The sequence below is a fragment of the Cupressus sempervirens genome, chromosome 4, assembly GCF_028749045.1.
Source record: "Cupressus sempervirens isolate cs-2001-9-10 chromosome 4, ASM2874904v1, whole genome shotgun sequence".
Taxonomy (NCBI): Eukaryota; Viridiplantae; Streptophyta; class Pinopsida; order Cupressales; family Cupressaceae; genus Cupressus; species Cupressus sempervirens.
This window is the reverse complement of record NC_143121.1, coordinates 290,009,193-290,153,371: the sequence shown is the minus strand read 5'-3', so window position 1 is coordinate 290,153,371 and position 144,179 is coordinate 290,009,193. Positions and strand designations below refer to the sequence as shown.

General features: G+C 34.5%; 1 protein-coding gene across 2 annotated transcripts; it reads left to right on the top strand.

Annotated features, from left to right (window-relative positions):
• Nucleotides 1-42,147: 42,147 nt before the first annotated feature.
• On the top strand, nucleotides 42,148-131,154 carry SWI3C (SWITCH/sucrose nonfermenting 3C). Of its 2 annotated transcripts, none has more exons than XM_089824989.1 (9): nucleotides 42,148-42,523; nucleotides 42,647-43,180; nucleotides 65,180-65,724; nucleotides 65,922-66,297; nucleotides 66,427-66,485; nucleotides 66,770-66,915; nucleotides 75,787-75,857; nucleotides 75,971-76,155; nucleotides 130,244-131,154. In XM_089824989.1, exons 1-9 carry the CDS (start codon nucleotides 42,496-42,498, stop codon nucleotides 130,700-130,702), a joined length of 2,403 nt encoding a protein of 800 aa, XP_089681115.1. In that variant the 5' UTR covers nucleotides 42,148-42,495; the 3' UTR covers nucleotides 130,703-131,154. The 2 variants fall into 2 exon arrangements, with proteins under 2 accessions (XP_089681115.1, XP_089681114.1); XM_089824988.1 differs by having other exon boundaries at nucleotides 66,412-66,485.
• Nucleotides 131,155-144,179: the final 13,025 nt, after the last annotated feature.

Sequence of the window (144,179 nt, the reverse complement as noted above, 5' to 3'; positions counted from 1 at the left end):
AAGAATGAAAAGAAACAATTCCAGTCTTGAGAACAAGGATGCTATCAAAAAAGAGGATCATGGAAAGATGGTGAATAAGGAGGTCTTGCATGAAAACAAAATTTGGAAGGAGACCAGTACTAATGACAAAGATGGGTTAATCAACCTCATTAACTAGATACTAGACTTGGAGCATATTGAGATCTCCCTTATTGATACTACCCTTTCCCTTGATCCAATGGCTACTACTACTTCTCTGGTCAAATGTGGTCATGGTGATACTGATCCTGGTATAGATAATGATCCAAAGACCAAAACCTAGGACTTTAAGGAAAATCCTCAACAGATTGATGATTTTGAGGATGCCCAGGATTTAAAGGATGATGACAAAGCTCTAGAATATCTAAATAAAGAAAAATATAGAACTAACATTGGGCTAGAGATGGGCAACTAGATGTATAATGAAATTTAAAAACTTCACTTCTTTGTTTCTTCCTTGTAGGAAAAGTCCCTTTTTTATTGGTGAAGTTGGATGAGGAATGTGAGAAGTGCAAGGAGTTGTTGGGAACATCCCAACCAAATTCTAGGAGTAGGAAGCTTCCCTTAAAAATTGATTAAGGATAGTGAGATGGATATGCAGGATGTTACTTCGACTATTCTAGTTGTTGCTGCCTCTATTGGGAAAGTTTCTCCAGATGAAGCCAATTTGAGAAGTCATGCTCCACTACTAGTTGGTGGTTCGAGCAAAAGAACTAGACAGAGCACTAAGAAAGACGACCTCTAGCTTCTTGTGAAGAATATTCATGATTCTCTTAAAGAGGTTGATGTCTTAGGAACTTCTATTACTAGTGCTATAAAAGACCTGATCTAAGTTTTTTATCTAGGTTTTTTTCTAGACTTTCGGTCCCTGTTGTTTTGTTAACTTATGTTGGTTTTTGGTCCCAGTAAAACTAGTTTGACTTGGTTGTTGATCCCTGAAAAACCAACCTCTAAATTTTACTTTGATATTCTATGTTGTTGGTCCCTGTAAAACTAGCGCCTAACTTTGGTTCCTTTTTGTTTGGGGTTTTGAGTCCCCTCCAAACCTATTTTTACCTAATCAAAACTTTATTTAACTGCCCACTTTTATGTTTCAATGAAAAGGAAACATTCTATAAGAACTCAACCCACTCCATATGTCTCTAATTCAATTTATTCTCACTTCCCAAATACTACAAAGCTTTATGGTTAGTATACAATACAAAATATTTAGGCATCAAATAATATATCCATTTCTTTTAAGCTTGAACAATAGCATAGAATTCTTGATCATAAACTCAATATTTTTTCTTAGCATCATTTAACTTCTTAGTAAAGAAAGCTACAAGTCTTCCTTCTTGACTCAAAACTGCTCTTATTGCACTCCCACTAGTATCACATTCAATTTGAAAAACTTTACTGAAATCAAGCAAAGAAAGTGTAGGTAATTCTGTGAACTTTTGTTTTAATTTTTCAAAACTCTTTTGTGCTCCATGTGTCCATTTGAAATCCTTTTTATCTCCTCTCATAGCTTTGGTCATAGCATCACAAAATTAAACTAAAATTCTTGATAAACTTCCTATAAAAACTTGCCAATCCATGAAATTATCTTATCTTACCTATCCTAAATTCTCTGGTGTAGATCCATCTTCAGTCCATTAGCCAAAATTACAAACCCAAGATACATAATCTTTTCTTTCATGAATGAACATTTCTTCAAATTAATCATCAACTTTTCTTCTTTAAACTTCTATAATACTTGTCTAATATGTTCAAGATGCTCTTCTTTACTTTTATTGAATATCAAAATATCATCAAGATAAACAATTACAGATTTACCCAATAATTGTTGAAATGAAGAAAATTGTTGTGTTGGATAAAATTGTTCAATTGTGTGTTGTCTTTGATGTTACACAAATGCCATATCAGTTATTAGATAGAGTCTACCGAGCTCAGTTGGTCAGCAAAGCAAATTTCAAAGTCTATCGAGCGTTCGTGAAAACACTCTGTGGAAATAGTTTCTATCGAGCTCACTTGGGTGTTGAAGGATTTTGTAGTATAAGTTAGTGGTAACCGAGCTCACAAGGTCAACAAAGGAAAGTCTGTGTTTACTGAGTTCACTCAGTCTCCAAAGGATTTTGTAGAATTTGTTGAGATAATGGGTGTTGCACACATTGCATAATATTGTTATATTTTATTATTTTATTTTATTATGTAATGTTGCATCTAAATGGACATGCAACATGTAAAGATTCCCATGGAATATTCTTGATGAGTTGTATTGTAACATTGTGATAATATTTCATGTAATTATTTAATATTGGGAAAAAGAATTAAATGCCCAATATTAAATGTGGGGTCAGTGGGTTAGGTAGCACATGGTTTATGTAATACCACTTAGTGGTTTTGTGGGACTTGCAGGTTAGCCAAGGGAGCATTTGTGAAGGTTGGAAGCATGGCATGGGATGTGTGGCTTCATGCTTGTTCACATAGTTTGCTTGGTTGTGACTATGGCCATGAAGGCTTCCATGCTTGTATGGAAATGGTATTTTTGCTAAATAATACATGGTGATGGATGCTTTTGGAGGCTGGGTTTTTCCCTCAATGAGGGTTTCCCAGGGTATATCTTGTGTCACATTTTGTGGGTATGTTGTCTATTCTCTTGCATGTGGATTTTAATTCCATCTTTATTTTAGATCTATTATGGGTTATGTGGAAATAGTTATTTGATTTTGTTGCCAAGTTTCTTTACAGAATTTGTAGTGTTCATCGAGCTTCAGTTGGTTAACAATAGAAATCATTTCTGAGTAGGGTCGGCCAATGAAGGATTTCATTGTTTTGGGAAATAAACTTTAATTGTTTCGTGTAATGTTTGTAAGCAATTGATATAATGATTATTGATAATTTTAACTTGTAAATGAGCTAACTAGATAATTTGTAAGGTATAAATAAAAGGTCAAGTTGTGAATTCTTAATTGTAATGAGAAAGCATACAAGTGAGTTGATTGTGTGAAGAGGAAAGTGTGAGCGAATTTTGAAGAAGGAGCAGATAGCAAAGGAGCAGCAAAGTTGCATTCAATTAGAGAGGATCTAGTGAAGTGGAACAAAGATCTATATCAAGAAAGGTTTAGTTGCATCTCATTCAGGTCACTTCATTGTTACTTTCTCACCATTGTAGTAGTGATTCCTAAATCTCTTAACAAAGTTGGTTTAATAGCCATTTTGTAAATCCTCTAACAAGGTGATAGTTCTATTGAATTGTTCTAAAGTTCTCTAGCAAGGCCACTCCTAGTAGGGTGATTAAATCCTCTAATACGGTCACACCTAATAGTGTGTTTTGTAACCTTTAATAGGGTTGGCTCCTAATAGGGCTCACTTTAGAAGAATGAGAATCAGTAGCTAGTTACTTGGTGGTTTTTCTCATATTGGGTTTCCACGTTAAATCTGGTGTCTCTTGTGTTCATGTTATTTCTTTTATGCATGCATGTTAAATCTCTGTGAATGCTTAAAGATCAGTAATAAGTTAACATACAGTACATCTACCAAGTTATAACATTTTTGCATGTGACTACCGAGTAACAATAGTAACTAGTTTTATAAGACACCTAAGGGATCTGTGGATTGATTTTTGTGGTAACTGAATCACCCCCCCCCCCCCCCTCCCCTTCTCAGTTACTCCATCTATATTTTCAACAATTGGTATCAGAGCTTTTGGTGCTTGCAGGAAGGATTTCAAGGATCTAAACTAAATATCAGGATGTCTTACAAGAGAGAAATTCCAAGGCTTAACAAGGATAACTTTTTAGCATGGCAAGGTCTCATGAGACTCCATCTAGCTTCCATTTGAGATACAGGATTGAAATATTTTGATGAAGCATATGTAACTCCTGCTGGTACACTATCAGTCAATGACATTGATGAGACGAAGATTCATAACACCATGATGATAGATATTGCATCTGCCCTAAGCTATGAAGAATTTGATGATATCAAGGACTGAAAAACTGCCTTTGAAATGTGGAACAAGCCGAAGGAAATCTATGGAGGTGATGACAATGTGAGGAGAGCCAAAGTAGAAAGTCTAAGAGGACAATTTGATCAGATGAGGATGAGAGAGGAAGAGAACATTTCTAAATATGGTGAAAGAGTCAAAGCAAGCGTCAGTGCAATCAAGGCTTCTGGAGGAGATATCAAAAAGGAAACAGTTGTAAGTAAAGTGCTTATAACATTACTTCCCATTTATGCAATTAGAGTTTCTACAATTCAAGAAAGAAGATGTGAAGCAAATCATAAGATAAATTTAGAGGCCATAGTAGGAAGACTAACTACATTTGAGCTAGATAACTATGACAACTATGTTCCAACTTCTAAGAACATTGAATTAGCATTTGAAGCCAAGATTTCACTCAAAGAAAAGGGCAAGAAGATAAAGGATTCTTAGTCAGAAAGTGAAGAAGAATCAAAAGAAATTTCTGGTAGTAATCTTGAGGTGGTTAAAGCTCTACTTGCAAGAAAATATTCTAGAGGCAAAGGAAAATACAAAGGTAAGGTTCCTCTAATATGTTTTTCATGTGAGGAAATTGGTCATATTGCTGCTAGGTGCCCAAACAAGCAAAACAAGGATAAGAAGAAAGGTTATAATTGCAATGGCAAGAAAGATTTCAAATAATTCAAGGAAAAAGGTAAGAAAGCATGTTTTATGGCTAAAGATTCTAAGGATTCTAATAATAGTGAAGATGAAATTGTTTACATTGTTGTGAAAGATGAATATGATAATGATGAGGAAGATAAGATGGCACTTATCTCTCATGTGAGAAAAAATGATACATGGATCATAGACGGTGGTTGTTCACATCATATGACTGGTGACAAAACAAAGTTTGAATATTTTGAAGACTATGATGGTGGTAGTGTGAGGTTTGGTAATAATGAACCTTGTTGCATAAAAGGAAGAGGAAGAATCTCACTAACCAAAGAGCTTGTATGTGATAATGCCTATTGGGTTGAAGGACTAAAACACAATCTGTTGAGTGTGGCACAGCTAATCAATATTGGATTCAAGGTGGAATTCATGCATGGAAAAGCAAGACTACTAGATGACAAAGGAAAGCAGATTGGATCTAGCATACAAACAAAAGGTGACTTGTTATATCTTGAACTTGGCGAATGCTCATGTTTTATTGCTCAAGTTGAAGAAATTTGGTTATGGCATAGAAGGTTATGTCATGTGAATTTTGATAATCTAGTGAAAATAAGCAAATTTAGAAAAGTAAGAGGCATTCCTAGTATAAAGAAACCTGATGTTGGTCTATGCAAGAATTTTCAGATTGGTAAGATGGGAAAGACTAGCTTTAAAAGTAAAAACTATCAATGTAAAGAAGTTTTGGAAATTGTGCATACTGATTTGTGTGAACTATTAGAATTGAGAGCTATACTGGAGAAAAGTTCTTCATTCTTTTTGTTGATGATTACTCTAGAATAATGACTGTCATGTATCTGAGAGAGAAATCAGAAGCATTTGAGAAGTTCAAATGGTATTTGGCTTGAGTAGAAAAGGAAATAGGGAAAAGACTAAAATGCTTGAGGTTAGACAGAGGTGGTGAATTCATCTCCCATGAATTTAATAACTTTTGCATTGAAAGGGGAATCAAAAGATAGGTATCAGCCCCTGGAACTCCAAGCAGAATGGAATAGCTAAAAGGAGGAATAGATCTATCATGGACTATGTAAGAACCCTAATGATTGAAAAGAACATTGATATCAAATACTGGAAGGAAGCTATCAGCACTGCAGTTCATACCTTGAATCGAGTATAGTTGAAGAAGGACTCATTCAAAACCCCCTATGAGTTATGGTATGGCTATAAACCCAATGTAAGTTATCTAAAAGTATTTGCAAGTAAATGTTACATTATGAAAGAATCTAGAAAAGGAAAATTTGATGTGAAGGGTGATGAAGGCATATTTTTGGGATATTCTTGAAAGAGTAAGGCATATAGATGTTTGAATTTGTCTACTCACAAAGTCATAGAAAGTGCACATGTGAAATCTGATGAGTTTACAGAAAGGACTAAAGAAGAAAGAAAAAAGGAACCAAAAGATTATAGGAGATTTGTTTTCATTGAACCTGATATAGTGCCAGATACATCTGTCAATTAGGAAACTTCTACTCGTGAGTCTTCAGTTATTGAGTTGCAAGAAGTTCAAACTGAGTTGCAGGAACCCGAGTCACATTCAAATGCTACCGAGCCATTGCCTACCTAGTTTGAAGGACCCGAGCAATAGACAAAGTAGTTAGAGCCAGAAGTTGAAGTGCAAGAGGATGACAATGCAATTCATTCAAAAGCCAAGGAACCTATATTAGCCAAGTATGTCAGGAGACATAATGCACCAAATCAATTTATTTTAGACAAATCTAAAGGTACTATGACAAGAAATAAGCTAAAAGGCACTTGTTTACTTGTTGACTTTGAACTTAGAAATGTTAAAGATGCATTAGAAAATGAAAGTTGAATTGAGGCTATGAATGAAGAGATAGAGAAAATAGAAAAGAACAAAACATGGACTCTTGTACCCAGGCCTAAAGATAAAAATGTGATTGCAACTAAGTGGGTATTCAGAAATAAGTTGAATGAAGATGGTAAGGTATCAAGAAACAAAGCTAGACTGGTATGTAAAGGCTACTCTCAAGAAGAAGGAATAGACTATGTAGAGACTTTTGCTCCTTTTGCAAGACTAGAAGGTGTCAGGACCTTACTTGCATATGTTGCACACAAAGGATTTAAGGTATATCAGATGGATGTCAAATCAACATTTCTCAGTGGCATTTTGGATGAAGAAGTCTACATTGAGCAACCTAAAGGTTTTGTTGATCCATACAAAAGGACATGGTCTACAAATTACACAAAGCATTGTATGGTCTAAAACAAGCCCCTAGAGCATGGTATGAAAGATTGCATAACTATCTTATTCAGATTGGTTTTCAAAGAACTAATGATAACAGTAGCATGTATATCAAGGAAGGACCAAATAACAAGATTATTTTGGTAGAAATATTTATGGATGATACTTTGTTTACAGGAAATGATGATCTATGCAAAGAATTTTTAGAGAAAATGAACAAGGAATTTGAGATGTCAATGTTTGGTGAGATTAAATTCTTTGTTGGTCTTCAAATTCAACAAAGCAAGAATGGTATCTACATCACTCAATCTAAATACATCAAGGAGATACTCAAAAAGTTTGGTATGGAAGATTGTAAACCAGTTCGGACTCCCATGTGTCCTGGACTAAAGCTTACCAAGGATGATGAATCAAAAGAGGTAGATTAAACCTTATATAGATCAATGATTAGAAAGTTGTAGTATGTAGTTCATACAAGGCCTAATATTGCTCTTGCAATTGGTATTGTAGCAAGATTTTTAGCAAAACCAAGAGAAAATCACATGATGGCAATCAAAAGGATCATGAGATACTTAAAAGGCACTAAAGATTATGGATTATGGTACAAATTTGGAGGTAATTTGGACTTGAAAGTGTTTACTAATGCAGATTGGGCAGGAAACATTGATGACAAAAAGAGTACAAGTGGTGGAGCATTCTTTCATGGAAAGAGGTTGGTTTCTTGGACAAGTAAAAAGCAAAATTATGCATCCCAATCTATAGCAAAAGCAGAGTATGTTGCAACAACAGTGAACTGTTCTAATATTTTTTGGGTTAAGCAGTTATTGGAAGGCATGAAGGTTGAGATCAAAAACCAATTGTTATGTTTTGTGATAATACAAGTGCAATCAACATATCAAAGAATCCAGTAATGCATTCCAAAACTAAGCATATTGCAATAAAATATCATTTTGTCAGAGAATTGGTACAGGATAAGGAGATCAGATTGGAATATGTCCATACAAAGGAATAGATTGCTGACATATTCACCAAGCCATTACCTAAGGATGCATTCTTGTATCTTAAAGGTAAGTTAGGGGTCATTTCCCTATCTGAAGTTCATGAAAATGAAGTTTTAGTGATGCATCAACAGGTACCAAGTTGAAAATCTATCAATTGATGCAAGATAGTCATGGAAATATTGCACATGAATTAGTACTCAAGGTATATTGTTACTCATTTGGCTTGTGTTATCTTTGGCATGTGTTGTCAAAGAGGGAGAGTGTACTGTCATACCTTTCTGAAATTTGAATTTGATTGTGGAGAGTTTTTTGTTTGAAAAGAAGCTATGTAATTCCTTCACAGAGGGAGATTACAATAGTAGAGAAGATTGTGGCATAAAATCTAAGAGGGAGAAATGTTCTATCAAGAAAAGACTTGTTTTCAAATTTCATTTTGCTATGACATGTTGTATTGGCATCAATGCCAAAGAGGGAGATTGTTGGATACAATTGTTCAATTGTGTGTTGTCTTTGATGTTACACAAATGTCATATCAGTTATCAAACAGAGTCTACTGAGCTCAGTTGGTCAGCAAAGAAAATTCCAAAGTCTATTGAATGTTCCTAAAAATACTCGATGGAAACAATTTCTACTGAGCTCACTCAAGCATTGAAGGATTTTGTAGCAGAAGTCAATGGTAAATAAGCTCACAAGGCCAGCAAAGGAAAGTCAGTTTCTATCGAGTTCACTCAGTCTCCAAAGGATTTTATAGAATTCGCTGTGCTCACCGAGCTTCAATTGGTTAACACTTGAAATCATTTATGAGAAGTGTCTACCGAGCAGGGTTGGCCAATGAAGGATTTCATTGTTTTGGGAAATAAAGTTTAATTGTTTCATGTAATGTTTGTAGCCGACTGATGTAATGATTATTGATAATTATAACTTGTAAATGAGCTTACTGGATAATTTGTAAGGTATATATAAAAGGTCAAATTGTGAATTCTTAATTGTAATGAGCGAGCATACAAGTGAGTTGATTGTGTGAAGAGGAAAGTGTGAACAAATTTTGAAGAAAGATCAGATATCCTTGAGGAGTAGCAAAGTTGTATTCGATCAGAGAGATCTAGTGAAGCAGAACAGAGATCTGTATCAAGAAAAGTTTAGTTGCATCTCATTCAGGTCACTTTAGTGTTACTTTCTCACCATTATAGTAGATTCCTAAATTTCTTAACATAGTTAGTTTAATAGCCATTTTGTAAATCCTCTAATAAGGTGATAGTTCTATTGAATTGTTATAAATTCTACTAATAAGGCCACTCCTAGTAGGGTGATTAAATCCTCTAATAGGGTCACACCTAATAGTGTGTTTTGTAACCTTTAACATGGTTGGCTCCTAACAAGGCTCACTCTAAAAGAGTGAAAATTAGTAGCAAGTTACTTGGTGGTTTTTCTCATATTGGGTTTCCACATTAAATCTAGTGTCTCTTGTGCTCATGTTATTTCTCTTATGCATGCATGTTGAATCTCTATGAATGCTTAAAGATTAGTAATAAGTTAACATATAGTACATCTACCGAGTTATAGTATTTTTTTTTGGGGCTACCAAGTAACAGTAGTAACTAGTCTTATAAGACATCTAAGGGATCTGTGGATTTGTTTTTGTGGTAACTGATTCACCCCTCCTCTCAGTTACTCCATCTATATTTCCAACATGTTGAAGTATAGATCAAATGAGAAGATTGATGAAACCTCTCATGGAACAATCATTGTTGTGACACTAATGTCAAACCAACTACTTGTTGGTTAGACAATTGCTAATTTGGTCTGAATGCTATCATTTGATTGATTGATGAAGAGGATTTGAAAAGAAAGCATAACAAGAGTACCTAGAGAAAGGTTGAGTTATATGGTGTATAAAAGAAGCACTAAGACCAAGTAAGACTTTTATGAAATAGTGTATTGTCTATCTACTTAAGGCTACAATGAAATGATACTTGAGCAAAGACAAGAAGAAGACTAAGCAAAGAAATGTGCTTACCAAGCTTGACCGAGCAAACAGTGGAAGTCAAGCAAGTCAATGCAGGCCAAGCAAAAAGTTAGTTGAAGCCAGGAGAAGCAAATTTAGTATGTGTCGAGCAAAGATAAATCTAGTAGGTATCGAGCGAAGGAAGTTTAGTGTCTATTGAGCACTAGTAAAGAATTAGAGTATGTCAAGTAACCTAGTGTTGACTGGGCATCAGAAGATAGTGATTGCCAAGAAAACAACATGTTATTGTCGAGTGCTAGTAAAATGAGTTTGATCATAGATTTGATGAATCTGAGCTAACAAAGTTGATTTCTTGAATTGTGTGAAGCATGTGGAAGATAACTATGATGATCTGGTGACACAGAATTCAAGATAAACCATTTGAAGATGAATTTGAAGAGGATTGTAAGGGAAGTTTCTAAAAGAGAACAAAATAGAAAAGATGGTAGATTTGATGAATCTGACCTAACCCTAAGATGGATGATTGTAGTTAAGCAACAAAAGATCTAAATTCTCTATATAAGGAGATAACAGGCTAGAAGCAAAGTGTCATAGCATGAACCAAAGAGAGATAAGGAGTCTTGCGGTGTTGCTTCATTTGGTGGCCGAAGGGATGAATCTACAGTTGGCATACTGAGCAAGAAGGCTTAAGGAGGTGAAGACTTGAAGGGTGAACAAGAAGTTAGAGATGAAGGAGATTGAATGCCAAGAAGTATGGAGGACTAAACAAGAGATCTGTAATCTACAAGTGAGTTGTTTTTTTATCAGATCAAATCCTATTGTTACTTTCTAACAATTATATCAGCCAGGATAGATCCTTTGGATTACGGTTGACCTAATAGCCATGAGTAAATCCTTTAACATGGTGACATTTTAATGGAATGTTCTAAAGTCCTATAATAAGGCTCACTCATAAATGGGTGTTTTAAATCCTTTAATCAAGATCACATTTAACAATGTGCATTGTAACCTTTAACAAGGTTGGCTCCTCACAGAGCTCACTTTAGAAGAGTGAAAACTTGTAGCATGTTACTAGTGGTTTTTCCCAAATTAGGTTTCAACATAAAATCCTTCTGTTAAATTGTGTAAATGATTTTTTGGTATTTCATGTTTACATATCTATAAAGTTCATTTGACCTAGGACAATAATATATGGTTTGAGATATTGGATGATCAATGCATGCACAAGTATTTGTTAAGTATTAAAAAGTTTTAGCTATACATTTGGACCTTGGATAACTGATTCACCCCTCTCTCAGTTATTCTAAAGCATTCCATGTAATGTCCCCATTGGTTGCCAGCATCAGTATTTCAAGGATTAGCCTAATATTGGATCCTCATAGGCTAATGAGGATGGTTAGAGGGTCTTTTGTGGATTGGTTCATCTCCAACATTCAGGGATTTATGGATTTGGCCTTTGTTTGATGTCATTTGGACTCCATTTTCCATACTTTCTATGTATAATAAGTCAGGGGTAATCGAGATGGACCCTTTCAATTTTTAGAAAGTATATTTGGTCACATGGGGAATTATGAGGAGAGATTCCTTTTCCAAATGGCATGGAAATCAAACAAGTATTTCAAGAGATATGTAAGTTTAAGTGACTTAAGTGATTTATTTAAATATTTTAATGTTATAAACTTATAAAGTCACTTAAGTGACTAAAAGACAAAATTGGCTTTTAATCCCACATTACCTAGTTGTTTGTGTCTTCCCTCATATCAAGGTTATATAAGCATGGAGCTACATTGGGATTGAAACAATGAATATATGTTAGTTTATAAATCCTAATGGTTGCTTTGATGTGACTAGATTTTTCTTAAGGATGAAAACCCTTGAGGAAATAAAAATAGTGATGTTGGATGCAAACCTGGCATTCACATTTTTTATCAGTATTAGAATTCAATTGAATATCTTGACCTAGGTGGTAGTAAGTGGATGTTCTTTAGATGGCAAGGGACACATAGGTTAGTATTTGAGAAGTGCAAGCAATAAATGCCATTTATTTGTTTATTCCTTGGATAGAGGGCAAAATAGTTGAACATTTTCCAAATAGTAGAAAGTTTGCCTTAATGTTAGTACTTTACATGGGTTAGAACTATTGAATCTTTTAGCACCTCTCCCAATATCATTTTTGTAATAGTGGAACTCGTGTATAAGGGAATGAATGAGCAACATTCAAGAAATCACCTCATAGAAAAATACGTGAATGAATACCTCTAGCAGTGACGAGTATGCAAGTGTTTGCTAGAACAATATTCAGGTAGCAGTGTTGGTTGCTAAGTCACCTAAGACTTCAAAGAATATAGCACAGACAATTCTTGAACTTTCACAAGATCAAATGAGATAGATAGAACTCTCAGAATTGGCATATTGGGTCTATAACTAGAGATTTGCTAAGCACAAGGAATCCATCATTAGCAACAAGAGAATGTGAATCTAGGTGGTTGGAAGTAGTATTGTCTACTATTCAATACCAAGGGAAGGTGGTTCCCAATTAGCATTTAAACATTGTGAATACAAGCCTTAGTAACTCCCCCACATCAAATCACAAAGGCAGATTAGTTCCAGTGAGTAACTCTAGGTTCTTCATTTTCTTGTTTTGTATTAGTGAGACTGTATTCACCTTTTCTAACATAGAGATTGAAACTAGTTTACTATCTCTGTCATTTTTCTCAAATATATTTACGAACAGAATGCCTATATACTCTTGTTGTTCTAAATTTGGATTTGTATACGAGTTCCATCTCACTCAACTATCTCCAACCTGGGCATGCATATATGAGAACTAGTATATTTAAATGGCTCACTAATTAATACAGAAAAATGTTCACCAATTGTTTGATGAAAATACAATCAATACTAGTATTAATTTTCTAACCCGATTTAAGAAGAATTATTACATTCCAACAATAATTTCTTCAAAACTTATTTCATTAGCCTCATGAAAGTACTAGGTGCATTAGTTAGACCAAAGGGCATAACTAACCACTCATACAAACCTTTATTAGTCTTAAAATAAATTTTCCACTCATCTCCTTCTCTTATTCTAATCTAATGATAACCACTCTTCAAATCAATCTTTGTAGAATACTTTGCTCCACTTAAACTATCCATTATGTCATCCATCCTATGCAAAGGAAATCTATACTTTACTGCTATTTTATTTATAGCTCTAGAGTTAGTGCACATTCTCCATTCTTCATTCTTCTCACAAGGACTCAAACATTCTCTAATCATACCCTTCTCAAGAAATTCTTGCACTTGTCTATTGAGCTATATCTCTTCATCATGTGCTAACCTATGTGGTGCTTTATTAGGAAAACTTGCTCCAGGTATCAAATCCATATAATGACTTATACTTCTCATAGGAGGCAAACCATCAGGTACATTATCATAAACGATGTCATGAAATTCAGTCAACAAAGTTTTAATCTCAGGTGCATGTTCTAACTCATCTTGTTTCTCAAATTTTCTAGGAATAAAAGCAGAGAAAAAAATTTGTTCTTTCATTTCTCTTGCAAACTTATTACCTTCAACCAAGCATACTCTGACTGTGGTACAATGACTTTCATCAAACTTTTCCACCAAAGGAAATAGTATTTGTTTCTTCCCTTTAGTCCAAATAGTGTATTCGTTCAATCTACCATCATGAAAAGCTTGTCTATAATACTACCAAGGTCTACTCAAAAGAATATGACAACAATCCATAGGCATAATATCACACAAGACTTCATCACGATAATTTCCAATTCTGAATTTAGCAGGGCATTGCTCACTTACAAGTAATTTATGCTCATTCTAGATCCAAGCAATGTGATAAGGCTTAGGATGTCTCAATCTCTGCAATTGCAATTTGTTAACTAGCTCCTCATATGCCACATTGTCTAAACTTCCACTATCATTTGCAAAATTTCCCAGTTATCTTACATATGGTTTTGAATAGACTTCTCAAAATAAGTTCCTCTGCATCTTCTTCATTCCACAAGATCCTTCTCAACATCAGGTTCTCACCATTTTCTGGTTCATTAGATGTTTCATCAATTTCTTCACAAGCTAAAATATTTTTCTACTACTTCCAATCTTCTTTGCAGGGTTAGTACATTCAAATGCCCTATGCCCTTCTTCTCCACACTTGTAACAAGTACCTTTAAACCAAGATATTTCTTCCCTTTTTCCACCATTATTATTCTTAGCATAACCAATATTACCCCTAGTGCAGTTACCTCTTATGCTAGCAAGTTCTTCCTTCCATTTTAACTTTCCTTTATCTTTCATTGCACTGTCAGATTGCTACCTTCTCCATATGTTGTGCCTTTGCTTTGTTGAAATCTGCCACCTCTTCCTCTTTGTCTTTGATCATGTTTCTTTTCCAATTTATCTTTAGCCTTCAAAGCAAATTGATATGCTTCTTCTACACTATCCATCTTATCATATCTAATCTCATCTTGAATTGATGTCATTAGGCCATTCAGGTATCTAGCCACTTTCTCCACTTCATCATCCACATGTCTAGATCTGATATCTAATTTATAGAATTCCTTAGTATATTACTTCACACTCATGTCTTTTTGCCTCAAATTTTGCATCTTTCTCAACAAACTAACTTGGTAGTCTATTGGAAGGGACTTCTTCTTCATTTTCCTAGCATCTTCATCTACATTTTGATCTTTTATTTTCCCTATTTCTGTCTTTCAGTTTGTAAATGATCCCACTAAAGAGAAGCATGACCCTTCAACTTTGTGACTACTATCTTAAAATTCTTATTATCTAGAGTACCTTCATACTTAAAGTATTTTTCTACTTTAGAGATCCAATCTAATACGACATCAATTTCAAGTCTTCCATCATAACAAACAACTTTAACAACAAGTCTAGCATTTTACCTAGATAAAACTCTCAGGAGCCTTTCTTCATCTTGTTCAAATTTAGGTTTACTATTAGGATTAGGTGTTGCTTCTTCTTCATCACTAATATCTTCAAGATGTACACCTCTTCTCTGGGTTGTCTCCACATCTTCAAGACTAGTTGCAATTTGTCTTAGCAAGTCCATTATAGCTTTGTCTACATTTCCTCTACCACGAACGATCTTGACAATAGTTCCTAAAAGATTGTAACCTTCTACAAGTTATAGGTCAAATTTCAATTATGCCACTCTACAACCAATCCAATAAGGTTCTCCATGAGCCAATCCATAGGGAAAAAAATTCTTTGATACCATGTGATGAAGAGCCACTCTAATACCACTTGAAACAAGGAGGGTGCAAGAAGAGAGAGAAACTATAACATGTAGAATAAAATCAACTATAATCTTCTACCCCTAATAAGAGTTACAAACTAAAGCTATACAAAAATTAAATGAATCTACAAAGAACACGAGGTCAACTGCAACATATTTTAGGTGTAATTATTTAACTTCACATAAAGAATAGCCACAACATGCCTGACTGTGTAGCCTTTCGAGTTGCAGCCTTAAACAAAATAATAAGTATACAAATTAGAGCCTCAGCTCACACTTTATAGCCTTCCTATCTCTAATCCATTTTTATCTTCTTAATATCTCTCATATCTATCTTATTCCCCCCTCTCCTACATCAAACCAAGCTTCTTTTATAGCCAGCTAAGCCACAAGTCATCTAGTCAAGCATTAATTACAATTTAGGACAATGCTTTGAAGAGTAAACAAAAAAACCATGCCAACAGTCATATAAAATTTTGCAAGCTTAAAGGTAGGCCCACATGTGTGCTAGGAGTTAGCTCCTATGTATGAAAGATGCCATGTAAGCAATCAAAACTGCACCAAACATATCAACACATTATGCAAGGTGAAAACAATAGGGAAATATGATCACAAGTTTGGCATAGAACTTGAGAAATATCCAACGTAAGAATTTGTGCACTTAGGAAAAGGATCAAGGATAGATCCTCAACATGATGATAACTACACATAACATGAAAAATAAAGTAGTAATGACTACTACGTGAACAAAAAACTAATATAGAAAACTAGAAATATTTTTGGTTGATGCAAGATTATTCAAAGACCCAAGATGCTCTTGCATCATAATATTCTTGATAACACATTAGACTCTGATAACAATTTCCTTACTTAAACATGCCATATAGCACAATATTAGAGAATTGAGGTTTGAACAACAATGATAAAATTGTGAATATCACACCAATAAGGGTGTAGGATATTTTCCAAAGTAACAAATTTATCTTGCACTAGAACAGATTGGGGATCTATTGTATCGTCTCTCTAGTAGCTCTCTCTTTCCATTGCTAAATGTGCTACATTTTCTTCTCTTTCTTGCCAAGTATGATACCTTAAAAAAATTAGCTACCTTGCTCTGCCATCTAGATCTTAGTCATAATAAGAATAGGGAATTTCTTTTAAAACTTCCTAATGTGGCAATAGCTTTTCATGGAATTGCATATGTTGGATTGCAATAGTTGTGCACTTTCTAGTAACATTTTTTTATTCATAATATTTTCTTTAACTTGATTTTTTCCCCAACAATCTAATCTCATTCTATTGTCCAGTGATTTTAGTGCAAAATACCCATTTTGTTGGCCCAATTGTCATTTCTTAATTTTCTTGATCTAGGTCTAATAGATTTAGCCAAATCCCACACAATTTGGGAGATTTTCCCAATCTGAAGTAGTTTAACCTTAGCCATTAATATCAGGTCAATGGAAACATACCTCTCAACTTTGTATGCCTTTCTTGGCTAGAACATCTTGATTTTTCATTTAACAAGCTTACAAGTATTGTCAAGCTTGAACTTTTTGAAATTGGCAATTATCTTCAATAGTGAGCTTGATCATAAGCAATGCCAATGCTTCTCACATCAAAACATGGGTAAATGGGTAAGATATGAATCTTATTGTAATGTTAAACACCTCACTATGTTTGATCATAATGTAAGTTTCTCAACAGAGATGGATGGTGCTTTAGAAGAAATCATCCCCTATCTTATTTTTATGTTCAATTCTATCATCCCTGTATCTAGTTAGGTACATTCTCACTAGTCTTCTCATCAATTTTTTTGTATTTTCGTAATGCACATCTTGTAGCCTCTATAATGTTCTATTCAGAGAGGAATTTTTATTTCCTTTAATTCTCTCTACCCTCTTTTCAAAACCCTTGATATAATAAGACATACATACTAGCTAATGTTGTAATATTTTCATGTACTATTGAAGAGTTGAGTATGGAAAGTATAATGTCTCTATATTTTAACTACCCCAAACTCAAAATATTTTTGTGATACATTATTGAGGATTTTAGTATAAATTGTGCAAGGTTCTCTGAATTCTCTTATGCCACCCTTGAGGCTAAATTTATCTATGCAAGTACTTCAAGGAAACTGGTCATCAATTTTGGATAAGGAATCTTACTAGGAGTTATCTCAGCATGTAGATTTATTTAAATAGTAGGAAATTTATAGTCCTTGAAGGAACTTAATACCTACATGTTTGAAGCCTTTGAAAGGGAAGGAGAATGATTTTTACTCTATTGCACATTCTTCATAGGTTTATAAATCTCTAGTCATTGTATATGTTTGGATGCTTCATCTAGGTATTCACACAAACATCCAAATCTCAAGCTCAATAGTTTTAATTTTGGGTTATAGGATTTGTATTTTGAATGTATATGGAAAAAGATGAAAGTCTTCTTTTGAATCAATTCACTAAAACTTGGCATGTAGTGTGAGAAAGAAATCTTGGAAAAGTTACTTATTCACAAAACTACAATAAAGGAGTTGGTGATAGATCATGTATCTAACTTCCTTGTATCTCCACATGTCAACCTCAAGGAAATCAAGCTAGAGGTACTTCCTACAAGCAAATTGTGGTGATAAGCCACTTGTTGCAAAGCATGCCCTTTCTTGAAATAATGGAAATTCAACTATTTGACAAAATGATAGTGGTCAATGTATGTATTTCTTTAAGAATATTTTGAAACTAGGGAGATCATCATCACTAGCAAGGATAGTTTTAATAAGTTAATATTCATACTAACTTAACAAGTTAATGGTATTTGATTTGGTGTTCTATTTCCCCAAAAGTTATTCATGTTGTCAAATCTCAATTTTCTACTACCAACAATATATTATGAAAGATGTATTAAAATGTATAAAATAATTTTGGACATTACATTAATAATCTCCCATTCTTAGAATAGGAGAAGAATGATACATTCTAGCTAAAGAGAAATGGCGTATTTAGATCATGGATCTAAAAGCGTAAAAACTTTGTGATACTATTTGAGAAAATAGTGATATTCATTGGTTCTTTTCATGTTATAAAGAACATCAATTTATCTCCTCATAGTAGACTACATGTTTTATTTCTTTCTTACTCTATTTTCTATAATATCGGTGTTCCAGTACAATTGGTCATGTGGGATCCATAAAGGAGATCTTCCTTGGTTTAACAAGTTTTAAATCCATACAGTAGGCATTTTGGAATGATAGGATTTGGAAAGTTGGAGATTTAGGAGAAATTCAAGAAGTTTACAAGAGATGCAATTTACATTGAAATGTTCATTAGCCCCAACTGATAATGTTGTTAATGTATGTGAAAGAGTCATATTAATTTTTATGTTGTCATTGATGTCAAGCCTTAACTAGTTAGACATTGTGCTAATTCAGTAGAGTGACATATCATTTGATTGATGAAGAGTATTTGACGAAAGTATAATGATGGTTTGAGTGTTGATAAGTGTATGGTATTCAATGGGCACTAGAATGAGTTAGACTTTGACAGGATATAATGTTGATTTGATTGTTTACATTATTTAATTGAGTGTAGAGATCATTTATAAGCAAGACAATTTGGTTAGTGAACAAAGAACGATAGTATTAATCAAGCTACTATAGTTGTCATTGATCATCAAATGTAGAAGTGAAGAATGTGTAGTTTTAATCAAGCAATTATAGTGTTAATTAAGACTAGTGTTGATCGAGCAATATGTAATATTAACCCAGCATGAAAAGGAAGAACAATTTAGAAAATATTTAGTCTGAAGTTGACATATGATGAAAACAAATATTGTTCTAGAAATTTCAAAGATAAGGATGAAGTTAATTATGAGATCAATGACAGGAGAAATTCAAAGAGGGTTTGATGAAGAAAATTTGACAATTTGAGTCTGAGCACAAAGTTCAAGGTAGAAGTATATTTCCTGAGCATCTAGATTTAATGAATTTGAACTTGATGAAGATTAGATGAATGTGATTAAGCGAAAAAACTTGGAATATTCTAAAGGAGTGAAAAAAAATTTCTATTTAAGGCATGAACTCAATGTTCATTATTGTTAATAAAGTTGAAGAAGCAAGTGATAGCCAAAAGGATAACCTATCATAACTCCATTATAAAAATCAAGCAAGGGAAGTGTTGGTTCTCAAAATTATTGGTTCAATTTATACAAGCCTTTCCTACTTGATGCTAGAAATCTCAACACAATTTTGGCCAATGAAGAATATCGAATCCAAATTGTTCAATCTTCACACCTTAGGCCCTACAAAACCTAGGTGGTTGTACCTATATCAATGTTCCCTAATGTAATCTCAAGACTTTGGCAATGCAGACTTTATAATTGATGCTCATGAATCGGCAAGTTTTTTCTCAAGGCAAAATCAAATGTAATAATATGTGAATGAAAATATGAAAAATGGATTCATGCAATACTTGTGAATAGAATTTCACCAATCTACAGTTGTACATATCAACATAGAAATAATATACAAAGATTAGTCCTTAATCCATTTGGGCAATATAGAGTCAATCCCCACATAATCTTATTATCAAACCTAAAGAGACAGTGTACACCCCATCAACCATTGGACAGATAATCTATATAAATATATTCCTAGTCTAAATGTTTGAAACCCCAATCAAAGGAGACCAATCAAATAGATGCCATAACTTAGTATGAAAATATATGATGAATCAACTTCATGCATTACTCTCATCTATCAAAACAATAGCATAATGCACAAGGACAATAAAGAACATGGGTAATTAATAAACCATACACCATTGAAGATATAGAGGAATCAACATTGTATTAACTTCATTCATAAGGAAATACAACAAAGTAGTTTCATTTCATATCCAAAATAAGTGATTGCATGATAATAGAACATTACTTCATAATATCTACCATGAGCAATATCTTATGGTGTATATATAAAAAGTTATTCCCCCTTATGTCTTGAAAATGTTTCTTCTTAAATAGGGGTCTTGGTACCTTTTCTTATAAAAATGAAAAGGAGAAACATAGCTTCAGACCCTTTCATAAACATAACTAACTACTAACTAAAAGTAGTATTGAAAAATATTTAAGAATATGAAAATCATTTTAAGTTTCTTCTATTTCTTCAACAGCCACGGCCTCCTCAGGGACATCTTTAGGAACCCTCAAATAGTCTTCAATTGATTTAGCAATCTAAGCATGTGAGGGCCATACAAAATTTTGAATTGTTGGAGTAAAGCTTGTAGATCAACCCATTTCTTCCCTTGGGCAATTCTGCCATCTATTATAAACATTGCAAATTTTTTTCCCATTGCAATCATTTTATTCATTGCAATCATTTTATTCAATACCCTATGGAATGAATCCATTTGGAAGTTCTCTTCCTCCCGAAATCTAGTTATCATCACCTAGGGTAATGTCACAAATCCATGTCTCCATTCTACCAATTGTTTGACTTGACCCTCTTCATTCTTAATAGTAGGAAAACATGGATGATCAATAGAAGAGATTGCCTTTAAATTTTCTTCCAACTTGGGATATTCTTGATTCATATAACTCAAATTATTTATCACAATATCAATGAAATAAATAGTGTCCTTTATTTGTATGGGAGCATTTGGTTCCCTTTTTGTGACCTCAAATAGTTTGTTCAATTCATACCTTAAGGGCTCCATTTCCTTTCTATTTTAGAAAGTACATATGTTCCCTTAGTAAAGAAATCCAACATATTACAAATGCTATTGAAACCTTAAAACACTTCATCACACTTGGGAAGTATAAGATTTACCTTATAAATAAGAACATCTTCCAAGATTTTAAAAGTACAATCTTTATGACTAACATCTGAGATCATTTCTTTGTTTTGTCTTTCTTTGATATCAGTATCCGTAACCTTATGGACCATAATAGCCTGAGTATTTCCATCAATTTTCAAATCATATAATTATGTCTCCAACTTCTTTTTCTTCACATGCATTTTTTTATGATTGAATTCATTTCTTTTTCCCTCATTTATAGTTATATGCTCATTTATTTCCTATGTTTAATCTGAGCTTGATTAAACATAGACTTATGTGTTAATTGTGTTGCAACTAACATAGGGTATGTACTATATATAGTTTGCACCAAAGCCATTCCTTCTTCTCCTTTAGATATATTAATCATCTTAGGTTTATTTCCTTTGAATGTGACCCAAGTAACAAGGGTTTGTGTTTTGGGATCATAGTTTGTCCCTTCTACTTTGTCTAGTGATTCAAATTCTGACACAAATGCTAAGTCCTCTTTCTTCCTTACTTGATCAAGAAAAGATAACTCTTTCAATGTTAAACTGGGAAGTATTAAGATATCATTATCTTTTACCATTTCTCTAGCCTCTTCCTTGGTACATGAAATATCATCCAAAAGCAACTCATCCATCATTTTTTGAACAATTACAACATGTTGAGACTCATCCATTTCTTCAAGCCTTTTAATTTTTCTTTCCTCAAAATCCCTCATTTTATATTTGATCCAGAAGTATTTGAACTCTTTTGTTTGATTAAAGTTCTCCTATTCAATGAACCTAAGCGAAGTGACTTCTCTCTCTCTCATCTTCAGTATCAATTAGGAAACCATTCTCCATAGTCTGAGCATAATTGCCATGCCTTTCCTTGGAGAACTTAGGAGGTGGATCTGATGTTCCCAAGGTATCATTTCTAATACATCTATGGGACATGCTCATACACACTGGGTACAACCAATACATGTATCATAAATTTTGACTAAATCTGCCATTGAATCTAAGAAATCCATTAGTAGAAAAAGTGTTTCTTTGAATAAGATTTTTTTTTTCATGTTTCTGAGAATGTTAACAATTTCTCCAAATCCTTCATCATTTGAATCCTTATAAGCCACCAAAGTGGTACTAGTCCCTTCTTCTTGAGGTTTGGGAGTAGTAGAATTAGAATTGGAACCAGCTAAACTCAATTTCCTCTTTTGGGATTGAGGGGGTGGAGGAGATGTTGTTCAATTTTCTTTCCCTTTTCTTGTTCAACATACTCTTTATAAAAATAAAAATAAATCCTTGATATATTTTTCAATCCTAAGAACTTCATTAACTTCTTTATAATAAAAACAAGGCAAACCTCTTCTTAACATTTGATTCTCTATCTTATTCAAGACGTTCCATTTCCTCAACCTTTGATATGCCTCTTATAGGTCATCACAATTTCTAATGATATCATCTTTAATATTTACCTGATGTGCATACCTAGCTTTTATGGTTATAATATACCCTTTAGGATCATACTATCTACTTTTATCACTAGTTAACCATAATATGTTCATAAGGACTTCTTGAACCTTTTGAATCTTATTGTATCCAATTACATATCCATAACACCTTATAAAAGAAGGAATCATGTTGCACTTCCTTCTTAGTTGAACAATTTCATTTTCAACCCAAAGTAATTGTCATATAAATTCCAAAAAACCTAATCTTCTTAGGACAAACATGGGGAGCATATGAGGTAGTTATCTACACCAATAAAGTCTTATCAATGAATACTTTGATTTCAAAATCTAGTCACCGAAGTTGTATTCATAACCTTTATCAACTTGACACTCTTTAGGTCCCAATATATTCTTTATTTATTGTGGCATTCTTGTGATAGTTTCACCAAATACCCTCATTATCCACTATACAAACACATCTCTAAAAACTATGAAGTGATCATCTCATGTGTGTATCCTAAAGTGGGCACCGAAGCTAAATAGGTTGTCTAACACCTTCTTCATCAATTGAAACCAACTTCGTGGAATTCCTAAATTGACTAACATTCTAATGAAGAATTAAGTAGCATAATAGATAATAACTCTTGAAGGACTTAGTGACTTTCCATCTAACCAATTAATTGTGCAGTGTTTTTTTAATCTCACTAGTAAAATCAAATTCTAGATAAGTATGAGGGTTTTGGATCTTTATGCATATGTACATGTAATCGAGTGAAATCATTTATTGTTCATCTTCTCTAAATAGTTGTGACCATGCATAAACGTTTACTTGAAAAAATCCATAAAGGACTCAACAGGATGCAGATCCATATGATCAACATACATGATTATGTTTTTATGACCCCTATAGGTAAAATGTGAAGTTTCCTTATGTCTTCTGAACTTCACAATTTTTTGATATTCATTCTTAAAGTAATTCCTATCAATTTTTGTAAGGGCTTAGGTGGTTAATCTAAAACATTGTTCGATACAACATTTTGTGATGACTAACAGTGGCCTACCATCCATTTTCCTTATTGTCCTAGTGGTTGGTTCATAATGACTAGCTATAATTTCTATAAGCTCTATATCTATAAACATATTTGGAACCACAATTTTCCTAAATCTAATTTTCATGGCTTATCCCCAAGTTCCTTTTTATCTCTATTTGCATAAAAGTACTAGAACAAGGCTCTACCATGTAGCAAAAGGTTAAAATCTCTACAATTCTCAAATTCATTAGAAAAAAATACTCTTTTAACCCCCATAAGAGGAACTAGGAAATAATTCTAACATCTTTTGACTTAACTTTTTAGTATGAACTTCCTTAACACTAGTATCTTCTTTTACAGGCATTTTAGCCAATAAACAATACTCATAGAAAAAGCAGTTGAACTTACTTTTTTCTGCAACTTTACAGGTACCCCTTCAAATCTTCATTGCTAGCTTTCACCTCTACTTCGCTTGTATGTAATTGTTAAATGACTCTTTTCGCCAAAGTAATTGATTTTTTTTTTTTTTTGCATTTATGACCCATAACTTTTTGCACGTACATTCACCTCTCGAATTGTTCAATTAGTCACGTCATCTAAGTGCTCACTTCATACTTTAACTTATTAAATTAATAATTTGTCCTTTAAAAACTCTTTTCATAATTTTCACACCTCAATCTTGGGAATTTTTCCAAAATTAGAATTTTGCCAGTTATTTTCAACTATTTCTCCCAAATCACAATTTCAAAATTTATCTTTTTAATCATTAGAGAAATCGTGACTTCAAAAATTGCGACATTGAAATCCTTCTTCTTAGCTACCAATGAAATTGTGACTTTAGAATCCTTTAAAGAGCTGATATCTGAAATAGTGAAGTCATTAATTTTTTGCTAACTTTATAGTTTGGACTCTCTAAATTACTGATATTTCACCTTTTTGTCGATAGCTTACTTTCCTTCTCCCAAAATGGTGAAAATACATCAAATTATTCTCTTTTTGGACAAGGATTTTTCTAGGGTCTATCAAGAAGTGCTAAGTTGGTGTATGAGTAAGTGGATCAACTACAAGGGATTAGAAGGAAGAAAGAGGATTAAAAGAGGAAAGAGATTGAGTAACATAGAGTTGTGAACAAGCAAGGCAGTGCTAAAACCTAACAGATCATTTCATTGCTACTCTATAACCATTGTAGGAGAAAATTTCTTAATTGAGTGGACTTAACAATCTTAGTTGGAAATCCATTATATGGTGACATGTTGTTGAATGTTTTGTAAGTCCTTTCAAGCAAGACACTCATTGGATATTTGAAGGAGTGATAAGGTCTAGATGATATTTGGTGAAAATCATCTAACAAGGTTACATTAATAATGTGTAACCTTCAATAAGGTTAGCTCCTAACAAAGCTCACTTCATAAGAGTGAAATTTTTGGGTTTTCGGTTCCAAATGTGGGTTTTTCCCTTAACAGGGTTTCCATGTTAAATACTTTTGTAAAAATTATGTGAATTCTTATTGGGTTGCATGTTTATTTCATGTTTATTGTTTATTGCTACAACTTGGAATAACCTAGAAGTCTACTCTAATACTCGATAGAGGAAGTTAAAAGTTATTTGAAAAATTAAATTAAATGTTGGATTTGGATATCTAACTAGTGATCTAAAATATTATTGGTTATAACTTATTCACCTCCCCATCCCCCCATAGTTATATAACAATTGGTATCAGAGTTGAGTGTTTGAAGGAAAGTTTGAAGGGAATTAAGCTAAAAACTAGAAGATGTATAAGAGATAGGTACCAATGTTGAACAAGGAGAATTTCTCTTCATGGAAAAGAAAAATAAGGTTGCACCTATCAAGGATTAGAGACATGCATTAATTATCTAGACAACCTGTACACCCCTCCAAAGCCTCCTATAATAGTAGAGGAGATGATTAGGAAGAAAGAACACAATAGCTTGATGATTGAGATTGATTTTGCACTAAATGATGTTGAATTTGATGATGTCAAGAATTGTGCTACTACAAGAGATGTGGAACAAGTTGATACTTGTGTATGGTGGAGATGAGAATGTATTGAGAGCCAAAGCTAAAAGCCTAAAAGGAAAGTACAATGACATGAGAATGAAAGAAGGAGAAAATATTGTTCAATACAATAACCAAATCAAAGAAGTTGTGAGTATCATCAAAGTTGTCGGAGTCACCAATGATGAAGAAGTTGGAAGTAAAGTACTGAGAACTTTATTGCCTATTTATGCTATTAGAGTATCTTCTATTCAGGAATTCAGAGCTATGTGTAGTCATCTTCTTACTCTTGATGCCTTGTTCAATAGATTGACAACATTTAAGTTAAGTAACTTTGACAATGGTATGTCTAAGATTGAGAATGCTTTTAAGAAATCATTAACCATTGGAAGTTAATAGAAAGAGAAGAGTAGCAAGTATAAGAGTAATTCATATTCAAAAAATAAAGAGACAGATTAGATTGAAGCACTACTGGAAAGGAGGCGCTTAAGAGATAAATGCATAGTCAAAGGTAAACTACATCTAAAATATTTTAAATACAATAAAGTTGGTCATATTGCTGCTATATGTCCTAACAAGAAAAAGAGTGAGAAGAATCATAAGAAGGAGAACAGATACCAAAATAATAAAGACTACAAGGACAAATGAGAGAAGTCATGATATATTATTGAGGAGGAGCACACCAAGTCAGATTTTGATGGTGAGAATAAAGGTGAGGAAGTAATATATTTTGTTTTTTAAGAAGACTCATATGAGGAAAGGTATGAAGAAGGAAAAACCCTTATTTCACATGTTAGTAAAACTAATACATGGATTATTGATAGTGGATGTTCACATCACACAATTGGGTTATTAATAAGTTTGATAATTAGAGGAATATGATGGAGGAACTATTTAACTTGGAAATGATGTTCCATATCTTGTGAAAGGTAGAGATCATTGATGCTAAATGATAAAGTCAAATGTGATGATGCTTACTAGGTTCAAGGAGTAAAGTGTAATTTTTTGAGTATTGCACAACTGAATAATATAGGTCACAGATTGGAGTTTCATAATAGAAAGGTAAAGATCTGTAATGATGATGGGAGCTTGATTAGTATTGAACAAAAAACAAGAGGTAATCTATTTTACCTAGATCGTACTATTAGTACATACATATTTACTAGAATTAAATATGTATGGTTGTGGCATAAGAGAATGTGTCATGAAATTTTGAGAATATGGTCAAAGTGAGTAGAAAGAAGAAAGTGAGAGGCTGACATGTGATAAAAATAAAGGTTGTTCAAGAAGTTTCAAAGATAAGAATGAAGTTAGTTATGAGATCAATGGTTGGAGAAATTCAAATATGATCCAATGAAGAAGATTTAACAGTTTGAATTGGAGCACAAAGTTCAAGGTGGAAGTATATTTCCTAAGCTTCTAGATTCAATGAATTTGAAATTGATGAAGAACCAACGATTGTGATTAAGTGAAAAAAAACCTGGAAGATTCTAGAGGAGCAACAAAATTTTTCTATTTACAAACCAACAACACATTCAAATACTTTGTTAGATCATTTTTTGATCAACAATATTTATATTGCCAATGTAATGTTCATTGTATTAGAAATATATTAGACATACTATCTTGCAATAGCTCTACAACTCCAACTATAGAACAAATATGAAGATAATTTTTTTGGCATCATGTTTGTTCGTATCATTTTTCTTTCATCTAATCACTTATATCTCAACGTTTCACACTACAACAAAACCTACAATTGTAAAACTGTTATTTTTCTCATTCACTATGGTAAAAGGGTAGGTAACAATCTCTTAAAGAGGAGGATTAATGACATTGTTAGCACCAGATGAGTGACCATCTCTACTAGTCTACAATAGAAAGAAAGTCATTATATTTCTTTTCCTCAAGTGCCTCTGTTTCATTACACACCCCAAACTTAGAATGGTCAACTACTTGATGACATCTTCCAAAAGTAGAAGTATTATTTATGTCCCCTCATGTTCTATTTAAATAAAAGCTTATAAGTAATATGCCTCAATCATTTGTCATACCGGTCATAGATAATCCATTTCCTTGTCAATTAAAAAAAATGATAGACTCATCAACTTCGGTGCTAACTATAGAATATTTATTTCCTCAATTGTAAATGCATCTTTTTAAATGATTGTGTAACACTCATTTTGGGATCCTTGTAAATAGTCTATCATTTTGATATTTGGCAAATATAATTAGCCTAGTCGATGGTACCCACATTCCTATCTTTTTTTTATTTGAACACACTCCTACAATAAGCTATATTTCATTTAAGATATGCTTATTTAGTAATAAAAAAAATCTAATTTGGGTAGATTAGATGTTCTAGGATTCTTTCTAAAACTATTTCCTTTAGATTTCTTTCTAAGTATCTTTGGGTATATTTTAAGATTATTCCCGCTAGTTTTAGAGCTAAACAAGGGTCCCAAGAAATAGTTTAATTTTAATTTTTTTGTTACTTATTTTCATGTCCAAATTAGTGGTACACAAGAATAAACCTAAGATCGATGGTGGAATTTTAAGGTGACTAGAATTGGATCCTAACCTATATGCTAGTTGGTCATCAAAGAAGTCATACATGCTTTCCTCCCATGTTTTTGTATGATCTTTTTTATAAATTCCCTTTAATTTATGTTTGTACTAGAATAACAAATAATTACTACTTCGCATTGTATAGAAATATATTATAACATCTCACACATTCTTTTTCAATTAACAAATGGAGCCTTCTCACTAGGAAAAACTCCTTGTAAGGCATCTAAATGATTTAACACTCATTTCTTACAAAATCTATTTATGTTGTTGAAGCTACATTCTTTTGTTTGCTATTAATATCTTTTAGGATAACTACTTCAAGAGTATGAAGATCTGATAAGGTTTTTATAAATAATTGATTGTGCTATGGCCTTTTCATAACCAACTTTTATGCTTCTAACATGTTTTCTATACCATTTTTCTGTGCAAATTAAATAGTAGAAACTAAGCTTTAGAAAGCCCTAGGTGTAGGAAAAAATCAACACATAGTTTCTTAGTTTATTAACATACACTGTACGAGAACTAAGAATCTATAGTTTTTGACATCCAATTTTGCTACAAAGTACAAGAGTTCAATTGAGAAAAGATAAAGCAGTTCAATGACTAATCCATTTACATAGTACAAGTAAATGTAATAATGGTGACATTAAGAAATAACGGGTAACTTGGAGAAGATTTCTTTAGTTTGGTCTCCAATATGAATAATAGTCTTGGTGCTTTGTGTTTTTTTCCTGATATGGTTGAATATATTTCAAAGTATTCAATTTCTTGCATTTTTTTTAATATCATGAATACACTATTTTCAAGTTAAATATAGACCAGATTTAATAATGTGACTTCTAAATTTTTCAAAAGAATGCAAATGGTTGGTGTAAAATAAAACTTTAGGCTTTCCACTCCAAGAAACTACATTTGTGTAAGGCACTCTATAAAACAACAACAAACATTTTTTCTGTGTGACAACAATTTTTTGATATCCTTCCTCATCATCAACATCATCTACTTGTACAACCTCCTCGGCGGGCTTTACAACATGCAATCCATAGATGTTCTTCCATGCATTTGTATTTTATTGCACAATAGATTCAATATCATTAGATAGAATTAGGAATGCATTAAACTTTAGGAGTTAGATTTTGTTCATGCTTGGTCAATGCTTCCTTCACTTCTTGTCTAAGAGATCTGACATAACCTTCCTTAAGGTTTGTTCCCTAATATCCTTGGCAATTGCTACGACATTGTCCCATTGAGGTGCAACTAATTTTAGTATAACATTTTGAACTTGGTTTTTCAATTCACTCATAATGTATTTCCATTTATTCATTTTTGCCACTAAGGATTCTTCAATCTATTTTTGCTCTTCCTTACTCCTAGTTTCATACTTAAGAGATTTGAAGTATGTCATACCTCCTCCTTCTGTGAGTCTTCTCAATATTTCTTCAAATGTAGGAGTAGACTTCTGAAAAGCTACCTGTTGCTCTTCTTCTTCTTCTTCATCTTGAAGTTTGAGCTTCTTCCTTGATGCGGCAAGCCTTTTGGTGAAGAATGCAGGAGAGGACCTTGTAGCTCTCTTTGTTATAGTTACTTTTCCCTTTTTCTTTGGAGGTTCCTCTGTTATTTCTTCCTCTTCTTCTTCATGCTCCTTTGCTCCTTCCTCTTCTTCTTCAATTTCATCTCCCTTTCCTTATGTGAGCAGAAGAGGGGAACCAAATTTCTTGCTTTCCTTTTGAATCTTTACAACTATCTTTCTTCCTCTCTTTAGGGCCTATGGTATGTTGATTTCCAAAGAAATCTTGGTCTTTGCCTCTTCATATGTGCCAAAAAATGGTGCCTCTAGATCCACAAGCTCATTGACAAGAGCCTCAATGATATCTCTTGTGTCATCAATGTTTACCTCATAACCAAGAGGTTTTACCCATGCCACTCTTGGCCTAACTGCCTGAATATGTAACTTGTCACAGTTCACAAGGAAACATATATCTTGTTCACGATCATCAACTAGTTGTTTGGGCATTCTGAGTCTACTTACATCCTTTACTTAAAGGTCTCAAAATATGTATCCATGATGCCCTCAAAATTATCTCTCTCATTTCAACTATAAACTCATTGATCTGATATAAAATAGGTTTGTCTTTCTTCCATACCACAATACCTTTTGAAGGGAAAAACTTATGAACATAAAAGAAAAAAACATACAATAAGTGATCAAATTTACATGGATTAGTCATGGATGCTCAGATGCTCTCCATGTTCTTTCTTATTTGTCTCAACTAAAACTCAGTGAGGTCAAAGGATAGATTGTTCTTGACCACTTTTAATGCTAAGTCTACAGCTTCACACAGAATGTTGTTAAGTCAACTAGAACTATAAATTTTGTGAGTAATTACATGTATCTGAATTTAATCTCAATATCTATGATGACATTAAGCCTCATTCCTTTTCCATCCCACTAGGAAAATGTCTTCTTCGCCAACTCAACTTGACCTAGGGTTTTTGTTGTTTTAGGTTTGTCTAGCATAAGAAACCCGACAACCTTATGAATCATCTTCTTTGTTATCTGGATGGGTTGATCAAGCCAGAATTACATGTTGTGGACATGACTGAGGATAAACCTAATCCATTTTCCTTCAAAATCTCTCACCATATGTAGAATGTGAGTTAAACCCTTTGTTTCTAGGTGCTTATGCTCGAGTTTCAAGTTTCCATCTACACATAACATCTCATATGCTTGATTCATCTCAAAAGTACCAAATTCTTGAATCAAACAGTGATAAAATGACCTAATATCATGTATCAAGAGTACCTTTGGAGGAATTTGTGAATGTGCTTCGACTGGGTCTAGTTCTTCTGCAATCAACAAACAAAGTTTGAACTTTAGGTTTGTAGGCGCAACATTTCTTATCAACATCCTAGAACCCTTCTTAACCTTTCTATTGGATGAAGATGCCATATTGATCGATGATGCAAAGATAATTCTTCAAACAATTTGCTCTAAATTGCTCAAGAGCTCAGGAATGCTTTGCTCTTATTTGCTCTAAAATTCACTGTGAAAAACAAAACCTTTGATTCTTGCCTTTTAACCAAATTTTGTCTTTTAAGTCACCATTAATGCATTGTACATTGGACATCTCAGTGACACCCTATTAAACTTGGCTAAGTCTTCAACACTCAGTTAGAATTTTGAACTCGCCATCTATATCCGAGCTCGGTTGGGTCTTACAACCCTACCTTGCTTGGTAAGGTCTTGTAACCTGACCTTGCTCAGTAAGATCTAAGACATCACTTCAACTATTATCTAACTTGGTGATCCCAATACATTTGAAATATTGATTTGGATATTCTTGCTTGTTGACTGGAACTAATATGAGATGTTTCTTCAGAATCATAGTTCCAGTGATCTCCATAGCTAATCAGTTTGAAATGGTTGATACACCCAACTCATTGACTTGGGTGTCAACATTTTCAGGACTTTGACTTGCATTCTCTAGAGATTTCTTTATCCATTGTTGCCTCATTTTACTTCTGATATTGTCAACCTTTACTTTAATTTTATCTTCAACTTTAGCTTAGTTCATACAATTTCTAGCTAGATGTCCAAGTTCTGTGCATACAAAAAATCTCTTTATAGGGTCTCTCTTCCTCATTTGAGTTCTTACATGCAATTTGCTCCAATATGTCCATGCTCACCACATAAGTGACATCTACATCATGTGTTATAATCCCAACCAAAGTTAACTTTCACAATTTGTTCTCCTGGATTCCATTTCTTGGTCTTGCATTCAGAATATTTGTGCCCTTGTTTGTTGCAATTGAAACATTTTCCTTCAAACTTGGTTTTCTCTATGCATTCACTCACTCTATGTCCTTGCTTATTACAACTATAACATTTTCCAAATAATTTTGATTTACCATTGCTCCAACACTTGTTTAATATATTCCATATCTTTCCACAATGATTACAAGTACGTCTTTTGTTCTTCTAAGCTCCTTGCTAGGATGATTCACGTTCATCTATATAGCCTAATCATACTTTTCCTTTGTGTCTGAATTGAGTTTGCTTATTCAATTAATTCATGCTTTCTTGAAATTTCATCATCCTTTTATTGGTCTGCCTTTCAATGCTAAGATCATTTTGTAATCTTTCATTATCTGTCCTCATGTTGATAAGCTCTTGATTTGCACAATTGAGTTTACTTATTAAATCTACTTGTTGAAGAGATAGGTGTTGAATTTCATTGTCCTTTTCTTCTATCTTTTCAGTTAGCAATCTCTTTTCCTTTTCTATGTCTTTTTGTTCCATGTCTTCACACATTCTAACTAACTGAATTTCTTGTTCTCTTTTAAGCTTTATGTCTTCTTCATAAAGAGTGAGATTCTTCTCAAGTAGGTCTTTGATTGCTACATTAGGTTCATCTGAACTTCTGTCTTGGAAAATGTTTTCGATTCTTTCTTCTATGTAGAGAATGTCATTCATCTATGCTGCTAGGTCTTTTCATCTTTTCAAGGATTGAGAGAGATGGTCCTTTATTTTCTTGAATTGTTTCATGGCCATCTATAGATCCAACTTTTCATTTTCAATAGCTTTCTCAAGTCTATATACTTCCACTGTCTCTAATCTTTTCTCGAGCTGCTAAACTTTTGATGTGAGAATCAAATGCTCTTATACCAATTGTTGGAAATATATGGTGGGCTAGGTGATTGTGAGGGGGGGATGAATCAGGAACCAATAAAACTGTAACTTCAATTCACCAATTAATCGTTTTAAAGAAAATTTGATCTAATTGATGAAAGACGAAAAGAATTAAAACATTCATGAGAGTTGACACAATGATTGATAACCTAAACCTTCCAAATAGAAAGTAAGACTGGAGTGGGGATGATACCCACAAACTTTAGTATTGTAGTATAAAGTTAGCTAATTAAGGCTTATAAATGATCACTTCTAGTGATCTGCCTTGTTAGGAGCAATAAGGACTATTGGTTCCACCTTGTAAAAGGATTTATACAATACAATGAAGTATGCACCCGGTTAGGAGATTTAGCATAAGACTGTTAAGTCCACCTTGTTGGAGGATTTGACTAATGCACCTGTTAGGATGAACCAATAGTTGATCTCTACTTTGCAACTTGGTTTGTTTATTGAGATTTCTTTGATGTAGAAATGATCACTTCGCTGTGATAGATGAGACTCTTCTTTTCCTTATACTGCTTATAGCCTTTACACTTCAATTTGCATTCATACTTGTTACACATACTCTTCTTTGGATATGACAAGATATCCTACATATATACCAATCTAAATAATTACCTTCTGAGGTCAGCTACAATACCAATTTGTGAGGCCTCACCCAATTCGTCATAGTACCAATGAGATAATTGCATTACGGTGATTTTAATCCTATGTTTGATACACTTTTAAGACTGTAGGGTTATGTCATTTTAATATCTGCATTTTGATGATCCGCAATTACCTCTGCATATTATGACCTAATTGATGCATTTAATGATTCTATTTCATGTTGTAAGCTATTGACATTGCTTTAATAGAAATTGAATGGTAGAAATGCTTGTAATATAAGAAGGTAATGTTGAAGTGGAAATTAGAGTTAAAAGATAAATTTTGTTATGCATTGAGACATAACCCGCATACCTAGGGATTCAATAGTTATGGATTCAACATCTTGTCGTAGAATATGAAGTTATTTAGAATATTAAATTGACCATGTTATGTTGATAAGTAAAGTTTAGTTTTATAGTATTTTGAACATTTTACATGGAAATTGTTAGAAGAAGTAATGTAATTATAAGGACTAAAGTATGGAACTCAAATGTCGAATGTGATATGTAAGTTTTGATATTTTAATATTTTGAAGGTTATATTTGAAATGATTAAGAAAGGGAAAGTTAATTTGAGATGATGAAATATATGCAAGTCTAATGTTGAATGAGATAATGATTTATTTTACATATGCTTATATGATTTTCTTGGACTACTAACGCTTGAGTTTAGTGTGCAAGAATTTGACCATGGGTTAAAGGGGAATTAAGGCTCAAACTACTACAAACATGACATAACCAAGGTTGAATCAGTGGAAAAGATTCAAACCTAATTGTAATGTGTTTTATTTCGTATATGTGAATTGTATGTGTGCGTAGTAGCCTAGTTCATGTATTATTGTAAAACAAGTCTTTTTTTTAATATAATGTGATCTTTTGTGTGTGTCACTTGACACTTGTGCTTGTTATGTGATATGACATGTTATTTGTCAATGGATCATGTGACCACCTTATTCCGTGATAAATGCCTCAATTGAGGAATTTGATTATTGCCTTAGTCAATAAAAGGACAAGGTCATCACCTTGGGGAATTTGAAATTTGAATCACCTAGCTTTGGGAGGGTCATAAAGTAACTTTAAGGTAAGTTGGGATTAAAATTAACCCCACCCATGTTAGTACTATAGGTTAGGGAGCTATTAATGACCTCTAGGGTGTCTAGTGGACCTAGGAGACCCCATGAAAATGGCATTCTTTATGGAATCCGAAAATGAGAAGGATATATATCTAGAGGTATGGCTAAATGAGAAACCAATTGGCCACTCTCTAATTTTAGAGATAGTTAGGTTTTGGAGGGAGAGGAGGGTAGCTCTACTGCAACCATCCTTACCCTAGCTTGGACTAAGGTTGGTATCTCAAACTTGCTTCCTTTCCTTTTTCTTTCTTTAGCATGGTTAAGCCAATTTGCAAGTGTGGAGTTTATCAATGGAGTATGCATTGCATTGCATTGTGGAGTAGCATTCATGTGAGTGTTTGAATAGTGTTCATTCCATGTAGATTAGTGTGACACCATTGTGCACCTTGTTGTATTGTGTGGAGTATTGTGAGTATGAGGTTTGGATTTCCTCTATTTCCTTGTTGCATTATGGTTGTTGATATTGTGTTGTGATAATCTGATTTGCTCTTGAAAATTTGTTGTTTTATTGCTACTTGGTTTTGTTTTCTTGTTGTGCTTGAGTGTTCTTATGGGTGTGGGACTTACACTCACCCTTGTGGGAAGGGAAGAGAAGTCCAGGGTGAACGGGCAGTAGTTGGATTGCATAGTTGAGGACCTTGGAGTATGGGCTCCATTGTATGCCATTGTCATATTCATATTTTGCCTTCGGGGAGGATAAGGAAAAAAAAAGAAATGGTGAGGAAGGAAGTAACTGAAGTATGGGTTTGTAGGAAGCTAAAGCTGTTGGTTGTGTGTGGTGGAGGATGTTGTGTTGGTAGTGTGTGTGGTGGAAGATGTTTATGAAACCCCGAAAGGGCATGATATTATGAAGCCCCGAAAGGGCATGAGTTTTATGGAAAATATGATATGAAATGGTAAACCTCCTTGTGTTTCCACCTTCACCCTATGTTCAAGGTTCCAATGGTGAGCCTTTGTGAAATATCCTTGGGATGGGATTTGTTGCAGTTTTGTTATGTGGTGTATATGTTTCTTACAAGTGTGTATGTGGATTTTGTTTGAGCCTTGTTCCCCTAGCGCGGGGGTGGTCTCTTTGAGGCCTATGGTTGGGTGGAAAGCACCCATGGTCCTTGTTGTTTTGTTGTGATGCATTTGCAGGTTCTTAGAGAAAAATCTTGGAAACTTGGAGTCCTTGTTATCTTCCATGTGCATAGGAGGAGGAGACAATATTGCATTGAGATGAGATAGAGAGAAAAACTCCATTTTGTTATGTGAGCCTAAATGTATTGTAAGAGGAAGCTACTGTCTTAGTTTGATTGTCAATGGAAAGATTGTGAGTGCTCATGTGTAGTAAACATATTTTCCATTGTGTATATTATGATATGTTGACTTCACCACCTTTTTGTGTATCATGAGGGTATCACTAAAGATAATTCATTGTAATAATATTGTTGTTTTATTGGATGGCAACACCAATTAGAGATCCAAATTACTTGATGCTCTTGAGTGGAATGCAAAAGAAATTTGATATCAAAAAGAGATAATATTCATAGGAAGGATTATCCTAGTGGATTGCTATTATCATTTTAGTTCCATTGTTTACCAATTGTGAATGTACATTCAAATCTAGATCTGCATAAGAAGATAATGTTGAGAAAATGGTTTCTAAATTTCATAATTCATAGATAGGGATAATCCAGATAACTTCATATAAAGTCTTGTCATTAAATGTTGAGTTATTGGATTAAGTTTAATGTTTTGAATGCTAAATGAATCACAATTTTAAAACTATACTTAGTTTATAATTATCTCCTAATTATCCTTGCAATAACTTACCTTGAATATCCTAGATTAAAGAAGAAGAAAATCAAGTGATGATATAAAATATACAAGCCTTAAGACATAAGCTTGCTGTAGGTGCACATTTTATCCTCTGGAAAATGTATGAGAAAGTAAAATAAATCTCTTCTCTTAATATAGACATTAAAATATTCAAGAGTATTCCTTAGACTCCTAGGACCCTATAACCTATAAAGCATATTTTAACATAATAAACTCACCATCATATTAATTGCATTAGAAGGGACCTCATATGAGACACATAACTCGAGTCAACATCGTATCAAATCAAAAGAAACTTTAAAAAAAAAAAACAATGCTCATGTTAAACAAAGCTAAATTAGCACCAAGTAATATTTTAAACAAAACATAGCGTGGCAAACAACCTACTATATTATCTACCCTAGGCGAGCATGGGTTGGTGAATGAGAAAACAATTTAATATGCTATGGAGACCAAGGTATTTAATTTATCTGACATGACCAAGACTTATTTCATCCACCTATTCCCTAGGTGCTTTGTGCCTTCAAATATTATATTGGAATACCTTGCAAGTTTATGACATAATTCTGACAAGAGGGGATGACTTCTTTTTTGTCCTTGATGCCTTGATTTGCCTTGGAAGAAGTTATGGCATTTTATATGTCTTTCTTCACCCACCCAATTAAGACTAGGATAAAATCCATGTTGCCAACAATATGGGACCAAGTAGCAAGTCGATTTAACATGGGAATTCGAAATGCATATCTTCTAGCTCAAAATTAATAGGATTTGACTCATGGAAAAGGCGCCTATGCTTGTCTTGGCAAAAACTTTGGTAAGTGAGTCCACCATGGAGAGAAACCCAAGGAATTTGCATGGTCTATGGGTAAGTGAAGAAGATTATGGGGTAGTAGCACGTGGGTAGTAGGGTGATTTGGAACTTTGCTAGAGAAAAAGTATTTCATATTCTTAAAAGAAATGTGAGTGGGGTCAAGTTAATGGACTATGACTAATAGGGTATTTTAGATAGATGGATAATTAATATGTTCATATGCATTCATTTTGTTACCTTAGTATTAGTAAGGATAGATTATCTTTTAAAAATCATTCTTTTATAATATATGTTTATATAAATGAATTCATCATTCTTTTCACTACAATTTCAAGTGTAGTAGGTATTGACCCTAATATTAAAATGTGATGTCGCTTGCATTAGAGATATAATATGAATAATAAATAGATAATTCAATATTGATAACTATGTCAATGAAAGATGTAAGTTGGGATATGAAAAAAATAAAAATATTCACCCATTGATTTTGGGAACATTTTAAATACTCTAGAAAGGTGTTAATTATGTATATATTGTTATTTGAATCGATTGTCTAGAGTAGGATAGTTGGCATCAAAGTTGATGATAGTTCTAATGGATGGTTAATCGAGGGTTACATGCATTGAATAAATGTTAGCTCATATGAAAAATTAGTAAAGATGACATTGAAATGTGGAGTACAAATTGAAGCAGTAGGTATGAGTAGTCTCTTTCCAAACCCTGGGTCAGTAGATGTCAGAGGAATGTCCAACTCAGTGATGATATAGTTGTAACACACATATGTCTTTTGGAGGTTATTTAGGCTTATGAAATTAATTAATTAATAATAATAATAATAATTTTAAAAAAAAATTGTGCTTAATGTACATTTAGGGTAAATTTAGGGCATGACACAATCTCAACAATCTTCACTAAGTTAGCTCAATGCTATAACTTGGGTTTTGAAGACCACTCGAGTGATATTCTGACACTCGACAACATAGTCAACTTGAAAAGCTTTGGCACTTGGTTGACACTAGTGCTTGGTCCACATTGATCACTCAAGAGTAGGCATGAACTCGGTTAGTATTGATGACTCGATGAACACTAAAGAACTCAGTTGACATTGAAGGACTTGGTTGACACTGCAACTTGGTCAAAACTACCTTCCTTCTACTTGGTTAACATGGCTAGCTCGGTAGACACTATCTTTTTATTTTGCTCGGTTGACACTTACTCTCTGCTTGGTTGATATTGCACCAACTCGGTTTACACCATGAGGCTTGGTTAACATTGCAATATCTTAGTTAACGATGTGAAGCTCAGTAGCAATATGACCAACCAAATGATTAAGTGTTTAGGCACTAACTGACAAATGATTTGACCATTAGGTCAACATGATGATGTAGATGTTGATAAGTGCATGGTATTCAATGGGCACTTGAATGAGTTAGACTCTGATAATATAATGTTGATTTGATTGTTTTACATGATTTGAATAAGTATTGAGATCATGTATAAGCAAGGTAGTTTGGTCAGTGAATGAAGAACCATAGTATTAACCTAGCCACTACAGTTATCATTGAGCACCTGATGAAGAAGTGAAGAACGTGTAGTGTCAATTGAGCAATTACAATGTTAATCGAGTCTAGCATTGACCAAGCAAGATGTAATGTTAATTGAGCAAGAAAGGAAAAACAATTTAGAAAAGATTTAGTTTAAGGCTGACATGTGATGAAAATAAAGGTTGTTCGAGAAGTTTCAAAGATAACAATGAAGTTAGTTATGAGATCAATGGTTGGAGAAATTCAAAGATGATCTAATGAAGAAGATTTGAAAATTTGAATTGGAGCACAAAGTTCAAGGTGGAAGTATATTTCCTAAGCTTCTAAACTCAAAAATTTGAACTTGATGAAGATCTAATGATTGTGATTAAGTGAAAAAACTTGGAAGATTCTAGAGGAGCAACAAATTTTTTCTATTTACAAACCAACAACACATTCAAATACTTTGTTAGATCATTTTTTGATCAACAATATTTATATTGCCAATGTAAAGTTCACTGTACTAGAAACATATTGGACATACCGGCTTGCAATAGCTCTACAACTCCAACTATAGAACAAATATGAAGATAATTTTTTAGCATCATGTTTCTTCATATCATTTGTCTTTCATCTAATGACTTATATCTCAACATTTCACACTACAACAAAACCTATAGTTGTAAAACTATTATTTTTCTTGTTCACTATGGTAAAAGGGTGGGTAATAATCTATTAAAGAGGAGGATTAATGACATTGTTAGCACCAGATGAGTGGCCATCTCTACTAGTCTACAACAGAAAGAAAGCCGTTGCAATTCTTTTCCTCAAGTGCAGGTCCTTTTCTTTACACACCATAAACTTAGAATGGTCAACTACTTGATGACATCTTCCAAAAGTAGAAGTATTATTTATGTCCCCTCATGTTCTATTTAAATAAAAGCTTATAAGTAATATGCCTCAATCATTTGTCGTACTGATCATAGATAATCCATCTCCTTGTCAATTAAAAAAAATGATAAACTCATCAACTTCGGTGCTAACTATAGAATATTTCTTTCCTCAATTGTAAATGCATCTTTTTAAATGATTGTGTAACACTCATTTTGGGATCCTTGTAAGTAGTCTATCATTTTGATATTTGGCAAATACAATTAGCCTAGTTGATGGTACCCACATTCCTCTTTTTATTATTATTATTTAAATACACTCCTACAATAAGCTATATTTCAATTAAGATATATTTGGGTAGATAAGATGTTTTAGGATTCTTTCTAAAACTATTTCCTTTATATTTCTTTCCAAGAATCTTTGGGTACATTTTAAGGTTATTCCCACTGGTTTTAGAGCTAAATAAGGGTCCCAAGAAATAGTTAAATTTTTTTTTTTGGTTACTTATTTCCATGTCCAAATCAATGGTACACAAGAATCAACCTAAGATCCATGGTGGAATTTTAGGGTGACTAGCATTGGATCACAACCTATATGCTAGTGGGTCATCAAAGAAGTCATATATGCTTGCCTTCTATGTTTTTGTGTGATCTTTTTTAGAAATTCCTTTTAATTTTTGTTTCTACCATAATAACAAATAATTACTACTTTATATTATACATAAGTGTATTATAACATCCCACATATTCTTTTTCAATTAACAAATGGAGCCTTCTCACCAGGAAAAACTCCCTATAAGGCATCTAAACGATTTACCACTCATTTCTTCCAAAATTTATTTATGTTGTTGAAGCTACAGTCTTTTGTTTGCTGTCAATATCTTTTAGGAGAACTACTTCAAGAGTATAAAGATTTGATGAGGCTTTTACAAATAGCTGATTGTGCTATGGCCTTTTCATAACCAACTTTTATGCTTCTAACATGTTTTTTATACCATTTTTCTATGCAAATTAAATAGTAGAAACTAAGTTTTAGAAAGCCCCAGATGTAGGAAAGAATCAACACGTAGTTTCTCAATTTATTAACATACATTGTGGTAGAACTAAAAATCTATAGTTTTTGATATCTAAATTTTCTACATAGTACAAGAGTTCAATTAAGAAAAAATAAAGTAGTTCACTGACTGATCCATTTATGTAGTATAAGCAAATGTAATAAGGGCGACCTTAAGAAATAGTGGGTAACTTGGAGAGAATTTCTTTAGCGTGGTCTCCAATACAAATAATAGTCTCGGTGCTTTGTATTGTTTTCTTGATATGGTTGATTATATTTTAGAGTATTCAATTTCTTGCATTTTTTTTAATATCATGAATACAATATTTACAAGTTAAATATAGACCAGATTTAATAATGTGGCTTCTAAATTTTTCAAAAGAATGCAAATGGTTGGGGTAAAATAAAACTTTAGGCTTTCCACTCCAAGAAACTACACTAATGTGAGGCATTTTGTAAAAAAACAACAAACATTTGTCTATGTGACAACAGTTTGCAAACATATTTATCAAGGCAGTTAAAGTCTCTCTTTTTATGCTTTGATGGATGCTCATAGAGTTGTTGTTGCTTCCATTTATGCATAAGTAGAGAGAATGAAAGTGGATGTTGAGGAAAATGGCTTTAAACACACTGCTTTAAACAACATGCAAATTTTATGCATTACATGCAAGATAAGTCATAAGGTTCGAATTGGAATTTGAGTTCAATATTAATTTTAAGTTATATATTTATGTATTGTTTTTGTATTTTTAAATATTAATGACATATCCACATAATTGTCAAAATACTTTAACATTGCTAAATAATCTAATAGATAACTCAAATTTTAAAATAAAATAATATTATATTAAATATCATAAAATTTGGATGATGTTTGGAAAAATATTAAAATTCATTGAAATATGAATTTCATAGATAAAATTGGATGTATCTTGTGACTTAGCATGCAAGCATAGTGGCTTGTAAGACCACATCTTTGAAGGTTCAAGCAAATGATTCATATGTTTCGTCACTAGTCCCATAGTGTTGTCAGTGCACTTTGTAAATTATTAATAAATGACTCCACCCATTTCAAAGCTTTATCACACAAGAATAGAGATTGTGGGTTTAGTTTTACAATTTCTAATTGCATTTTGTGAGATATTTTTTGTGTTTCTAATAAATAAGCTTTGCATCTACATCTCAAAAGCTTCCATTTCTTTAATTAAGGAACATGTTCTAGGTGTTATGAAAATAAGGTTAGAACAATTACATAGGGAACACATAATAACATATAACAAACATTTGATTAGGCAAAAATAAACTAAGACATTTTTTGATAGTTTAAAATATGATATTATACTTTTAACTCTATATGTAATAAATTCTAATTTTAAATTATAGCAATATAAAACAATCCATTAAAATAAATCTAAGTTTCAAACATATTAAATTCTTATAATGATGATCCAATACATTTAGTATTATGTGAGCCATTCAAGCTCAAAAACATGAATTTCTAAACCATTCAAACTCAAAAGTATTCAAACTCATAATTTTGGAGTTGATTTATATCAATCGAAATCCATATCTAAGATACCCAAATAGTTTACAAATTTTTTCAAGAATGAAGAGGAAAGTACAGTGCGTTGAGATTGGCTTTCTTGATTCATGCTTTTCATCTCTTCCACAAAGCGGGACCATCGGCAGAGCTCTTGTTTCTTCCAGTTATTATTATTTTTTTGTTAAATTTCCTTATTTCAGGGAAAGCAATACTGATAAAGAAAGAAAGCAAGCCATAGCTGAAATTCCACTTCAGTGTTGAGCTGAAGGCATTTCCACGGATAAATCCGTTAAAGAGTTCGAGACTTGAACTCTGGATCGGTACTCCCAGCGGAGAAAGAATGAGAATGACAACGCACTGAACAGAGCGAGACCAGAAAACCATGGCTGAAAACCCCACTATACCCCCAGGTAACAAAGTTTTACTACACACTTGCTCCTTCCAAACAAATGCTTGTTTTCCATACAAAGGAAGACTTCTTCTGTAAATAACTCAAATTCGAAACACAATTGAACCCGTTTTATGCATAGCAGGGGGTATAAGGATCAAATTCAAGAGAAAACGAGAAACATCAGCCATTCATTCCAGGGATGTTGAAAACAGTTTCAGAGGGGACGAACAGGAAAACAGAGAGTCTCCCTGCCCGCCGCCCGCCTCTGCTCTTAGAAGACAGGCAAGAGAAGGTTCTCCAATACCGCTCTCGGAAACCGGGGAGCCCTTGGAGGTTTACCCAGGCAGAGGCGTTCAGATTTCTGGTTTTCCGGTCACTATTAAGCAGAGGCCGGGACGTCCTCATGCGTCAATTCGTGCCCTAGTTGCTGCGGACCGAGCTATTTATTCGGCCGAGTTGTTAGATGAGCGGGTTAAATCTTCTCTGCCGGTTTTGGAAAATATCTCCCATGGCCAAATACAGACCTTATCTACGATTCCCGATGGAGACCTGGAGGTTGCCGGTTCGAGTTCTTACGGCTCCTCGGGGGGTACGATTGAAGTGAAGGGCGTGTTTAAGCAGTTTAAAGCGTCGGGGCAGAATGTGGAACAATTGCTTGTCTTTCCCATGCACGCAGGTGAGCATGATTTTCTGATTTTAGGGTTTGTCTTTCCTCCGTGGAGACAAGGTCCTTAGATAATATGTGTAACTTACGATATATTAAAAAATGTACTGTAATAGTAGGCAATGCTTATAAATCTGCGAGCATCTTAAGATTCTGCTGTAAAATAATACACAGAAAGTGAAAATAGTGAAAAATGGTTCGTAACCCTTATTGGTGCTAACAAACACGTGTAAAACCCAAGCAACTTTCATGCCTGATTCGACGAGATAGAATATCTCTTATGTTATTGTCTAGTCAGAACATAACAAATTTTATTCCCTGTTGCATATGAAACTAGCTGCATATGAAAATGAAATAACCAGGGAGTGTGCAGGGATTCTCTCCGCAGACGCAAAAGTTTTAATTGAGGAATAGCATTCTTTTGGATGCAATTATAAAGTTCAATGAGTACTTCAAAGTTTGAAGCGTCAATATTTTCCCCCTTGCTATTTTGAATGCAAAATTTTCTCTCCTTTGAAATGTACGTTTGCCTTAAATTAATACAAAACTACAATTTGTGTTGTGGAAGCATTTGTCAACTCTCTGTATAAAACATAAAAGGTCTTAAGAAAACAAGCAGAATACTTTAAGGTTTCACAGAACATAAGAAATTGAAAATTTAATATCACGAAAAACAAGTTAGGATTTCTTAACCTTTACAAAGTGTGTATGACGACTTCAAGATCTGTCAGTTTTTTGGTTAAACAGGAAAGGGTATTCATAATGGAAGCAGGTTTGAATTTTTGAAACTAAAAATGATGGTTCTAAGGGTGGGGGTTGTTGGATGGGGCTACCGCTCCTTCCTTTGTGGCTAAGCAATTTCCACAGAACGTAATAGATCTGGAAAATGGAATTGTTTACATTTCCTTTCACTATATGAGCGGCTGTTGCATAGTAGGGATAATTTGAGCTGGAGAGGGAGGAGGTTGGAAGTTTGGAGTGCCTGCTTAAGTTAATTTTTGTCAAGTGGCAGGACATTTGCGAGCTAACTTTTCTTATAGTTTATTTTTTTCAAAGTAATTTTCTGGTAATTTTACAAGTATACTCTGTGGCAAAACTGGAAGTCTACTCTGTTGGGCTAATTAACAGCAAAGTGTATAAATTTTTATAAACAACACCTCTTACGAAATTTAGAAAGCCTATTTAATGGCTCAGGTTTGTAGGTTTTGTATCCTTTGGGTTCAAGAAACCTTCGTAGGGTTTTTCTTTTTGCGTGCAACATAAAAATTCTAAATCGTTGCATAAACTGAAAGCGGCTAATTCAACTTTCTACGGCTGCACTCATGGCTAACAGTCAATAAACAACAAATAATGCTTGCATAGAACAACCTCGATTTTGACATACTTCATGAAGGTAACTGGAGAAAATTCCCAATTCAATGGAGAGAGCTCGGGGTAATGATAAGAGGGCAGACTTACATAAACATAGATGTTGAAATACTCATGGATAATGGACAGAATTGGTTTTTGTATTTTTATTTATTATGTTTTTGCTGATTTAGCTGTGATTGGTGCAAGCCAGAAACATTTTAATAAACATTGCTATGTTGCCAATTGGATTTTGGAGCATTATCGTCCCTGGATGTTTAATTTATGGTCACTTAGCTCAGAACTTCCCGAGCAGTTGATTATTCAGAAATACCACCTCATACACTTAAGATATCTGCCATCCAGAAGACCTAGGTGTCTGAGTGCACAGGCAAGCCTTGACTTATATAGAATAATTTTCTCAAATGTTTAAATTTCAACTTGGTGGATGGATCTTGAACGGAATTCACATTGAATTCAAACTCTGACAGGCCTCTTCTAAGTTAAGACTATCTGTTTAGGTTTGGGTATAGGGTTTCAGCTATGCAGATATGGCACTATATATTGTGATTGGGTTCATCCATGGCAAAAACATACAATTCAACTTTCATTTAATCCGAATTACCGCTATAACGTCAAAGTGTTTTTATGGGTCATTCCTTAAAGTTAATTTAAAAAAAAAAGCCATATCCATATTTCAATAGTTTTATATTTAAATTCCATTGGTATAGATGTATTGTCATATTAAATTAGAATCCCAGTGTGTCTATATATTTAAACTATAACAGTATTAACATACAATGCTGAACAAAAATCAAAGAAAAAGCAACCATGGTGCTGGGTGTCTATCTCTTGGTGGAAACTCCAATGACAAGTAAGCCATATGCTTGGCTGGGGAGGGATACTCTACCAGCCAGTCACAGTGGACTAGTAGGAGTGGTAAGAATTCAGCTGTGAGTGAATCTGTTTCTAGTTTATGGCCAAATTAAATGAATGGCAGCCTTTACATACTTGAAGGACTCATCAATATTTTTGATGAATAATTCCTGAAGATTCAATCCTTATAACAATTCAGCATCTTTTTTTACTTCCTGAAATGTCATGACAAAAGGAAAAAAGCTTGTTTTCTTCTCAGAAACATGGCTCACGGAGCATTTCAACAGGGGCCACGATTGTGAACCCTGATTTGTCCAATTATGTCGATTGATCTACTCTCAAATTGATGTGCACTGCCCACACTCACAGGACTGGACTCTGAGCCTGGACCAGGAATGAACTGGATTGGGATATTATGGTTTTTGAGTGAGCTGGTAAAAAAGACTTGTTGGCAAAATTTTTTGTATGTCATTGACCACAACTTGTGGAATTGTAACTTTAGGCAACATTCATGAGATTTCTCTCTCCTCTCAGCAATAGGGAGGCTCTCTTCTTACCGTAGGTGGCTTCAACAAGAACTTAACTGAAATTAGAAAAATAATGGTTCTCTTAATCAATTTCTCTTTTTTCATAAGTGATTTGCATACAACTATAACTTTCCAACTTAACAAAAGCTGTCTTATTGCTACGATAATACTGGTGACCTTTGAATTGATGTAAGAACAACACTAGGGGCAGTAGTTTACTTTTTACATTTTGTGAAACAAATACAGGAACCCAAAGTCTCTTGCATTTGTCTCGAATGAGGATACAGGTAGAATAACCATTAAGGCACAAAGTCTCTTACTGGATACTCTCAAATTGAATAAAAACGCTTGCAATTGAATCCCAAGGTCTTCAACTCTAAGTGATTACAGCCACTACTATTTATTACAATTTGTCCTCCTGCAGCACAATTTCTTCAAAAGCTTGGCTCCATATGCAATAGGCAACTCGAAGTTTGCACAATTAAATTCAAATCTCTCTTGATTGAAGCTCCAAAATCCCCAATCAATATCTAGAAAATGTCGTCACATAACACCTTGAATCAACACAAAGTTTGAAAGCAAGTTGCCTCTTTTATTGAAAGCAATTTAGAGTTACATCTAAGCTCAAAGTCTTCGCAATTTAGATTTACATGCAAGCTCAAAGTCTTAGAGTGCATATACAAATTGACGGAATTTTCTTGCCTTGCCAAAAAATGATCGTTTACAATGAGCTCCCTCCTTTATATAGTAAAATATGAGAGAGAAAGGTAGAGGGAAAAGGGGAAATTCTCAATCACCTTGACTTATTCTCTAACAAATTTCTAACTCACTAATTTGGCTTATTCAAAGTTGCATGGCTAATGTGATTGCAACTTGATTACATGTTACAAGTTTGCACATGATACTATCATGTGCAATTACATCTCGTTTTTCCATTATATGTAATATGTCATTTACAAATTACAAATACATGATGAAAATATCATAAGTTCCTTACAGGACACAAATTCTATTCCATCAAGCTTTATTGGTCTTCATGTTGCTACAAGACACTCAATGTTTTACGATTGTTGTGCTCAGGTTTGGTGGAAGCATCTCGAATTGGAATATGAATATGCATCCTTGATTGTTTCGTTGAGTATTCATTGACCTTTTTTATTTTGAAAGCACTCTATTCTTGTAATCATTCTATCCCCTCCTTGTAGGCTCCATCATGTGGTCATGCTTGTTATGTGTCCTTTCTTCTTTGTATGCATAAGACTAACTCTTTAAATGGGGGAAAAACTTATAAACAAGATTTTTTGGGAGCATTGCATATGGGGTATGGATGAAAACTTTTGGGACAGTGAATGGACACATACATTTGAGCTCAAAATATGTGCTAATATGATGGAAAAACTCCAAAATAGGTTTTTGGAGGGCAATAGCATGTGCGGATAGTGAGCTTTAAGTTATGCAAATGAAGGACGAATGACTAGCAATTGGGTAACATATGAGAGACATGACACACTTTTTGTTACAAGATTCAAGCATTGGTAGATTAACGGATTTCCGGATGATTGATTGATTAACAGAGGAACAAATGTGTTCCTTATAAAGAATTACAAGGACTGTTTCTAAAAGAAACAATGTAGACTGAAGACGGAATTAGACAAAACTGAAGACACGATAGGAAACATTCCTATCTATACTGAAAGATGGACTATAGACAACTAGTTGACCATTATAGAAAGTATAAGATATTATCTTAATACCCTCCCTTAATGGTCAACGTATGAATGTCGGAACATTTTGGGATAACTGAGACCCTCGCTGGATCTACAGAATGCTGAAACCAAGAAGCTTTGCCAAAAGAGTGCTATGACTCAAAACAGGTTGCAATTACAAAACTTTGTTTTTCTGGAAAAAACGGTCAAACCCAGAATCTCACGCAACCTTGCGTATTCCAGACAACATGAAATGATTTTTGAGGAGAAAATCAACAAACCCCAAAAAAATAGAAACAGATTTAGAGGGCGAAAAATGCAGCTTCGCCTTGATCAGGAAGCTCGACAACTTGTGCTGTTCGCTGGGAAGCATTTTGCCGTGCTTGGGCAGCCAAACGTTTTCGGCACTCGAACTTCATATGGCCAATGAATCGTAGACTGCCCTCCAACATCAGATTAGTCAAAGATGCCATTTTGAAGAATTTAGGTACAAAGTTCAACACTGAAATTCAATAGGCATGGATTTCAAGGCAAATTCCTAATTGACCTAGGAAAAATTGACAGGTACCCAGAAGAACTGATACAAAACTCAGATAGAATCTGAAGTTCGATTTCAAATCCTCGAAAGTTGAGGCACGAAAAACAAGGCACCCACAAAAAATTGATGAAGACCCATTTGAGATCTCGAAAAAACCACCAAGATTATGTGATCAGAAAATTTTTCCAAGGTCAAAAACTAGGGTTTCAAAGAAAACCCTAGTCGGCAGCTATGGAGGTCGATAGTTGCAGAAAAATGGCGGATTGTTGATAAAGAAACACTCGAAAAAATAAAATTTGATTGCAAAGAGGGGCGACTAGGGTTTATGAAGCAAAAAACGACACCATTCATAGCAGGAAAATGCGAGTTTCATTAGACATTGCAGGTTGAAATCACGTTTATTTTTGAAACGCCCATGATTTGCAGAGAAAGCATGACGCCCCTTTAGCAATGTGGAACAGACGCCCGTGGTGTGCAGAGAATGTTGAATTGAAAGTCGGGAGTGTTGAAATCAGAGGCGATTTTGGAGCTCGCGATTTGTAGATGCATTTGTGGGTGCGATTTGCAGAAAAAACCACCGGATCTGTGATTTTCAGTAGACGTTTTCTTCTGGAAAAACCCTAGAAAAGGATAGGAAACACACAAATCCTTCACAAAAACAGAAAACCCTAGTTGGGTTTTGGAGAAATCGCAGAAATAATTTCAAAAATTTCGAAGCAAATAATTTCAAAAAGAAATTATAGAATTTTTGAAAAAAATTGAAGTATTAGCTTTGATACCATGTTACAAGATTCAAGAATTGGCAGATTAACGGATTTTCGGATGATTGATTGATTAACAGAGGAACAAATGTGTTCCTTATAAAGAATTACAAGGACATCGTTTCTAAAAGAAACAACATAGACTGAAGACGAAATTAGAAACAAAACTGAAGACAGGATAGGAAACATTCCTATTTGGACTAAAGACAAAAGAGACAGGATAAGAAACATTCCTATCTAGACTGAAAGACGGACTACAGACAAGTAGTTGACCATTATAGAAAGTATAAGATATTATCTTAATACTTTTATAAATGCAATTCATGATATTTTATCTGGCAAGTATGTGAGAAGTATTCCCAACCATGGGGCAGCCATATGAAGGTTCATAGAATGCATGATGGTGGGATTTATACTTGCATTCACTCGAGGGGAGATGAAGAGCTTCCCTTTTCCTTAGAATGAGATTTTATCCTGATTGCATATAGAAGTAACTGAGACTTTACATATGCAACTTAGAGAAGTAGACAGAAGAATAGAAGAAGCAACTTGACATATACAAAATAAATGCAAATCTGAAAATGGAAATGATGAGACTTGCATACACAACATAACGATATACACAACAAAAACCTTATGAAAAGTAACAATGAATCATACTTTTTACTCGAGAGGCAAAATAAGAAGTCTTGTTTTAACACTCGTAAAAAATATCTGAAAATGCAATCAAAGAGATTTCTTGGATTTAGAAATATTGCAAGATGAAGTGTTAAATAAAATTTGAATATCATACCTTTTACTCAAGAGGCAAAATAAGAAGTCTTGTTTTAACAGTTGTAAAAAATATTTGAAAATGTAATCAAAGAGATTTCTTGGATTTAGAAACATTGCAAGATAAAGTGTTAAATAGAGTTTGAATCTTGATTTAATCCTTGCAAGAGATTAGTTTAATTTTTTAGCTTGCCAAGTGTTAGAAGTTAGAGCAAAAAATTACATCATTTGAGCAACCGTTTTGACCAAGCAATGTGCAACATGCAAAGAATTTGGAAAATGATGTCCAAAGTATGTCAAGTCATTTAAAAGACTTGAATGTAAGTTAGGAAGGATAGAAAATACTTTGAAACTTCCCTTGATCCAAATACTTGCTGTTTTGATGGTGCAAATTGCTTAAAACTAAGGCATTTTTGATTAAAAACGTGCCCTAAATGGATTGAGAAATGAAGAAAACACTCAACAAACTCCCTTTTTGAGTAGCCTGATGCGTTCTTTGGGTATTTTAGGCAATAAGGACCTATAGATCATAAAAATGACCAAGAAATGCTCAAGATATGAGCATTTGAAGGCTGTAAAATCCATTTTCCGAGAAAAATACCCAAGAAAGTGGGGTTTTGAGAGCCAAAAAATTTGTTTTGGGGCTAAAAATTGCCACTTTTGGGTGTTTGATAACAAGATTCATATTATGAATTAAAAACACACTTTTTGGTGGTCATTTGCATGTTTTAAAATGATATAATGGCTGGAAAAATCACCACCATGAGCTTTTGGGTAATAACTTAGTGCAAAATGCACTTTTGGGAGGCATTTACATGTTGAAAATCCATGTATTTAAACCCAAAATCACCACTTTGGCTTGAGTGAGGATTTAAGTTAAAAACATGTTTGTCAGAGCCATTTTGCATGTTCGGATGATAATGAAATGGGTTAAAATTTGCCACTTTGCCTTGGCTCACACTAAGAGTCAAACATATTCTAAAACCCCTGTAATGAGGCCCAAAATCACCACTTTTGATTAGGCTTTTTGGAAATGGGTTTCCTTTTATCACATACATACTATTGGGTCCAAAATCACCACCTTTGATTAAGTGGAAACTCTCTTTAGATATGCATTTACATGTTATAAAATATGCAAATTGATTAAAAAAGTCCACATAAGTGGCTATTTTAAAAATGCATATGTAACAGATTCGAAAAACTCCACTTAAAGGCAAAGAAACATTTAAAATGAACTTATGTGTGCAACAACATGTGTAAATGGGCTCAAAATCTCCACTTAAATTGATTTAATAAGCTTTAAATATGCAACAACATATTAAAAACCCATTATACACATTAAACGTGTTATTGCATTTAAAAAGTGCACTTTAATGATGTTGGGACTTATAATTTATTGGAAGTGGGTTTTCATATAGTGATTTGCAGGTTTTTATATGTGACGGATAATAAAAACCCCACTTATATGCATTTAAGATGTCTTATGTAATTAAATTTAATATTTAACTATAGCTTTCAATAAAGTAACATGAAGAATAGACTTGATATAGGCTAATTTCATGAAACTTAAAAAGCTATGGTTCCAAGTTGAAATTTGAAAATGGATGACAAAATCCACTTTAAATATTATTTTTTTGGATCGGTAAGAGGCCGAAGCCAAGATTAATTATTATGTGTTGTGATTAATTATTGTTATTTATTAAGCATGAGGGCGAGTAGAAATCCACTTTAAATATTAAATATAATTTTATATCATGCTTTTACCAATAAAAATCCACTTTTATGAGATTTTTAAATCAAAATATGTAGGTGTCTTGAAAAACCCCACTTTTTCATTTATAACTAGCACTAGACAAATCTGATTTCGACCTAAGCTAGCTCGAAATTAGTGGAATTCCAAGGGCTATTTCGCCAAGGATCTTGAGCCATTTAAATGTCCTTAGTAAAAGCTTGAAACAACTACAAAAAATAAATTTCAATGAATATTTATAATGAAAAAGGACACATATATACTTCAAACAAAAGTGTGAGGCTCTTGAGTGCACGTTGTGTCCCTAGTAGAGTCGCCAAAAACTGTTGGCTAAGTTTTTTGTACATTACTGACCACAACTTACAAAATTGTAACTTTAGGCAATGTTCATGAGATTTCTCTCTCCTCTCAGCAATAGGGGAGACTCCCTTCTTACTGAAGGTGGCTTCATCGGGAACTTAACTGAAATTACAAAAAGGATGGTTCTTTCAATCAATTCCTCTTATTTCAAGAATGATTTGCATACAACTGTAACTTTCCCACTTAACAAAAAGTGTCTTATTGCTACGATAATATTGGTGGCCCTAGAATTGATGTAAGAACAACATCAGGGGCAGTAGTTTACTTTTTATATTTTGTGAAACAAAAACAGGAACTCAAAGCTTGCTGCATTTGTTTCAAATGAAGATTCAAGTAGAATAACTAGTAAGGCACAAAGTCTCTTACTGGATACTCTGAAATTGAATAAAAGCACTTACGATTGAAGCCCAAAGTCTTCAACTCTAAGGGATTACAGCCACTCCTTGCAGCGCAATTTCTTCAAAAGTTCAAATGGCTTTGAATGCAATAGGCAGCTTAAATTGCACAATTAAATTCAAATTCTTTTTGAGTTAAGCTACAAAACTCCCAATCAATATCCAGAAAATGTCGTCACATAATACTTTGAAACAACACAAAGTTTGAAAGAAAAATGCCTCTATTATTGAGAGCAATTTAGATTTACATCTAAGCTCAAAGTCTTAGAGTGCATATACAAATTGACGAAATTTTCTTGCCTTGCCAAAAGATGATAATTTACATTGAGATCCCTCCTTTATATAGGAAAATAGGAGAGAGAGAGGTGGTGGGAAAAGGGGAAATTCTCAACCCCCCTGACTTATTCTCTAGCAAACTTCTAACTAACTAATTTGACTTATTCAAAGTTGCATACATAATTCGATTGCAACTTGATTACATGTTACAACTTTGCACGTTATACTATCACGTGCAATTACATCTTGTTTTTCCATTACATGTAATATGTCATTTACAAATTACAAATACATGATGAACATATTCTAAGTTCCTTACAAGACACAGATTCTATTACATCAAGCTTTATTGGTCTTCATGCTATTGCAGGATGCATGATGTTTTACAATTGTTGTGCTTAGGTTTGGTGGAAGCATGTCGAATTGGAATATGAATATGCATCTTTGATTGTTTTGTTGAGTGTTCATTGATCTTTTTTAGCTTGAAAGCACTCTATGCATGTAATCATTCTTTCAACTCCTAGTAGGCTCCATGTGGTCATACTTGTTTTGTGAATTCCTTTCTTCTCTGCATGCATAAAACGAGCTTTTTAAATGATGGAAAAGTTTAGAAACAAGATTTTTTAGGAGCATTGCATATGGAGCAGGGATGAAAACTTTTGGGACAGTGAATGAACCCATATGTTTAAGCTCCAAATATGTGCTAATGGAAAAACTCAAAAACAGGTTTTTGGAGGGAATAGCATGTGTGATAAGCAAGCTTTAAGGGCCCGTTTGGTTGTTGGAATACAACTAGAATAGGAAGAGAAAATTAGAATATGTTTTGTATTTTGTGTTTGGTGCATCAAATCAGAATTGAGAATAGGAAGACATTCCCGTTTTGCCCCTCAAATGAGCATATGTCCATGCCAAAAAATACCTATCATTGGAATAGGCCATTTATATTCCCAATCTGACTTTTTCATATTGCATTATATTTTCAGATCCATGGTGCGGAAAGGGTTAAAGGAGAAAGAACTGCAGATTGATAGTGGCTCTGAAGAGGGCGAAGTGTAACACGATGAATGCGAGAAACATTTGCTTATGCTTGGAAATCTGAGGCATACTGATCTGGTTTCTCTCATAACCTGAGACAGTGGACATGCTCTCGACTATCAGATCAATGCATTGAGCAAAGTTTTTTTTTTTCATTGATTGATCAACACATGTGACCTCTTCTCTATCATTCACGGTCAATAAAAACCAAACTGGTTCTTCTCCATATTAACTCCTTTTCAGCGCTGCTGGGAATGTCAGTTAGGAATTCGTTATTCTTTGAATATGTTGCTTCTCTACTCCGTTCATCTGCCTATCTAATATTGAAACACCAGTTTATTTTGGGTATTGGTAGTTTATTTACTTTTTCAGATTTGATGCATTTATTTTGCTATTGGTAAATGTATTTAGTTTCTCTGTGCAGACACGACAGCCATGGAAGGGAAGGCAAAGCTTATGCACTGACCATCATCATGGCTAAATCTTCCAACATTCTGATAGGCAAAGCTTATGCACTGGCCACCATCATTGCTAAATCTTCCAACATTCTGATCGGTTCAGAATTTGAAGCTTGCATTACATATTAGGGTTCAACTATCCTAGGCTTGGTGTGTTAATCAGAGGTAGAGCCAGTCTGCCCCTGTCGACTCATTTCACTTAATCGAGCACAGAATGCAAGTGCACTCTAACTAGGAACCAAACAAGGGATTAACAAGACTTGAATTGCAATTTTCCATTCCTATTCTCTATTTCCATTCCCATCCCGATTTTCTATTCTAATTTCTAATTCCTATGCTAGCAACCAAACGGGCCCTAAGTTATGCAAATGAAGTACAAATGAGTAGCAATTGGGTAACATATGAGAGACATTACATGCTTTTACAAATACAATTCATGATATTTTATCCGCCAAGGATGTGGGAAGTATTCTCAACCATGGGGCAGCCATATGAAGGTTCATGGAATGTATTATGGTGGGTTTTATACTTGCATTTGCATTAGGGAAAATGAAGACCTTACCTTTTCCTTAGAACAAGGTTTTACCCCGACTACATATGCAAGTAAATGAGACATTGCATATGCAACTTAGAGAAGTAGACAGAAGAATAGAAGAAGCAACTTGACATATGCAAAACAAATGCAAATCTGAAAATGGAAATGATGAGACTTGCATACACAACATAACAAATATATACAACAAAACCTTATGAAAAATAAGGAATCATACCTTTTTCTCGAGAGGAAAGAGAAGAAGTTTTTTATTAACACTTGTAAAAATAATCTGAAAATGCAATCTAAGAGATTTTTTGGATTTAGAAAGATTGCAAGATGAAGTGTTAAATAGACTTTGAATCTTGACTTAATCCTTGCAAGAGATAAGTCAAAATTCATAGCTTGCCAAGTGTAGGAAGTTAGAGCAAAAACTTCCATCATTGTAGCAATTGTTTTGACCAAGCAATGTGCAACATGTATAGAATTCGGAAAATGGCATCCAAAGCACATCAAGTGACTTAAAAGATTGGATTGTAAGCTAGGAAGGATAGGGAAAACTTTGAAACTTACCTTAATCCAAATACTTGCTGTTTTGAAGGTGCAAATTTCTTAAAACTAAGAAGTTTTTGAGTAAAAACGTGCCCTGGATGGGTTGAGAAATGAAAAAAAACTCAACAGACTCCATTTTTATTTAGCCTAATGTTTTCTATGGGTGATTTTAGGCAAAAACGAACTATAGATAATAAAAAATGACCAAAAAATGCTCAGGGTATAAGCATTTGAAGGTTGCAAAATCCGTTTTTGGAGAAAAACGACCAAGAAACTGGGGTGTTGAGAGCCAAAAACGTGTTTTGGAGCTACAAATTGCCACTTTTGGGTGTTTGATAAAAAGGTTTCATATTATGAAGTAAACGCACACTTTTTGGTGGTCATTTGCATGTTTTAAAACCATGTAATGGCTGGAAAAATTGCCACCATGAGCTTTTCGTTAATAACTTAGTGCAAAACACACTTTTGGGATGCATTTACATGTTGGAAATATAGGTAATTGAGCCCAAAATTGTCACTTTGGCTTGAGTGAGGATTTAAGTCATTAAAAACGTGTTTTTAAGAGCCGTTTACATGTTAGGATGATATGCAAATGGGTTAAAATTTGCCAATTTTCCTTGGCTCACTCTTAAGATTCAAAAACATATTTTAAAACACATGTAATGAGGCCCAAAATTGGCACATTTGATTAGGCCTTGTGGAAATGGGTTTTCTTTTATCACATTCAGATGCAATTGGGTCCAGAATTGCCTCTTTTGATTAAGTTAAGTGAAAATTCACTTTAGACATGCGTTTACATGTTATAAAACATGCAAATTGATTTAAAAAGTCCACTTAAGTAACAATTTTAAAAATGCTGAAAAACTCTACTTAAGGACAAGAAACATTTAAAATGAACTTATGTGTGCAACAAAACATGTCGATCGAGTGTTTGTAATAAGAGAAGAAAAATACTTAATAGCTAACAATTTGTGATTCAACTTGACGGAAACCATCAAAAGAACGCATACATAGAGCAACACAAAATACAATTCAGGAATAACGAATTGTCTTTATGATACTTCATCAATGCATTTAAACTAAGAGGATGTACCTATGAATCCCTAAGAAAATTCCATAAGGTTGCCTCAATTTTGTGAAGTCAAAATAGAGGACAACACTGAAGACCTTTTTTTATTTCAATCCATTGGTATTGAGATTGCCTCTGTCTTAGATCATATTAACCTTTGAAAATCACCTTCAGTAATGATGAGATGTAAGAAAATTCTTGCTTGGCCACTTGCATAGTCTGAGTGAAACTCGAAATTTTCATTTGCAAGATAAATATTGCTCAAGCACTACTGTGTTCAGGGATTTGTTCCTTGCCTATCATACATTTATCCATTGCCTAAAATTTAAGGAAATCCACTGTTGTTTTTGTCACTTGAAGTGGGATGAAAAATTGTTTTTGAAGCTTACCTGCCATATTTCTTTGATACCATCTCAGAGCATCAATTTGCCATTTCTAATTTTGGGACAAAGACGTAGAATCATTTTGATACACTAGTCTATGACTCTATGGTAAGCTGGAGGCTTTTTAGAGTTTGCCTACTGGATGACATTGAGTTTTTTTAATAAACAGTCCTTGACCTAGTGACTCCAAAATTAGCATCTGTTGTGACCAAAGTAACGAGACTTGGACTCGGCTTAGACTCGGCAAGGGTAACTCGACTCGTGGCCCGACTCTGACTCACCAGTGACTTGACAATAACTTGACAAAGTGACAAAACCCTTGAAATATTGAGATTCTCTAGGATTTAAAGAATATTCCATGCACTCATTATTGAATAAAGCTTAAAGACACAATAACATCATGAAATAGAAGGTAATTTGATCACTTGCTTAAACATACATCGATTACATAAGTACAAAGGTAAAATTGCTAAATACTAAATAGTAGCTGAAAGAAATAGGAAACATAGATATATAAAATCCATGAAACTCATCAAAATTTATATCAAATCTGTGAAATCTATCACATCAATAGTCATCATCAAATGTTCCAATCATATGTTAAGTTAAACAAAAAGTTAAAACAACACTATAGCTATGACTCCTAGTCCTCATCCTGAACCTCAGTATAATCTATAATATGCCTCTTAGTAAGGCGTTTAAGATAGGTCTTAGATGACTAATTAGCCATAGCCTCAGCCTGTGAGGTGCCTCTAGGATAAACTATAGTCTCTGCTAGTGCCTGTGAGGTGCCACTAGGAAATTGTAGCTCTCTGCTCCTCTACTGCCATAGCCACGACCTCAGCCTCTTTGTCTGCCTCGTCAACCCACTCTAGGTCCTCATTATCAAAGACGGGATCAATAGCCTTAGTGCTCCACTCAGACTTTGGATCAACCTCCTCTAGAGTAATCAAAGAGGTGTCACTATCCAAAATCTCCTTGTTCCTAATGCGTAGGTTGTAATGCGGATGGAGATTTGTTGAAGGTTTTTGGTTAAAGCCCCAAACATTTGTCACCATCTATCTGAATTTTGAAAAAAGGAAATGAAAAAAATATTAGTCTCATTTCAAACTTTAAAGCTAGAAAGTTAGAAACTAGATAGTATATATGTGCATCATTGGGTATTGTATAAGGCTTAAGCTGCAATTTTTATCTGGCTGCAATTTTGTACGACTTTTGCATATTTGACCCAAAAAAATGGGCCTTGTTGCATTATTATAGGCATCCATCTCAAGCAATATATCTGTGACATTAGTGGCCATCTTCAATATCACAGTGTATAGGCCCCTAAGAACCTCCTCATCTGACTTGAAATCATTATGAAAATGGTATGCCAGATTGAGGTAATAGGCTGCTGCATGGATGGGTCCATGAAGCTGATTTTGCCATCTCCTATCAATTATGTCCCAAATTGGGCCATAGTTGTTCTCAATTGCCACATATTTGGCTCTAATAGCCTCCTTGGCCCTATCCATGCCCTCATATATGTAGCCCATAGCGAGCTTCTCCCCATCAACAACTTGCAAGAGAGCTACAAGGGGCTCAGTGATCTACAAAACAATTAAACAAAAAAACAATTTAGTGAATGATGAAACTTTATAAAGTTGCACAATGAAAATAAAACAAAACTATGTAGAGATAAATTAATTTATAAATTTCATGACTTAGCTTTTAAAATTTAAATTACCTCTACAATCTCCTTTACATGGCTCCCAAAAACCACCTTCATTATAAATTTATTTTGTTGCTTCTATCCCTGCAGGGGTGGTGGCAAAGGACAAGAAAGTCCATTGTGGTCCAACAAACATGCACCTCAGAGGTAACCTTGAACTCAACAAGGATTTTAGTGTGATAAAATTAGAGGCAAATCTTGTGACACCGAGACGAGCCAACTCCTTTCCCTCTATGTATATCCTCATAATGTTGAGGATCAAGGCATGATTATAGATGAACTTGCAAAGATTTTCGACCTTATCAACACATGATTTCACTTATTTAATCTTGCCAATATCCTCGAACATGAGGTCGAGGCAATGGGCCGCACATGGAGTCCAAAAGATTCTTGGTTGTCTCTCCATCAAAAGTTTTCCTGTAGCAATTTTAAATTAGTTAGTAAACAATAAAAAATTTATGTGTCAAAAAACTTATAATTTTCAAAATTTAATGAAAAACTACAATAATTTTTTTAGAAATTTAGAAGTTAAAATTTTACCTGTAGCAACATAATTAGCTGCATTATTGGTCACCACCTGGACAACATTCTCTTCCCCCACCTCCCTTATGTCCTCCTCAATAGTCTCACATAAGTATTTTGCATTTTTGACATGTGAGGAAGCATCTATAGACTTCAAAAACATGGTGGATCTTGAAAATGAAAATAAAACAAAATAATTATCATTGAATAATCAATAAAACAAAATTTTAGTTATTCAATAATACATTAAATTTTAGACTTTGACAAGTAGAGGATGATGAATTACCTCCGCTAAAAACAAGAAAATTTAAGAGAGTCCTATTCCTCCTATATGTCCATCCATCCATCATAATGGTACACCCCCTTTGGCTCCAAATCTTTCTATGGTCCTCCAACTCAAGTTTCATCTCCTCAACCATTTCTAGTAAGAGGGGGCCACTCAACTCATCTTCAGTAGGGGCTTTAAATCCCGCACCACAGATGGAAACCACATCAATCATCCCCTGCCAATAAGGAGTCTTGTTACATTTATAAAAACATTTTAATTAGCACATTTCAACATTGGGTTAAAATTATAAAATTTTAATTTCAAAATTGAATTAAAAAAAATTAAAAGCAAAACTTAAAACTTAAAACAATCAAATACAAATGAAGTTGAACTACTTGGCTGCTATAAATGAAATGTTGTAAAAAAAGCAAAACTTGCAAATTGCTCTTCTTCTAGCTTCATGGATCTCCCTATTCCAGCGCAAGCTCTCAAGTGAGGGTTGTGCACTAGGAGTGGAACGTGGTACAAAGTAATTGTCCAATCTAGATTTTTTGACTCTAAGATGAATGGTAATGCCAGTACCACTATCAAGGGCAGCACCACTAGTAGTGCAAGTAATAGATGTAGAAGCAGTAGCACTAGCGGAAGCACTAGGACGATATGGGGGAAGGGAAGAACCTTCTCCAACACAACCTATTGAACTTAGGGGAGTAAAACTAGATACAAAAGCAGTTCCAAATGAGCATGGATGAGAAATGAAACCAATTTGAGCTAACTCTGCTAATTGTTTTTGTCTTAATTCCTTTTGTTGTTCATTTTTTTTTAGGCAACATAACAAAAATGTTGAGCCTCAGCAGTTGCAACTTTACAAGGCTCAACATCATGACCAAGTATGCCAGCGATATGGTATTTCAATCTATTTATCCCCCACTATTAATAACCTTACAAAATAAGCATTTTGTTTGAGTTCTACTTCTACCCGAAAACTCTATGGTGTACTTCTAGCATCCATCTTTTTAATTGCCTTTAGGGCCTGTTTGGTTGCTGGAATTAGACAAGAATTGGCATGCCCAATCCTCAAAAATTTCAAATCCGTTGTTTGGGTGTGGGAAAATGGAATTGGGATTTAAAGAAATGTGGATTCGGTATTCCTCATTTGAGCCCAAAAATAAGAGTTCCATCCTCCCTCAAAATACTTGTTATTTGGAATCCAGGTTTTAAATCCCATTTTTCATAATGATGATTTCAAATGGAGTAAACTTTAATTAGATTTTAAGTCCGCTACTGCTATTGAGTAAGGGCAATTCTCTATGAGCTTCAACATGGAGCATGAATTCCTATGTATACAGCCTTCCGTTTCATTATCAAGAACATAGATCTTTCAAACCATTTCTCACATAATAAAGCTCAAAGAGGGGAGGGGAAAGAGAAGTAGAGCATCTTTCAAATGAAAAAAACCAGCAATCCACATGTGTCCCACCTGCTCTCCAAACCCATTTGAGGTATGTTCACACTTTTTTCCAAGAATAAATTATGTACTGTAATGAATATTGTGACAAGTGCTGTAATAATAATAATAAATGCCTATGTACGTACACATAAATATAAGAATAAAGTGACACCATAATATTATTATTTCTTTTATAATAGTATGATGTCACCTCCTAATTATATAGATAGATATAAACCATAATTATTTTCGATTTATAACCTTTAAATCTTTTTCCATTTTTATTTAATTCTTTTTGCTAGAAAACCGAATGAAACTTGGCATATTTAATTGGTGTCCAAGAGCCAAGACTCTTTTTCTTATGTTACAGCTTCTTGGAAGCCAAAGAGTCATTTAACCTTTAACATATCATGAGGTCGAGAGAGACGGAGGATATACAATTCATATTTCCGATTTCCTTTCTCATTTCCGACTTCCATCTACCACCCAATACCTCTGCAAATACCATCTGAAATCTCTGCATCTATAACATTGCCAATCTCTTTTTTGCCTTGTTATAATCTTCTCGTTGAAGATGTGATATATTTTACACTAGATTTTGTGCTTGAAGATCATTTCGAGGAAGAGTTGAATCATAGCGTCTAGCTACACTCCTATCTTTCCAGATTATATTAGGTTATGTGGTCAATCATGTTCCAAGCATTGCTATATATTTCTTTATCAGTTGTTATTGAAATCCGATTACCATAGTAGTAAATTGTAGTTATATTCATCATAAGAATCATCAGTTAGTTCCTCCTTAAGAAAGAGTTATTTATGATGTTATGAAATCATGATTTAAATATACCACTGGAAATCAGAATCAAATGATATTTTTGCAAGTCTTAACGAACATATTCTTTCAAATCACAGATTGTGATAAGCTAGAAACATATAATATTCATGAATCGGTTGAGAATCGATAGATAGAGCCTATTGCTCTGAGATTTCGAGCACCTAGGACTCACCGACTGTATAGCCATGGAAAAGGTGAAGAGGTGAGATGGAATTTGCAATGACATGGAAATAAAGTCAGATATGATACAATAAATCTAAATAATTTTATTTAATAGCTCATGCTTGTCCATATTGTTGTTTCCCTGTTGTCAAGTCGAGCGGTGGTGATTGGGTCATTGAACCCATCAAAAAACCTTGGCCAAGGTTGTTTAAAGGCATGTTTGCCATCTATGATCACTTGATGTTAGTGGAGCCACTTATTCAGACATGTCCGCCCATAACTGTGCAAACAATCTAAACACCGAAATGCTCAGGTGGTTGGACTAAAAGTATCTCAAGCCTGATCCCAAGGTAGGGAGGGCCTTTCTAATTCAATAGATTGTGTGGGGATAAGTATGGTCTGAGGTTGGGAGGTTAAGCCTAAGTCAATGCTTCTCCTCTTACTGAAAGTCGAGGCTTGCACAACCAACTAAAGACTCACCGGATATTACTTGTATGTTCTTTTTATGTCAAACATTTACTTGTATGTAGGGAAAGACAGCAAATCTATATTCCAGTTATTTCAGTTGATCATTGTTACAAATATTTTCAGATAATCGTTATTATAGTTATTACAGTTGATCATTGATACAGTTATTTCAGTTAATTGTTAATATAGTTATTTCAGGTGATCATTGTTACAATTATTTTCAATTAATCGTTATTATTGTTATTACAATTGGTCATTGATACAGTTATTTCAGTTAATCGTTAATATAGTTATTTCTGATGATCATTGTTATAGTTATATTCAATTAATCGTTATTATAGTTATATTCAATTAATCGTTATTATAGTTATTACAGTTGATCATTGATACAGTTATATCAGTTAATCGTGTTTATAATTATTTCAGTTAATTGTTGGTAGTTAAAAGCAATTAATGTCATATGAAAAGGAATTCAGTTGGGGAAAACTCTTTATCGATTATCTTTATTTTGTTATGAAAAACCGTTGGTTACAGTTCGTGTGTGGAGTGGTGGTCATCAAAGGGGACATGGCAGACATTGACATGAAAAAATTACAGGTCTCTTTATAGATTCAATCATGGATATGGAATATTAGATTTTTTGGGTTTGAACCAAATAGCCTGGGAATACCAAATTCGGGATTTCAAATGTATTTTTTGATTTGAACCAAATAGTCCTAAACTAAATTCCCAAAATCGTAACCTAGATTTCAAGTTCCGAAATCCCAAATCTTGGATTCCAAATGCCAATTCTCAAATCATATTCTAGCGACCAAATGGGTCCTTAGAGAGCTTTGGTTTTTAGTTGAAGGAGCCATTACGAGTAAGGAAAAATGTCAAGGTTGCTGCAATAAGACATTTTAAACCAATAATTACCATTTAAGCATTGTATTTTATGAAGATTTAAAGTAAAACAAAATCCATAAACATACAGAAAATTTTTATCCCAAAAACCCATAACATAGAGAAAAAATTCATCTAAATCCAAAAATCAACTCTTACCTCTTTGAATTGAGTTGACAAGTGTTGAGAAGAGCTCCTATAAACTCTTTGATGATCTAAATGCAAGTATATAGCTGCTCCAATGTCACAAATGCAAGCTTTTCTCTTCCTTTCAGCTAGTTGCAAAACAATGGCACTCTATTTCTCTTCTCTCTCTCTCTCTCTCTCTTCTTTTCTCACAATAGAGTGTTGTGAAAGCCCTTTTAGGGTTATAAGGATAAGAAAGACCAAAAAAAAAATATTAAAAAATAACCAATTTTTTTTTCCCTTAATCCGAACTTGACTGCTGCGGCTAGGTCACAACAGTCGTGACCCACGAGTCACGACTTAACTTGCGGGTCAGGTGAGTCACTTGACTTGACCCCTCGAGCCTGAGTCATGGGTCATTTTGACCCAGTAAGCCTTGCTCGACTTGCTGACTTGGGAGACTCACCGATTCGCAGCGAGTCTTGTTACTCTGGTTCAAAAACTTGTGACAATACCTATCTGACAAGAAGTTTTGAAAATAATGACAACTTCAAAACATAATTTTCTTTCTAGAATAAAAAAATTCAACATACACATTTGGTGTCTTTTTTTCTGAATGGATGTCAGCGAGGCTTACAGAGCCAAAAACAGAAAATAAGAAAATATCTAGGTTGCATGGGTACGTGTACCCACACCCCTGGGACACTTACCCATATACCCAAATATTGAGTACATGTACCCATGTACTAGGTATTCAGTTGAGACGTACACATACTCTTCTACTGGGTACTCGGTGGAAAGCATTATAGCTCTAAGGACCTTGATTGAGATTTCTGATTTTTGTTTTGGTTTTTTATTCACGTATCAGCTTGTTGTTTATCAAGCTCGATTCAATACGTAATCAATTTGAAACTTCAATGCAATACTGATTAACAATAAACTTAATCACTGTTCAAGTCAGAGGTTTATCATTTGCAATATGTCATTGTTATATGATTTATGATCTTCTTGTTCATGTTTAAAGTCTGCCTTCTCGGTTATGCATCTAAACATTTAGCATATATTATTATTACAAACATATTGCAAATCTGAAACTGAAAGCAATACATTGTCTTTGCAAACTTTATCAGTGTTCTTGTTTTGGAAAAGCATTGTCATGACTCATATTTTCAGATTCTCTATAAGTAATATTAAATTTTATATATAAAAAATTAACATACCCAAGTACCCCCGTCCCCTATTTTGAAAATAGCCATAGCCATTACCTAAGTATTCTTGTCCCCTATTTTGAAAAATAGCCGTAGCCCTGGCCGTACTCCTAGTACCCAAGTATCCCCCATCCCCATGCAACCTTGTTGAAAATATAAATGTTGATATCTAATACATTTAATCTTATGATATTGCTATCAAGATTCAACTGTGCAGTTTTTGAGTCAAACTCATTGACTGATGTTTCATGATTAGTGGTTTACACAAACCCATCTCTCATGACAATGAATCACTTAACACTCATTGGATCTAGGTGATGCTCATAGAGGTGAAGCACCGGGACTTCCCGGGAGGTTGCCCATCCTAGTACTACTCCAGCTCAAGTGTGCTTAACATTTCATCTTTCTCTATTTTAGAAGCTCTGTGTCCTCATCTTGTGTAACATAGATTCAAAATGTCTTCACAGCTTATAATAAACTAGAGGTTCCTATTATTCACTTATTGTCAGATACTGGTATTTAATTTTAATGTTAAACTTCTGTACTCGTTTAATTAGATGAATACTTTAATTACTTGAGTATATTAAATTTGACATGTTGATTCACGAGTTTGTCTGTTCAACCCTCCACTGTTAGAGTGGATCTAGTTTTTGGTATAATATTGAACTTTTACAAGTTGCTATATTGTTTAAATTCCTATAAAATTGCTTATGCCTTTTTCGGAGATGGTTGAAAATAACCCAGGAAAATAAATCTTTAAAGAAACAATACTTTGAAATTGGAACACATAAATGATAAAAGCATTATCTTATCTCCCAATGCCAATATTACCTACTTTTTGCAACTATAGATTTTGTGGTGTTATCTGCCCTTTATTGTAGATTTTCCAGTGCTTATCATTCGATCAAAGTTTTTCACTGGCTTGTGAAACTGCCTGAGTGTGATTATAACTTAGTTTTATAGAATTGCTAAATATAGTCTGAAATGCAACATTTGCAACGAATGGTTCATCTGAACCACTACTGTTGATGTTTGTTTTGCAGACTGGTTTTCCCTCAAGCATGTGCACAGAATGGAGCGACAAGTTGTTCCAGAGTATTTCTCTGGGAAGTTTGTTGATCGCACGCCAAAAGTATACATGGAAATCAGAAACACTATTGTCAGAAAGTATATGGAAAATCCTGAAAAGGCTCTATCATTGACTGATTGTCAAGGATTGTGTAATATAGATGCAAAGGATTTGACTAGAATTTTTGAGTTTTTGGATCGCTGGGGAATTATAAATTACAGTGCAACAAGTGATCTGAGGAATCATGGATTTTCGTGGGCAGGGACCAAAGAAACTCTTCAGGAGAATACAAATGGAGAAATACAAGTTATGCCTGGTTCATTAAGAAGCCACACTAGTTTGATCCGTTTTGAGATGCCTCGTACAAAGTTCAGACTAGATAATGGTTCATTATCTTCAGGAGGCTCAAATGGAGCCATTTCTGATTTGGATCGTCGAATTCAAGAGCGTCTGTTAGAACAGCGTTGTTCTTCATGCTCAAGATACTGTACTGACTTCTTCTACCAGTCTCAGAAAGAGGTATGTCTAAGTAAGGTACATGTTATTTAGATAACTGTAGATCGATTTTTCCGTTTGCACTTTTAATTACGCATCTCTATTTTTAAAGCATGGAAAACTTTACAGTTTTGGATAATTAAGGTCAATACCATATGTGGTTGAAGCCTATTTTTCTTTAGGAATAAAGCCTCGAGATTGTTTATTTTGAATTTTTGCAGACCGATGTAATATTATGTCCAGATTGTTTCAACGATGGGCAACCAGCTATTGGAATGGCAACGGTAGATTTTGTTCGGACAGATGCTTCAAGGGATGCTGGGGATGCTGATGGAAACAACTGGACTGATGAGGAGACATTGCTGCTTCTTGAAGCTTTGGAAATTTATAATGATAACTGGAATGAAATTGCAGAGCATGTGGGGACAAAATCTAAAGCTCAATGCATACTGCATTTCATTCGCCTTCCTATGGAGGAGGGATTGCTAGACAATATTGATGTCCCTGACATGAGCATGAAGTCCAATGGTTCAGATGAGGCTCATGAAGCTGCAAAAGCATTTTCTTTAGATGTGAAATGCAATGGAAATTCTGGAGGTATCTTTAAGTTTTTTGATTGGTACCCTTGAAATGCATTTGCTAATTTAATAAGTTGCAAGCAATTTTTGGGTGAAATAGTAAGAATAGATTGGCTGTTCTAATTCTTTTCAGGTTTGAGTCCTGCAGAGGTTGAGGCTGAGAATAGAATGGTATTCCAAAATTCTAGTAATCCAGTCATGTCCCTGGTATGTTTCATGTGTGAGAAATATAAAGACACCCTAGATTGATTTGTTTTTTTACAGATCTTTAAGTTCTTGTAAGTGTTTGACTACCTGCTGTAATTTTATAGTGTGGTAGCTAGAAAAAAGTTATTTATCTTTTTGAGCTTTTGAAACTGTTTAAGCAAATCATAGTCTGAATTCTAGTAGAAGTCAATGAAGGGGAATTGTAATAAAAATGTGCCATTTCAAGTTATCCAATTCAAAATTTGGGAAAACTATTATATTTTCTCATTACAAGTTTTCTCCAGGTTGCCTTCCTAGCTTCTGCTGTTGGACCACGTGTTGCTGGAGCTTGTGCACGTGCGGCTTTAGTTTCTCTATCCAAAGATGATAGCAATACAGCGGCTATTGATGATAACACCTCAAGTAAAGAAGGTTATGCTCTCAGTGACAGGTGAACACAATATCCTTCCTTTGAGGCCTTTACACAATGATTTAATGTGGTTCTGAAGATTGTTCTGTGCGTTGTAATGTGAATACTCAGAGTAGTTTAAAAATTAAGATCATTCGAAGTTGGAGAAATCAATCTTGTTTGTAATCCATGACATATAGGCTTATAGTGTATAGGTAAAGATACTAAAATATACAAAAACATCATATTTTGCAAGGAAGCCAAATTGCCATTTACCCTGAAGTTAAAATATACGCAAGACACTCATTCCTGTGATTGATCATAGACCTTTTGATTAGTTTCACTGGTTTGGGCTACTTGGTTAAGGGTCTGACTTGAATTGGAAAAGGGAGGTGTTCATTAAAACAGAATGGTACTAGTTAGAAGGCCTCATTGAGTATGCAATAGAGAAATAATTTTTTTATTTTATTGCTAGCTTATTTAACTGTGTTGAATTGTTTCTGTGTCAAACAAAATTTCTCAGATCAAATATCTTAAAACTAAGGCTTGTTTTTTTACACAGTTTTTCCAAAAGTTGGTTTTATTACAATTACATGCAAATCTCATTTTATTTGCTAATGTTTAGAGATTGATTGAAATGAATAAGGTAACTCAAGGAAACTACAGTAAGTCTCAGCTTTACAAAGTATCTCCTGAAGTTTTAATGTATTCTCTATAAATTTAGATCCCAAGTTTTGAAGATTGGTAGCTGTAGGAGCTAACTGCTATACTTGTGATAACTATTTCTATTGAAATTGTCATCTTCCCAAGAAAAGTTTGGCCATGTTATGCAGATTTTGTTCTTGTTTAACATTGGTCATCAAAGAGCCATATGCATAGGTGGGTATTGATCATTGAAGAGTTTATTTTTGCGGGGCTGGTTGGTAAACAAAGAGTCAAGACAATGAAAGGTCAAGACAACAAAGGGGTCTTCAATTTGTAATGACATGACAATGAAGGGTCAAGGCAATTTTATATATTCTTCAAGAGGAATTCATATGTGATTGGTATTGATAGGTAGATAGATAGATGAAATTCTAATGTCCACTGGGCTAAACATATCATGTGTATTTGAATATCACTTCAGTTTGAGCCTTGTGTTTAGGCACACATTTCAGATTTCTTTTATTTATCAATAAAGTGATATATTTGTAGCTGAGTTATTCTCCCTCAAGTTGTAGGGTTTTCCCAACATAAATTGTTTTGTCTTATTGTTCAATTTTTTTGGTTTTTTATCTGTTTATCCTCAATTCTAGTATGAAATGTCAACATGGTATCAGATCCAGTATGGATAACAATAAATAAGGATTAATGAAGCATCTTCAGATGTTTATTGGAAATTGATAAATCTATCTGATGCTGACATTAGCTAGAATTTTTGGACACAAAAACCTGTAGGAGTTTGATGGAAACCTGGCTCTTCTTTGTGAGAGTGGATTCATGACAGAGTGCACATTAGTGTTGAATGTAAAGAATCTCAACTGGAAACAAAAATTTGCAATATTAAACATTTACAGAATTGAGTTATTTGTGAATTATATTTTATTTGGTTGGCAGAATACACTTATCATGAGCTTATTCTGAATAATGTTTAATACATTTAAATCACATTTTATAGAGATTTGGTATCCATTGGAAATTTGTAATGACATTAATGTCTACTGAAATATTTATGGGCAAACAAATTATAAGAGCTGCTTAATATCATTACCGAAGATTGCTGTTGTTGTGTGCGCGCGTGGAGTTTGGGGTCAACCTCATCATGGAACCTAATTGTTTTCAAGCTGTGGGTGGTTTTGAAGTGGTTGTGTTGGAGATAAATTCACTCCGGAGATATGGTGATTGTTTGCATAGTATCATACTCCATGTTAATGATCAGGAGATCTTCAAAGACTACAACGCGGTATTTCTTCTTGGGATTTAGAGTTGTTCAAAGCTGTGGAGTCTTATTGCTTATTTTTTAATCTGAGCATCTGTCTCTTCTGCAATTTATGTTTGGGCAGTGTGCTACGTGGGTACAGGTGCTTTGATGACCTCTTACCATTGATCAAACACGTGCTGAGTAGTTACAAAGTTGCGTGACTTCAATGCATATTCATTTGAACCAATCCCAACCATCTGTATATTTAGAAAGATTTAATAAGGTGGTAGTATTTGGAAGGCACAAATTACTTTAGTTCTGTGTGGTGGCAGTTACATCTCTGTTGCTGCTTGAGTATTACATATGTTACTTTTGCAAATTTAAGAGACACTACAGTAGGGTATCTGGAGATCTGAATCTTTACGTGCAAAGACCAAGATAGAATAATTGGTGGATTGTGAGGAAGATTAGACAATCAAGAGATCAGTTTTTCATATAATGTTCATGAATCTTTAATGTTGTTATTAATTCAGACATTAGAATACTAAATCGTGTATGCTTTTGGCTTTAGTATTTTTTCCTTGAGGGTAGGTTGATCGTATGAACTATTAGTGATCTTCCTAAAATGCTTCTAGGATGGATCAAGGAACATAAGGATGATGAGAGTTTGCATTCAAAGGAGGAAGAGCTTGATGCATCTTGTGAGGAAGTCATGTAGGCTGAAGAATGAAGACACAACTTACTGTCTTAGGACTGACTTTGTGGCACATAACTGGAGACATCTCTCTCACAAAGAACCTATTCTGCCTATCTTGTGATCAACTTCTTCTAAGAGGAGGAAATGACATTTAGAGGGAGTTAAATTTCAAGAATCGAAAGCTTGAGTTGAAGAACTTCAGATTTAGTCCTTCTTAGACTGCTTAGAACTGACACGAGGGTTCTGAAATACCATTCTTGAGCATGTCTGCACATGTTTAGACATTTACTGGGTGCTATTGAGGGACACTGTAGCATGGAACTGGAGATTCCAAGATTGTTAATAGCTGCACTGAGCTAGTTAATTCTGCGGTGTACTCTTAACCAACTGTGAGGAGGATTAGTTACTAAAGTGTTGCGGAAGATGGTAGCCAGGTCTCGTCATCGAAGGCACTACATATTCATCTTGTGTGAGTTCTGGGCAAGAATTTACAGACAACAAGCTTGTATCTGGATGTGACTGCAATCTGTAGGTTCTTTATTTGCATTGGGCAAAGCATGTCCAGTATGCTGCCTGGGTTCTTCTAAGAGGAGGAAATGACATTAAGAGGGAGTTAAATTTCGAGAATCGAAAGCTTGAGTTGAAGAACTTCAGATTTAGTCCTTCTTAGACTACATAAAACCTAAGTTGCTGATTTGGTTTCTGGTTCGGGTACGGATACGTGGTTCGATGGTACGTGGGTACAACAATTTTTTCCCTCCTTGCAGATTCGGGTTTGTCCATATATGTATGTATTTATTTTCAACATCAAAGTTACAAATACAAAAAGAAGATTGATGCTCATAAATCCATATTGGGCAATAAAATTATAAATAAATAATTGTATTACTAATATGGTTTCAGATTACATCCATTACAAATTGACATCAATTCAAACATGATCAACAAACATAACTATTGGCTGGGTTATACAAATCTATCAACAGTAATATACTCAGATCTTCAAATAAAAATAAAATCAATCCGTGACCATCAAATGAATCAAAGTAGGTTGCTGTTCATTACTGTCATAAACTAAGGGCATTACATAGACCAATTTTAACTTGAATAATATTAGCAAGCTGTTGCAAGGCACTATCTAAAGCTGATGCAAAGAACATGCTTATGAACAAATCAGAAATACATACATAAGCTAACCTACTGCCTTAGGGTGCTTCCTGGGTGCCCAGGTTTGTTGTGTGTCCTTCTATGAAGGACCCAAAGAGAACCCATGAAGTACCCCTGAAGAATTAGTACCAAAACTGAACCAGTACCAGGACCCGGGCCTAAACAGCAGTACCCGGTAACTGAGCATAAAACTGACATGAAGGTTTTGAAATACCATTCTTGAGCATGTCTGCACATGTTTAGACATTTACTGGGTGCTATTGAGGGACACTGTAGCATGAACCTGGAGATTCCGAGATTGTTAATAGCTGCACTGAGCTAGTTATCTCTGCGGTGTACTCTTGAGTCTTAACCAACTGTGAGAAGGATTAGTTACTACTGCGTTGCAGAAGATGGTAGCCAGGTCTCGTAATTGAAGGCACTTCGTATTCATCTTGTGTGAGTTTTGGGTAAGAATTTACAGACAAGCAGCTTGTATCTGGATGTGACTGCAATCTGTGGATTCTTTATTTGCATTGGGCAAAGCATGCCCAGTATATTGGGTTAGAGATTCAGAGGGAGCTTGAGTGACTAATGGAAAGTGCCAAGTCCTTTGGAGAGGTTCATCATGCTGGTGAATCAGTGTGGCTTTGGAAGCTCCTTGTTTGGTCAAATGTTGGAGTCAACTGTACTTTATTGTGAGAATCAAAGCTGTGAGAATGCTGCCTTTGTTGAGAGCAAGTCTCATCATGAGTTGCTCTTATTATGTGCCATAATTCAGTTTTCTTTGAGACAAATTGAGGTGAAATCCCTTGTAACGCCTTTTCTCTCAGACGTAGACATTTGAGGTGAAAGCCCTAGTTTGCCTCTAAGATATTGATCTTTCTACTCATGGGAGCCATAGTGGATGTTATGTTGCGAGACTCGATGACAACATTGCAGTGAGTGAGTCCATGTTGAAAAGCATTTGTTTAACGTTATATTTCACAAATGGGAGTAGCCATGGTGAACATCATGTTGAGTGACTCCATGATAATATCATGTTGAGTGACCCCATGATAATATCACATCGAGAGACTCTGTGATAATTATTTGTTTTTATCACAAGTGGGTAAATCTATTGTGAGTGTCATGTTGAGAGATTCCATTACTTTGAGTATTTGGAAAGATTTCTCCTTTGCTAAGAGGGAGTGTTGAGGATTGGTGGCTGCAGGAACTATCTGCTTTGCATGTGATAATTATTTCTTTTGAAATTATCATCTTCCCAAGCATTTGGTGACTGGCTGAAAGGCCATGTTATCGAGATTTTGTTCTTGTGCAACGTTGGTCATCAAGGAGCTATATGCTTATGTGGCTGTTGATCATTGAAGAGTTTATTCTTGCGTGGCTGGTGGGTAAACACAGAGTCAAGACAATGAAGGGGTCTTCACTTTGTAATGACAAAATAATGAAGGTTCGAGGTAATTTATACATTCTTCAGGAGGAAATTGTGTGTGATTTATATTGATATCCCATGTTTTTTGAATATCACTTCAGTTTGAGTCCTATGTTTCGGCATATTGTATTTCAGATTTCTCTTATTTATCAATAAAACAAAATATTTGTGGCTGGGATTTTCTCCCTCAAGTTGGAAGGTTCTTGTAGGATAACTGTTGCATCTTAGTTTTTTTTTTTTAAATTTGATTTTTATCTTCAATTCTGGTCTGAAACATCGGCAAGTTTTTCCATAGGATCTGCTGACCGTAAGTTGTACAATTACCCTTTGGATTATGGTGTTTCAACTAAGGATTATTCATGCGACTTCGAGATTTCTCTCCTAGTTCTGTCTGCCCAAAAATAAAGGTTTTTAAGCTGCCAAATAATACAAGCAACCCTAAAAAGGACATTGAAGTCCAGCATGCACGGTAAATGAACTATTCGATTATTGATCATCTAATTATAGGCACATTAGTTATCCACTTCAAACCCAAATTCTATCAAAGTTCAAAGGCCCACTCTTTGTTATGATTTATGAGTCTAAATTTTTGTATGAAATAAAATACCTAAAAATATTGTTTTCTTTAGCCTGCCTTACCTTTTATTTGCCAACTCATATTTCATGCTCATGAATGATCCAATGCCCCTTGCAACAGGGATAACTATTATGAATTATTCATTGCTCTTGTGAGTAAGCTAACAAAGAGACAAGGTAACGAGGGAATGAGTTTGAGGGACAGGTTGCTATGGTCCAATGTTCAGGGTAACAGGGAATGCCGAAGCAGATATTTTATAGTGTTTGGAAAATCAGTCAGAATTTTTTTAATAAGAAATTGCAAGTTAGAATTTTATTATTATAACAAATTGCAATTATCTTTTATGTAAAAAATCTTAAACTTAATGAATCAATTGAACCAACAATGCATTGAAAATTTTGAATATCAAAATCATATCACATCAAGTTTTTACTGTCAAGTACAATGGGGCAAGTCCTCAAATGAGTTAGTTTAAAGTTTGAACTGGTAGACCCATCCAGCTTAAGCTGCTCCCAATGGACACTGACTGACCTTACTTGTGCAACCTGATCCTTATCAGTTTGTATTAGCTCTTTCAGATCTACATTCCACTGTAGGACTAGACTCTTATTGTATGCAAGTGTCTTGTTGTTTCCAAGACGTAAGATATTTTGTATGTCCATAAGCTTTGCTGCTCACCTAGACATAATTTTATCCTCTTGATAGAGTGGATGGAGTTGTATGTAGACCAATTCCTTTTGGCAACAAAAGAACTACAAACTTGTGGGGGGGGATCCTCTTTGCATGCTAGAGATTGGAGTGTCAATCTGCACCTAAGATAGGTTGCTGATGCGGGTTAGTCCCAACTTTTTTTCTTGGTTTTATCATGTTTGAGGAGATGCAGATATGTCTAGTCTCAGTCTCTGAGTCTGTGACTGCCTAGAGGAGACCAAACTGGAAGCTGTTTCAGCCAATAGGGGAGGGAGTGAGAATCTAGTCTTCATTGCTAAGAGGAAGAAGAGGATAAGAAAGGACTTAGGAAGAGATATGAGATCAATGAAGAATGAAATTTTTTTTGACCAAAGGAAGATAGTTGAGTCATGTGAAGTGTTTCAAGCATAGAAGCTTGTCTTTCTTGACAGGCATCTTCAATATCTTGGGATAATATCAGAAACCCAAAAATTACAATAGAAGAAGAGAATAACAATTTATTTTTATATTTGAAGTCATCCTAATTGCCCAGAGTTATTAAAACCCTAAGAAACAGTATAGAGTTTTTATTTATTTATTGTTAAAGTTTATTAAAATATTTATTATTTATTATCTAATAACTAATTTTTAAAACCTATAAAATGAAAAAGCCTAGCTTACTGGTGCGAAGTAGGCATGCCTGGAAGTGGATGCTGATGCGTTTGGATGCTCTTTGGGTAAGTTCTCTTTTAGTTTGTTTCATCAAATATACTGCTGGGTTTGATGGTCAGAAAGCGATCATTAGAAAATGCAGTCACAAATTTGGCGAGGCTTGGCCATAAGATTTTGAGATGTTGACCTTTACAGGCTGTTTGCTGACTATGTTGAATAGGTACAACTGGCTGCCAGGATGGAAGTATGCCTTTCCAGTTTTATTTAGATATTTTCTAAACCTACTCATTGATTCTATGCATGTAGCTAATTGGAGTATATAAAGTTACTAAGGAAAAATTATTGGCAAGTGATTAGAGAAAGGGAGTCGTCCTTGGTAAAACTTTTTCTCTAGTTGCTAGAGGATTAACTTGAAAAGAGTTAGTTTCTATTGTTAAGTTTATTACCTCAATTGCTATAGATGTTGAGGTGCACGGGTGAGATACTCTTGATTTGAGATTAAAAGCCTTGTATGAGCTGATGCATGCACCGAGAGTTTCATATTTCAGGATCAATGAACTTTATTGTAGTTTGACATTTCCATGTATAATGAACATATTATTTCTTTTAGATGATAAATTTGATATGCTTATCTTGGCTATGTATACGGATAAGTCTATTATTGCAGGGAGCCAAGAACAACTCACAGTGTGGTGCAATGAGAATTCGATTCACTATGTTGATGCAGAGGACAGAGAGGTTGGGAAGTTGCTGATGAATTCTTTGTTGTATAAATAGTCTATACCTTGAAGATTCTGAGGAGATTCTTTAGTACAGAAGGGACTAGAGCTCCAGAGGTAACAAAGGGAGTTCAGGATCTTATGATGGTATCTTCATGTGGTGTATCCATGTTGCTTTGAAGGTGTTCTTTCAGGAGCATTATACCCTAGTTTCCCCTCATTAGAGAAGCATAGTACATACCCAATATCAGACTTAGTGTGTATGCTGGTGGCTTGAAGACATGGTCAAGAGCAGCATCAGCATGTCACAACAGTGATGCCAATACTCACCTCAGTTTCTGTCTGGCCGAGAAATCTCTTTGTGAAGGTTCAACAGCCTTTAGCAGGCATCCTTGTGATAGAGGCACATGTATGTAGCATGTTCAACATTATAAAGGCACCGATTTGTTCTGCTTTTAGACTAGGTGCCTTGCATGAGATGTTCGCCTTGCATGAGAAGTTCCTACATTAGCAATGTGTTAACTGTAATTTCTTAGGTAGAAGATATCTGAATGCATCCAGAAAACATGTAGATCTATTTTTAGGTTTGCCATATATAATTATTTCTAGCCTTCTATTTTAGATTTAGAAGTCGAGTTTAGATTCTCCTTTTTCTTTTTTCCTAGCTTCTTTCATCTAGAAAAGAAAGGAAGGACTGAGTGATTAATGGTATTGGTTTTCAGATTTAATGCAAAGACCGCTGCAGTTTGAGAATTCAAACTTTGTATTTTCTGTTCACTTTACAGTTTGCAGTTTGTTGTGTTTGTAGATTTTTGTATTCAGACCAGTTGTTTTGATGGGAGTTATCAAGTTTAAGTTTTTAAGCATTTAGGGTTTAAATTTCTTAGTGTAAAATCTGCTCACAATGATCTGAAGTTTTAACAAGTGCAGTTTTGCTTCTGTTTCATCTCTAACATTGTAAATTCTAATAGGATTGTTAATCGGTACATGTTAGCCATGATGCAATCTTCTTTTGCTATCTAATTTCAGAGTCTGCTTGATGTAAACTTCTTAATATCTAAAGAAAATGAAAGCTTACCTTCTTTCTGTAAAATGAAGGTCGACTTTAGAGAACACACTGAGGGAAGATAGAAAACAGGAATCAGCATTAAGTACATTGCCTCATAAAGGTTTGCACCTTTTATATTTTGTGTAGTAGGATCTCGTTGTATTAGAATGAATTCTTTCTACCTTAGATTAGTTGTCTGAAAGATACCTTCAAAATTGTAAATTGACTATGCAGACAAGGAACTGGATGAATCACAGGCCAAGGTTGATGCTTCCAGTGGCCCATCAGCTTTATCACCTGAAAAGGTCAAACTGGCTGCCATGGCAGGTCTATCTGCTGCAGCAGTGAAGGCAAAACTGTTCGCTGATCAAGAGGAGAGGGATATCCAACGCCTTGCAGCAAACATAGTTAGTCACCAGGTTGCATTCTAATCTCATTTGACATTTCTTTCTTTTAAAAGAATTACATTGCTCTTTCTATTTTGTTTATTAATTTGGTTTTCTCACCTTTTTCTGAAATTGGAAATTCTTATATTGATCTATCTGAGGACAAAAAGTTAAATCATACAGCTGTATTTTAGTGAATAATACAGAGTAGGCATTCATCATATGGGGATTTTTTTCTTCATAATGCATTGCTTGTACTTGTGAGATTTGTAGATCCAAGGATATTATCAGAAAGTGCGCTCTAGTCCCACTTGGATAGGCTTGTGAAGATTTGTCATATTTTTTAGCATCGATTTGGAATCACCCGTCCTTCAATTTCATAAATGTTTATCTGATAGGTGTCACTTCACTTGATTTACCTTAAATTTTCCTACCAGAGTTTGTATTGCACTAGGAATGGCAATTTGTAATGTTCCTTCCTAGGAGGCTACCAATTCACAAATATTAACATACATTACTATGCATTTAAATTAGATAAAATTAAGAAACAGTTACTGATTCATAATACATACTTAAATCCTAATTCCTTCTCTCCTTAACAACCCTAAGAAGGATGAGGATTTACTTGTCCTTAGGGTGCTTGGAGACAAATCTACAAGTGTGCTTCCTCCAGGCATTGGGAATGCATGTTCATATCCATCTTGGGACTTTCCCTCAAGGCATGAGAAATAAATGTCCCCATCCATCTCGGAATTCCCTTACCTTGTGATGTTTTACTCTGCATAAAGTGATTTTTTCCTGATAATGAATATCAATATATTTTATAATCTCCGGTTCTTTAATTAGAAATAAATAATAATTCTTTGATCATCTCAATCCATAATCCCATTTCCTTATTGATGCTTCAACGATGATTGTTTACATAGGGTTGAATGATTTCTTATATCCTACCAATTTAACATGACATGTTACATCCTAAAGACATATCTATAAGAAAGCTTTGATACCATGTAAGATTTGGCTATGATGTTAGCCACCCAAGATCTAGAGGTGATGGAAAGCACAACAACAAGAGAAATAATATTATAAGAATAAATAGTATTCTCACCAAGAATGCAATAGAATAGATGGATTGGAATCAACTTGAATTGAATATTGGATGATCATTAAAAAGGAGACCCTTGCTTCTATGGCCAAGGTGAGTACGAAGGAGTGAATAAGACAGTGACAAGTGTTGTTGTCTCATTACATGTTAATCAAGTACGAAGGAATGAATGAGACAATGACAAATATTGTTGTCTCATTACATGTTAATCAAGAGATAACTTATTACCCACCCAAGGTGGAATGACGTGTCCACTTGAGGTGAATCATCCTCCTAAGTGTGCTTACCGCCTATGGTAAGTTGGTTTAATGCACACTTCTTGAATAAGCGTTATGACAAATACAAGTAAAAGCAAGGCAACATCAGAGAATTGCCATGTACTCCGTTAATATCAGTCAAGACTTACATCAAGTGGTAAGCACAACAACAATGATATCACTGACAATGATAATGATGATAATACTGATGCCCACTTCCATCCAAGGGAGTGTGCATATAACCTCCGAGGGAGTGTGACATGAACTACCACAACCATAACTACCTACCCCTCAACCACGTTAATGACCAATGACATGATTAACATTAACAACATATAAGACAGCACACATGATTATACCCGACAACAAAGTGTGACAATGCAACAAAGATGGAGGGTGATAAGACCACAAATGGTGGATCACCTGCCTAAGGTAGAAAAGTCCATCTACTATAAGTGCATATGATAAATATTAGCATGATAATGATGAAAATAGTAGCTGCGATAGAGATCAAATTACCTATAATTATTGCTATTGATCTTAAATCAGTCTAACTCCTAAATTGTTGTGTGCATCTGAAAGAGCATTCTGCTGAACATTCTCTTGATTGTCTTATCCGTCTGTGACATCTATCTTTCTCTACAGTCTTCTTTGTTTTTGTTCGTGCTACTAAAATTAAAGATGGCTTCATATATTTATGTTTGTGGCTTTGTGGTTTTTTCAAAATCCTGTCTAGTTGTGCTCATTTTGGTTTGAGCTCATTCCAGTCTGTATAATGGTATATGTTTATTATGTTATGTATGTCGATGTGGCAGGTGTAGTGATGTTTTGGCACTCATGCCATCCACCTCAGCAGCTATGGAAGCTCTCCATCATTTATCATGTTTCATCAACCTTCGTGTCCTCTGCCGATTCAGTTCTTGTGTAACGACCAATGGTCAAGACTATTTTCATTGCTGTAGAAATATTCAAGGGAGACGAGTCTTAATTCTAACAGAGCTTAAAAACAAGAAAAGCATTAAAAAAAAATCTTAATTTCCATCAAATGATATACTTAGTGGAGTTGAGGTGGTGATAGATATGCTTTCTCACGTATTTGTGTGTGGTGATGTTCAATATACATATATAGAAATATATCGTGCGGGTTTTATGGTGAAGCTAAGGAAAAGATTCTCGAATTTGTTGTTGGTGACTTGAAGAATTTTATATTGTGAAAACATAAGTTACTTGATGTGGTATTGATTGTATATGCAGGTTCTATATTAGTTCTATTGTATTGAGTGTGCTTCATTCAGTAGAGATTAATATTTGTGTTCTGATATATATATACACACACACACTTTTCACTGATTATGAGTATGTTGTATCAAAGGTTTTGAATGATCATGTTTGATTCTATGTCAAACTTTGATTTGTAATTGCTTCCGAGGTATTAAATAAAGAGATTGCTTTTTTGGTGGGCTGGGTTGTTTTCTTCACCGAGGAGGGTTTTTCCCAGGATAATTGCCTTGTAGCGTGATTGTTTTGGTCTTGAATCGTGTTATATGTGCATCTTATTTCTGGTTCAAATTTAACATGGTAGCAAATCCATGTTAAAGTTTTCGATCCAGAACGGTAAGTATTCAGTATTTGTGTTATTTGATTCTTTAAAAATCTAATTTTTGTGTGAAAATGGTCAATGGTTTGAAAGTTGAAGATAGATTGCATTCAAGAAGAGTGCAGGTTAGAAGCAAGAGGAGATGGTCAAAGAAAATATCATGAATATGATCACATTCTTGCAACATACACTTTCAAAGAAAAAGGGAAGAAAGGAAACTTTAAGAGGTTAGCAAGAATTTTGAGTTAGGCTCTGACTTCAGGAAAAAGAAGAGAGATCTTTCTTGTATTCAATGTTTCAGGTGTGATAAACTTGGCCATTTTGCAAAAGATTGCTCCACAAGATCAATGCCTCACACTGCTGCTGTTGCTGTAAAGGTTGAGAATCCTTCTCCTCAAAGAGAGTCTAGCAATAACTCTTGTTGATTTATCAGGATTGCTGTAAATGTATTAACATTGCCTCTTTGGTATATATTTTCCAAGGGCATCAATCTCTCTCTTATATTGTGGATGAGACCATGGGACATGTCTATTCATTATTATTTAATTAATATAACAATTGATTACTTATATATATATATATATCTCCAGTTTAGTCTCATGGGTTTATCCAATTGAAGCTACCAAACATCAACACTCCCTCTTAGCTAGGGAGGATAAACACATGATAGATATTACACCGTTGGTAATATTAGGAATGACAAATTTTAAGCATATCATTGATCGTAAGATCTCCACCATTTTGATATCACATTTGATATCATGAGTATTGGCCTTTCAGAATATCAACACATGATATTCACCAAATACTCTTGAGTATTGGCTTTTCATAAAATCAACACATGATTTTCACCAAGTACTCAAAATATATTTATACAAGCAACTCATAGACCATTAAGTGAATGACATCTTCCACTTAGTTGTTGATTTACAAGATATAATCCATCACAATCTGTTTCAACATTTACATAAAAATGTATATTTTCATGATTTAAGTTATTGTAAGATTGTCACCTTCTAATAACTTCTGCAAATACAAGTGATAATCATTTGGAAGCCGTTACTTCCTCATAATGTACATAGGGGCAGGCCCAAACACACATGAAATCAAAAGTCTACATGAAGTCACCACAAATATTGCCATGTAGTGGTGTCATGACATCCACCATGAACCATATCAGAGAATAAGGTTTTCACCTCAAACTTATCTGTCATAGAGAAGAACGTATTATGAGGGATCACACTAGGAACTTTTTCACGAAGAAACACTAATCGTTTGACCCCTTTGTCAAGGTTACTTCTAATAAAGTGTCAAAACTTCCTATGAATTTGATATAAAATTTTGAGCTCCTCGTTTAAGGTTACCTTTGATGAAGTGTTAGATGTCAGACTCCCTCAAGTTCACTGATATCAATCTCTCTTTTCTTGCAATAACATACTTGGAGGAAAAGATCAAGGCAAATAGCTCTTATAGTACGTATTGAAATAATAAGAGAGAGACTAATATAAAACTCAAGAATAATAAACATTTTTGCATAATAATATAAAGATCATTTCAATGTAATATAGATAAATATCTAATTCAAAGATATACTTTGAACATGTATGCATATATTCCATATACTTTAATTTATATTTTCAACATATTATTTTCTTATTTTAATATCAAATATAATTATGTTTTTCATATTTTAAATGCCTGTCATATATTAATGCATTGATAGTGCAAGGGAATTAGGATATATAAATATCAAAAGAACATAGTATATTACCAACTTACCTTTATGGAATCAGGTGGATTGGTATATTTACCATCTTAGGAAACTTAATCCAATCTGTAGTCATCCCACCAAAAACAAAAATGAAGCCATCATTTACTATGCAATGAGATGAAAACAATGCACAACCGCTCATTTTGTTCAAACTTAACTAAATCCTTTTCGCATAGTGCACGTGGATCTGAATCATAGTCAAAGCAAGTCAACCTTAGCACATAAAATGCGTCTTACGCGATCTTTAACAATTTTGATTTCTATAATCAGAGCGCTACAAGCGAGGTTCTTTGTGGGGCTATCTCCCAGTCACTCTTTGCGGCACACACATATTAGTGCTTCCAACAAGCGGCATGCACAGAGCCCATAAATCCAGAGCTCCTACTCACACGAGGCAACCCTCTTAGTTTATCTAGCTTGCCATAGATCTCCGCAATGAAAACATGTCCTTCCATTCTCTCCAAGCATAATCACTGCAGTCCAATCATATATGCTTTAAATAACCAATGCTGAGCCTTCATCCCCCTTCATATTTTCCTATTCTCTGCTGATAGTCCCAATCGACTGCAGTACTAATCTTGTTCTTTAGATATGCGCCAGTTGTCTTTCCCTGTTTGTGTATAATATCTGTGTTTACTGCTAACAAATTTTCGATATTTCTGTCTTTTGTATGCTCTTACATTTGCAACATGACTCTAATACCATGTTGATTTATCAAGGTTACTGCAAATGTATTAACATTGCCTCTTCAGTATATATTTTCAAAGGGTAGCAATCTCTCTCTTATATTATGGATGAGACATGTTCCTTCATGGGACATGTCTATTCATTATTTTTTAATTAATATAACAACCGATTACTCATATATATATATATATATATATATATATATATATATATATATCTTAGTTTAGTCTCGTGGGTTTATCCAACTAAAGCTACCAAACATCAACAACTATGAAGGTTTCTTATTCATCTTTGCATTTCCAACAATATTCCCACAAATAGTGATACATGGCTGATTGGCAGCGGTGTTTCTTGTGACATCCACTAGGTTCAAAGAACATCTATTTAATTTGAAGGAAAATGACTGACATTTACAATTCATTATTTGTGATGATGCAAGTTACTCAGTTAAAGGTGCTGGTTCCACTTCCTTCAAATAGGATTCTGATATTCTTCTTCATCTCAGTGATGTATTATTTGTACTTGGCATTAAAAAAATTCTAATTTCTATATCAGCCTTGGAAGACAAAGGATATAATGTTGCTTGTGCTGATGGTAAAGTCTTGGCATGCAAATATAATTCTGAATTTAAAATAACTTGTGAAATTGGGACACGCCATGACAACTTCTACAAGCTTCCAGCTAGTTCTATTCACGTATTTTCTCATGTTACTTTAAACTCAAATGAATTATGGCAAAAGAGGTTTGGGCACTTAAATTTCAGAACTTAAGCCTCTATGTAGAAGGTTGTAATTGGTCTTCCAAAGCTAAATAGAATCATGGAGTATGCAAGGGATATGCTCTAGGGAACAATGTTTACCGTATAGGGTAAAAGGATACTTATTGCACGTAGTACAATAAGATATCACACAGAACAGATACTTTATTCATATATGCAATATGCACCCCAATGCTTACAATATCATTATGATTATGTTCAATAGTCCCTTCCGGATGGTGTACATATACTTTCTCGAAGGGGTGACTCAATTGTTACGTGCCCTTTCGGATACAATTCTACCCGTTAGCTACAATATGGAATTTACCAACAATATCATCCCCCCCAAAAAGTAAAGTCGTCTCCGAATGACAAAATAAAGACAACCCTTACAACAAAACTCAAATTACAACCAAAACAAATAATTACATCAATATTTAGACACTAAGAAGAGGGATGCATCCTTGGTGTAGTAGCCGTCCGTGCTCTAAGCTCGTTCAGCTCTACTCGTAGCTTATACGCTTGCTCCTTCCATACTTTCAATTCTACTTGAGCCTCCATCTGAAGCTCCAAAGTTGATTGCATCATTTCAGCAATCTCTCCAAGCTCTCTCTCTTTCTCCTTTGCCACCCGCTCCTTCTCTGTTGCTAACTGTTCCTTCTCCGCTGCCACCTTCTGTAGCTGACTTTGTCGGGCTAACGATGTTGCCCTCTCGGATTCCCAGGCTGCCCTCTCTACGGCTAGCTTTGTAGCTGACTTGTACCGAGCCCTCTTCATTGCTACTTGGTTTGCCTGGCTCCTCCAAAGGGTGTAATATGCATCCGTGTGTATCTCGACTATCTCTTGAGTCAAAGTCTCTGCTCGGCTCTCCATACCTAGATTTCTCATAGTGGCCCAATCTTGGCACATCTCTGCAGTCTCCACACTCGACCACCCTCGCTCCTCAAAACAAATTGTAAAGGCTGTTGGACATCCTAATCTCATGAAGGATATCACACTTTCTAGCTCCTTTACTACTAAATTGAAGGCTTGTATCTCTGTAGAGGCCACTACTTGGCGAGCTCGAGTCGCTAAAGTCACTATATCAGCGAAGAATGCCTCTCTCGTCATTGTCCCTGGCGCTACTGGAGGCTACTGTTGAGCACCCATAGCCCTCTCTATTGCTTCCGCCATCCGTTCAACAGTGTTATGTGGGGGTCCATCATTGAGTGTCGGGTGACACTCCTCCACCTATGTTTATAGAGGATCTTCCTCCGGAGCTACTTCTTGCGTAGCTGTGAAGGTATGTTGCTCGAGGTGCTAGTGTACGGTGAAACCTCGTACTCAGGTACGTGCTCAACCTTTGAGTTCTGCTCTCTTTTTGGCTCCTCAGGTGATGCTAACAATGCTGTATCCACTGTAACCACTTCATCTGAACCTACTACGTCCAATTGAAAACCTGGCACCCTCCAACCCTTGCCTGCCAGTATCTCTATCACTTCTTCCTGAGTACCTATCTCCTCATCACGTACAAGTACCTCAGCCCTAGCCTCTGGCAAACCCTCTCGAGCAGGCTCCATCGTTACCTCCGGAACGACTATCTCCGTCGGTGATGGATGTGCCTCTGCTAATGCCTCTAGAGCACTTTTTCATAGTAGTGAGTCTAGAGCTAAAGATATACATAATTAATTCAGTTTTATGTGGTCCCATGTTGGTGGCATCCCTTAGTGGTTTTTGGTATTATATTACTTCCATAGATGATTTTTCTCGTAAGTGTTGGATATTTTTCCTTAAATTCAAAGAATCTGATGAGGTGTTGTCTCGTTTCAAAGAATTCAAAGCGTTAGTTGAAAATTTGTCGAACAAAAGGATCAAGATCTTATGGTTAGATAATAGTAGAGAATATGTATTTGGTATTTTTCATAATCTTTGTGTTGAAGCTGGGATCAAGAGGGAGTTTTGTGATCCCTATAATCCTCAACAAAATGGCATGGCAGACAGAAAGAACATGACGATTGCTGAGGCTGCTAAGGCGATGATTTATGGTCAAAGTTTTCAATCATATCTATGGGCTGAAGCTTGCAGGACAACAATTCATGTTTAGAGTTGCAGTCCTCACCAAGTTCTTGTCAACATGACAACGAAAGAGGTATTTCCAGTTATAAAGCTAGATATTAGTTACTTGAGGATTTTTGGTTGTTCATCTTACTTTTGCATTCCAAAAGAAAAAAAATCCTAAATTGGAACCTTCAAGAAAGTAAGGTATCTTTGTTGGTTATATTGATTCTTCAAAAACATATAGGATATATTTTCCATGGGAGAAACAAATTGAAATCAGTAAGGACGTTACATTTGATGAAGACGTAACTTGCAAGACTTTCAAAGAAAATCTTATATTGAAAATAATAAGAAAACTGTGTGCATCCTCAAGATTTAGTCATGTCTGATCTGGATTCATCTTCAGAGATTCAGAGGGAGAATGTAGTTTCAAATGATCTTGTTGATCCAGTTAATCCAATGGATTCTATGGTCACTTTATTAGGTCCCATTTCTTCTACAACCATTAGAAAAGGCCTTTATAGGCTAGGAACATTGTGGAAGAAGCTGAAACTAATGTAGCTCCCTGTGGTACTTTTAGAGAAAGTAGAACATCTCAAAAGTTTGTTGGTTATGTTTTTTTAATGGGTTACATAATTGCATTTGAACCTTGCAGTGTTGAAGAAGGTTCACATCAGCATGGAAGGATGCATTGATGGAAGAGTACTAGTCTATTCTTAAAAATGATGTATGGGATATAGTTCCAAGACCAAAAAATAAATCTGTGGGTTCTTATAAATGTTTATTTAAGACTAAACATGCTGCTGATGGTAGTATAGAGAAATATAAGGCCAAATTTGTAGTATGATGATAGATAGCTTCTATTATTGTCTATTATTAATGGTTATCTGTTTGTAATCTATTGTAAATATTAGAATGTTTCTAATAGTTAGTTAGTTATTAGTTAACTGTTGGCTAGAATAGAATGTTTCTATTCTCTACGATCGTTTTTTAAGGAAACATCGTTTATTCTTTTGTATATAATGATCTATTCACTGTTAATAACAAGCAAGTATTTTTTACCAATTAATTTGTAATATGGTATCAGAGCCATATTAAATAAATTTCCAGATTTTTGAAATTGGTTTGAGAAGGGGTTTTGCGTTTTCAGGAATAAATGTGGAAAGGAAGGATTGTGTCTACTATCTGAACTCCTGCAAATTGCGACATTACCAAAATGACATGCATTTTTTCTGCTAATTCATGACTGTTTTTAAAGGCATTTCGTCCCTTCTCTGCTATTCTTAGAGTCGTCTAGGGTTTCTACAAACCTCTAGTGTTGATCTATGCACAGATTTTCCTGGTCAAACTTGCAAATTTCTGCCATTTTTCAAAGGCTTCTTGTATCCTGTATGTTTGTTTTTTGAAACCTGAAATTTCTGTAGTGGCTACAATTTTTTTTTATATATTCTTGGTTGGTTTTTCAAGAGCTCAACTAGGTTGTTCATTTTTTCTCTGTGCCTTGATTTTTGAGCTAGTGGATCCAGAACAACATTTTCCTTCTGGGTTTTTCAAGCTCTCTTTTGGGTACCTCTTCATTTTTTTTGCGTCTTCTGATTTTTTGCTTCAAAGTACATGCCTTCACAGATTTTTCAAAAAATTTCACTTAAAAACGTGCCATGGCATCTCCGACAAATATTTTGCTCAAGGAAAATCATAAATTGAATGGTTGCAGCTATGGAACATGGAAGCGATAGATGCTAATAATCTTTGAATATCAAAATATTGATTCGATTGTTCTAGGTGTTACACAACGTTCAACTGTAGTTGGTAATGATCATGATACATGGGATCAAAATAATTGGGAGGCAGTGATGCTTCTCAAATTATCTGTAGCTGATGATCAACGCCCTCAGATTCCATCCAACAAGACAACTACTGAGATATGGGAGCATCTCAAGAAACTTCATGAGACTTAAAACAAAAGCTCTTTGTTTTCTATTATCATGGATGGGCGGAAATCGCTCCAAGAGCATAGGATATTTGTGTTTAGTTGCTTGCCATCGGACTCAAGATGGAGGAAGAGGACATTGGGGTAATAAATCTCAAAACTTTACCCAAGTCCTACGAGCATTTTATCGACTCTCAACATCATTTTTATTGGCTTTGATCTAAAGTTCACAAATCTCTGCTCACTTCTGCTTAAGCAAGATCGGTGGAAACAATAGTTTAGTTGTGCAGTTCCAGCTCCACCTCCATAGAGCAAGCCTTTGCTGCTAAATCCTTTCAAAAGGATAAAGGCAAGTCTCATTCATAACAGACTTCTCAACAATTTTCCTCTTCTACAACATCAGAAGGCTCCAATAAAAAGAACATTCAATGCAACTATTGCCACAAGTATGGTCATATGGAGGTTGAATGTCAAAAATGCTTAGCTGCCCAAGCTAAGCAATCTGGTTTGCAGCCCAAAGCAAATAGTGCAAAGCACACTGAGCAGACAAAATTTGTCTTTTACACCTTCATCGCTAAAAGACTTACAAATCATGTAAAGTTGTTTGCTTGGTACATTGATTCAAGTGCCTCTCGTCATTTCACCCATCACAGAGACCGGTTCACTAACTACCAAACTTTTCATGTTCAATTTTTTTTGGTGGAGGGGAAGAGTACACTATTGTTGGCAAAGGCAACATTCAGAGTCAGTTTGCTGGGAGGAATCTCATTTTCCTCTATGTATACTATGTTTTAGGGATGGAACTCAATCTAATTTCAGTCACTCAGATGTTGCGACACTCTCAACAGTTGGGTATCACCTTCAGTTCACATCAATCCGCCATCACTGATAGGGATACTCATTCTGTTGTTGCAGTCGACCTTGAGGATCATGGTATTTTCAGACTTATTGATTTTGGTGATTCTCAGGACCTAGCTATGGCTGCTCAACGATCTTCTGTAAGTTCACTTTGGCATTAGCAATACGGGCACTTAAATGTGCATTATCTCTCTCTGCTTGCTCGAGATGAGCCTATCCTCGATTTTCTAGAGATTCAAACTCAACTTGGAGCTTGTGATGCATGTCAGGTTGGGAAGCAACATCGCACACCTTTTCCTATTGGCGATTCATGGTGCACTTCTCAAGTACTTCAACTTGTTCATGCCGATATCTGTGGCCCTATGGCTACTCTTATTCTTGGGTCGAGGTATTTTCTGTTGTTTGTTGATGATTTCAATAAAAAGATGTGGGTATATTTTCTTAAAAGAAATCATGTGTTTACTGTATTTTAGAAGTTTAAACCTCTAGTTGAAAAAGAGTCTGGGAAATCTATTATTGCTCTTAGGAAAAATTATGGCGGGTATTTTTGTTCTATTGAATTCTCTAGCTTCTATGATATTCATGGCATCAAGCACCAGTTAACCACACCACACACACCACAACAAAACAGTGTAGTTGAACATCGAAACAAAACAATCACCAAGATGGCTAAATCCATGCTTGAATACAAACATGTTCCGAAGAAGTTTTGGGCAGAAGTAGTTAACACTATAGTTTACCTTTTGAACCCGTCACTCATTGTGGTGTTCAAAGCTAAGACTGCGGAAGAGGCTTGGTTAGGTCACAAGCCCAAAATTAGTCACTTGAAGGTTTTTGGCTCTCTTGCCTATGTTTGGATCCTTGATGTGTCATGCACCAAGTTGGATGCCAAGAGTGAAAAGCTCATGCTTGCTGGATACAGTACTCTTCACAAAGCCTACCGCCTAATCGACATTGAGACATCTTGTCTCTTGTACATTCGTGATATAGTCTTTAATGAACAACGAGGACCATTCATGCTTGTTTCTCCTGTTCTTGATCCAACAAATCAGCCTATGAAGGCTCATGATTTTGGAGTTCGGCTTCCATTAGGTCTACCTATTGGGAGAGCTCCAACAACTCTTGGAACTCCAATTCTATCAGGGATTCCTGTCCAGACACATCCGACTTCTCCTACAGGATCACCTAGATTTGTAGATGCTTCACCTGAGTTTGATCCAGATTTTTCTAATGAGGAACCCGATCATAGAGCATTGCCTAATACTAATGTTAGTCCTCCTCTCTGGCCTAAGTGATGGGCTAAGACACTTGATGATCTTCGAGATGATGAGCTCATCGATGGGAGAATTGCTTGGAAAACGAGCAAACCTACAAAGTCTGGTAATTTTGCTCTTATGGCTGACATTCATAGTGTTTTTGAACCTTAGACATACTCTGAGGCTAAAGGAATTCTTGAATGTGAATAGGACATGAAACTAGAACATCAAAGCTTGTCGAAGAATCACACCAAAGTCCTTTTTGATCTTTCACTAGGGAAGAAACCCATTGGCTGCAAATGGGTTTATAAAATAAAATACAAGTTTGATGGTACTTTGGATAAGTACAAAGCTTATTTAGTTGCAAAGAGCTTTTTTGAGCATACCTTTGCTCTTACAACAAAGATGAGCACTATCAAATTAGTCCTAGTCATGCCAACACAGTTTGGTTGGAAGGTCCATCAGATGGATGTCAAGCGTGCTTTCTTGAATGGTGATTTACATGAAGAGGTTTACATGACACAACCTTCCGGTTTTAAGGTTGTTGGTACAGAACATTAGGTTCTCAGGTTAGTAAAAGCTCTTTATGATTTGAAGCAGACCCCTAGGGCATGGTACATGAAAATTGATAAGTACCTTGGTGATCAAGGCTTCCAAACGAGTTCTTTAGACTCAAATTTGTACATCAAGATTACTGACAATGACATCATCCTTCTGGTCATTTATGTGAATGATTTGATCATCACTGACAACTCAACATCTTTGATTCAGGGAATCAAACAAAGTTCATGCCAATCTTTTGATATGCCTGATCTTGGCCTCGTGCGTTATTGCCAAAGTGTTGAGGTTTGGCAATAATTTTCTGGTATATTCATTTCTTAGTCCAAATATGCTAGGGCTTTGTTAGACAAATCTTGTATGCAAGATTACAAGCCTGCATCTACACCCATGGAGAAAGGTCTGAAGTTATCAACCAAGTTTTATTCTCCTTTAGTTGATGATACTACATACATGAAACTAGTAGGCAACCTCATCTACCTCTCTGCTACTAGATTTAATATTAGCTTCGCTGTTAGCTACATCTCACACTTTATGACAGCTCCTAAGGCTTATCATTGGATGACAACAAATCATGTGCTTCTTTATGTGACGGGCCCTATAGAGTTTGTACTTCTTTACTCTTGAAGTTCTAATCCTAAACTCATTGGGTTCACAAATTCGTATTAGGCAAGTTTTGTTGACATTAAAAAATCAACTTGTGGATGTGTGTTCAGTTTGGGATCCGATGCCATCACTTGGACCAGTAAGAAGCAACATACATTTTCCCTCTCTTCTACATAAGCTGAATACAGAAGGATTGTTAATGTAGGTTGTGAAGCTGTTTGACTTCATTGGATGCTTGGGAATATACAAATGTCACTAGCAGAACCAACCACTTTGTTTTTTGATAACGAAGGTGTTATCAAGTTAGCATGAAATCTAGTTTTTCATGAATGATCCAAGCATGTGGATGATCGGTGTCACTACATATGACAACTAGTGGAAGATGTGACAATAGACTTGTTGTATGTTCCTGCAACGAATCAGATTGTAGATATTCCCACCAAGCGTCCTGGTCCATATAAGTTTGTCAAATTTAGAGGACAACTTGGTGTCGTGGATAGATTAACCATTAAGGGAGGGTATTAAGATAATAGATAGCTTCTATTATTGTCTATTATTATTTAATGGTTATCTATTTGTAATCTATTGTAAATATTAGAATGTTTCTAATATTTAGTTAGTTGTTAGTTAACTCTTAGCGAGGATAAAATTTTTCTATTCTTTACATTCATTTCCTAAGGGAACATTGTTTATTCTTTTGTATATAATGATCTATGGATCACTGTTAAAAATGAGCAAGTATTTTTTACCAATTACTTTGTAACAAATAATAGCTAGAGGTTTCTCTCAAAAGGAAGGCATAGATTATGAAGAAACTTTTGCTCTTGTTGTATGTCATACTTCCATCAGGACAATCGTGGCTATTGTAATTGTAAAGGGTTGGAAGCTTCATCAAATAGATGTAAAAACAACTTTTTTAAATTGAGTTATTGAAGAGAAAGTTACATTGAGCAACTTGAAGGGTTTGTAATTCACGACAGAGATTCACATGAATGTAAGTTGAAAAAGGCTTTGTATGGCCTTAAGCAAGCTCCACTTGCTTGGTGTGAGAGAATTGATAACTATCTTCTAAGTCTAAGCTTTCAAAAGAATGATGGAAGATCCAAATCTGTATTTGAAGGTAAATGATAACAAAGTGCCGATCTTTGTGCTTTATGTTGATGATTTATTTCTAAATAGTGATGATGATCTTATTGTTAAGTGTGAAAATGAGCTTATTTCAGAATCTCAAATGAAGGATCTTGGATTAAAACATTTTTTCCTCGAGCTTGAGATATGGCAAAAACCACATGAAATTATTTTAAGCCAAGGAAAATATGCAATAGATATCTTGAAATGATATGCTAGATCGTAAATCTATGGATACTCCTATGGGAGCTAATCTGAAAAAAATTACATGAAGATGCAGTTGTTTCAGATTTAGTTGATCCTACCATGTATAGGCAGTTGGTTGGCTCCTCAATGTATTTTAACACAAGACCTGATATATGTTATGCAGTAAATACAATGTCAATTTATGTGTGAACCAAAGCAGATTCATCTTGTTGTAGTCAAACATATTTTAAGATATGTTCGTGGTATAGTAGGTTTGTTGGTCACAACTGATGTTTGACGAATTGTTATATATATAAGATAAGATAAGATAAATATATTAATGTCCAACAAGAGACCATCAAAAGGCTCTAAGGGACTAAAAAGTCATTAATTCTCATAATTAAACAATTTAACTTCACTAATCAGTAATCCTCACAAATAATTACCATATAGTTCCCATGATACAATTATCATAGTTATATGAAAGGTCTATAAGGAAGGGATGTAACATATGTTTTTACTAGTGAATCATAGGGATGCTTCCTCACCCAAATCCCTTGATTTTCATTACGCGGACATCCCAGAGATGCAAACTTATGCCCCACCTCCACACACCCCCGCCCCCACCCCCACCCCGACCATCATTTCATTGTCCATACACCATCGAGGCGCAAGGAGACATGTAGAAGTCCTCGAGACGGTAGCGGTGGGAATCCCTAGGCATCCCTCAACTATTTCGGGCACTCCCCCCCCCCTTGCTATGACATCTACAAAAGTAACCTTAAAAATTATGTTGCTTAATTTTGTTTTGGGTTCCATTCGAACCCTAAATGAGCAAAAGTCCCACCTTGCGCATTCAAGGCCACATAATCCCCTCCAAGCTTCATTTTTTTTTCTCACATTTGCATTTCTCATTGTTTGTTACAGTAGATAGAGAAGATTGAAAAGGAAAAACCGGAGTCATTGGAGGAGTGAAAGACGTGAGAGCAAGTGAAAGAGGAGCAAGAAGATGAGGAAGATTCTACACCTTCCTTGGAGGGATTCATCAAGCTTAAGATAAGGTTTTCTTTTTTTTGATTGTTTTTTATAATTTTAAAATGTTTTAAAATTTAAAATGTAGATTGTTTATTGTTGTTCATTGTAATCTATTACACAATGTTTTTTTCTTTTTTTTTGTGTTTTAAAATTTCTTAGTTTTCTTTTTTGAGTTTTTCATTTTTGTTGTTTGGCTTCTAAGCAAGAATTTTAGTTTTTGTCATATGATGGACCTTGAGGGCAAAATAAAGAATTTATGGCGATTCTCCATTTTTCCCTCAACATGCATAGGTTTTGTTAGACTTTTAAATTTTTTTTTAAGTAGGCTGAAACTAGTTGCTCACAAAAGTTGTAATGCTCCCATCTTTTGGCCTTCACATTCTCCAAAGTCTAAGTAGAGGATAAGAAGAAATTAAATTAATTTCTTATAAAGTCATTCAATTAAAATTAAAAGATGACTTTGTATTTAATTAATTTAATTATTAATTACAAGGGAGTAGCTTCTAGGGTATGTATTAATTATTGGAAGGACGGAAGCCTCTCGTGATTTAATTAATTATTGCTGGGGAGGAATTTCTAGGGTATGCATTAATTATTGGAAGGAGGAAGCTTCTAGCTCTTGCAATTAATTAATGTTTTAGTTCCTTCTAGAAGGATGAAGAAAAGGATAAACAGGGGTGAAAGTCTCACTGCTGATCATCAGATTATTGTATCGGATGATTATGATTTGCATTTGATAAGAGCTTGGATGTGTGAATAACACTCTTTTTTGGCAATAGAGGATGCTCATTCTCTGTTGTAATATTCTAGATGTCATTCCCTTAGGGTTTGGCCTTTGGAATACATCTCTTTGTACTTGATTGCAGCATTTTTAGAATTAATATAATTTCAACAATTGATTCAGCTTTTGGGCAATCCTGGGTGTCCATTACAGTGGTATCAGAGCTATAAGTCCTGCCATCCTGTGGAGATCATATAGATAGCTGGATGAAGGGAAAATTGTTTGAAAAAATGTATATTAGTTCAGATCAAGAGGTGATGTTCAGACAGTTATTGGCTACATTAGAGAAGGGGCAATGTATACAACAGGAGCAGAATAGGATGCAATAGGAGCCGAAGAGGATGCAACAGGAGCAGAATAGGCAAATGGATATGATGTTGCAGCTTATGGCTAGACAGATGGGCATCAACATTGATGATTTGTATGTTGCTCCAGAGCAGAAGGTAGTTGATTCCTCAGGTGGGATCGAGACACGTATAGAGCCAGCCAGCTATGATGTTGGTGATGTGGGCATTTCGGCAGAGTCAGTAGAGACATGTGTGCAAAGTCAAGAGACCACATATGAAGCCTTGTCAGGGGATGATGATGTTGCAATAGTGGAATTAGGAGAATGCAAGGGAACTGTCATATCAACAACCACTTCTATGTTAGTTGAACCATCCAACGAGGAGTTTGGTAGTAAGCATGCGGTTGTAGATGTGTGCTCTGATGATAGTACACTTGTTATTGCTAATGAGGTGAGCAATATAGTGACAGAGTCATATTATACTATCAATCAACAAAGTGTTAATGTTCACTCTTGGGATAGTACTATGTACAACATGGATGCAACATTGTCTTATGACAATCTGATGTTTGAGGTTGATGTTGATCATTCACCTGAGTGGAGTTGGGCTCAGTTTTCACCATCTACAAAGATTCAGTTTTGTGTTACAGCAGTTGGGAGGAAGAGGTTTTATAGATCTTCTATGGAGCCACCTTCTGGTGACATCCAGACTTATACTTCATCAACACAAGTTTTGGGAGCTAATTTGTAGGACATGTGGTTGGTCTTAATGATGTTCATTTGTAGTTTGTTTAATGTCCATATGGATATCACATATTACTTCAATTGGGATCCAGGTGGAGGTTGGAGTTCATTATGTTACTTAATTGCTTGAGGACAAGCAATTTCAAGGAGGGCGGATTTGTAATGATCCCATCTTTTGGCCTTCACATTCTCCAAAGTCTAAGTAAAGGATAAGAAGAAATTAAATTAATTTCTTATAAAGTCATTCAATTAAAATTAAAAGGTGACTTTGTATTTAATTAATTTAATTATTAATTACAAGGGAGTAGCTTCTAGGGTATGTATTAATTATTGGAAGGACGGAAGCCTCTCGTGATTTAATTAATTATTGTCGGGGAGGAATTTCTAGGGTATGCATTAATTATTGGAAGGAGGAAGCTTCTAGCTCTTGCAATTAATTAATGTTTTAGTTTCTTCCAAAAGGATGAAGAAAAGGATAAATAGGGGTGAAAGTCTGATTGTTGATCATCAGATTATTGTATCGGATGATTATGATTTGCATTTGATAAGAGCTTGGATGTGTGAATAACACTCCTTTTTTGGCAATAGAGGACGTTCATTCTCTGTTGTAACATTCTAGACGTCATTCCCTTAGGGTTTGGCCTTTGGAATACATCTCTTTGTACTTGATTGCAGCATTTTTAGAATTAATATAATTTCAACAATTGATTCAGCTTTTGGGCAATCCTGGGTGTCCATTACAAAAGTTATCTTCATTTTGTAAAATGCACTGTTACAATGAGCTCTCATAGTCATGATATGAGTGGATGTGAGATGGAAATTGAGTCTCGGGGTGGAAGTCAATCAGAATATGACGTTGAACTCGAGGAGAGTGACCATGTTGCTGTTCTAGATGCCCAAACTAGTTCTATGGCTAGTGAACCAACTTCTATTAATTGCTCCTTTGAGATTTTGACAGAGTTTGCTAGAGGTCCTTATGATCCCAAGTCTTTTCTCAAACAATTTGCAACAAAAACAACAATCCCAAACCCCTTAGGTGGTGTCACAAGAAAATGGAAATGAATATTTGTAGTATGGGATGGTTGGAGAGCATCTCTAGAGTCAATACACACTTTTTCTTTTGGAAATGACATGGTATAGTGTTCAACAAGCTTTGGGGTGTTCCTAAAGGTGATCTAATTGTAATGGCTACTACTTTGTTTGCTAGGCAACAAATTCAGACAACTCAACAGATGTAGGGGTAGCAATATGTTTTTGCTCAAACATTGTATCAAAGAGAATGAACAATGTTAGTGTGTGTCTTAGGACCACCATCCACTCAAAGTACAATAGGGGAAGGCAACAAGGGAAATGAAAGTTAGGAAATAACCCCATAGCTTATTTGTTTAATGTGTAGACATTTAATTGACAAGTCATTTTTTGCCAATGACATCCCTTTGCATGCAACTCAATCTCCTTATTATAAGGAGATGATACCGATGGTAGCAAAGGGGAGACCGTTATATGTGCCACAAGGTGAGAACTAATTGAGAACCACGATCTTGGATAACAACTATGACAAGATCAGTGTTTTGATGGAGCAAATGAAGGAATGTTGGATAAAGTTTGGAGGCAACATTGTTATGGATGGGTGGATGGACATACGACATTGTCCACTCATCAACATCATGACTACACATTCAAAGGGTTCATTTTTTCCTCAGGGTAGTTGATTGTTCAGGGCATCACAAAGATGATGATTTTTAGTTTGATGTCCTTAGGGAGGCTATTGAGGAGATTAGGCCACAAAATTTGGTCCAAGTAGTGACAGATGAAACACGTGTGCAGAGTTGCAAGGAAGCTTGTTGAGGTAGCCTACAAACATATTTGGTGGCCCCACGTTGTGTGCATGCCATGAACAATGCAGTCAAGGGCATGTGGAAGATTGATTAGATTAGAGGAGTGGTCAACAATGCAAGAGATGTGTAGATGCCTATCTACAACCACCACACTTCACATGCACTCTTCAGGACCTACGTGAAGGAGTTGTTGAAACAAGTTGAGACTATATTGCAATGTTCCCTTTCTCAAATAGGATTTGATAATAAATAATGATTAAATAATAAATTTTGATTAAATAAATACTAATAATAAGAGATAATAAAATAGAATTATAATTGTCATTATAATAAAATATAATTAATTACAATCATAGTGAAAATATGAAACTGAATTATAAAATAAATAAATAATAACTCAAATGTATAAGTTGACATTAATTAATCTAACCATAGTAAGATATATAATTAATATAATATATAATAAATATCAAAATAAGAAAAGAATAATAATAATTTAATAAAGACATTAGTCAATAATAAATAAATAAACTTCTAACAAGGGACATAATAGCGATGACTTATGAAGACGTGATAGTTGGACATGTAAAGAGGGATATAAAGGAAAATAATACACAAGAATGTCAGGGAATTTTTTGGGGATTAAATATAACAAATTAATATTAGAAGTGGACTGCCTATTACCATAGTCTTTGCAGAATATAATAATAATCACAATTAATAGAAATAATTCTTGCAGTCAAGAGTTTCTGCAAAAATGCCACATTGCTATTATATATATATGATTTGCAGTGTCTAATATCTAATGTCCAAACTGTATCGAAATACCTTATAATATATTGCTCTTTTGACACAAGAAGTCGGAGCAAGAGATAATATTTATTTAATGATCATTGTTTGAGGAACAAATGTTTCACAGAAGAACAATTTCCTTTCAACAATTACATATGCTATCAACACTCAATCTCCGACTCAACATTGGAGGGCATCATCTACTCAATGCTGACCAACAATCCTATTTCCGCCAAATAGTAAATCTATTCATGATACTAATAACTGAAGATTATATATAGCACTCAAAGGAGGTGGGAGATCAAATCATAGTAGGGATGTGAGAAAAAACAGAATTGAACAAATTATTTTCAATTTAAACTACAATGGGAAGCTCAACCAGCCAAAGCAATACAGTTGCTAATTATTGCCATGGCATCTAGAACACTATTAAGATTATACATTTGAACAAGTCAAGTCCATACATCAACTTATTCCAGTTGTTTGTGGGAGATATGAGTGAAGTTGGTGATAGTGATGTTTCAATCAGTGTGTTAGCTTTGATTCTATGAAAGACAAAATCGTAACGAGGAATCAATCTCAATTGTGGGGTGGAAGAATGCCTTCTTTTACTCAACCTTACAAACTATCAAGTAGAGGAGGTGTCAAGGGAAAGATTATGAGGAATCATTCAAATAAAAGAAAGTATTGACTAAAGGATCATAACTAATTAAGTACAAACTAAACTTCGAGGAGTAGAGAATTGCTAATTGATCCATGAAGGAACAACAATTACTATACCAAGGACAAAATATCAATCTTGCACCCATTATCTAAATAGTGCAGATATAAAGTTTATATAGTTGATTGTGTTAATTAGCAACAATCTCCATCATCAACTTGAGAGCAATATCATACCTATTGGGTAACAAACTATCTTCAAGAATATGAAGATAGCAGAATGACTAAGAATAGGAATAATATATACAGTCATAGACTGCATTCAATATTCTTGTGCTTGGAAGAATAAAAGAATGATGAACAACTTACAAATAGAAGAAGTATCTTAAAATTGGAATTGTAGGAATTCAACCTAATTCCTAAGGGATTGCACATGGGGATATTACACAGTTATGCATCCTATTCATAGTTACATAGCCCGGGGGATAGGGAGACGGGGAGACAAAGGGGCCTCAATTTGGGGATGACAGGGGGACGACGGTGGGGTCGGGGGGGGGGGGGGGGGGGTGTATATAGTATATACTATACATATGGTACTTTTTATGCTAATTAAGGAAAGATGTATAACAATATAAGACATAAATATGAAGTATAAGTTCATCATGATTGCTATTGCTAGTTTAGTTTTACATTGCATTGAACATTGAATGATAAAAGAGATCTAAGTCCCAACTTCTAACTTCATGCATTCTCTCCAAAATAATGAAGTAGGATGCATATCGGGTCTCAACTAGTTTCAAGAACTCCTTTGCGAAGCTTTTGAAAAGGGCACGTGATGTGTGGTGATTGCAAATAAACATCTACACATCTCTAGCATTGCTCAGAACTCCCTTAATCCAAGCAATCTTCCCCATGTCCTTTAGCGCATTGTTCATGGCATGCACCCAACATGGAGTCCACCAAATATGTCTATATGCTGCTTCAACAAGTGTCTCTACAACTTTACATATAGGTGCTACATTTGTCACTACTTATACCACATTTTGTGGCCCAACCTCCTCAACAGATGCTCAAAGGATGTTAAACAAAAAATCAACGTTCTTTCAATGACCTGAACAGTTAGTAGCCCTAAGAAAAAATGACCCCACTGTGCATGTAATCATGATATTGATTAGTGGACGGTTCCTAATGTTCTCCCACCCATCCATGATGATGTTGCACCCATACTCCTCCCAAATTAGCCTCATGTTCTTCATCTCTATACCGATCTTGGCATACTCTTTATCCAAGACTGTAGTCCACAATTTGTGCACACCTGGTGGCACAAATGATAGTCTTCCCCTTGCCACCAGTTGCATCATCTCCTTATAATAAGGAGATGTGTCATATGAAGAGGTATGCCATTTGCAAAAATAAATCTACCGACATCCTCTATCTCCTCTCTCATGCAGGCATTAAATAAATCAGCTATTGGGTTACTATCAGATTACACCTTTCTTTTCCCCTTGCATGATTGTGCTTTAGCCACAATACTAGATGTAGAAAGACCTAGGGCTTCCCTCCAAATGATGTAGCTCTCTACTGCGGTCTAGAAGTAGAAATACGTGGCTGCTCTTGCTCATAAACCTACTGAAAACTTTGAATCTATTGCCTACCTCTTAAGGTGGTAGGTACCTCAACTCCCAAGTCATCTGGAACACCCCAAAGCTTGGTGAACTCAATTTTGTAATGCAATTTTTTTGATTTCATCAAGAATTTACATGCACTCACACCTTTTCCTGTCTAAAAGAGGAAGTGTGTGTTCACTCTAGTGATCCTACCAAACCACATCCCACCCCACAAATGTATCACCACTTGACGCTGTTCGTGCAATTATCCTTGTTGCAAACTGTCTGAGAGGAGATTTAGGTTCATTACTACCCCTAGTCCACTTTGCCAAAAGAGTGGAGGGGCAATCCGTAGTTGGTGGAACAAGTGGCCAATTATCTACTAGTTGAGATTCGGCTTCCTCATTCTCTTCATCATGCTCAACCACATGGTTATAATCTTCTTAGCTGCGATGAGAATGAGGCTCTAATTCCATCTCATCATCACTGTGGTTTGACCCACTTGAGTCATGACCTTGGGAGCTGATTTTCACAAAATGAAGAAAAAAAAAAAACAAAAAAACACATACTTTCAACCTATGCCCCTATTCAAAATCACAATATTTTTAATTAAAATATAAGGAACAAAAATTTGGAAATGAAACAAGAAGCATCTACTAAAATCTAGAAATGAAATTCAACTAAGAACTAAAAACTAAAAACAATGAAATTAACTTCAAAAATCAGAAAGTAAAATAAAAAAACCATGAACCCTACCTTTTGCTTGAAAAATCTCTTGAACAAGCTGAAAAATCGTCCTTCTCTTCTTCTTGCTCCTTGTCGCTCCTCTTTGCCTTCCAATCACTCTTGTCACTCAAACAAGCACCCTTTTATAAGCTCTTCACTCTTCTTCTTGCTAATGTTGCAAAAATTGGAAAACCATGATATGAATAGAAATGAGAATATTTTTATTATTTTTTTTACTTTAAGCACTTCCAATAATGGGGGATGTTCGTCCGTCTCTTGGAGGGGTCAAGGGAGGTTTCTTCGTCCCCCTGTTGCCAGAGGGGATGCGGGGACATCCCCTTGGCCATGATGAGACAACAAGCCAATGGTGGCATTGCTGGGGACACGGGAACACCGTCCCTCTGTCCCGGGTGCATCCTTGTCTCGGGTGCAGCAGAGAAAAATGGGGGGGGGGACGCATCCTTGTGTTACTATGATCCTATTACATTCTCTTGGAGGGATTGTTTGAGTTGCGAGAGGTACTGCAAGTCATGTTTATAACAAATTAGTGGAATCGATGGGCTTAGGCTAAGACAAAGCAGTGAAGAGGGTGAGGGAAATTGAATAGCGATCAATTTCAAAGTGATGTAAGATTAATTGTCTATATCATTATTCTGAATTTCCAGATGATGAGATATGATGATGGAGATGCACTTACCCTTGGAGAGGTGTATGAGTGCATCGATTCTATGCTTGACCAGATGAGGGTGGTTGTGTGAGAGAACGACCCCATTTTAGCATTCTACAATGAGTATATTCGTTTGAAACTGCTTTGCAATGGCGGCTTATACATGGAATCCGAAGTGGTACATGCCTAAGCTTAGTAGAGTTACACCGATTGAGGATTATGAGGTAATGGTAGGATTATTCAGGTGTATTGATAGCATGTTTGATGATCATATTGCCGACCAGATTCACATTGAGTGGATGAAATTTTCCATTGTTAAGGGTTATTTAAATGCAGTAGAGATGGATTAAGAACTATGGCACACGAGGAACTGATTTTATGGTGGAAATTTTAGGGATTACAAAGAGAAAAGATTACCATAGTAGCCATTCGTTGGCTATCTTAGGTTCCTAGTTCTTTAGTTGCAAAGAGGAATTGGTCTACTCATAGCTTCATCCACTTTCTTCAGAGAAACCAACTTACCTCTACCAGAGCGGAGAAGCTAATGGCTATACATAGTGCCTTTCTTATCATTGACCACAAGATGTGTGTACAAGAAGAGCCTAGCTGCATGATAGGATGTAGAGCTAGAGCAACCAACACATATTGCTATGGATGCAACAACTTAAATGTAGGGCTGGTTGGTGTTTGTTTGGTGGATCTTGACCATGAGGAGTCAAACAGTGATGAGGAGTTTTCCTTGAGGGATGATTAGAGGCCTCCCTTCACCACATTTTGACATTTTGTACTTGTTTTGATATCATGCTACTCATTGTAATCATCTTCATGACATTTTTGATATAATAGAAATCGTCCATTTGCCATTTTGTGAATTTTATTTAGTATTCTAATTTCAATTTTGTAATTCGTTATGCAATTTTTCATTGTTCAATACTTAGGTATTTTTTAGTTGGCTTTTGCAAGTTTGCTATGTTACTTCTTATACTTGTTATAAATCTTTTCATAATTAGCATTTCAAGTACTATAGGTGTAGTATATAGTATATACACCATCACTTTGTCGCCCCCCTCACGACTGTCTCCTCACCGTCTCCAAAATTAGACCCACTTGCTCCCCATCCTGCAAACCCTTTCCCTTGTCCCTCGCCCCTTGGTCCCTTAGGGACTTTGTTGCACTGGTTCTCACCTTTATTTCAAATGTGAGTTATGACCAAGCGTTGGAACTTGGCAAGTGTTAACTTAAGATGAGTTTTCTATCATCTTCCAGAGAAAAAGATCAAGGCCATCTTGTAATAGTGCCAATTTTATGTGCAAACACTGATTAGGTTGGCCATATGCTTTCCAATTGGATGTCTTTGTGAGTTGAAGTGAGTCTCCATATATTAAGATGAGAATTAGAAGCATGGCACACATTTATGGTCTTAGATGTTCTTTACTAGGAAGTTTTAGAGATGGTTTTAACTACTTATTTATTTAGCTTATAATCATATGTGCTTTGTGGAACTCACAAGATCTAAGTGATTTAGTCTAGAAGTCACGTGTCTTCTTGACATGATCCAAAAGTTTAGAATTTCTAGAGTTGGTGTTTGCTGTGACCCTTCATCTTTTATGATTTAAAAACATGGTGTTTCCTGCATTTGAACATTTGGGCTTTGTGGATTGGAATGTTGACAATGGTGATAATTTGACTACTCTATAGGTATGATGTCCTTGAATAAATGAAGTCATTCATTTTAATGGTGTGAGTGTGGTGTTTAATCAACACACCTTTAGCAAAACCCCTAATTATAATTTTAGAAGGATTTGTAGAGATTGGGTTACCATGGGATTCTTTATGTTTACATACTTTCATGATATGGTAATGTTGGGTACTAATGATTGGAATGTAAATTTGACTTCTCTAGTGTTTAGCTGTGATGGGATCTTTGGATTCTAAATTGATAATCAAAACATGATTGAATTACTACATGACTTAGAGACCGAGATGCCTTGCTGCAATGAAGAGGTATATTAGAAATTGCAATGTTACATTAATAGTCATCTTAGTCTTCAATTTGTTAGGTAGTTTCTATTTTTATTAATGATTTTTTCGTAATAGAAACATCGTCTTTCTAAATTTATGTAAGGAGCTTTGATGCAGCGAGAATCGGAAGGTACCCCTATTGGAGGTAATCCAAATCCCAACAAACAAACATAGTGGAAAAATGAACAAGAGGAACGAGATTGAGATCCAGAGAGACAAAATTCCATATATTTGAATCAAGAGGTTTACATCCAACATGTCCGATTGTATGGCCCTTCGAGTTACGACCATTACAAAGAAGAATACATCTTTCAAAGAAGAACAGATTTCCAGACTCAAATGCGAATTTCTACCTCGAAGCTACTCCATATCCATCATCGAATAATTATGCCTAGACTCTACCCAAGATCCCTTTAAATACTTGCACGCCACAAGTCGGCCTGTTACAAATTACCAACTAAATAAACCCTTACATTAAATGCATAACCAAGCCACAAGTTGGCTCTCAACAAATATTAAATACCTATCACAAACTTAAATGCAAAGATCGGCTCTAACTAGAATCGATCACAGACAAGTCGGTCAACGAAGGACCAAGATATGATCGACCATCAGACGAATCACCAGCTTACTCGGCATATGAAAGAACTTGGCACCAACAGGCACTCGGCACCAAAAGGCACTCGACACCAACAAACACTCAGCACCAACAGGCACTCGACACCAAAAGGCACTCGACACATATGAAGAACCCGATGTCGGTGAAGAACTCGGCAACAACTAAGAACTCGACACCAACAGGAACTTGGCATCATCTGCAACTCAGTTAGAACTATCAACTCGACAAACACATGAACTCGGTCACCACTGCCACTCGATAGCTATTATAACTTGGTAAGCACTGTCACTTGGCAACCACTGACTGAAAAGAGTAGGAAAGATAAGAAACCAAGGATGCTCTTGCATCAGACTACCATGGTAAATAGAAAAGACTTCAGATGCACTTGCATCAGACTCCCCAGGAAAATAGAAAAATGTGTCACACATTTTGATTCCAAAAGAAAATTCTGCACTCAACTTCTTCTTCACAAAAGGATTCCAATCCATCAAAGAAAAGAGCTCAAATCTGAAAATCAACCATCTGTGCTTCATCCGTCCAAACATCAGAATCTCATCTAACCAATCAACATAATCACTCACTAGTAATCTTTGCATCTTATCATCCCAAACATCCATAATAACATCCTTATAGATGTAAACCAGATCAGCAACAATATCCAAATCACAAACCCAACTAGCAACAACATATGAACTGAGATCCATAATAACAATAACATAAATCCATAGCACGGAAATTCTCCACCAAATCAATAGTAAATGAATCCATATCAGGAACATGCAACAATAACCCTATGTCATCCTTACTCATAACAGTATATATATTCATTCCTCCAGCAACATCGTCAAAATCCCCATCACTAGCAACATTTATATCTTTCAGCATCTCCGCAATAGATAAGTTCAGATCCATATCAGCAACAACGACATCATGTAAATCCACCTCAATAACATCTCTGAAACCCTTATCCATATCACCAATAGGTAAATCCATTTTCTTATCACAAGCAACATTCAGATCAATAACATCCATAACAGAAGGAACATGTAACTCCAGATCAACATATAAATCCTCAATCACAGCTGTATCAACATTAACATCATCCTGAATAATAGAAACTTTCAATTCCTTACCAACATAAGTGAAACTGTCCTCAACAATCTCATTGCACACAACAAGATGCCCTGCAATTTCCATGTCAGATCTATCCATCTGCTCATAAAAACCAATAAATACTTCATCCATTTCAGCAAAACATCATGCATTCCCACGATCTCTCTTCTTCTCTTCATAATCTCTTTAACTGGCCAAACAACCTTCTTTCTAATCTTCAGATGCCAACTCAAATCAGACTCCAAATCATCAATCCTTTCATGTAATTCATCCTAAAAAGAATCATACTCATTGCTCTCAACATCATCAAGATGGCTTCCATGGTCTTGCGCTAACTCAATAGCTTCTACTCCAGCTGCAATTTTCCTCACCATGTCAAAGAACTTTGGATCGACATCTCTTCTTCCACTGACCATCTTTTCACATACAAACAATGATTGAACGACAAGTCCTCTGCAAGTGCAGGCCAAATCCACAAATTTGCCACCCTACACCAAATTCACCAATGCCTTAGGACTTTTAAAGCAAAATCTTCTCTTATAAAATTTCACCCAATCCAAGGTCCTAGTACAAACTGCCTCACACTCGGCGATTTGTCTGCACACTTAGGAACACTGAGCTCTGATACTATCTAATGTAGAGAGAATTCAAAGGTACCCCTACTGGAGGTAATTTGGATCCCAACAAACAAACACATAGTGGAAAAATGAACAAGAGGAACAAGATTTAGATCCAAAAAGACAATATTCCATATATTTGAATCAAGAAGTTTACATCCAACATGCCTGGTTGTACAGCCTTCCGGGTTACGACCATTCCAAAGATGAATGCATCTTTCAAAGAAGAACAGATCTCCATACTCAAATGCAAACTTTTACCTCCAAGCTATTCCATCTCCATCATCAAATAATAATGCCTTAGACTCTACACAAGACCCTTTTAAATACTTATACGACCACAAGTCGGCTTGTTACAAATTACCAACTAAATAAACCCTTACATTAAATGCATAACCAAGCCACAAGTTGGGTCTCAACAAATATTAAATACCTATCACAAACTTAAATGCAAAGGTTGGCTCCAACTAGAACCGAGCACAGACAACTCAGCCAACGAAGGACCAAGATACGACCGACCATCAGATGAATCGCTAGCTTACTTGGCATATGAAGGAACTTGACACCAACAGGCACTCGGCACATACTAAGAACTCGACGACACCAACAAAAACTCGACATCATTTGCAACTAGGTTAGAACTATCAACTTGACAAATAGATGAACTCGATCAAGTCTTCACTTGGCCACCATTGCCACTCGGTAGCTATTATAACTCGGTAAGCATTGTCACTTGGCAACCACTGACTAAAAAGAGTAGAAAGGTTAAGAAACCAAGGATGCTCCTACATGAAGCTTTTATTTGCTCAGTTAATACAACATCGATTTACCATATAAGAGTAGGTTGATGATTTTTCATAAAATTTGGGGAGTTTTTAAAGAAAAAATCTATCCTCTTCTAATCAAGGTTTTTTCCGGATATTTTTGTTATGATTTTTTGAAAAAAAATTGTTGGAGGTATTAATGAAATTTTTGTGGTTAGGCTTTGATGATTTTTGCTGAAAATTGCAAAGCTTGGTCGAGAGTTTTAATAGCGTGATTTCTTGGTTTAAGAAAAAATCTTTGATTTTCGAAGGTTGCATGTACTTGCATGTTTGTTCCATGTGCTTTCCATGAGATGCATGTTCTTGCATGTGCTATTTTACCATGCAAGGTTTCATGTTTTGTTGTATAAAGTTTCTTTGATGGGGTTTTATGATTTTTCCCTTAAAACATTATCTGTTGGGTTTATAATTTTTCCTTAAAAATTATGTATTTGGTTTTTATCATGTTTTCCTCAAAAATGATACTTTGTATGCTGATTTGTGTCTTGGATTTTGTTGTCTAGTTTTGATTGATTTTTCACCTAAAAAGTTGTGTTTGGTTTTTTCTGCAAAAAAAATGTGGCTTTTTGCACTCTTTTTCGGGGGTGTAAATGATTTTCCTAAAAATTGTGGTTTTAGTTTAATCTTGGTTTCTTTGGCTACATGGAGTAATACCTTTGTTTCCCAATGTCATGGCTTCTTGGTCATTAACATTTTGTAGATCCTGGGAGAGTCTCAGCAGTAACAAAATGTCTTGAAGAATCTATGACTAGAAGACAAAGTTAGACGATGATTGTTAGGGGAGGGTATTAGAAAATTGTTATGTTTCTTTAATGGTCATCTTAGTTTTTAGTTTATTAGGCAGTTAACTTGTCTTTAGTCGTCTTCTTTCAGGGTGTGGAGGTGGAGATCTCTACTTCCTACACTTATTTGGGGGTCAAGTTCTTCAACCCTCGCTTTAGTATGTGACCTGGTATGCAGCCCTGTATCAACAAAGGGTATGGCTCCTTGGCTCTTTTTGAGAGAGCTTTTCCATCGTCACATCCAAGATACCTTGTCCAATTTGATCCTTATGGATACTTTGATTAGTTTGACTTTGCTTTATGGGTTTGTCATGTGAAGGTTGTCTCTACTTGAGTCTGAACGGGCCTCTATCGAGCGGGTCTAGATTCTTTCCTTTGACACATCATCAAATGTAAGTAATCTATACCTCATTGTATTGTACTTGTAGAGTTTGGGGGGCCCACTCTTTCGGACTTGGTTATTATTTTTGACCTTACGTGTTTCTTACATCACCTCAAGTGCTTCGTTTACTCCCGGGAGGGTCGACATAGATACCCCTACCTTGCCTATCATTCTTTGGAGGCCATTGCGGGCTTTGATACCTCTGGTCGGGCTTGGTGCTGGTTCGCTCAAGCCTCGACCCTTTTGCATTTGATCAAGATCGACATTAATTGCCTTCCTCCTTTCTAGTATTCTTTAGATGCCCCAACAAATCTCTTACCATCCAATAGGAGCTGAATACATAGGTTAGGATGGACATTTATCGACAAAACCCACTTGGGTGAGCCCCTCTAGGGAGCTTTGCCCAAAGATGGCTTTCTATGTGGAGCAGTTTCTTGATATATAGGACAAGATCATTCCTGGACTCTTGTACCCATCTCACAGTTGATTGTGTGCAGTCCGTATTGCCCTTGGCTCCTTGAGAGTACGATCTCACTGACTGCACATATAGAATGACCGTCAATTGGCTAGGAAGGACTGGATCTGCTAGCTCTGCGGTTTGGGGGGTGGCTTAGATGAGTCACACTTCATTTTCCACTGCCCTATTTGCTATGAGATCAGAGGGAGATTGTGTTATTTGTTCAGAGAGATCCAATCTCTCCCATCCTTCGGATAAATTGATTAGTGGTGCTTCACACATTACCTTCAGGAGGCCCTGAGGCTACATAACCACTCCCTCCAACGCCAGTCCCCCACGAGACAACACTGCGAGCATCTCATCACATGTTTTTATTACATTTATCTCTCCTGTGTTGGGGCCAAGAGGTGTAACAACCACTCCTCCTGGGTCTTAACTAACAACGAGTATATAAGAGAAATACAATTATTAGTTCATATTCATAGGAGACAGTTATATCAGTTATGTTCATGTGAATAAGATTACTGATTACAATCAGTTAAATGGAAATTTCATAACTAACAATTGAAGACACCATCAATGAATTTAACAAGGAATTTAAAATCCACTTACCGTAGAATTCAAAACCGAAATTCCTCTAGGGATGCTTTTGCAAAACCCAAGTTAGTCCATAAATACCGATTAAGGAACAAATAGCTATACCACTTTTCGTAATGACAAATGCCACTATGTCATCTATGACATCAAATACCACTATCATTTAGGGCATCAAATACCACTATATCATTATAGGGCATCAAATACCATTGTATCATTTAGGGCATCAAATACCACTGTATCATTTAGGGCGTCAAATACCACTGTATCATGTAGGGCATCAAATACTACTGTATCGTTCTTTTTCTTTCTATCGCTAACTATGGCCATAACATATAGTTAGAAGTTATGCTCATATTCATTATTCAAATAAATGAAAGATAGAAATAACAATCCATTAGATAAACCTATCTCTTGCATATTGTTATATTTCATGTTCCGTTGAAAGATCAATCAATCTAATTGGTTACCAATTACATTGATGAAAAGTTGCTTTCGTTAAAGGAATAACTGAATCAATGATATAAATCAATCCATCATATCTTCTACTTGTATAAACATCATGAAAGTAAAATACCTATTTCTGGCAAATGTATGAATGCATAACTTATCTTTGTTTGGTGCATGTCCTGACATCTTGTGGAGAGGGGAAACATTGTCAAGGGTTTAACCTCCCAACCGTGGACCATTAAAATATCCCCACATAATCTCATTCGAGAAAGACCCTTCTTGCCCGGGAGTAGACATGGAACACCTTGATTAACAACTGAGCATCCTAGTATCTAAAGTGTCATCTAACCGCTCGACTTGGCATCAAGATTCAAAACATTGGACCACCATGAGCTGACTTGGACTAAATAGTTTCTTTCATTTCATGCAATTTAGACACTAATCAATAGTTTATTCTTCTTGCAGGATTATCTCTCCTCTCCACCCATTTACACTGGCTCTGCTAGCCTTGGGTGCATCCTAGGAGATTGCTGGTAATTATGAAACCCTTATCAATGGATTCTTGTAAATACCATTCTGATTTTTATCACAGCTGGTATATAGCAGATACCAATGTATAAGTCAGAATATATTTTTATGCTGAAAAATGGGACAGTTTCTTTTATACAACGTGCAATATTATGCATAAACAATGGATGAGCATTTAGTGTAAAAGGAATTCTATTGGTTTAGTTCCTGCGGTTATGCAACCGAAACGTATAGATCAGAAACTAGATGTAATTAAAATAAAATAGAGAAAGAGAGCAGAGCTGGAGCTTATTACAGTCTATTTCTATATTCGAGCCTTGGTTACAGCCATTATGAATCAAGCTTATAAATATGAATTTCTTTATTCGATAGTGACAAGAACAAATTTGTATTGGGAGAGACAAAACGTGAAAGGAAGAACCGGTGTGAATGGTTCATGACCTGTGAACAATCCAATCTGTTGTGGTAATGATTCCACACGATAATGCTTCCCTAGCGTTGCCCCAATCACAAACCAAACATGCCAATATGCTTCTGAAAAATAAATTGAGAGAGGGAAAGTGAAGATCATTTGCTCAACAAATACACATGGTAACAAGGTAAGTGAAATTGGCTTCCTTCTACAGTTGCGGGGGGAATAATATATTGCCTCTCATGCTTCTAGTTACAAAAAGGAAACCTGATATCGGTTACAAGAAGAGCTTTACAATTTCAAAAATAAAAAATTGATGCCGATAAGGAGGTGGCCATCACTCATCGATATGGAGTCAAAATAAAGACTTAGAGAGAAGTGGCAGTGAGAGGTATAATGCAAACAAAAAGTCATCCACCCAAATTATTTAAAATGGCCATCTCATATTACAAGGCCCGATGGAAAAATAAATAGAAAAAGTGGCCGTACGCGAAATAATATTAAAACATAGCTAAGGTGAAAGAAATAATAATATTGTCTTAATATATAACATCATGGTATCTATAGATACCTATATATGTATGTATGTTATACATGTATATGCGTAAACCCCAACCATATATTTCTTACGTATATGCCAAATACCAGGTATGCATATGTGTCCTTATATATGCATAAAATTGGTTTACGTATATACCCATATACATGTATGTACATGTATAGATATTTAGGTATCATGATGTTGATATGTTAGGACATGCTCCCTCTAAGTTTCTTCTTGAAAGGGATATCCCTTATACAAGGTCCTTTTCACATATGCATATGTTGACTCGTCAGAATATTTTGGCCCATTGAGATTATATCAATATCAGATTGTTAGATGGAAATTATATCATCTCATTCCGACATTATAGGAATTATATAAATCCCTTCAGTCTATGGAGACTATATCAATCTCTCATACTAACACTGTAGAAACTATAGCAATCTTAGTTGTGCTCATTGAAGATCATATCAATCTTTCATATTGACACCATACAAATTTAGATCAATCTTTCTATCATAAGAAATTATGGTAATCCTTTTATAAAATATAAAATATGTTTAAGAAACATAACAATATCAATATATTATTCATTTCATAATCCTATATATACTTGCGGAAAATATATATATATATATCAAAGTAACGAGACTCAAACTCAGCTCGAACTCGGTAAGGGTAACTCGACTCGTAACCAAGCTCGGACTCGCAAGTGACTCAGCAATGACTCGACAAAGTGACAAAACCCTTGAAATTTTGAGATTTTTTAGTATTTAAAGAACATTCCATGCACCCATTATTGAATTAAACTTAAAGACAATAACATCATGAAATAGAAGGTAATTTGATCACAAACTTAAACATACATCGATTACATAAGTACAAAGGTAAATTGCTAAATACTAAATAGTAGCTGAAGGAAATAGAAAACATAGATATATAAAATCCATGAAACCCATCAAAATGTATATCAAACCCATGAAATCCACCACATCAATAGTCATCATCAAATGTTCCAATCATATGTTAAGTTAAACAAAAAGTTAAAACAAGACTATAGCTATGGCTCCTAATCCTCATCCTCATCCCCATCCCCATCCTCAGCCTCAATATAATCTATAATATGCCAGTTACTAAGGCGTTTAAGGTAAGTCTTGGATGACTGATTAACCATAGCCTCAGCCTGTGAGGTGCCTCTAGGATCAACCATAATCTCTGCCAGTGCCTGTGAGGTGCCACTAGGAACAACTGTAGCTCTCTACTCCTCTGCTGCCATAGCCACGACCTCAGCCTCTCTGTTTGCCTCGTCAACCCACTCTAGGTCCTTATCATCAAAGACAGGATCAATAGCCTTAGTGATCCACTTAAACTCTGGATCAACCCCTTCTAGAGTAATCAGAGAGGTGTCACTATCCAAAATCTCCCTTGTCCTAATGCCCAGGTTGTAATGCACAAAGACTAGTTTATTTATTTTCTCAATAGACAACATGTTACACCTCTTCGAGTGGATGTGCTCGAACGTGCCCCAGTTGGACTCACATCCAGAAGCGCTACTTGGCTGGCTCAATATGTGGATGGCAATTTGTTGAAGGTTTTTGGTTGAAGGCCCAAACATTTGCCACCATCTATCTGAATTTAGAAAAAAGGAAAAGAAAAAAATATTAGTCTCATTTCAAACTTTAAAGCTAGAAAGTTAGAAATTAGATAGTATATATGTGCATCATTGCATATTGTATAAGGCTTAAGCTGCAATTTTTTCCTAGTTGCAATTTTGTACGATCTTGTTTGCAAATTTGACCTAAAAAAATGGGCCATGTTGCATTATTATAGGCATCCATCTCAAGCAATATATCTGTGGCATTAGTGGCCATCTTCGATATCACAGTGTATAGGCCACTAAGAACCTCCTCATCTGCCTTGAAATCATCATGGAAACGGTATGCTGGATTGAGGTAATAGGCTGCTGCATGGATGGGTCTATGAAGCTGATTTTGCTATCTCCTTTCAATTATGTCCCAAATAGGGCCATACTTGTCCTCAACTCCTACATATTTGGCTCTAATAGCCTCCTTGGCCCTATCCATGCCCTCATATATGTAGTCCATAGCGGGCTTCTCCCCATCGACAACTCGTAGGAGAGCTACAAGGGGGTCAGTGATCTACAAAACAATTAAACAAAGAAACAATTTAGTGAATGATGAAACTTTGCAGAGTTGCACAATGAAAATAAAACAAAATTATGTATGAGAACTTAAGCTTTTAAAATTTAAATTACCTCCACAATCTCCTTACATGGATCCCAAAACCTTCTTCATCATAAATGCATTTTGTTGCATCTATCCCTTTAGGGGTGGTGGCAAAGGATGAGGAAGTCCATTGTGGACCAACGAGCATGCACCTCAATGGTAACCTTGAACTCAACAAGGATTTTAGTGTGATAAAATTAGAGACAAATCTTGTGATACCGAGACGAGCCAACTCTGATGTAGAGCATCCTTCAACACACTTAAACATAATAGGATCCATCTGATCCAATCTTCATTTCATTATAAGAAAAATGTATTTGAGGCATCGCACAAGATCAAACCCATCATTGATTAGAAAACAAAATAATTCATTGTTAAAACTTCTTGTCCACATTGCCATCTTTTACAGATCAACACTCAAGCATCTATAACTTTTGTTTTAATTGTTCCAAAATGCTCTCCCCTTTCTCTATTCTCTCCAATATGATTTGGTTCGACCAATACATCATATTTATACATATTTAAGTAGTTAGAAACTACTTAACTACCCTTATGACCTTTCATCTTTCTTTTGACAACTTTTGATGCATTTTTGCATTGTTTCATGCTTTACAACTTTTATGCATTTTGACAACTTTTGTGACACTTAATAAAAAATGACTCCACAATTTGTAAAAACACCCTAGACATGTCCAAATAACATATTTAAGACCTTCTACATGATTTCTAGTATTTTCGTGGCTTTTTATACAAATTTGACCTTTTGACCAATCTAGGTCTTGAATGACAACTAAATGACAACTTCACAATTTTATTGCCCTTAGGCATTACAATTTATTCCATTACATGGAATACCACATCCAAACATATAGATTTACATTAAATCATTAAAATATCCTTTGGGATCATCTTCAATATCTTTAAGACTAAGTGCTCTTGCACCATACTCTCGAGCTTGAAAATTTTCCATGTCCCATGGAAATGCTTTGGTGAGGATTTCTAAAAAATTTGTTGCCTCTTTGTCATCACTGGATCGATGCCTTCTCCGCTTTCTATATCTCTTACAGTTGTGACTCCTATTCATGGAGTTCATACTGGTCGCCTTCGATGGTGCTTCGCTATCCTCACAATCCACTCATCCATGCTGCCTCTGTTCCTCACCTAGGAGTTCTATCATGCCTCTCTCCCCAAGACTATTGTTAACACACAAGACCAATCACTGGCCCCTGGATCACATCTCATGACCCTCTTGGTAGACATTCATGTCCACCTATTGTAGCTGAGCGAACCGACACCAATCTGCAACCAAAACTTCAAAACAAGAATCTGAAATATACCCAACACATGGTTAGGTCCCGGTGTGAATCCATGCACTCTCAAGAGCGTCTAGCTCTAATACCACTTGATGCAGAGCATCCTTCAACACACTTAAATATAATAGGATCCATCTGATCTAATTTTCATTTCATTTTAAGAACAATGTATTTGAGGCATCTCACAAGATCAAACCCATCCTTGATTAGAAAACAAAATAACTCATTGTCAAAACTTGTTGTCCACATTGCCATCTTTTACAGATCAGCACTCAAGCGTCTGTAACTTTTGTTTTAATTGTTCCAAAATGTACTCCCCTTTCTCTATTCTCTCCAATATGATTTGGTTCGACCAGTACATCATATTTATACATATTTTGGTAGTTAGAAACTACTTAACTACCCTTATGACCTTTCATCTTCCTTTTGACAACTTTTAATGCATTTTTGCTTTGTTTCATGCTTTAAAACTTTTATGCATTTTGACAACTTTTGTGACACTTAATAAAAAATGACTCCATAATTTGTAAAAACACCCTAGACATGTCCAAATAACATATTTAAGACCTACATGATTTCTAGCATTTTAATGGCTTTTTATACAAATTTGACCTTTTGACCAATCTAGGTCTTGTATGACAACTAAATGACAACTTCACAATTTTATTGCCCTTAGGCATTACAATTTATTCCATTACATGGAATACCACATCCAAACATATGGATTTACATTAAATCATTAAAATATTCTTTGGGATCATCTTCAATATCTTTAAGACTAAGTGCTCCTGCACCAAACTCCTTTCCCTCCATGTATTCCCTCATAATGTTTTGGACCAAGGCATGATTATAGATGAACTTGCAAAGATTTTTGGCCTTATCAACACATGATTTCACCCATTCAATCTTACCTATATCCTCTAGCATGAGGTCAAGGCAATGGACCGCACATGGAGTCCAAAAGATTCTTGGGTGTCTCTCCATCAAAAGTTTTCCTTCAACAATTTTAAATTAGTTAGTAAACAATTAAATTTCATTTTAAAAAACTTTTAATTTTCAAAATTTAATGAAATACTAAAATAAAAAATTTAAAACTTAGAAGTTAAAATTTTACTTGCATTAAACTAATCGGCTGCATTATCAGTCACCACTTGGACAACATGCTCTTCCCCCACCTCCGTTATGACCTCCTCAATAGTCTCACATAAGTATTTTGCATTTTTGAAATGTGAGGAAGCATCTATAGACTTCAAAAGCATGGTAGATCTTGAAAGTGAGAATAAAACAAAATAATTATCATTGAATAATCAATAAAACAAAAATTTAGTTATTCAATAATACATTAAATTTTAGAATTTGAGAAGTAGAGGATGATGAATTACCTCCGCTAGAAATAAGAAAATTTGTGAGAGTCCTATTCCTCCCATATGTTCATCCATCCATCATAATGGTACACTCCCTTTGGCTCCAAATCTTTTTATGGTCCTCCAACTCAAGTTTCATCTCCTCAACCATTTCTAGTAAGAGGGGGCCATTGAACTCATCTTCAGTGAGGGCTTTAAACCCACACCATAGATTAAACCGCATCAATCATCCCCTGCCAATAAGGAGTCTTGTTACATTTATAAAAACATTTCAATTAGCATATTTCAACATCAAGTTAAAATTATAAAATTTTAATTTCAAAATTAAATTAAAAAAATTAAAAGTAAAACTTAAAACTTAAAACTTAAACAATCAAATATAAATGAAGTTGAACTACTTGGCTGCTATAAATGGAATGGTGCAGAAAAACCAAAACTTGCAAATTGCTCTTTTTCCAGCTTCATGGATCTCCCTATTCTAGCCCAATCGCTCAAGTGAGGGTTGTGCACCAGGAGTGGAACATAGCACAAAAAAATTGTCCAACCGAGATTTTCTTACTCTAGGATGAAAGGTAATGCCAATACTACTATCAGGGGCAGCGCCACTAGCAGTGCAAGGAATAGATGTAGAAGTAGTAGCACTAGTAAAAGTACTAGGACAACAGTGGGGAATGGAAGAACCTTCTCTAACACAACCTGTTTAACATAGGGTTGTAAAACTAGATACAAAAGAAGTTCCAGATGAGCGTGGATGGGAAGTGGAACCAATCTGATTTAGCTCTGCTAATTGTTTTTCTCTTAATTCCTTTTTTTGTTCATATTTTTCTAAGGCAACATAACAAAAATGTTGAGCCTCAACAGTTGCAGCTTTACAAGGCTCAGCATCATGACCACATATGCTAGCGATATGGTATCTCAATCTATTTATCCCCCCTCTATTAATGACCTTACAAAATAAGCATTTTGTTTGATTTCTCCCTCTACCCAGAAAGCCTATGGTGTACTTCCAACATTCATCCTTTTTATTGCCTTTAGAAAGTTTGGGTTTTTTAGCTGGAGGAGGCATTATGAGTAAGGAAAAATGTCAAGGTTGCTGCAATAAGACATTTTAGACCAAGAATTATCATTTAAGCATTGTATTTTATGAATATCTAAAATAAAACAAAACCCATAAACATACCAAAAAAAAATCATCCAAAAAATCAACTCTTACCTCTTTGAATTGAGTTGACAAGTGTTGAGAAGAGCTTCTATAAACTCCTTGATGATCTAAATGCAAGTATATAGTTGCTCCAATGTCACAAATTCAAGCTTCTCTCTCTCTCTCTCTCTCTCTCTATAGAGTGTTATGAAAGCCCTTTTAGGGTTATAAGGATAAGGAAGACAAAAAAATAAAATAAAAAGACAACCTTTTTTTTTATTTTTTTCCTTAACCCGAACCTAATTGCTGTGGCCGGGTCATGATAGTCAAGACCCGCGAGTCACGACCTGACTCATGAGTCAAGCAAGTCAGTGACTTGACCTGCTGAGCTTGAGTCACAGGTCATTTTGACTCGACAAGCCTTGCTCGACTCACCGACTTGGGAGATTCGCCTGACTCACCATACTTGTTACTTTGATATATATATATATCTTTGTTTTATTAGAAAATAACATAATACTCTATTTTGCAAATAAAATAACATAATTTCATATTGAATAAAATATATTCATAAACTTACCTCTTATACTCTTTGTACTTTCTACCTTTTATGAATTATCTTCCATTTATTATACTTCTTTCCTTACTTTTGTATTCTACCCACTTTTGGCGTTTATAAAGAAGATTCAAATAGGGATAAGGCTGCCTTATTTTAAACACTAATATAAAATAAGGCTGTATTCTCCCCATTCTCTTAATTCGCTATCACGTGGGTATAAAGAGTATTTTGAGATCTGCTTTGTTGATCATTGGAAAATGCCCTTTCACCATGATTTATATGCTTTCTTCCTCTTCAATCTATGTTTCGTCCACGTTCCATCTGTAACTTCTTATTAAAATATTTGGGCTCCCTTATGTGTCGTTCTCTTATTTCCTTTATTATATTTTGTTATTTTCATATTTTGTTTGTTTAGATTATTTAACACTTCAAAAGGGTCAGCAGACTTTTGTTTTAATCTTGTTTGTTATTCTGTCGTCCAAAGGAGATATTCCAAATCTATATTTTTCCTTATCTCTCCAATTGATATATATACCTACGTCATCGGTTTGGAAGCAAAAGTCACAACCCATATGCTGTGTTTTGCTGATTAGATTTGTTATAATATATTTATTAGTTTGTATAAATAATATGTAAATGATACTTTGCCATGGAATATAGTTTATTGATTGATAACCATAATAATATTTGAATACTATATGATAGGCTACAAACATATATGTGGGCCTATAGGTATACATGTTATGCATTATTTAATGGTTTTAAAAATTATATGTCTTCTTTATTTTAAATTAATTATATCAAACTATTTTTCCTTCATTCTTGACTTGTCTATAATTAGGGGCTCCTTATAACTTTATATAATAATTTAGTTAATGATTTATATATTTTTAATGTTATTATTTATTTATTGACATTGTGATATCATTTTGTAGTTATAATTATCTCATTATTATGTACTTATTTATTAGTTCCTGCCCATGGCAGGAATACTTATGCATTCATGTAAGTGCTAATATCACATTAACACTAACCAATCAAATCAAAGAATTTAAAAGATTATATAAAATCTCAAATGTTTATATCTTTTTCTAATTTTTCATTATTTTATAAATCATATTTTTCATTCATTCTATTGGTCCATATTATTTTTGGTGGGGGAGAAAATTAATCTTCTTCAACAAAAATAAAAATATTTTCTAACCATTAATGTATGCATTAATTACAACTTTATCTTTTCCACATTTATGACAAGTTGATAAGATTTTTTTTTTCAATCATTTTATCTTCCACCTCACACAATATGTCTAATCAATATTAATTCTCAATATGTTATATCTTTGTATTTGAATTTCTAATTTTTTTAAAACTTTGATTTTTTATTAAAAGTAGTTAAATTATTACTATTATTTTACTTATATAAAAATAAATTAAACAATATTATTTTCTAATTATATTTTATAATGGTGTTTGTAATATGTATAATTGATAAGTGTTGCAATTTATAAAAGATATCATTTATTATTAGTAATATTTTTTATTTAAACAATTTATCATTTAGTTTAAGTATATTTAAAACTTAAATATATATTTTAATATTAAATTAATAATTATATTTTACATCAAAAAAAATACTAAAGAAAATAACCGCAAAAAAGAAATAATTCAATTCTAAAAGGTATATAAATTATTATTAAGTTTTTATAAACTATGTATTAAAATTAAATAGTTATATTCTATTTCTTATTTATTACATCATATTTATTCATCAACATCAAATTTATATGTATTACATCTATTTATTATTTACAAATGTACATATTAAATTATATAAATATTATTTCATAATTAAAAATTACTTAATTTTATGAAAATTTTGGAAATACAAAACATTAAATAGTGAGCTTTCTCTAATTGTGTAAAATTAAACAATTAGTTTTAATTATAAAATATTTTTATATTTCAATACATTTCATTTTTCCTTATACAAATGTGAGTTTTAATATAAAAATTAAATTCTTAGTTTCATTAATTAAAATATAATATATTTTAATTTTTTATTATAACCATGATTTTATTTTGACTATTTGTTTTATTAAGAAAAATAATTATATTTAAAACTCTTACTCTCATACACACACGCACAACTTATGTTGGTATTACTCTATCTTATTATTTTATCTCTCTTCATCTTCTTCCTCTATATTATCTATCCTTTTTTCCTCTGCATATATGTTTACGTGGTCATTGTTCTATACTGCTATTTATCTCTATCTAATGATTAAAAATAGTGTGACTTCCATTTGATAATCAAGATAAGAATAATACATAATTGGGGGAGTTTTTCCAACTACTTATGGTTCTCTAGTAGTATGCATAACATGCTTAAACATATAATGTGATACTCCAAATGCTTCATCACTTCTTCAAGTTCTATAATTCAAATATTAGTATGGATATCTTTCCTCATTGCACATATTTTAAGTTGTCAATGTAGAAGGTGCAAAATTTTCTAAAGCATATGTATTAATCGTAGTATGATATTAAGTACGTAGTGCCATATTGGGGACTTTGGCCTCTTATTCTTGGGCTTAAATGCCCAAAGATATAATAATATAACAAGAGAACTATTTAACCTTTTTCTGACTCATCTACACCTCTACAACCATTATGCATTAGGCAGGAACTATGATGCATTGCGTCTCTTGTTAGATCTTTGTTTGGAAAGGGGTCATGACAGTCCACCCTTCCCAAAATTGCTTGTCCTTGAGCAATTATTAAATGAAAATGTTGGTTTATTCATCGCATATCTGTTTTGCCTACGATTTGATAGTAGGGTTCGGTGACTGGACTTAAGATAGTTTTCCATCATCTTAGGTTATCTCATAATAACATAGTTATATTTTCAAGCTGTGTTTGTATAATAGCATGCCTCAAATTCATTTCTCTCTTGTTGTTCTTATCGTAATTTGTATATTCCTTTTTATTGACTAGAATGTTTCTATGTTTCGTTTCTTACCCCGTAGGATGACAAGATAATTTTCTAGTACCAGTGTAATATCCCCACTATTATGGTTTAGACTGGGACAAATATTACCTGCAAAAATAATGTCAAAATTAAACAATGACAAGTCTTAATATGCCATTTTGCTCTCTATCTAAACCCCAAACCTTAAAGACGTCTCCAGATCAGTATTACCAACCCTCCTGAGGATCTCCAGGCCCTCAATGATATATCATCGATTCTAGGACCATACTTGGTTACTTCTCTGTCTTCACTAGAGCGCTCCTGCTAAGGTTCTTTTGAAAGGGATATCCCCTATCCAAGGCCCTTTTCGCATATGCATGTGTTGACTCGTCAAAATATTTTGGCCGATTAAGATTATATCAATCTTAGGCATGTCAATCAAATGGAGATGATATGGACCTCTCATTCTGACATTATAGGAATTATAGAAATCCCTTCAGTCACATGGAGATTATATCAATCTCTCCATGCTGACACTATAAAAACTATAGCAATTTTATTAGTGCCTGTCGAAGATTGTATCAATCTCTCATATTGACACTATACCGATTACTTCAATCTTTTTATCATAAGAAATTATAGTAATCCTTTTATAAAATATAAAATATGTTTAGGAAAGATAACAACATCAATAATTCATTTCATAATCCTATATATATATATATTTCTTCATTTTATTAGGAAATAACATAGTAGTATATTTTGCAAATAAAATAACATAATTTCATATTGAATAAAATATATTCATAAACTTACCTCTTAATACTCTGTTTACTTTCTACCTTTTATATATATATCTACGTATATATATTTCTTCATTTTATTAGGAAATAAAATATATTCATAAACTTACCTCTTAATACTCTTCATACTTTCTACCTTTTATTAGATTCAAATATGTAAAGGAGATTCAAATAGGGATATGCTTCCTTATTTTAAGGACAATTTAATATTATGTTTGCTAACTACTTGTGTAAAATGCTCTTTTGGGTTTGAGTAACTATTAGAGGAGGCTTTCAGAGAGATTTGAATTATTTTATGTGAGATTAGGAGGTTGCCAGACATTGATAATCAAAATTATATTGACAAACTGGATTCACTGAGTATGGTTATCAAGTTTAAGCACTCGAGGTAACAATGAATTACACAGGCAGCCTGTAGCTAGGGTTACCCGAGTTTCTGGCATGGGGACTTCAGGGAACGAGTTTTTTCCTTGCTAATTTTGGGATGACTAGGGGATTGCAAAGGCAATGCCTATATAATAGTGGGGAGAATTAAAATATGTAAAGATGTTTAAAATTTTCATATGAAAACATGGACAAAGTATGCATTTATAAATTATACATTATAGAACCTTAAAATATAAAAATTAGCAGAATTCTCATGCCAAATTTGTGTTATTTTGGGAATCAAAGGTCAAATTTCCTCTAGAATACAAAGTTAAAACACTCTGGGCATCCCATCCGTGGGATGGGGACGACTGAAAAAATCTGGGGCCTTGTCCCTTGGTAACATAGGTTGTATCAGCTATAAGTCTAGTCATGAAATTCTCAAGCTACTCAAGGTAAATATTTTTTGTCCAAGTTTTATCTTAGTTGGTTTAGGAAAATCAAGAATATGTACTATTTCATGGTTGAAAAATCTGGAATGCGTGCTATGGATCATGAGTGGTTACCAACACCATAATCAGTAGGAAGAAGACACTAGTAGACTAAAGCTAATTGTGAGGGGTGTCTTGATCATTAGGCATAACATACACATTCGTATAATGAGTCAGACTTCAAAGAGTTATAATAGTTTTGATCTAGATGTGCATTGGATGTAAAGAGTAGAGAGGATTTCTGCCAAACTAGAACAAAATGCTTTTGAAATTGTGGTATCATCCAATTATTCCAGATGACACCTTAGGCATCTAAGTGGCAGTTTTGGATAGAATTTGAAATTCCCCAAAAAAATTTATTAGAATTGCTTCATGTGTTCGTATTTTGTATTTTGGGGCATCGAGCAGAAATTCAGGATTTGACTGTGACCTTGCTTATGCTAATTGGCCGGCCCAAATTGATTAGTTCATGACCTAACACTTGTAATGCTTATAGAAGCTTTGAATTTTGTGTAATGGACTACGAGCTATGGTCTTGACAATGAGGAGTTTCAAAATTGAACACTACATTTTTCAGTTCTAATAAGTTTATTTGCATCCACCTATTGATTTCAACTTCCAAGGATATATGGGTGACTACATGGGTCACTATCATTGGTGGTGACCCTTGGTTTTCATCAAGAACCGTAATTTACGATATTAATTTTTTATTTCTTGTTTTGAAAGTTAAATAATAACTAAATTCAATGTATGTTATCAAAGTAGGAGGCATATATTTCTCCTATAGATTGCTCATTTTATGTAAGCTCTTAGTTAGAACAAGAATTTATTTTATTGAACTATTCTGTTACTGTGATATTTCTATCAGGATGTAACTTTGTAGTTTTTGAGTCAAACTCATTGACTCAAGTTTCATTAGTAGCGATTCAAATGAATTCATCTCTCATGACAATAAATGGAACACTTAGCACTCATTGAATCGAGGTGATGTTCACAAAGGTGCAACACTGGGACTTCCTGGGAGGTCACCCATTTCAGTACTGCTCAAGCGCACTTAACTACGGAGTTTCCTCCATGGTTAAACCCAGTTCGCTTCTAACCCCATTTGCAAAACCTTCACCAAGTGTTGTACTTAATGAACCATTCATTAGAAAGCCCCTTAAGCTCATCAATTGATAAGTAGGAGATATTTTTTCACAACAAGTCAAATTGTGATATTTCTATCAGAATTTAATTGTGTAGTTTTTGAGTCTATGAGTTTGACTCAAAAGCTACACAGTTAAACCTTGATAGAAATATCACAATTTGACTTGCTGTGGTAAAATATCTCCTACTTACCAATATTTTGTTATTCTTAATCATGTTTTGTTGAGTTAGTCCAATTGTTGCTTATAATTCACTCGACAATTAATTTTGTTCAACTATTCAGTAATTGTCAAATCTTTCTTTAAGTTTGTTGATTGCTTCTTATAATATGCAAAGTTATTCAGTTACTGTATTATCCTTTGGTGTACCGGATTGATTTTGATCAGTTGTAGTGAATGATCAATTGGTGGACTTCAATACAAAGGCAAGTTCAATTTAATTGATCACGTTGACATCTAGGCACCCAAAAATAGTGTTAATGGGAAAGATGCATCATGCACTACAAAGTGTCTAGTGACAGATCTTGTAGAGGATTTGTTTAATAATGAGCATAAACAACCTTCGAGATAGATCCTGACATAACTTTTCACCCAAAAAGGATTTCTTCTCCTTAATTGACAATCTTTTTTGGGTCCTGTTGATGTGAGATTTATTCCATTACACCATGTAAAACAGAATACTTATTTTCTAATGGAATTTAAGCTCTCTTGAATAAGGGTACTCATATGCTAAACAATGTATATGGATTGTGTGATCAAATGAGAGAACCTCAAGGTTCCTTTATTGTGAACTTAGCTCAGCTTTAATGATGTGATATGCTGGGTATCACAAAGGGACTCAACTACTTCAAACTTCTTCCAACCAGACAAATTACAAAGGGATAAGCGTTCTAATGCCAAGAATGTAAGACAATGTTGATGATAGGGCGAGCCTCATAAACTATCCTTGCTTTGTCGTATCAACTGGGCATAGGAGGGTGCTATCTCTCAAGGATGCGAGAATCGTTTTCACATTGTCAATGCTCGTTCAAATACCCTATGAAGGTGTAGTCTAAATGAACATTTCCAATATAAGTTAAACACTTGTAATTTAGGCCCAGACTAACCTTACACTTTTACTTACAATCAACAAATATCAAAAGGTATTAACACTAGCTCCACTACTAATTGCTATTCAACAATATCTTCCATTCAACTACTTCCAGTCAACGTGAAATAAAATTCCCTATTCTAAATGAGGAAATGAACAAACCATGCAATACTTCAAAGCAACACAAGTAATTAACCACCGAGATCAACAATGAAATAGTAATTACTTTGATAGCATTATGACAACAATTTTAGTCTTCCTTTACAAATGATAGGAGTGGAATTTATAGGCCCAATTACAATGTGACCAGGATTGATTTGAAACAAATGGCCTAGATTAATCCATAACAAACCCTAATTAGGGCAACCACAAATAACCAACAAATCAAGATACCAACATATGGGCCAATGGGAAAACTGCATTCCATATCCCTGTGAGGATGAACCAATGAGAAAATAATATGTTCCACATGTCCATTTGTGAATTATTCGTTCGGATGATCTTGGAAATGTCAACTTGGAGCTTTCTGATTGGTTGAATAATGATTGGGTGCCACATCAACTTTGTTTCTTCTTTGTCTTTCTTTAGGAAAGTCTCTCATTGAACTTTCCTTTGAAATTATTCTCAATATCTTAATTTTCTTGAAGTGATGGGTTTCCTTCTATTGATCATGGACTTGCAAGTCTTCACGTCCTTGAACCCTTGACAATGGCTATCTTTCTCATTTGTGAACCTTTTTCTCCTTGGCTCAAAATCCTTTATTCTTTATCCCTCATAGGGACAAATTGGAGTCCCTAACAACTTGTCTTTGAATTAAATCATTTTTGATCCCTATGGAAAATTAATGCAAATAGGGACAAGCTGATCTACCTATAAGATAGTCTTTATTCTTCAAGCATTTAATCAAGTGGAAAGCTGGCTTGCATAGAGACACATGAATTTCAGTCAATTGAATCCTTGAACTTGTCCATGGACTCCTTTAAGTCTGGAGTTGTCCCATGTCATTTCTTGATGAAGGTTTGATCTTGAGATTCTTCCTTGAGCTTGATCCTTGAATTTTTCTTTCCTTTGTCCTAGCTTTGAAGTGCATTATCTTGAAGTGGTATCTTCCTTTGATCTTGACCTCTTTAGGCCAGCCCTCCTCCATTGCTACCTTGGGCTTGAGCTTGAACTTGTCTTCCACCTCCTTTTGTTAACTTTTGCAAATGTCCCTGGCTTTGGACTCAGACATGATTCCTTGTACAAAATACTAAATCTCAGACTTCTAAATCCTTGATTTAATCCTTGAATTCAGTGCAATAACTTAGGAATTCTATCCATATAAATTTGTAAATATAATAGACATTTGAATTAGAATCTTATGGCAAAAAAATGATCAAACTTAGCAATTAGAATGATAAAATCAGACCTCCATCAGTAAAGAAAGAATTCCAATTTTCTGAGGACAATTGATGGTAAGTCTGAAAACAAATCATAATCAATTGTAATGCTATATTAAATTCATCAGAATGCATAATCCATGGTTCTGTTACAAATTATGAGTTAAAATACAGACCAACCATGATTAATTTTTTTTCCATAATTGACAAACTCAAGACTCTCTGAAGACAAGTCTGAAAACTACCTTTTCTGGATGAATTTAATCCTTAAACTTGTTGATCCTTGCACAAAAGTGCCTCATAAAGACTGAGAAACAGCTTCCTTGAAGATTGGGCATGTTAGTGAATTGTGAGAAATTTCCCCAAAATTGCCCCTGTTTCAGACATTTCAAACTTGTCTGAAGATTAATGTGTTCCAGAGCACTTTTGGCCTTGGAATAGGCTTAGAATACCTCCTTTAAGATCTGCAGTAGACTCCCATCAGATTTGATAACACTGACAAACTCATATTTTTTCAGAAAAAAAACAGATTCCAAGGAGGGATTTTCAAAGTTTTGGCCTGCAACTTACGATTTCCAGTTTTGTAATGCCCAGAATCAGTCCAAAAAAAGGTGTTTTGACATTGCAGTGGACCTGCAAACAAGTTTGGGCAAAGTTTGGAAGGTAGGAATTTAATATGATTTTGAAGAAAAATCGCCCATTTAGAGATAATTTCAGACTACTGTTCTGAAAACAGTCGCCTGTCAGCACTTTGACACCTCCATTTGGTCTTCAATCTCAATCTTTTTGCTTTCCAACTTTCCAAACCATCTTGGGTGGATTTAGATGGTTGTGATTTTCCTATGATTTGCAAAAAAAATCGCACCATATAGGTAATCTTCAGATTCTGGTCTGAAGATATGTCCCTTGCATCCCCTTCTTGGCCTCAAATTGATCACCAAACTCAGAATTTTCCCCCTGCAATGATCCACAATCACAGATTTGATGGCTGTAAGAAATTCTAAACTAGCTTGCCAAGATCAGCCTCCTTGGCTTTTCTATCCTTCAACTTGGTCACTTCACCGTCTCCTTGTTTTTTTCTTATGGCTGTAGCTTTTCTTTTAAAGTGGATTTTGGTTGCCTTCACCCACACAAGCAATGTGGGATAAATCTTTGCCACCTAGAAGTTTGTGCAACTTTATTAAATAATTTTTCCTATATTTAATTATTTTTTAATTTTAAAACTTACATAGAGGAAAACCAATCCAAGTAAGGAATTGCAAAATAATTGCACCCCTTTTCACCACCCCAAAAAGGGGGAATTCATACTGACACAGATTATCCATAGTCATTTCCCTTCACTGAAGTAAGGAAATTATTTTTTAATTTTAAAACTTACATAGAGGAAAACCAATCCAAGTAAGGAATTGCAAAAAAATTGCGCCCCTTTTCACCACCCCAAAAAGGGGGAATTCATACTTACACAAAGATTATCCATAGTCATTTCCCTTCACTGAAGTAAGGAAATTCGATCCATGCAATGATAAATCCCTATATTCCATGCCTAGAAATTTCTTGCCTTCACTTGCTCACAAGTGGGGAAAATTGATCCAAACATGGGCCAATTTTCCCGTCAAACATGGGCCAATTTTCCCGTTGGATGAAGTTGGTGGAGATGATGTAGCTGTGAGTGAGGTCACTAAGCAGGTTGGTTAGGATATACAGTTCGATCTCATGTGGGAAGCTGTTTTTAACATACAAGGAAGTTGATGCAGTCTTGAATCTTACCAGGTAAAAATCAACGATGGAATTCTAAGCTGGAGACACTAAAGTTAAAAGGCAGGACAATAAATGTATAGATACTTTCAAACAAGGTGAATCTATTGCCAAGTTAACAACCAGCAAGATGAAGGCTTAGTTGAAGAATACTGAAGAGCCCGAGAAGGAAATTCCAAAAGTTGAAGATATAGTTCGCATTTGAAAAAATATAATAAGGGTGAAGGGCTAGATAAGGAAGCAATTCTTTCATCAAGGTTATGATAGGAAGCTTTGACAGTTTTCTCTCTTTCAGTTAAGTTGCAATAATTGGATTGTAAAATTGACAAATGGATTAGTCAAGGGCAAAAAGAAGTTGGATGATCTCTTAAAGACTCACCCAACTTGGTGTTCCTAGATAAAGTACCATTAGATGTAATTTTTTTTTGAGAATCAAGCTGATGGATGCAGGATGGCATAGAGCTCAACAAAAGAGTGAGCCATTACAAAAAGGTCCAACAAAAAGCCGAGTTTTAGGGATTAGTGTATATTGCTGCTGCAGGCACTAAAGGCCAACCTTTACATGGAGGGTAGAGTTTGAAGAATAAATGAGGTTATTAGCAAAGAAATAGGACTCAAATTAGAAATTAAAAGAATCAAAAATGTGTTAACAACTATTCAGGCTAGTGGGCAAACGTTGCACACACAGTTTTGACATCTAGTAACAGAGAAGAGCTTGACCTTGGGTTCACAAAATAGATAATGTTTTGTCATGTCCCCCTTTGTTAAAAATTGGTTTTTGGTCAATAGTAGTCCATTTTATTCTTCTATGGGTTAATCATAAAAGATTAAGGGGAATAATTAATTTAGTATATAGATAATGTTTTGTCATGTCCCCCTTTGTTAAAAATTGGTTTTTGGTCAATAGTAGCCCATTTTATTCTTCTATGGGTTAATCATAAAAGATTAAGGGGAATAATTAATTTAGTATATATGAATGTCCAAATACTGTCAATATCAAAAGGCCATTGAAATATTGAATTAAATATTTAGACACAGTGGGGAGTTGGATTAGGTTCTGCAACAGAAATTTGAAATATTTCTAATTACGACTTTCCCACCAAGACTGGAGTGGGAAATTAAAATACTTCTAAATAATTATTCTTCCACCAAGTGCAGATTTAGGAAGTAAGAGTCAAGTAGAAATTTGTAATATTTCTAATTAGTGATATTTCCACAAATTGGCCAAGGACAAGATAAATACAAAAAATCTTTGGGAAATGGGATATTGATGCCATTTCTACTTTTCAATTTGTCATGGATGGAAACCCTCGGAGATTGGAGGTTTGTGGACGGAAGCCATAAGTTTTGGATGGATAGGGGACAAAATCCCATTGTTCACATAGAGCAATTTCATCCAGAGGCTAAGTCATCGATGCATCTGGGCTGGAGGGGGATGCGGGTGCGGATGCGGACTGGTGCAGTGATGCGGGAGGATGTGTGGGGTTTGTTGTCAGGAAGCACAATCTTCCCCTGCAGATGCCATATAAGCTTGAACTAACCAATATGACCCTTTGGCAAAATATGAACTTCTGCACATATGATGAGCATCTACTGAATTGCATTCCTCCTTTGGCAAAATAGTTCCTCCATCTGTACTGCCCGTTGTCGTTTTTTCCATGAGCTGCTAGAGCGAGTGCTAGTTTATTTAATTTTTAAATTTTTATGACTTTTCTATATTTATAGATTATAGTTTATTAATTTTTTATCTTATTATTATAATATATAGTTATTAATAATTTTATAATAGAATTTAAAATCTATGACTCGATATTTGAAAATCTTATAATATTTTATTAATAATAGAATAATAAGATTTAGATAGATAATAATATTATGAAGTTAAAGAGTATTATATTATTATTATAAGTAAAGATAATATAAATATTTTACATGATGATTTTTAAAATTTTAATAATATAATTAAATTAATAAATTACTATTCAAAAATTATATTTTATATTTAAAAGTAAATAAAATTTGTATAAGGCGAATTTAATTTAAATTGGTATAATGTTGAATCACACGAAAATGGAAGGGTTTCTCTTTTTCTATTTAAGAACTGACACTATATTTTTCCTTCCTTTTCTCTCTTTTCTTTCTGATATTAGATCTGATATTTAATATTTCATGTATTTCTTTTCATACATAAATTATAGTTGACAACTTTACACACACACACACACACACATATATATATATATAAATTTTTTTAAATTTTTTTTATACATGACGTGATAGTGAATGTTTCAGTTGTTTCCCCGCCCCCTACAATTCTATGGGCAGTGGAAGCAGCGGTTCGAAAGCCCATATCCCTTCCAGTTATAGGACCATATCCTGTAAAGACTTTTTCACCCGACCTACTATTCTATGGGACTACCTGTCTTGATGATTATGAACCTCGAATCCGAGATTTTAACAGGTTTGTTGTTTCTAAATTGCCCTCTACCCTATTATCTGGAGTTCACGACCCTATAGCTGTGAAAGATTGTCTTGAAGTTCACCCAAAAAAAGCTCGGCATGTATGGATGCACCCAAATGCATCAAAAATTCCCCCCGCAAAAAAAAATCCGCACATCCACGCATCAGCACCCCGCTCCTGCATCAGCATCAGAACCAGAATCAGTAACTTAGTCCAGAGGTCGCATTGAAGCTTCAAGATGATTTTAGCAGTTTCAACAATTTTTTATTGTGTGTTCAGGGCCTCATTAATATTGTTGCAGTAATTCTATATGTGTTTTGAGGGTTTGGCTGCTGTGATTAATCTTATTTTAGATCATAGCCTATGCATTTTCCATTTGAAAATCAAACAATATCAGTCTGTGGAGTTACACTGACATTGAATGTATTTTGACTATATTAATGTTGCTGCTGAACAGATCAGTTTCAAAAGTGATCAAAATCCAACTCAGTGATGTTCTATAAATTTATTTTTTAATTTGGCCCTTTCTATGCAAAAGAGTAGCTAACTAGTTTGGGTTTTTCAGGGATGTTTTGTGTAATATTTGTGAATCTAATTTCCAGATCTGAAAGTAATATTATATTTTGGGTTGAGGAGAACAATTTCATTGGCTTTCTGGAGGTCTCAAGGATTTACCATTGTTGTTGGGTTGAATGTTTAATGAAAAATGAATTTTTTCAATTGCAGAGTAAATCTTAAACAGAATGGTAAATCCTCAATTGGAATGTCAGGCTTTTGAGAAAGCATCCAACTTGAGATTATTGACGAAGTCACAATCTGTTGATTTGGTGTCACACAAATTTTGTAAAGCTTGCGAAGCAAATACTTGAGCTTTTATGTCCATGACTTTTGAAAAGATCACTTGATTTTTCAAAATTCTTGGAATTATAGGAGGGCGAGCATGGCATGTGACATGTGCCATGAACTCAATTTTTTTCCGGGATGACATGGATGACAGCTATAGATAAACAGTTCTGATAAGTGGATTTTTATCAGCAATGGCATTCTTGTGAGTTTTGTCAACGTATCACGTAAAACTATTGTTGTTGTATCCATGTTTTCGAGTTCATGTTTTTGTTTATCTTGAAGTAAAATGTTAATTCATGTTTGGGTTTTCTCAGTTTTCTGGTTAAGATTTATAATCAGTAATCTCCCCTCTGTTGCATTTGGATAGATTATTGCTTTGCATTTCACCATGTCTTGATATCTTCGATGAATGTATGAAATAAATAAATAATAGCTGGAGTTAATATGGGCTTCTTTCCTTCTATGAAGGAAAAGTCAACAGCTGATTGAAACAGAGTATCTGGTTAGCTAATGTGGATTATTTGCTATCTAGCTTTTTTGAGAAAGGTTTAGCACATCACTGCTTTGCCCAAACAGATAAGCATTTATTGATTGTTGGCCATAATTGTGAACTAGCGTGTCAATGAATTTTAAGTAAATCTGATTAATTGTGAATTTTCTTGTTGATTATTTCCATAAATAATGATAATATTTTATAGTTGCTTAGGAAAAACAAATCCCCAATTTTTTTTGGCCTAATTGATGTATGATACTGATGTTTCTCAAGTGTTTCCATGTTATTTGTACACGACAAAGAGTTCATTTTGATTACAATCACACTTTTCAGAATTGACTTTCAAAGCATGTTTGATTTCAAGTTCTATCAGATTTGCTTGCTGCTTGCAATTTCTTTTTATTAGGTAACGAGCTAGAAAATTATTGGAAAAGGTATAAATGAGTGTTAAGATAGAAGCTGAAGTTTATAATTGAATTTTGCAGTTGAAGAGAGTTGAGATCAAATTGAAACAGTTTGCAGAGATCGAGACTATGTTGTTGAAGGAATGTGAGCAGGTGGAAAGGTCAAGACAGAGATTTTCAGCAGACCGTTTGCGCATGATGTCGAATCATTTTGGTTCGGGTGTGTCATCTGCTGTGGCTGCTGGGGCTGTATCAGTAGTACCTGCAATGAACAACAGACCCGCAATTCCACCAACCTTACCGTCAGCTTCACATTCTGGTTTTGGACCCACAACTCATCCAGCAATGCCCTTTATGACCAGACCATCTATGTTTCCCTTTGGACCAGGTGCTGTTGGATCATCTGTACCCTTGTCAGCAATGCAGTCTTTATCGGGTGGATCCCCTGGATCTATCATGATGGGTTCCAGTGCTTCAAATTCCAATGTTGCTCATAATCTGTTGAGACCTGTTACTGGAACTAACACAAGTGCCAATTAACAAGATCTTTTTGTTCACATATCTGTGCATCATAGAGATATCATTTGGGTGGATCATATATTATTTTCATGTTCAAGAATGCTCCACAGGCAAGTTGACTAATCTTTTGGATCATTCTTCAGTCCATCTCTGAACACATGCCCTTTTCAGACAGCAGCTCTGACAGGCAAGGAAGAAGAAGATTATATCTTCTCACACATCTTGTTTTCAGATTGTCTGCTTCCCCTTTCTCAGTTTCAGATGTTGTGACAGCCAACCTGCAAGGCTATTTGTCCTGCTTTGTAATTTATATTTATTTTGAGCTTGAAGAAGCATGCGGCTGGATCCTTGTTTATTATGCATCTTAAACATTTGCATAGTGTTCATTCAATGGAGGCAAGGTAGATAGCCCTAGCATATTCATCTAAAGCATGCACCATTTATGAAATAGAAATTCTACACAGTTTTTGCAATCCAAGTATAAATATCTCCCCCTCATTACTTTTGCCTCTAGTTTTGGTCATCAATAGAGTTTACAATTCTACAACCTGTTTCAAGATGAGTAATGCAAGGATAGAGAACTGATTGATAAGAATAGGAATACATATGGAATTTTGTTTCACATTGTTTTGTTGCTAATTGGATTTCGTGCTAATTTCTTTGCTTTCTGCCATTTCATATTCTTGTGGTAAGCTGCAGTTGTTTTGAATATAAATATAAATTGATGAAGAAATTTGTCAGTTATATTTTGGAGAATTGTGGAATATCTATTTTAGGATGGCATTGTTATCTCCATTGGAGTGTTGTACAGGTTGGTAAATAATACTCAGATACTGTCTGATTGTGGTTTGGTCATAGCTTTCTTTATGGGATATAGAAGAGGCCAAGAGGAAAACAAAGTAAAGGAAGCAATTGCCTCACATCACAAAATTCACCATTGGAACTAAAGCGGATTCTGTGGAGAATTAAGACAGACAGAATGAAGAAGAGGTTTCTAAGAGGAAAACAACTTCAAAAAAGTTATTTTTTGTACAAAAATGACTGGTGTTGCTGGTATAGCAAATCGGAAGGCCAGATGTAAAAAAGACATGCAAAAGTTGTAGGAATGAGTAACCCTTTCCTCTTCGTTTGGCTCTGTACCATCTAGACAAAAAAGGATGGTATGTGCTACCCTTGCTCTGCCCTTGCCCTTGCCTTGTAATAGTTGAAACAATCAGCCCTTGTTTCCTTTGCTTTCCAACATAATGTATGAGAGAAAAACATGCATACGAAGTGTAAGAATAACTTTTATGTCAAAACTTAATATACAAGACACAAGCTAACACAAAATATACTTTGGAACACCCTCTCATACTCCACTATTTCATTCAACAAAATAGCAATTCAAAACACATATAATGAACACTATTGAACCATCAAATTCATATCGTAAATCTACACATCCTAACCCATGCTCTTCACATATACCCTTCAAATAGGAAAGAATAGGTCCTTTTATAGTCCACATGATACTAGCCATTTGGTTTCAAGTGTACATATAGTGATAATGATGAAATTACCTTGTACTCCTTGTGGGAGGGCATCTAACTGTGCTACAAATGAGGGGTGTACATACCCTACCCCTTTGTGGGATTTGAACTTGTCACCTCTCTTGCAGGAGTAAGATGGAGACTCAATAGTGATATTCTACTCAACCAATCACTTGAATCACTAAATGTGTTTGCTTATATAGAGTCAAGCTCACACAAGCACAACCAAGTGGTAAAGTAAAAGTTAAAACCATGTGACTCAAATCAACAAATTCACAAACCATTAACTTTGTACTTTTTTTTCAGCACTAAGCTTCCATTTTATTAATAGTTTTACAATTTGAAATTAAATACATTTATTCTATATGTAAATATATGTATCTTAATGTTACAATACAACACATAAAAGTAGCTCTCTGAATTTTTAGTTCGTAGTCATGCGCTAATGGACATCCATCTAGGTGCCCTTAGGAGCTCCACACAGTATTATATTAAACATTGCAAACAAGAGGTACAATATTTTAGTCCAGCATTCTCCAACTTTTTTAATACATTACATGAGTCAATCAATGCAAGTGCCATTATAACCATATACAAAACCGCACCAATCTCCAACATGACCTTGGTGAACATGATGAGAACTGGATTTAAATGTTAAAGATGATTAAGGGATTGGTTCTAACATGTCCTTGACCCAAAGTGGTTAAGCAAGATTATTGCATGTGGAAGTTGATGAATGGTGTGAAATCTAATAAAAATTATAGGCAAGTTATTAATTAAGATATGGTTTCACCTTCATATCTTGAGTGCTTGTAAAGGCTACAAATGTTTTGGGAAAAGAAGGGTTATGATCAAATGTAAGCTAAAAATGCATCTTTGTTGATTAATAGTGTGTTGCCTCTATTTTTAAACACCCAATTTTTAAACTTTGTATTAAATCTAACTTTGGGCTTATCTAAAATGTACACCTGTCAAAATCTTTTAGAATGTGTACATATGTGCTTTTAATTAAAGATGATCATCTTCAAGTCCTTTGATGTATAGTCGTATTGCACATTGGCCAAGAAGTGGAAATGAGCAAAACTTTGAGGCAACCACTTGCGAGCATGCCCCTGGTATTGCTATGAGCCATGTGACCAATTCTTGTGACAACCTACTTTATAGTTTGCAAACTTTTAATGCTTCTATTTGCAATCATTTATATCCAAAAAAAAACATTAATATTTTATCCCGTAAACCTTGTCACTAAATCATTTTGCACTGTGATCTCTTGGTCAAAAGTTATTACTTTGTGTACATTCACCTAGCTCTAGTAAAGGAAAGCCAAAGGGTAAGGAAAAATTTGTTTCCCCTTCCCCTTGCTCTAGGAAAACAATTGTAGAAGGGAAGAAAGTATAGGTTCTCATTCAATGGATAAAGGGAAGGCCATGATTGGGATTGATCCTCCTTGTGGTTTTGGGAAAGATGTCTTTGAAACTTTCCCTAGCTTGAATTATTCTTACTTGTCTTACCCCACCACTAATAGGGAGGATATGCTTAGGTTCCCTTGTGATTTGAATGTAGTTTCTTATTATTTTAACTGTGATCAAGAGTTCTTAGATGACATTTTAGCTATTGCAAGAAATGGAGTTGTGTATTGTTTTAGACTCATCGAATGTGTGTTTTATGAAATCAAGGAAATACAAATCAAACAAAGGGATATGAGCAACAAATTGGAGGTTGATGAAACACGTGGAATTGATAAGAGCAACAAGCATGGCAACAAAGATAGGAAATTATGGATTGAAGAAGAGAAAAACTTAGTGGCTAATTACCTTAATAAAACCATTGAGGCAATTGAGAAGTTGAAGAACTAAGAGAGGTTTCTAGTCTTGAGGAGAAGCTAAAGAATGTCAATGACTCCCTTCAAAATGTTGTGAACGTTAGCCACAAGGTCATTATGACAACCATTGATAATATGCACACAATGCTGAGTAATCTGGAGAACCCACATTGTGACAAGCTATTTGTGGAGCTTGACATTGACAAAGGCAAAGGTCTAGAGGAATTGTCAAGACCTAATGAAAAGTTGAATATAAATGCATAAAAGACTCCTTAGGACATACATGAGCTAAAGAATGCAATGCTTAATATAAATCAGCTCTAGTCAGAGGTCGCCAATACTCCGAAGAACATGGTTTGCTTTGTTGTCTTTTTTTCACCATATGCCATGTTTAATCTATGGGTGGCTGTCTGATTTTGGTTTGTTCTTTTTTATGATAAATCTTGTTAAGAATCTATTATTGCTTAGGGTTCCTCAGAAATCATTTTTTGTCTTTTAGAGGGCAAAAATAAGTGAAATAAAAACTAAAAATAAAAATTATATAACTTCACTTTCAAAAAAATAAAATTAAGAAAGGTGGTGATTTAATAAAGTCAAATACATGTGCTGTGAAATCAAAATTCACAACATAATTAGATTATGGGATTTAAAATATGAATGCAGAAAATGTGAATGGGGATCATATCTTAGGCCCCGTATGGGATTTAAAATATGAATGCAGAAAATGTGAATGGGGATCATATCTTAGGCCCCGTTTGGTTGCTGGAATATGAGTGGAATAGGAAAACGAAATTAGAATATGTTTTATATTCGCTGTTTGGTAAGCTCAATCAGAATTGGGAATAGGAAGACATATTCCAATTTTGCCCCTAAAATGAGCATATGTCTATGCTAAAAAATATCTGTTATTGGAATAGGCCATTTCCATTCCCATTCCGATTTTCCATTAAAAAATAATTTTTATTTTTTTTAAATTTTTTATTTTTTTTGAATTTTTTTTTTTACTTTTACTTTTTGAATTTTTTTTGTTAATTTTTTTTAAAATTTTTTTTTAATAACATTTTCTAAAATTATATCTATTTGTTTAAAAAAATGAAAATGAAAATGAATTAACTAAAAAAATAATAAATTAAATTTTTTTTTAGGAAAAATGTTTTAAAAAATACAAAACTTAACCTTATTCCTATTCTATTTTTGTACAACCAAACAATAGATTAACATATTCCTAGTCGAATTCTAAGTGCACCAAACATGATTGGAATTGCCTATTTCTATTCCCATTCCTCATTTCCATCTCCATTCCATTTTTCTATTCTAATTTTCTATTCCTATGCCAGCAACCAAAGGGGGCCTTAGGGAAATGACTATTGGACATCCATGCTCATAGATTTGAACCTACATAAAAAATAATTCATGATTTATAACCAAGTGAATTTCAAAAAGTGAATGCAAAGAATTGTAGAAGATAGAAAGTAGATACAATAACTAATAAAATTCTCCCTTAAAACTAAAAAAAAAAACTAAACTAATAAAATTCTCCCTTAAAACATAACTAAACTAGTTATATTAAACAGAGATCCTAATATTTTAGTTCATTTTTACGATTGCATCTAAAAATTTGCAAGCAGTAGATGCAAAGCTCAATTCATAACTTACATCAACCAATCCCCTTCCTTGCTGCACCAAAATGGGATCTACAAACAAATATCAGCACATATTGAGTTCCTCAAAGAAATTTCAAGGAATAAAAGAAAATGCTTACAGGATATGCGGAAAATGAATTTGCTAAAAAGTTGAATTTTTGAGCAACACCAATTAGCAGCGCAAATCCAAATTTTACAAATTGCTCTTTCCTGAACATGCATGGGAAATGTGTCAAAGCAGGCCAAGACAAGCATGTGAATTGTTTGAATGCAATGTGAATAGCTTATGCACACAATAGATTTGTAGAAAAAGGCAATAAAATCTTTCAAGCAGGTGCAGTTGGCCGGCCTGAAGATAAATCCCAATCACCTTTGTATTTGTGTTTCATGGTGCTCTCAGATGAAGCGCTCATGGAAATGCATGAAAAGAAGAATCAGGATAATGTCAAAGCTATCAGAAATGTTCTATCAGTTGTTTGAAAATGATGGTGTATTTCAGATCACACTACACGATCCATTATCAGGATGCAAGACACCACGGACTAGGTATAAACGGTTTTCTTCATCAGATACTGCATTGGTTACCAAAAGCATTACATAGTAATCACAAAATGGATTTCTTGAAATTAGCTTTAAAAACTCTCGAGCTAATACGATTGGTATGTGTAAATATAGGTTCCACAAAATTTGGAATCATAGAGAACGAAGCTAAGTTGTTTGATAGAGCACCTGCAAAGGGTGTCAACTCAAAGAGCTAAACTTGATAATTGAATGAAATACACAAAATAGATTTGTTAAGCGTTTCACAGAATTCTTCAAAGCAACACTATCTCGTGCAATGAACATAATTTCAAGATCCGTATAAAATGGATGTTTTAAAAAAGAATCACAAACTTTTTAGATAATTGAGTTTGTGGATATAAATTGAATTATGCTCTAGTCAATATGCATGAAAGAAAGAACCTTAGAAAAATACGAACCACTTGCGAAAATGTCTGAGGAGAATGGCATCTCACATAGCATCACTGTTTTCGGATTTGCACAAAATAGATTTACTGAAAAGGCTTTGTAAAATTTCAAAGGAATGTTGTATGTAGGATTAAAAAGACAAAGTATAGAGGAAATTATAGATGATCAATGAAGTGTTTGAAAGATCACCATAACGTATCCTTCCTGTTGGAGGCCTTGGGAAAAATAGGAATGAACCGTATGCTCTTAGGTTACTATGACTGGCATCTACTGGTTGACTCCAACCTAATGTTTCTAGATTATGATGAACTTAGGGTGCAAATAATTCTCCCCAAGACAAATTTTATCCAACGGTGGAGGCAGAAGATTTGAAGCAGTGGTTATTTTAACAGATGGGAACGAGGATCACATTCGTGCATTGTCTTGGGCAGTTCTAGTGTCAACTCTTATACCAAAATCTTCTCCAAACCATTCACTATGGAGTAGAACTTATTCGAATTAACATCCAATAATAGATTATGGTTGTGGGTTTGTATTTTATTGTGAAGATATGATCCTTTTTCACACAGGAGATGGAAAGATTGATACCTTTGGATAAGAAGCTTTGATTGGGTAGCATGAGACAGTTGATTAAAAAAAAAATTATAAAATGGATAGGGTTCAATTAATTAGAATAAATAGTATGTCCTTTCTTACCGTTTGAGACGAATCACATTCATAAATGTAAAAAATCAATGCAAAGTTGAATTTCTCTAATTTAAGTGTTTTTGTGAGTCAAAATAAGATGAAAAGATACAAAGATGAATTATAGATTTTATTCGAAGGTACAAGAACTTCGACATCATTCATTTATACAAATAAGAACACCAAAATTTATGTGAAAATTCAAAATGAGAAAAACTACAAAGATACCAATTTTCATGAAATGAATACCTATTAGGGTGAAATCAGTTAAGGTGGTTGTTGGAAAGTGGCATAAATCGAGACATCTCTAGAATGGTAAGTGAATACTTAAATGAGGATGACTTGATGAAGACATTCTTAATGGCCTTTGTGAAGGCTAAAGAGAGAGAGAGAAGAAGAGTAAGAAGTACACTAAGATATTGAAACAAGCACTTGATAGACTACAAAGGACTTTGCCACATCATTTAACACTTTAAGGAAGCAATATTATAGATAGTCTAACAAGTTTGATAAATGACGTTGATGCTGGCTTAAGGAGACAACTAAAGTAAGAGGAGGAGGGTTTGAAGCAAAATAACTCCAAAAGGTATGTTAAAACATTGTGAATAGTGTCAAAGTTATAGATGAATAGATTAGAGACATTAAAGTATGGGTTCACAAGGAATAGCAAATGTACATCACCTGTACAAAATCACTCAAGTATGTTGAAGATGTTATTGAATGCATAAAAGATGACAGGGAGAAATTAGTTGATGAATTTGCACAGACAAATTTGAGTGTATCTAACATGGATAAAGTAGTTAGCAAGATGTTTTATGCAATTAGTATTTTATAGAAAGAAATGGAAAGAGTATTGGGAAGATTAACACTATTGCAAATATTCTATCCCCTAATCTTGAGATGATATATAAGAAACTTGAACTATTGGAGTCTTCTAAACAAATAAGGCATTTAGACCATTTTCCTTGTAACAAGTAGAAATTACAACATTTGCTATTTGTGGCAATAAACAAGTCGCTGAGACTATGATGAATACATGTACTAGAGAGTTTGGGGGTCTGCGAAGAAACTTTTCAAATGTTTTTAGGTTTGTTTAAAAATAAATAAATCTGAATGCACTATAATTTTGATTTGTAAATATATCACTCACTTTTGTCATTAATGTCAAAGGGGTAGTTAGGGTAGTGAAAATTGTGTAATGCATGTATATTTATATAGCATAAAGGCAAGTACTATAACATTCCCATCTTCCAGGTCTTAGCTAACAACTAGCATAACATTGAATTACATATACCACTTCTCATTCATGAGAAGGAAGTTATAACAGTTATGTCCACATTAAAGAGATTAACAGTTACAATCACTTTAATTAAGTTATCATAACTAACAACTAAAGGCATCATTAGTAAATTCAAATAGAGGATTTATGTTTTCCATACCCTAAAATCCGAAACTTGAATCTGCCTTGGGAAGCATTTGCAAAACCCATGTTAGTCCACATATACCATATAGGGCACAAATAATTATACCATTGTATCGTAATGACCAACACCATTTAGGGCATCAAATACCACTGCATCATCCCTTTCCTTTCCTATTGCTACTATGGAAAATAACATATAATTAAAAGAAATGTTCATATTCATTATTTACATAAATGAAGGACAGTTAAAACAACCATCAAGTAAGCCTATATCATGAATACACATACATTTCTTGTTCAATTGGAAAATCAACTGATTAAACTATTTTCTGGATACATTAAATAGGAATTGCTTTTTAAGCATTTGGAGGAATAGCTGATTAAGCAATACTAATCATCTAATATTTCTTCAACTTGAGATTTCAAATATCATAAAAGTAAATACCTCTTACTAGAGGATATTGACTATAAATCATATCTCTATCTTGTGCAAGCCCTGGCATTTTATGGAGAGGAGAAGCACTGTTAGGGGCTTAACCACCCAACCACAGACCCTTAAATATCTCCACACAATCTCAATTGAGAAAGGACCTCCATACCCGGATGTAGACACGAGACACCCTATCCAACCACTGAGGATCCTGGCATTGGAGTATTAACCCACTGCTTGACTAGACAACAAGATCTAAACATTGGACTACCATGAGCTGACTCAATTATTTAATGTTGTAATATTTATAAGTTCGTTACTGATTTCATCTTGTTTTTTTTTCATTGTAGGGATGTTCTCTCTTCCAACCCTCTATCTTAACCATTTTGACCCTTATGGGTGCTTCCTAGGAGATCCCCTTGAGAAGAGTTCGGTTCTAATATTAATTTGCATTTCTAAATCCATGTCATTGCACAAAGATTTTATCATGGCTTCAAATACTAAAATTATCTCAGAGGCATATTGCGTACACCTTTGTATAAGTTGGCATATTTTATAAATATGCATAGTAAGTAGTTTAGTGGTTTGGAACATCATATCATGCAAACAATTTTGTAAGTAACATTTGCATATCCGATTTTCTTGCACTAAAATATTGACAACATCTGAAGCTCACATCTACAATATCATCATTCAATTCTCTTGCTGTAACATAAATGAGGGAATAATATAATGCATAACTTGGCAATGGTCACCGCTTCCTAGCTATGCAATTGGGTTCCTTGCACTTGTATACTTTGAACTCCCACAATGGAGACTCACTGCACTTGTAGACAATAAACACACTTCTATAGATAGAGGTTCTTGCTTAATTTAATTATGGAATAGGGTTGCGGTCGGTGCAAATCACAAAGCCATCATGGTTGAAAATTTGATGATCGTGAATGTAAAACGGTTGCAATAACACAACTACTGTGATTGTAAAATGATTGCAATAATAGAGCTATCATAATTAAGAAAGATGGAAAACTCAAAGCTTGAATGCTTGGTAACTACTGTGGTATCAAGAGGTGTTTGGTAATGGAATCACCATATAGAAATTGCTTCTTCCACAATCTCGGTTACAAGACATAACAAGAAAATGGTGGTGGTGTGAGCTTCAATAGAAAACGAGGAGCCATTAGCTATTACTTGACAACATTCTATAAAGAAACCAAAAAGGTCATCAACAAAAATATTTAAAATGGCCATCTCAAATTATAAGGCCTGATGAAAATCAATATAGAAATATGAAAGGTTGTCATACATGAAATAATATTAAAATGTAGGCAAGGTGAAAGAAATAATAATATTGTCGTAGTATATAACATCAAGATATCTATAGATACCTATATATGTATGTTTGTATATATGTGTACATGTGTAAACCCCAACCAAAAAATTCTTATGTATACGCCATATCTCAAGTATCCATATACGTCCTTAGATATATAATATTTGTTTACATATATACACATATACATGTATGCACATTTATAAAAATTTAGGTATCACGATGTTGATATGTTAGGAAATGCCTATACACTAGATGCTCCAACCAACATGATCAAATTTTAATTCATGCTTAGTGATTTCTTTTATTATTAAATGATATATAATTTAATAGGTTAGCTCATGGTCATCCAATGTACACTCTTTCTTGCCTAGTTGTTTACCCTTAGCCATTGTGGTTTAGGACTTATACCTATTTTCTTAGTGATGGTGGTGCCCCCATGTTCAATTCTTTTCTGTCAATGCTTCCACCCCTTTGACGTGCTCTTATAAGGAAATTCTCCATGATTATACCATATTCCTTAATATAATAACAATTATCATAACAAGTTATTATTCATCAACCATAATAACGATTAATCACCATTTCACTTCCCATGATTAATAACCAACTTTCCAAGATTTCAAGATAACAATATAATAGCATCATAGCCATTAAATAACATGTCTTCTTCATATGAAATTATAATGATTAACCATCTTACCATTGCACATGATCATAACAAATTTTATTTGTCAACTAACTTCACATGAAACCTCAACAACCATAAGAACATTTTTAAATTGAGTCAAAAAGTCAGAATGTAACAAGTACAATATGGAGTAAGGGGAAGCACAGTGTGATCAAGAATACATAAAATAAATGTTGACATGAATAAAGTTTTGGCCAGTTTTTCAAAATTTTAAAGCTTTCACACTTAGCCAATTTTCACGCTTAGCCAATTTTTCACTAAGTGTTGCCATCAACGCGGAAGGGGGAGATTAGTGGTAAGTTGGCTAGTATGAATATATGGATATTTTCATTTATGGAAACACTCTCATAAGATAAGGTCACACAACGTTAAAGTTTAATTTTGTATTTGATTGATAAGAAAATTGTCTAAGCCCAATAGAGGATTACTGTTAGTAGAGGCACAATTTCAGTAAATGACTTCATTGAATTAATATAATTGGCCATAATTTTGGAATATAATACAATAGATTTTTAAGATGATATATTTATGTTCTTTGGTATTAGTCTGAATATTGCATGCGTTTTGGTTGGAAAACATGAAGATAGGTTATTATCATAGAGTTAGAAAATAAGACAAAGATCATATATTTTGGCTAATAAATTTAATTTTCTTGACAATTCAATAACTTGGAAATGTAGGGACAACATCCTAGATGTCAACCTCCAATTATCACATTGTGATAATAATTTTTAGATAAGTTTTTACACTCAGGTCTAACTAAATAGGAAAAATAGAAGGGTATATAAGAAGACATTTTATATATGTGAATAGATAATGATGCTATGATTATGTCATGCAATATTTATGTATGTTGGGATATTTACATTTTGACAATAAGATGTGATCAGATATTGCACATGCATGATCAAATACAAGGAACACAAAAGGACTAATAAGTTATTGAAGATATCGGTATAGTCAGTTTTGGTATACTATCTATATCTCTTGTATAAATTGTAAATCATTGTATGAGAAGTGATCTCCTTTTGTAATACAAATCCAAATTGGGTTAAGGCATCTAATGAGGTCTAGTCCTCTAAAAAGGACTTATGTGCTAAATGTATGCAATGGACTTCTAAGAGGGTCAACACTCCTAACATAGTAGTTTGGATTAGTACATTATCTTGTGTGTACCATTTAAACTAGGGTTTTCCTTTTCCCAGGGTTCCTTAGTTAACAAATCATGATTTGATGAGTCTTATTGTGTTGTTTACTTTACTTTTTAGTTTACTCATTTATTCAAGCATATGGTTAACTGCTGAAATCTAAAATTGGGCAAAAAATGTAGGAGTATAGATTCACCCCCCTCCTGCCAGTATTCCCTATTTATAACATATACAAAATAGAACAATATGCCATTTTGGCACCTTAGGGTATAGTTTGAACATATGTTTACCTATACTAGGTATAGGTCAAACCTATTTTGACCTATACTTCAATTGTTCCTATGCCTAGATTTTTGTAAAATTATAATTCCAAAACTACAAAATTCACGATCATAGACCATAATGGTTTCATATTGTGATAGTTTCTCAATAGGTTATTTCTAAATTGAAGTTTTCTCCTCTACTAGACCTCAGGTTGAATAGATAATTTTTGAATTCACTTTATCACTAACAATTGTTGGAAATCTAATGGGAAAGTAAAACATTGAGGGGGTGGGGGGTGGGGTTGAATATGGATATCTAAAATTTTTACCACTTCAAACATAAACTTTATTAAAACTTAATTCACCACACAACTCAATCCTTAACCTTTACCATGCATAATAATATATCAACATGTAATATTAGATCTAATGACATGAATAACACACATAGATACTTGATCAACACATAAAATTATATGTGGTAATACATAAACCTTCCAATGAGAAGGTAAAACTGTGGTGGGGATGACACCCACAAAATCTTCACTATGACAGCAATAAAGTGTGCCTGTTAGGGCTACAATTTTGATCACTTCTAATGATCTACCCTATGAGGGCCTTGCTCTATTAAAATATTACAAGACTGTGAAGTCTACCTTGATTAAAGGATTTATACATCACAATAAAGTGATCACTCTATTAGGAGATTTACAATAGGTCTTTTAGGACCACTGTGTTAAGGGATTCACTCGATACACTGGTTAGAATGTAATTAGTACCATGATCCTTCGGTATGCACTTTTTTTTGATGATGTATCTTCTCTTTCCAATATGTAATAATCTCAATGTGATTGATATGCAATATCTTCTCTCTACACTTCTCGGTCACCATAGTCTTTCAACCTCTGATTCACCTTCAACTGCACAACCCTCTTGCGAACAACTTCGACATCATGAAATTCTGTCTTAAACCCTTCTTTTACAGACATCTAAAGAAATTTATAGATCTTGATAAATAATAAGGATTCATACTTTTTTTTTATTAGTCATTCTTATTTTATGATTGGTTGATCATGAAACATAGGGATTAATGATCCATAATTACAAGCATAATTAGCTCCTTGATTCTCTCCTTGACCATAGAGACATGCTTTCAGCTTGGAAAAAATGGATTACATATGAGTTTGTTCCATTCCAGACTCATACAAAAACTATGGAACTCAACACATATACCTCTTGATGCTCAACTTTTCTTGATCCTTCATACTATCCCTTTGTGTGAAATTCGCTCGACATATACTATTTATTCCTTCTTCGCTCAACTATTGTAGCACTCAACATTCACTATTCTTTCCTTTTGGATAACTCAGCTAGTGTGTTGCCCTCTTAACTACTTGACAAAAACTAGATTTCTCAACAACATTTATGTGCACTTGATAACTATATCTACCTCGACACATGCTCACTTGTTTACTTCTTCATTTAGTAACTTGATCTATATGGTGGCTTGATCACAATGGTGAATGACCAACTTTGCCTAGTAAATGACTAAGTGTTTTTCAC

Bases quoted from the DNA above. Each gene is read 5' to 3' on its own strand.
- SWI3C (XM_089824988.1), top strand. From the start codon at position 42,496: ATGGCTGAAAACCCCACTATACCCCCAG. The intron at 42,524-42,646 runs GTAACAAAGTTT...TATGCATAGCAG, and splicing joins AAACCCCACTATACCCCCAG to GGGGTATAAGGATCAAATTC. The intron at 76,156-130,243 runs GTTGCATTCTAA...TGAATTTTGCAG, and splicing joins CAAACATAGTTAGTCACCAG to TTGAAGAGAGTTGAGATCAA.